The sequence below is a fragment of the Phasianus colchicus genome, chromosome 15, assembly GCF_987193195.1.
Source record: "Phasianus colchicus chromosome 15, bPhaCol1.hap1.1, whole genome shotgun sequence".
Lineage (NCBI taxonomy): Eukaryota > Metazoa > Chordata > Aves > Galliformes > Phasianidae > Phasianus > Phasianus colchicus.
The window spans coordinates 6,690,871-6,835,049 of record NC_143450.1 but is presented as its reverse complement, the minus strand read 5'-3'; the positions used below and the strand labels follow the sequence as shown (position 1 = coordinate 6,835,049).

At 37.6% G+C, this 144,179-nt stretch overlaps 1 long non-coding RNA gene across 1 annotated transcript; it reads left to right on the top strand.

Annotated features, from left to right (window-relative positions):
• Nucleotides 1–68,735: 68,735 nt before the first annotated feature.
• Nucleotides 68,736–137,292, top strand: LOC149915887 (uncharacterized). Its single transcript, XR_016471413.1, has 3 exons — nt 68,736–68,981; nt 107,518–107,565; nt 136,378–137,292. It is a non-coding gene; the product is annotated as an uncharacterized LOC149915887 (long non-coding RNA).
• Nucleotides 137,293–144,179: the final 6,887 nt, after the last annotated feature.

Sequence of the window (144,179 nt, the reverse complement as noted above, 5' to 3'; positions counted from 1 at the left end):
AATTTTATTGACTAAATAAAACTTTCATTTTCTTTTTTTTTTTACAAGATGAAGTCTATTTAGTTTTTACAAAAATTTTAGACTCAATCATTGAAGCATTATTCATTTTGAAATATATTTCGAATAGCACCATTTCCATTTCCAATACATTCTGCAAATGGAAATATTTCTGGATTTCAGCACAAGCTTTAAAGTGGTATCAAAATGAAGCTTTATTTTGTGTGTGACAAACTCTTAACTAGAAAATCAGCTTCATTGATTCACTGCCAAAGAAGAGCTGTGTTCTTGTTCAAAGTGTCACAGTTCTCTGTCCTCCTGAGTTCCCAGTGACGCCTTTAAGCATCTGGATTTGGGGTAGGGCGCAATATGGCTTTGATAAGATAACGATGGTATCATTCTTGTTCTTGTCTGCCTTTATGATTCTTTCTGATCAAATCTGACTGTACGCATATTCAGTCTGTGAAAAGAACTGTCCTTCCCAGATCCCAGTCTCAGCATGTGACAACACCTGGATTCCTGCAGGGTCCCAGAACTGAGAGTGACTTCTGTCTACTTCATCCTCTGTGGAACTGTTCTGAATAGCATTTTAGTCTGTATCAGATGTTGAAATGAGCCTGTAATCACAGGCACAGTCAGAACTTGGGTTACTGTGCTATTTTCATCCCCTGCCCATGTTGTATGAGCAGGAGCAGCCATTCTCCCTGTAACTAGCTCTGTTGCCTGTGGTATTTACTGGAAAATCCTGTCTTCAGAAAACACATCTTTGTAGTGAAGGTAAGTACAAGGCCAGCCCTTGACACCAATCATGGCAGTGGAGGCTTTCAGAGAGGGCTCAGGCATTGTTAGATCCTCTTCCACTAGCAATTACTGGTAGCATGAATTATTTTTACTGCAGTTATGAATGTATAACTTTAGGAAGAATCTGATGCTAAAAGCACCTTTAAGTCATTGCAGTCACTCCGGGTACATTGAAATCACTTATGTAAGGACACACAAAAGCAGAATGGGCTCCTGAGGCACTCGTTGTCCTTGTCTGCTGTCTGTCAAGTATGTGAAAGGTTTGCCTGGTTTTTGAAGAGAGGCTGAGCATGCTGTCCTTACTTAAGAGCCTCAAGTTATTGTGTGCTATATGGGAAAATATTTTAGAAACATTAACGCTATATTAGCTGCCTTCTCTTCTTCCACTCAGAACCTAGACAAGGTTGGCTGTGTTTATTTAATATCTCTCAGATATTTATTGACAATACAAAATGTTTAAATGAAATGTTTCAGTGCGGGCTGACAGTGTTTCAATTTATGAAGACCACAAGGAGATCATCTGCTCTTCAGTGTTTACCCAAACCTGCTATTTGGGTAGAAAAACTCTCTCTTAAGGGGATGAATAGAGCTGAGAGCAGGTTTGAATCTTGTTTGGCTCACTAGTGGTAACTGAGAAAAATGGAACAATTTGGGAGCAACCTGCTTGCTACTGCATGGGGGTCCAAAATTAGACTGTGCACAGAACAGGAGAAAAAGAGGTAAAAAAAGGGGATTCAGTGAGAAAATAAACTGGCTCTTCACACCCAGTGGGTGATAAACTAGGCAAATACTGAGATCAGGGTCAGTGATTGGAAAAGATTCTCTTAGTAAACAGGAGAAAATAGCGGTAAAAGAGTGCTATTTCTAACCATCCTCTTGTAATTCCCAGCCATATTCCTTTAGAGAGCTGTTTTTACTTTTAAAGGACACATGTTTAAAAATTGTAAGTAAAATAAGATTCTGATGTATGACATAATACCAAGACCTATTAAACTGAGTTTTGACTATTCAGCTGAGTTAGGAACTTAAGACTAGGAAGTGTTAGTCTTCTTATTTTAAATGGAAGAAATTTCTTTTTAAAATTCCTGGGTTGTTTTTTGATGAAACAACAAAAGTCTGGTTGTTTTCAAACCTTATTCTTCAGTGGTTTGAATCCACTTCTTAGTCAGGAGACTACATGTATTACTTTTATTAGGCTTTTTGGTTATTTGCCCAGTTTGTATTCACACACTTCAGTATTGCTTGCAAGTTGCAATCCTCTGTTGTATTTCTAATCGTCTTTTCATCGAGTTCTACCTTTTCCTCCTACACCTTAATTGTCCTATGCAGTTTCTGTTCCCTTGTTATTATAGTAATAATAGCCAAATTTATTTAAGATTGAATTCTTCCTGCTGGGGAATTGCTGGTCAGAACTGTGCAGAGTATTCCATATGAAATCACAAGTATCTTGCTCAATCCCTACTACAAGTAGCTTTTGAAATTAAGTATCTTCTCACAACCACCTTGTTTGCAGTTACAGTGTGAATAACTAAAATGCTCTTAACTTATGTATAACTCCTTTTTTTTTTTTTTTTCTATGAAAAACCTGCACAGAATTTTTGCTTAAATGAATATTTAGAAAACATCTTTTACTTCTGTCAGCTCTGTCACACTGGAACAGATATGTTATTGTCTGTGTAAGACTGTCAGTGCATTTTACTTAAATTATTTGCTATTCATCTCTGTTCGTATCCTGCTCTGCACATTCACAGTTATGTCAAGCATTGTGTCATAGTCAGTCTAAGTTCCTTGACTTTCAATATTGACAATTTCTGTAGTCATGTACAATTCACACAAACGGCTCATTATCGAGAATGTAATTAGCCATCTCTATTGCCTGGGATACTGCATGACACACAGGCGATTAACAAATGGTGAATGATGAATTGTTGAAGCAAAAATTGAAAGCACTGTGGCAGGAAAAATGAATGCTTCATTGGGTGTGACCTGTGCTGAATGCCTGTCTTTCTAGGGCAGTAGTAAGAGAAGTAACATTGTGTTCTGTGAGCTTGGATGAATTATTTCAGGAGGTGAGGATGTTTCAATGTTACAGTAAAAGCTTAAAATTTGATTTATGTCACAATTCCATCAGTCATATTTTTGCTGTAACCTCATGGGTTTCAGCAAAGCTATTTTGGGCTTATTCTATTGTAAATGATACCAGAGTTGTGTCTGAAATGGAGCATTTTTATGAACTTCACAGATTAGTGTTTCTGGCCTGGAATAAAACTATGGTGTAGCTTGCAAATACTAGTGTCTGACAAATCAAGATCTCTAAAGTAAATGAATTTGCTGGCAGAGAGCTTTTTGTCTTCCATTCTCCCAAAGGGATGATTAGTGTAACATGCAAAATGTTTCCAATTAAACTCACAAAAAAGAAAAGTGCCAGCTTTTCATAGACTTTGGCTCCTGAGGACTCGGACCAAATTTAAGATTTAGCAAAGTTTAGAAATATTGCAGGTGTGTCTGATTGCTTGATAAAATCACACTGAAACCACCTATGAGTACAAATCTTGGATCTAAAGAGCTCTAAAAGCTACATATGAACACAGCCTATCTGAGCTTGGATATAGCCTGCTCTGTGCCTGCTTTGGTCACATGTGCTGCTTTATGTGTCTGCCAACTTCACACAGATAGTACAAGGCAAAGCAAAAATCCAAACCCCATCATTAGAGATGGCTGTTTCATTTTGAAGAGGAGGAGAGAAAAACCTGATCCTCATGTTTGTGTTTGGATCATAGGGAGATGGTCTAGACTTATGTCATTGCTTATTTCTAAAGCAAATCCAGACATTTTGCTCTTTCTGTTGTCTTCTGTATTGGGACATTAATTTCATTTATATTGGCAACATCTGCTGGAGGGGATAGACTGCGTAAAATTCAAAAGGTGAGGAAGTTGTTTGTATGAAAATCAAATCTGATATTACACACACAAGCATTAGAAATACATTCTGTGCTGTTATCATTTGACTGTTAACTGCCATGTATTTTTCCTTTTTTTCTCTTTTTTTTTTTTTCAAATATTAATACTTGTAAGACATAAAGAAAATAGCACAAGGGATGAAGGAAACCTAAAAACCCATGTAATCACAGCATGCCTAAGTGACTTACCTATAAATTCACTTTCTTTTATAATACGTTACAAATGCACAGAATCCTTTCTGTCTTATCTGGCTTATATCAGAAGACTGTGCTATATAGATTAAATCTTTCTTGTGTGACCTTATACTTTTACAAAAAACATTTTAAATAGTGCTATTAGGTAAAGATAATATGGTATGCCAGCTGCGTGTTTAAGTAGTTGATTTTGACAGTAAGTGATGAAAAACTAATGCAAAATAACCTGGAGGTCATAAGTGCACTGCAAATACAACCCCTCTACAGATTTTCAGCTGTATGAAATAGTAAAAGTATCCCTTTCTTCAAATTCACTTTTACCTGGTGCTGTGTTGTATTCTGTAAAGAACAGATTGTTATGGTTACTGACCCAAAGCCATAGGATAAATGTTCCATATCCTGTATTTTGGCAGAAAAGTTTGCAATATTCAATAGAACCTTTTCGACCTATAAATATATCACAGTAAATATTTCTGCCTTCATTTCAAGTTGTGTGCATACACCTAGAAGCACAAAGGCACGTGAAGATTCAAACTAGGGGTTTAAGCTCCTCTAGTCTTATCCTTGCACTGTTGTCATAGTCAAAACAAGAAAAAGCCTAAGAAAAAATCTCTGGTAAATTCTCTGATCTGCTTGTAATATGATAGTTGACTTTAAACATTTCTCTTTGGCTCTGAGGACTTGCAGAAATAACAGATAGCCCTAGTTTTCCAAAGACTGATTTTTTTTTTTTTGTATTTGCAAACAACTGAGAATAAGCGAATTGGATGGGGAAGACTGTAAAATAGAAAAACAGACAGAACTTTCAGGCGTTTTGTGTTTAAAAAATCATTTCCAGAAGAGGCAGCAGCTGCTGCCTGAGGAAAGTTGCAGGCATTGCACTGTTGATCCCGAGCGCTCAAAATGGATGCACGGCAGTGGCCCTGAGGGCCTAAGGATAGAGTGAGGGGTAGTGTGAGGGACAAGGTTCTGTGATTCCCAGTTGCCCAAGAGGTACCCTCAAAAACAATTCAAGTGAAAAAAAAAATCTTAAAACAAAAATAAAAAAGATGCAAAAAATAATCAAGTAGCTGAGGGCAGCTCTTTCACAGAGCTCTCTGTCCATTTAACTCCAAGTAACTTGCCATAACTTTGGTTTGCATTATAAATTCAAAAGTTGTAAAATAGTCATTTTAACCATTTTCCATTTGTTTTCATTCCTACTTTCTTTCATATGGACTTGTTCTACAAAGTGCAGAGCATTGTTGGGGTTATTGACATCACCTGTGAGCTGTGCTCTGATCAGGTGCCTTGTTGGTCTCTGGCTGTGAGCCAAGCCTCCTGTAGCTCAGTCTTTTCTTAGTCACACTTAAATGCTGATAAATGCTGATTTTTTTCTTTTAGTATGTATTGCAAACTCCTTCTGACAATAACAGATTATTTTTGTTACTCATTACTGAAAATGAGCTGGAGAGGAGCTCTGCGGAGAGGGACCTGGGTGTCCTGGTGGACGACAGCTTGGCCATGAGCCAGCAGTGTGCCCTTGTGGCCAAAAAGGCCAATGGCATTCTGGGGTGCATTAAAAAGAGCGTGGCCAGCAGGTCGAGGGAGGTGATCCTCCCCCTCTACTCTGCCCTGGTAAGGCCTCATCTGGAGTACTGTGTCCAGTTCTGGGCTCCCCAGTACAAAAAAGACAGGGATCTCTTGGAAAGAGTCCAGCGGAGAGCCACAAAGATGGTGAAGGGCCTGGAGCATCTCCCCTATGAGGAAAGGCTGAGTGAGCTGGGTCTGTTTAGCCTTGAGAAGAGAAGACTGAGAGGGGACCTGATCCAGGTCTATAAATATCTAAGGTGTGGGGGGCAGAGTAGCGAGGCCAGACTGTTTTCAGCAGTGTGCGGAGACAGGACAAGGGGAAATGGCCGAAAACTGGAGCATAGGAAGTTCCGCACCAATGTGCGCAAGAACTTCTTTACGGTGAGGTGACGGAGCACTGGAACAGGCTGCCCAGGGAGGTTGTGGAGTCTCCTTCTCTGGAGATATTCAAGACCCACCTGGACGCCTACCTGTGCGACCTGGTGTAGGGATCCTGCTTTGGCAGGGGGTTGGACTCGATCTCTGGAGGTCCCTTCCAACCCCTACGATTCTGTGATTCTTTGTACTAAATATTGTTACTTGGAGCTCATGTAATAGCGTAACAATTAGAAGCAATAAAGCTAACGTGAAAACTGAAAATTCTGTTTTTTCAATGTAGAACAAAGGACAAAATTTTGTATAAAAAACACTGTTTATCTTATTTGACTTCCATGTGAACACTGGGCATTTGGACAGCTAGTCCAAATAAAGCTTGACATCTTTTGATTAGAGAAAAGGACACTTTTTTCAGTCTCTTTATAAATCGATGCCACTTTTCTAAAGAACTGCTGTCCTGTATTCCATCAAATCTAATGAAAAAATACCTCTCTGGAGGAGTGGGGGGAAAAAAAAGCAAAATCCTTGTCTTCTGCAATGGAGATTATAAGGTGATGGAGTTACTTTGTTCCTAGATAACAGCAGTAAGGACAATTAGGTACTTGTCCCTTCCTTGGGCTTTCAAGGGACTGTGATAGCACAAATAATAATAGATCAAAATACGGTTTATATTAAAAAGCAAAACAAAAATGAGCAGTCTCACAATAGGTGCATATCAGATTGTTATACCTCTGATACAGAATTAACTTTGACAGGATATGGAGGAGGAAGTAAAATTGAAAAGAAGGTGAACTCTTTCCTGCCAAACAGAGGCTGTCACAATGAACATGCCTGGAATCAAAATGACAGGCAGATGAAGGTCATCTCTCCCACATGGCCATAATTTGGAACAAAATACATCTGAGAAGTGACAAAAAGCACAATGCCCAGAACTGGCTCTCTACAGAAAAGGAAAGCTTCGGTTGGAAGTCCAAGTGCAGCACTGGTGTTAGGTGATGGTTTTGTGCAAGAGAATGTGTCTGTAGTAACAGCCACCATTACCTAATGATGTGTTTGGATATTCTGTGCCTCAGACAGCATCAGTCTTTTAAGAGAAGAGGTTGCAATAAATCTGTTACACCTCAGATAACAATTACAGGGAGGATCTAAAAAGTACTATAATGTGTGTGAGTACCAAGTCTAAATTAATCTAATTAGTAGCAACTCTGAATTCATTCCATCCACTACTTGCACTAGCAGGCTTAAGGTCTTGACTTTGCACAGTAACAAGATTAGAGAAATGCCTGAAGGACAGTTCTGGTATAAAACCAAATGTCCCCAGGTGATGTAAAGTTGAAAAAAAAATCGTTTCATCTCATTATTAATTGTATAATTAATGCATCCTGTGTACTGATAACAATAATGCCATGTAATTAATTTTTAAGAATTAAAACCTTGCCTTTATCCAGTCTCATGGTCCACTTTCATGTTTATAGCTGTGAATATAAATCCTCTTATCTAATTATAACATGACTGGTTTCATTGTTCAAAAGGAACTGTTCTTTATTCTTTTTTATTTCATTATGTTATATTTTACTTTATTATATTAATTATATGCTTTTCTATACTCTTAGAAATGACCAATGAACATAGAATTTTAAGACTTCTAAAGCTCATCAGAGAAATTTTGTGCTGGTTTGGATTAGGTGTGATATTTCATTTGTTTTCTGTATCTGTTTTTGTCTTCCATGATTACCCATTCTGTTTACAAAAAGGCTCAATTAGCATTTGAATAGTAAGCCAGAGAGCAGACAGGTTGAGAATTCTTATGGAACTAATTTGGCAGGCCTTCTCCTACCCCCCACCTCTCCCTCTCTCGCAGAGCTTTTTCTTTCTCTCTAATCAAGCTGCAGTTATTAAAGCCAGAATAAAAGAACTGATTTTCCATTACAATGATGCATGCTGAACAGTGCTTTGCTTTGCTTTGCTTTTTCTTTCAGCTATGCTAATTGGACTCAAAGGAAATATTTAGTTTATAATAGCAAATGAAGAATTCATTAAGTTATAGCAAGGAAAAAAGTCAAGCAATGAAACTGGACATTATTTTTTGAACACATTCTCCCTTTCAAGGTACTTATCTAAATATTTACTTAGAAACAGCAACAATATTATTTAATTTTCAAACCGAATTACTTTGAGAAAATAAAATTTATTATCTGGGGAAGCAGGGAGAGATTTCTTTAGAGTAACATCTGCAAAACCAAAAAATGAGAGGGAGCAGCTGACTTCAGTGCAGTTACACAGGAGGTCCTGAAGAAAAAACTGTACTACTGCGTCTCCAGTTTCTGTCTGACTGCCCCTGGGGTAAATCAGGAGTGGCTGCATTGGAATCAAAAGAGTTACACTGGCAAAAAAAATTCTGCAAAGCCTGAAACCACACAAGAACGATGTTTTACACTAGATTCCCAGAATTTTTGCCTCTGGTCATAGCTGTATGTCTCATAAGAATTGTCAAGTTCTGATTCCTTACACACTCAGATACAGTAAATGGCAGAAACAGTTCCTTGTGATTTTCTTTTTCATCTTGAGATTTGAGAGCAGAAATAAAGCATTTAGGTATAAAATACTAATTGGACATGAGATTCTGACACTGAAAGAGATGAAGTTTCCTTGATAATGAAAAAGCACTGTCTAAAGCAAGGATTTGTGGCCTGAAGAAAACTAGTTTATGCTAGTTTGGTAAAATCTAGAGGAACAGGAGTGCTCAGTCTGGGTGGTGGTGATTATCTATATTTAACAGCATCTTTAGAACTCAAAAAAAAAAAAAAAAAAAAAAGTCTGGGTATGTGAGTAACCAGTTTTGACTTAAATTAAGACTTAAACTGGTGGATAGGTTAGGGTTAAACCTATACCTAGGTTATTTGCTGGGGTGGGGTTTTTATGTAACTTGTGACTTCTAGGAATTGACAAAAATTTTTGTCTGTATTTTTTCTTCCAAATGCATTTAGATGAGATAATTTCTAGGAAAGCAGGAAGCTGAGACTGCATTATCAGGTAATATTTTTATGCTGCTGTGCTTTGACTGCCATCATTAGAGACAGAACTAAATTACGTGTGGGTCAGAGTAATCAGAACTGGATTCAAGATCTGAAATGTTCAGTTATTTCTGTGGCTGCAGACCTAAGCAGAACATTGTCACTGATCTTTTCATTCATTGGTGTTTTATGGAAAGTACAAAATGAAGTGCTTTTTTAGACAATGTATTATCTGAATCATGCCTGGATAAACCAGAGAGCTCCTGCAATTCTCCCAGATCTCCTCCCAGGACTGCTTTGATTTTGTGAAAACCTGCAGATTGCTAACTAAACTTTCCGTTTGCAGGAGCTGGCATTGCTAGGTTGCTGGAGCACAGGGAGGCTGTTTGCATTGCTCATAGTGATAATTTTACTCTTAAGCATTGAAAGACTGACATATACCAATGTTCATCAAAGTGCCTTTTTCTTGCATACCATAGACGCATATTTCTGGCGTGAAATTTACCTGTTTATTTGAAATATGAAAGTGGTTTGGTACAGGGGTCTGGTTTGTATGCTGAGAAATATCACCCACACAGGTATTACTGTTTTTGTTCTTTTGTGCCAGGAGCAAGATGCATGGTAGACAGGACCAAACTGCAAAACTAAATGAAACATACACTGCATTCTTTTGAAACATTCTCATTGTTCTTATTATCATTATTATTATTATCATCATCATCATTTTGAATCAATGGGAGTTTCTTCTCTTGATACGCTCATTTTGTGTTCTATCCACATGCAGGAGAAAGGTCCTGCAGTTTCTTAGCACTCATCAAATACTGTTTGTGCCATTTATGCAACCAAGTAGTAAATTGTCACAGAAGATTTGTGTTTTTCTCATGGAAGCACAGCTCTGATGAGAACAGTTTGCCTTGTGATGTACGACTGCCTCACAGAGGCTGAAGACAGACCCGTATCCCCCTGTTTAAAGAGGATGCTTTTTCCTATGTATTGAAATTTGAGACAGATTTTAAAGCACCTTGCTGGAAGTCTGTTGGTTTGTGGTATGGCTCAGAATCAAAGATCTCTGCAGTCCTGAGCAGAAGAGGGGCTGTTAGCATGGCAGTATCAGTGCTTGACAGCTGAAATCAATAAAGTCTGAGTACTCTCACGTTGCTGCTGTGTGCAGCATAAGCCAAGAACGAAAGGTCTCTCTGTGCTTGTGATACAGTATTTCTATACATGAGGAGTCAGTTGTTCCCTCTGATAGGCAAGTGTCTATGTCATCTCTGCAGCCATCATCTATGAGGTTATTGCAGCAGAATTATGACAGTGCAATGGTTAAACTGTTAGAATTAAGTTTGTAAGCTCTTTAACAACCAATACCTTGCTGTTCTCAGCATGTACATCATGACACTGTAACAACCAAATAAGATGGAAGGGGTTTGTTAGCAACTGGCTTAAACTCCTGATATCTGCCAAACATTAAAAATACTGCTGGTAGTTGAGAAGTTTGTGAACCTGGGTACTTGCTAGGACTTCTGTTTCTAACCTCTAATTTGAAGTCAGCTGCTTGTGGACTCCTTTTCAGCAAACTAAGTTATTTCAGATATTCACTGCCAGCCTGGCACCAGTTTCAGAAAGGTGGATTTGAGGGGGCTGGGCGTGCATCCCAGGCTCTACGGCACCTGCCTCCATTCTTGTACTCTGTGCTGCCTGGAGCTGCTGGTGACCCACAACACACTGATGCAATTTCCACATTTCACTTCACAAGAAGAGTGAAGAAAATGCCTTTTTCTGCCTGCCAGTTGTTTTAAATGTTGGTTTGTCCTTTGTCAGTGATGTGCCATTGCTCCTTTTGAAACTTGAATCTTTAGATTTGCTGTCCTTTATTAACTGGCCCTAAAAAAGATTTAATCGTTGTCTAAAAGAATGCATGCAAATCCTAATCTGCCTCCTCCTTCCCTCTGTTGCACCCACTCAGCTTTCCCTTTGCACCTGTACTCTGACATCCCAGCTCCCTGCATTCCTTCTCTGACCCCTTCTCTTTTCTCTCCAAGCCACTCAGTACTCTCCTGCAGCTCCCCAGGCTCCTGGCACCTTTGGCCGTGGGCTGCTCGCAGTGTCCCCACAGGTTCCACAGCACTGCAGGTTGTGCACAGCACTCCTTATGAGCCCCTGGCATCCTCTGTGTTGTGCTGCTGCCATACACACTGCTCTCTCTGCACCCACTGCAGGTGACAGGCAGTGACTGAGACCAGAAAGAATCAACGCTCTGTCAGAGAGGGATTCTGGACAAGAATTGGAATAAATAGGAAACTCTTCAGTGTTTTCAGCTGCAAATCTTTCAGCTCTTTCCATTTCCCCTAGTATTTGTCTCTGAGTCACCCAGGATTAATCACCACAATGAAGGTGCTGCTGAGATTTGTGCACGTACAATTTATGCCTGCTTAATATAAAAGTAAATGTAGGAAAATCTTAAGTTGGTTATTTTATATATTGGTTTTAAAACAAATTAGTTCATTTAGGATAGATAACTGGTCTGTTACTACTGAAAGGAATGAGCTGCCTGCAAGCAGCACTACTACTTGTGTGAGCCTCAGTACGAGGTATAAACCAGGCTGTTGATGGTTGGCATAGCTGCGTAATAAGGTCGCTGGTCTACCCTTTGTGATTGGGGTTGTGAACTTTTTAAATCAGAGTGGGAAATGAATAAATCCGCCTGTAAAAGAATTTTCAGCTGTTTCACTCAAGGGAGGAGATGAAGTCCCACAGAATCAGATTTTAAAAAGTATTCAGGACACCTAGAAAAGGTCTACAGGATGGCAAAATGTGTCTTAGCACCAGCTGTAGGCATCTGAATGACCTTCAGAGACTGGTCACGGAGAGATCTGTGCTTTGGGGATGGCAGCTGCACAGCCAGCCCTCTGCAATGGCACTGAAGCACCAAATCTCATTATAGACATGAGACTCTCCTGAGACTGCTGCTTCTGAGTGGTGCTTCCTGCATTCTGTTGCAGAGAAAGTTGTTTTGTATAGACATATAATTTTTACTATTGCAATTTGCAATCTACTCCATTGAATGTCTGAACATGCAGACTCTTACACAGTTAGCAGCGATGCCACCAGCCAGCCCTCCTATGCACTAGGTACACCGCTTACTTTCCAAGCCTATAAATTGATTTGTATTGCTTTGAATCACTTGCAAGGGAACCATGATGATAATCAGAGCAGTCTGTTTTTCTCCAAAAATGCATATAACATTTGACTATTTTTATTTGGAGTGTGAAAATGATCTGTGGTGGGTTTTTGTAGCTGTTTTCTAAACAAGGGGCATATTTGTGCATTGAGAATGAAAACAAAAACAAACAAACAAAGTGAAATCTTTCCAGATATATTTTTATAAATTTGTTCAGGCTGAAAACACAAGCTAGGATAATGATTTAGCTGAATAACAAATCCTCTTAAGCCTTTGTCAAGAAGACAGACCAAACACTGACTGGCAGCTGAAAATACTCTATCAAAAATGGAGGTCCATTTTCTCATTATCAGTCATTTCTCACTGCTCTGCTTTCACCTAAGACACCTATAAACTGTAGAAGCCTTAAAAATTTCTCTCCTTTGAAAGTGTGGAATTCCATATTTTATTCTGCCTTCTTGGATGCTGGAAACAGCTGAAAAACTCTTGACAGGCTTTGCTCATATAGGGATTTATGCTGGTTTCTGGTCATGAATTGCAGTTTTATTAAACATAATGGCAACCAACTAGGAATACCTGTACTATAAACAACCTTTGAGGAGTGATAGAAGACTACCTTCCTTCATTAGATAAGGGCTCTGTTTTTCATACTTAGCTCCATCTAATTATCATCTTGACGGCAGCAGTTCCTTAGATCTGTCGTTAATTAACTTGAACTTTTCAGGGCTGAGATAGTATTGAGAGAGTGAGGCTTAGGATTTAAGTACAAAGCCCAAATTTGGGAATTGTTTTCTTACTCAAATACAGCTGATGGAGAAAAACAACCAGAATTGGGTCAGCTTAAAGTCTGAATGTGCATGTTAGACTAAGAAAAAAACTGGCCTTTTTGTCATTCTTGCTGTTTTGAAATACAGATGAGAAGGGTGTGGACATCTCTCTGCAGCAGAGTTTTCAAGATTCAGGCTAAAATGTCCCAAATTTAAGGGGAAGGTGCAGTTAGGCATATGCTGTGATTTGATCTCCAGATTAATTTTGCTGAACGATTGAAAATTACGTTCAGTAAAGCCTTCCTTTCAAAATAGAGGCTTCTCTTTATGCAGTGGAATGCATGCAAGCAATGCTGCACAGATGAGTGAATGTACTGCATTTAATAGTCGATCCTGCACTTGTAAAGATACTCACGTGCCTGTACGGGTGACAGCTTTCATCATGATACTGACATCTCATACATTTGGTTAATTTTCCTGCCATTGATTTCAATGGAGCTAATTGCAGTAGTAAAGTTAAGCGTGTGAAAATCTTGGCAGTGCTGCGAGCTCCATAATTAAGTCCTAGGGTTTGTCACAGAACTTTCCCTTCTAACGTGTTGAGGGATAAATAGCACAGTCCTTTGTGCCCAGAGCACCTCTACCAGCATTCGGGAGAATGGGGCAATGGAGATTTCAATTATCTAAGGACTAAGTGTGTTTAAGCTAAATCTGATTGCAACCAAGTTTCATTTCCATCAGGTTTTCTTTAGCCTGGGAGGTTTTGTGATAACTTGTACAAAAATGCTGATTAATGATTGTCATTTACAAATAAATGTTTTGCCTTCAGTGCCAGTGGGAAAAAGGCTAATATTTATTGCTTTCCAGCAAAGGCTTTTCAGCAGGCCTGTCAGCATAACTAAAAATGCTTTACAGTGTTAAAGAAGATTAAGCTGACAGCAAGCCATTTTCTGTTGTCACATGAACAACCTTACATGAGCTTTATTCATTGAGTCGAGTGAAAATTAATTACATATATCAAAAGAAAAAAGTGTTGATTTAATTGGAAGATTTGTTTACTTTTATTTGAACAGCCTGAAAGCTCTTTTCAGGATTAAGTATTTTAATTAAGTGAATTTATAAATTAAAGTGATTCAGGGTCATTTTCTTGAGTAGAGTTGTTGCAACTTTAAAATAAATTTTATTAAAGTGAGTAATCAAGTGACAATTAATTATCAATCCCAAAGCCGACTATATCACATAAATCTTAATATTGTTTCTTGAAGAGAAACGCCATTGAAATAGTACAGGTAGTACTCATTGTTTTAAAATTTCTTTTGTCTTGAAGATTGTACGAAAGGAAGGAATTATTTTCAAGTTTAATGCAAGCAGAGTTTCAGTTACTCCTGCAAAAAACTGACAGATGGTGATTTATTAATAGTCAATAGAATATAATAGAAAAGATAAAAGCTACCAAAAGTTTGTTATAGCAGTTTCTCCTTTAGCAGTAGGTTAAAAAAAAAAAAGATGCTGGCATTTTATTATGAATATAAAGGAGGGTTACGTTATATTGTTCTAAATAAATTAACTTTTCTGTCTTAGAATGAAAAAAAAAAAAAATCAGAATTATTTCTGGCTCTTTGTTCTGCACATAGAATTCCCAGCTGTACGTGTATATTGAATTTGTTTTGGAAATATCCTAAATCAGGGCTCTGCATTCTTGTTTTTTGAGACAGCTCTACTGCAGAAAAAAAGCTGCAGTCCAGACTTATACTAGCATGGTAAATTCAGTTGGAGATGAGGTAATGCTATTGCTCCCTTAGACAGAAGTCATGTTCCTTCACTCTGTCCCCAACATTGGCCCTGAAATTGTTCTTCACAGCTCTTCCAAGGTTCAGGAAATGCACGGTGCCTCCCCACTGCTGCCTGTGCTGTATTTTGGTGGTTGTGGCACTCGAGAGAAATTTGAATTTTTAATCCCTCCAGGCATGGCAAGGAACTGCACTAGAATCTCGTATTATGGTTGACTTCTTGCATAAAAAACAAAAGGAGAGAAGTATTAAAGTAATGGAGGCCACAGGGAGACCACATACTGATGTATATGCTGAAAGAAATACCTAAAGGAGTCTGGGGATAACCCAACTCCATTCAGCCTCAAGAAGAAACAAGAAATAAAAGCTGTAATACAAAGTTGTAAATACCAGAATTGCAATAGTCATGCTCTTTTGTCCTCTAGGCCATCCATGTACCAGTACCATTGTTTGCTTATACAAGACAGGGTTTTTCTCATGCTGTCAGATTTGATGGTATCTACTTCAGTAAACTTCACAGACTACTCACTGAGTTAAGTATATGGTGAAGACACAGAGAAAAAGAGGTCAACATGGAGTCAGCAACCATTTTACAGACCTCTAAGAAAGCCAAGGGAGAAAAAATGCAGAGCAAATCTAAGATAAAATGTTATGAGATGATGCATACCATCTACAAAACATAGCCTGAAATAATGACTAATTTGTAAAACAAATAAACAAACAAAAAACAGACTTCTTCACTCAGATGGGTAGACAGAAATTCACTGAGCATTACTTCAGTTTGAAAGAGAAACTACTATTAGAACTGGGTGTCTTGTGGTCTTTTAACCCGGAGTTGGCTTATTTGCAGATGAGGTATCCAAACTAAACTTTTCAACATTTTTCATGAACGCAGCTGCCAGCCTTTTACAGCTGCTGCCAGCCCCAGGTCCCCATGGCCCAACACTCATGCTCACAAATGACGTCTCATTGTGACTTCTTTCACCTCTCCCTCCTACTAGGTAACTTACCTTCCTCCTATATCCACAAGATCACCAGCTGTCTGAAATAGTATTTAGCACTGCTCAGCTGGGAGAGGAGAGAGACTGATCAGATTCAACTTAATTTACAGGAAGGAGTGTGGGTTTGCTATTCCTGCATCTGACTGTAAAGCCTTCTAGAGCCAGCATGTATGATGCTCTCACTTCTGTCTCTTCTTCCAAGAACTAGAGCCATTCTGAAGTTTGCCATGATATTAATCTCTTGGCCTTCAATTCCACTCATTGAAATTCTTTCATATTAGAGAAGTTTTGGAGAATAAATTCGTAATGCCTGTACAAGAGTCCAGGACACCTGTGCATTTAAAAGCATGCTCTCTCTGTTCTTCCCAAGCCAGTGAAGTTTTTGGTTTATCAGTTCTGATTAAAAAAAATGTCCATTAGCTAGAAACTACCTCATGAAGATGAGTGATGTGGTGTTCCACCATGGGTTTTGCTTCTTCTGTCTGCAATGTACCGCTCTCATACATGGTGGTGAGTTTTGAATTTGTAGAATTAAAAACGAAGTGAAATAACATTCCAGGAATTTCTTCATCTCTTATTCCTTTTTTTTCTGAATATAGAATTTTCCAAGTTATAAGATACAAATCTATTATATACGATGGCATTGTAACACTCCATCTAGAAAAATATATTTTGTAACAGATGGGAGGGGGAAAGAACAGATTAAAGTTCAGAGGTTTCCATGGTAAACACACGTATTAATTATCTTCAAAACACCACGTGTGTCAGGAACGCAGGGGAAGAATGGAGAGAGGAAGGTTTAGTACTAATTTTATTAATTGTGTAGCTAATCAAAAGGCTAGAGGTTGCAGTGTGGAGCAGAGGGAGTGAAAAGTAAGGGATGACTGCTTCTACAAAGGTATGTTCTCAATTACACATCAAATGAATTAGAGTGGTATGGTGAAAATCAATTGGCTGAATTTTAGGGAATGGAAGTAGTGATTTAACATTAAATAGATTTGTTCTTTGGGCTTCAGAGTAGGAGTATGACGGGATTCTGTGACGGGAAGGGTGAGAAATCATTTTTAGATTCGCCCTTTTAAAATATACCAAGTTCCCTTTAAGTATAGATTCATAACGGGAACTTCTCTCAGCTTCTACTATATGAAGATTTACAGAGACAAATGAGACAGGAAATTAAAAGATAGGAAAAAAAAAGGGCAAGGTGAGTTACTTACTGAATTCATATTGGAGGGAAGAATAAGAGAGCAATGGGAAAGAAGGATGCTTCCCTAAGTTCTCTATCGCTGTCACAAATATATTATCTGCAAAGATACAAAGGAATGTCATTTTTCTCTGATATGTTTTCTGGCATTCAGTTTAAAATAATTCTTTTAATAAATCCCACTTCTGCTTATGGTTCATGAGAAAGTGACCCAAGCCATAGTCTTCTTAGACAATGGTTGCAGCAAATATACATCTACATATGTGACATTCTCTTTCAATCAGGTATGTTTTCTGAGCAGATCTAGGGAGGGAGGTTTAGGAGTAGAAACAGGATATTTTCTTCTTCATTCAGATTTGGAAACAATTCAGATAATAAAGGAAAGATTCAGAATGAAATCTCTAGAAGAGATTGTCTGCTTCATGCCTTTGTTGCTAATGTCTTTCCAGTTCCCTACCTTTTAACTGAAGCAGGAAAATGAATTCTGTAAGACTGAAACTTCTTGTACAGTGCTAAGCCTGTGTTGCTCTCTGCATACTCTTGCCTTTGCAGCATATTATGATGGTTTGGGCCCATCTACTTCTGCATACTGCATTGATGTTGGCACGTTCTTCTAGGTGAGCTATTTCCAAAGCATGATTCGTGCTAGGATTACTGTGTATTTGAATTTTTAGTGTCTGAAGCAAAACAGAATTTTCATAGACTAGAGCTGAGTGGTGACTGAAGTGTAGAAGATATATGCCAGAATACAATACTGGGATTAAAACAGCATAGTTTCTAAAGCTATGTGATTTTATCGGGACCTCATACTTAGTTTAAAGCAATGTTTTCAGCTCTTCTGTTTGTGAATAATATTTTGATAAGTACACTCAAACATAATTGATAATGTCTTATTAATTTGCATAGTATCTGCTTGAGAAAGGGAACAATGCTTTGATCTCATAGTCACCCCCAGGACAGTTCCAGCCTCCTGCTGCACTTCAAAGGGCTCTCTGAACCTCTGCCCTCACCCTGAATGCCTTGAAGGGCTTCAGCTCTCTCTGCTTCTGCCTTGGTGGATATGGATTGATAATTTTAGCACAGTTCAGGGGAACAGGTTGGTTCTACCACTATTTAGGTCTAGACATCCTAGCATTGTATTTTAGTTCTTTTTTTAAAAAAGCTGTATATTCATGCATGTAGTGTTTTCCAGATATTCTGAAAACAGTGCATCAAAATTACCTTTAGGCTGAACCTTTTTTTTTTTTTCTGTGGGATATTACACTCCTAGTCACAGTTGGGAATTAGAAGAGCTTTGAACTATGTAATCCATGAAGCTAATTGTAGTCAAGAGTTCTCACTTCAGCAGTTCTCCAAACTTTCTTTACTGTCTTTGATAGAGTCAGGTGTACAGTTTCAGGAAGAAAATGCAACCTGGAAGTACATGTTTCCTTGATGATTTGAGTTACAAAACTGTTTTAGCCAAACAGTAACTTTTCTCATATTAGGACCATGATAAATTTCTTCCTATTAGATTAATGCTGAATGTAAGTGATATTTGTGTATTATGCTCTAGGAACTAGGCAAAATAAAATGTCATAGTGACTTTCTGAGGCTGTAGATTCTCTCAGTCACTTTGTGCTTACAGAATGAATTTCCATAAAAGCTTTTAAGAAATTACTACATATTCAGGTGCTTCAGTGGAGAAGTTCCGTGTTGAATAGTTACTGGTGTTAACATTAACATTGTAAAGTTCATATATCCCTCCCAAGTACTCCAGTTTGGATGTGTGGGAGGCCACTAGGCATTTTTCCACAATTAGGCAAACTTTAATCTCTTTTACTGGTATTGTCATCCACAGAGTCGATTGAGGTCATGTGTTCTATGATATGAAATATTGATTCATTAGCAGCAAGACAAACAACTCATTTCATATAGGTCATTGAGCAGCTACCCAACAGTAAATGTCACTACATTATTATTTGCATGTTATAAAGCAACCTCTGTAAGTTACCACAGCATGTGTAAATTCAGAAAGATCAAGATGAAGTGCTGATATTCAGGAGTTTAAAATTCCCTTTTTTATGGGAGCACAGAAATAAAATGTATTTATCTGTATCTCTTTAAAAAGTCATAAATATATGTTGTTTAGCTTTTTAACCACAGAATTATACGTGAATTTTTCTTTTAGCTGTGCTCAGGACTGCCAAGAATCTGTAAACATTTATAACAGTTAAGGTATGTGAGAATTTTCAAGAAAAAGCAAAACCAAAACAAAACACAGAAAGACTTTCTTTTCCTCCCATAAAATAGTGGTTAGGTTTTTTTTTTCTGCCTCTCTGGTCTTTTAAATGTCAGCACATATTCATCAAAATAGGATAAATAAAATGTTATTGTGCCTACAGTGAGAGGTGTTTTCATGTGAAAAACCACAGCTGTCACACCTTCTTCTTAAGCTGACTTTAGTAAGTACACTCTGGGACTCTCCAAGGTGACACCAAAAGCTTTTAAAACAGAGAATTAAAAATGTGTCATCGTGTTGGGTATTTCTCTGTCTGAGCACAAATGAAAAATCTGTATGGTCCCTTGGAAAGCAATTCATTTTCCTTTAGAGGGTAAGTCCTAAAAATTCAAATAATGTGCACCATCTCAAGCAGTGTTTTACCATTGTCCTTGCTATGCTAAAACCAGAAGTATTGGCATTGTTGTCTTAAAAGCATATATAAATCATTGCCAATTTTAATAGCTTGTCAGCCTGTATATAGATGTATATCATTTGTATGTATATGTGTGCACCTCTCAAATAGAAAACGTGCCTTTCAGAAGTAGAATAGTGCATGGCTATGTTGTCGTTTGTTCTGTGTGCTGTATAGACTGTGATATCCTAGAAATAAACATTCTACATTGCTTTTAATATCCATACCATTAGGCACATATAAGGCCGGTTACTAAACCAGCTGTGCTCTAAGAAGTCCTAGTTTGTTGCAGCTTGTTTTGTTTCTTGATATTTATTTTAATTTTTGGTTTTGTTCTGTAACACAGAATGAGATAGAGCTCAACATTTAGTTCAATTTAAGTGATTTCCTCCAATTTTTCTGCTTAAGAGTAAGGAAATGCTCGCTAGCTTGTAGATATCACACAGTAATACTTCACTACAATGAATTATAAAAAGTAGTAATTCAATGTAAGCTGCAATCACTATGTTCTGTGATAAGATTAACACTCATGGCATGATATAAAATAGATTTATCTCTACATACAGCGTATCTGTAAAGTGCTTGCCAAGGTAAGTTTTTTAATTGTATGCTGTCCTTGTTCAGAAGTCACAGCTGGTTGTCTTGTCCTAAGACAGAGAGGTTCCTTTTCTGATTCCTCTATTTTCATTTTAAAAATCCCCAACACAGTGAAATATTTTAAGCTGTCCCTTTCTTTGGGAACTGATAGTAGCTACGGCGTTTTTTTTCTTGGGGACAGACTGTAGCAGGACTCTGAATGTGTGATGGTCCCAGTAAAGTACCAGTTCCTTAGTTGTGCAATTCACTTGATTCAAGTTGTCTGTGTGGGGGTAGTACAATTAGGCAGTGTGAGGCTAACAACTTGTAAGAGAGGCTCCTCATTCTGACAGGTCCTCGTATTGATTTGGTGAGCATTGCAGTGGGGTTCACTCATGTTTTTCCTCTCTTTTTGAGGGTGTGGTGCACTTTGTGTCCTTGATTTCACCATGTATTTAGCTGTTTTTCTCAAGGAACATCTTCATGCTTAGTGCCAGTCTTAATGAACTTGCCAGCTTTCTTGAGGATCTCTTCAAATTAATGAATTTTGATTTCCAAAGCTGTTTCTGACAGGCTCCTGTAGTTAACAGGACAAGTACCTACAGAATCTCTTTGTATCCTTTTTTTTTTAAAAAAAAATTATTTGAGAACAAAGGAAGGCCGCTTCTTTTTGTTTGTTGGAAGACTATATGAGTTTATTCTTTTGTCCTTTGTTATCCATTACCTGCAAACAACAAGAAATTGCACTTCATGCTTCCCCTTTAACTTCTGCTATTCAATTGTAAAGAATATACCACCCACCCAAACCACACATATTCAAAGAACAATGAAAATAGCAAAGGCAGAGAAATAGCCTTTTCTCTCTCTTCCTTATCACGGCATCAAGAAGAAATAGCAAGGTGCATCCAGCAATATGGATTGAAAAAAAAATGCTTCAAAAATTTCTGAAATGAAGAAAAAAAGATTAAACTTTCTATTTATAGTCAGGGGTACTTTAGGGAAGTTTGATAGTCCTTTTACAATTTATAGTGTAAGGTGTTATTGATCAAAAATTTACAAACAGCTTTTACTGTAGGAGTTCTGCTCCTTTACGCTGTTTTTTAACTGTATGCTTTAACGCATTCATCTTGATTTTGTGGCAATGAACTTAAATCAAAGGTAGAAGATCAGTCGCATTTACTGTAGAACTGAAAGTTTCTGTATTAGGAGCACTGGCTGGACTTGACTAGACCACCTCCAGAAGGGGATCTCTTCTGAAATAAGATGAAAAGTCAGACTACTCGCTCTTTCATGTGTCAAGGGGGGTAAAATTCTAGTGAACTGTGCAGTAACTGTCTATTCCCTACTGTGTACTAAGATTAAAATATCATTTTGACTGTGATCGTTACCAATCTGAAACTTCAATAGTTGTTCCCGAGAACTGAAGATGCATTCATCTCTAATGCCACGCAACATCCAGCTCTTTTTCTGTGCTACTTTTGAAAAGATCACTTAGAAAACCTGATGGGAGAGAAGTGTGTATTAGTTAGGATAAAACTGTGTTTTGCATTTCTCTAAATATTTTCTAGAAATTCAGGCTGGTCAGGAAAGAAATATTGTGGGCTGTTAATGGAGAAGTGCTTTTGCAGCACCTATAAATACTTAATGTAACATGGAAAAGAAAGAGTAATAGAGAGATGGAGCTAATCCACTGATTGTGCTGCTTGGGATTAATAGATTTAATTAAAAAGAATAAACAAAAGCTGGGATTGTTTACTCAGTAAGTACAAGAGTACCAGGCTGGATTTTCTGGTGTCTTGAAACAAATTCAGGTATTCACACAACTGAGGTAAGAAAGGGATCAGTGCTGATTGGTAGCATTATGTCAACTTGAAACACTCATTAGTCAGGTCAGACTAAATGCAGTAAAGGTACAAAGCAACAGACACTTCAGCTCTTCTTTGTTTAAAATGAAGTGTCCCTATTATTCCATTTAAATGCAGTGCAAACGTTGTTTGGTGCATTAGTCTAAATAGGTAAGCAAATTTCCTGAGATGCCTTTTTATATGTCGGTGGGGCATTTACATAATAAAAACTGTGAGATGAAACAGGGTCACCGTTATGATAGCCAGCAAAGGATATCCCACTAGTACCTGTGCTGAACTCATCTGATCAGGGCTGCTGGTGTTAATCAGCAGTCTTCATAAACTAATTCCATCTCGAGTGTTTGTAATTTCTATTTACAGGATAGCACCATTCCCTACAAGTTGAATATGGCTTTTTGATATTCATAGAATTTTTTTTTCAAATGTCACCGAAATTATCTCAGAGGAGCAGATCTGACAGGTCAATCACTGCAGATGGCAAGTGCTTTGTTAATTATACAGAAATTTAAAAACAATTGTAGAATGTCTTGCCTCAGGAGGAATTTCTCTCTTGCTCTGTTTGAGAGTAGATTTCCTCTACTGAATTAATCCTGTGTTTTGTGCAGATAACAATCTCTCTGCTGCATTGTAGGAATAACTCCTTGCTCCTTGTTCAAATATGCAACTGTAAATAAGCAGAGGATATTGCAAATAAACAATGCCATGCTTTTTAAATAATGCAATGTGTGTAATTAGGACGACGCAATTACAACAGTATACAGCTCTCAGTGTAACAATTAGTTTTTCAGTAAAATGTAATTTGTTCCAATGTAAATGTTTTCCCTCAATTCAGAAGATTCCCTTGAGTTGTTACAATAATAAGCCTATTTCTAGGAGTATATGCAGTTGCACTGTATGTTCCAACACACAAATCAAAGAGGACAGCTACATTAGAATAAGCTATGGGAATTATAAAGTCAGAGCAAAATGATATCAGTACTATTTTCTGAGGGGAAAATATATCTGAATATCCTCTTTCCATTTTGATTTTAATCCCAGAGATGTCGAATGCATTTTGCCAGTTTGTTTCAAATATACTTGAAAAAATATAAATGTTTCCTTGTGTTACCCTGTCGCTGTGTTACATTGTCCTCCAGATGATGCTATCAGACTACTTCCCAATCTTTTCACTATTTGTTCTTGTAGATAAAGAAGTGCTGTTTTTGTCATTTTACAGATGAGTAACTCAGTTGCACAGACTAAAAGAGACCTGTGTTAGATTTCACCAGAAATTTGTAAGGAAACAGAATTTCAAACACAGCCCTCTTGTCTTCCCCATCAGCATCCCACATCAGAATCCCTCTTCCTGGCACTGCCTCAGAAGAGGCCGGCACCACAGTATGCTGTGAGGAACCACAACTATTCCTCCACCCAGCTCCCTTCATCCCGTTCAGCACAATCAGTCCCTCATTAACCTGCTCAGATTTTCCCTATAATTTCTATAACATTGTTTTTTTAAAAAATCCATACTTCCTCCATAGCAGAATATGAAAAGAAAGGTTTTGGAGCATGTGGGCATATATCATTATTTCATAGGTGGAAAAGCGTTGCGTAGTCAAATTTGTATTTACTGATAATTTTCCAGGGCAAATGCTAAATAAAGGGTGACATTTTTGCAACGATAAACAGTATACTGCTATCAATGTGCAAAAATTTCAGTTCTGCTGAATCAATGCTACTGAAACTTTCTGGAAGGTAAAACTTTCTGGGTGAATGTAATTACTCAGTACAGACGGATGAGAGTGCTTGTCACATTCTTGGAAAAGTTGATTGTTTCAACTTGAGTTTAAAATTTGCTTTTCATTCTCTTAGTTCCAGAGTTTGGAAATTTTGAGTGTTTTTCTTTGCTAGAGTGTTCTATTGTCATTCTGCAGGCTGCAAGATGATCTAATTCTGAGCCTGCAAATTATTGGTTGCTTGTAAATCTGGCAATGTATCCAATGGACAATTTGAAAAAAAAGAACATCCCACAAGTAGTAATGTGTAATGATTGTAGGGCTAGGTGCTGCAATAAGCATTGTCTGGTTTGGTTAAGTCATTGCTAATGAAACATCGCAGCTGATTAAATGGGCAGGACAGGCAGTACCTGTGAACAGGCTCCTTTTTCTCATTGGATCTTCTGATTTTTTCATTTCTCTTTCTTAAAATGCAAGGTGTCTGTAGGACAAAAATATACGTTTAATTCTAAATCATGTTAGAAATCACATTTTATGATTGGTGACATGTTCAAGAGAGCTGTTCTTCATTACATGTGTGGAGCTGCATTCCTTCCTCTGAATTCCAATGATATAAAAAGTAAAGAAGAAAGTGAAGGGAGAAAATGGAACAGAACCTCTGTAAGCACAGCAAAACGGAATTGATATTTACATTCATCCTATAACCATGTTTGTGCCTCTTCTTGAATAACAGTAATGGTGATCAAAGCAGAAATGATTTTTAGACATGGTGCTTTCAAACTGTTCACTAATTACTGTAATTCAGGAGAAAATAGGGACAAAACCACCCCAACAAACACAGCAATCATTGCACTCTGAGTATAAGTGGCTCTCATCAAATAAAGAAGAGCCAAGCTAGGTATTGCTCTATTACATGCTATGTCAAAGCTGAACACAGGTCTAAATCCATTCAAAAATTCAGAGCAGTCAGCTCCCAACCTGGCAGTGTGGAAAGGCAGGCTGCTTTGTTAAGTGAATATCCCTTCCTAGAGCTGCACTGGCACCGCTGCTGCTGACAGCAGCCTCTGTTCCTTCACAGGCCTGTTTTAACCTTGCCTCTGCCAGACATGGCAAGGGAAGCATTTGCTATAAGAAAATGCCCTTCTAAAAAAGAACTGTGCACCTGGAGGAACTTCTGTCTCTTATTCCTCTTCAGTCTGGTCTTTTTCTGTTTGCGCATGGAAATGAGGCTGCTTTCAGACATGAAGCTGAACAGTAGCCAGGTGCTTTATAACTGTGTTAGCCTGGAACTCTCATGAGAAATATTTTTTTCTAGAAAATAAATTATAACATAGCTAAGTGGTGCCTGACAAAGCTAAACAGGAGCCATGCTGCTCTATTGCAAATTCATCTGCAGTCTCTTGGTGGAAAGACAAATAAAAGCACTTCATCAAAATCAGTCAGAGAAGCACAAGAATACTCATAGGAGACCACTAAACTCTAAATACCAATCAATTTCACCAACTTTTTTTGTCAAACTTGCAAGTCCCCGTAAGCCCTGTCATGTAGAACTGCCAGAAAACGCTGCATGAGTGCTGCAGGAGCAGAGCAGCAGGCTGCAGCCAGACTCCTCTCCCAGTCAGCATATGGGCGCATGGAGCTGCCTGGTTCCAGGCTTATGGATGCCATTGGATGAGGCTCTGCTGACATTAAGGTTTTGGAACCAGGCCTAAGGGCTTGGAAACCTAATTCTACATTTGAGAATTAGGTTCACGGTTCCTTTCCACTGCATTGGCTATTTTTCATTGACCTGAGCACATCCCAGTGGCCGGTAGGCATTTAAACTGCCTACACTGGGAGTGGAAACAGTAGCCTTTAGACTTTGTCCTTGAATTCAAAGTCACTTAAAAACAAAATACTGAGGGATTCTCACCAACACCTTTGCACTGATTCTTTTCTCAACATGGGTACCAAAATTGTGTTATGGCTGGTGGGAAAGCAGGGGCTGAAGGCTTTTGGTTTCCCACTCCCTGCACAACACAAGTACATGGTGAACTGGATCTAACTTGACATTAATTTATTTATTTTTTAATTAATACATCTCCTACAAGGTTGTCTTTTCTTTTTTTTTTTCCTTGCATCCTTTTTGTCTTTATGCCAAGATATTTTACAGGTACCATCCTTTACTCCCAAGACATTTTCTATGTGCTTTTACACTTTGCCTCCACATTTCCTTTCCTAACCAATCTCTGTCACGTTGCTTGTGTCACCATCTCACTGCCTAAACTGTTCTTCTGTGTGTCAGTTAGTGGAATCTTTTTAACTCTTATTTCATAGAGTCTTTTTATTTTTTCCCTTATTTTCTGGAAAAGGGGATTCAACTTACGCTCCGTATTTGTCTTCTGTGAGAAGGACTCTAAATGTGCTTGGAACAAATCTGATTTTCTTTTGGATACTTAGTTTGCTTAGATGAAGTCAAGAGCTGTTTTCTCCTGCATTTAGTTTTTAAACCTTAAGGTTGTGTGTATTGTTCTTGGAATATTCTGTAGAGCATATTTTGTAAGATGAGCCTTGCAATTTCTCTTTGCCAACAGAATCGTGTAAAGGTGAAGAGAACATGATAGAAGTTGTCTGAAATATTGAAATACCCACCTATAGGGTTGTGTAACACACAGCTCTTGGTGTATGGTTCTAAATGTTAGGGGTGTGAAGAGATTTGTCTTATTCTTGTAAGTACAGATTTCAATAAGAAAACCATTACGTAATCAGTCACTGCAAAACAAAAGTGTTTCTTTTGCTGGACTTACAAAAGCAAAGTGTTTGGATCAACATTCTGCTGTGCTTTCAGGAAAGTGAATCACACAATTCTGTGTTGATGTATGTAAAAAAAACCTATGTTTATATCAATTGTCTATATAAAATTACAGTAAAAGATGTCCACATTTTCTGTCAGTGTTAAATGATAACTATAACAACTAATCTCAATTTAGAAATGAGACTCTTAGTGGAAACAAAGCCTTGGTAGAACTGAAGGGTTTGGTGCTATTCCTTTGAGCCTTACTTTAGGTGAGGGCAATGAGTCACCTGTTGTTGAATTCCCAGCAGTAGAGAAGCGGAGGAAAATGAATCAGTAGTCTTCCTGCAGAACAGTGGTCTAATCACATCTGACATCAATTAGCATCTTTGCTGATTGTCCTTATTAGGACATACTTGAAGCCTGAATTATATGTCCCAGTAGTGCGGTGGCCAGTGGATATGTAACCAAGGTCAAAAAAGGGTGTTAGAAACCTCTCTCTGAAATGAGCCTGTGTTTTTTTTTTTCTGCCACTGTACTTCCAGCTGAATCATATTCAGCACCAATCTGGCTTCGCTGTCAGCAGTGAGTAAGTTTTGGAAAATGTGGTGAAGCATGAATCTAGGTCACTCAGAATAGGATATTAATCTTCACATTGTGTTCTTAGGGTTAGTCATTACAAATGATCAAAGATGATCTCTGTGTAAGTCACTGGGTATTTCTGCCCCACTTTGCTGCACTTATTTGCTATGGAAAGTATACTTCCAGAGAGGATCTGTGATTTTCAAAATTTATCTAGTTGGCAGAAAAATGTATTAAATTCCTCTAAATACCTCAGGGCTAAGGATGGAGTGGGTAATATGGAATAAGTTATTTAAGAATATTTTCCCTATTTTAAAATGTTTATGTGAATTTCCAATTTCCAGGAATTCACATGACAAAAACTGCTACTCTGACAAGATATCTATTGGCCCTGTTGCAGTATAGCTGACTTAAAACTCAAGAACTTCTTGGCCTGTCTTACCTTCTCAGGTCTTAAAACATATCCATGTACTGAAATGATGTCAAGAGACACATATTGCTTAATTACAGAGAAGTGTTTTAACAAGAGAAAAAAAAACATTTCCCATGCCTTCTTCAGCTTGTAACGGTTCCTGCCAATTCTCCACTACCATCTGTCTTAAACAGCCATTTATCTGTTCTGCTGAAATATGGGTGTAACTGATTCCAAAATATCATAATAGATTCTGGGTCCCCTCTGTACTGCATTTTCGTGAAGATAACTACAGAAGCATGCAAATCTTGCTCAAGGTTGCCAGTAGCTTTGTCACTTTTCAGTGTCAAGAAGAAAAACTCATCTGCTAGAACAACTCATGACAACCTCATCTTCCATCACTTGGACAGTTTTCAAATCATGTATGTTCTCTCCAGCACCTGGAGAGTTTTAGATCTCCAAGGATTCACAATGGAATTTTGAAGCTTAAGTATGTCTCTTCCTGGCCCACGAAGGTCATTCTCTCTTTGTCTTAATTTCATCATAACAACTATATTTCCTTCAGTATCTTTGGTTGTATTATTTTTTTCTGATGATGAGCTATAAACAAATGTTGCAGTTAATGACACTTGCTGGTTTTAGAGAACCAGACTGCGAATCATACAGTTCATGTTAGTTGACCAGCCCTTACAAAGAGCATGTTTGTTTGTTTGTTCTTTTTTCCCTTTTCTTGTTAAACTTTACAACAACTTCATAATTCCCTTGCTATATGGATTGATTTGGTAGAAGGGAGGAGCTTTACCTGTGCATTCGCTCCTTAGGGCAAGGACACACCAGGCACAAGTGCAGCTTGTGTGAAACCAGGGATCTCTTGACCTGACTTAGCTGATCAGGGATAACTAAAGGAGTATGTCAGCTTAAAGGAAATGAATGACACATAGAAAACACGAACTAGGTACACCTGGGACACAATTTTGAAATGCTGCCAATCAAAAAATGACTGTAGTTTGTTCCTGCTTACTGACTACAGGCAGTCTTTAGGGATATAAGCCACATCTAGTCTTTCAATTAGTAGGATGAACTGTGTAGATGTTACACCAAACAAATTCAGTTGTATTTCAGAAGAGGTCAGCAGAGTGAAAGAAATTGGTGTGTCTGTGGTCTGGCAGAAAAGCCAGGGCACTTCTCTTCAAGGTGGGGTCACACAAAACTAATGAGTTCTGCCTTGAATGACTGAGATGGCCTTGAAAAGAAAGCTGTACTGTCCTCAATGGAGGCTGAAGTTCTCCACTCATTCATCAAGCACAATACATGACAGCAACAGAACAAAAGTTCTATTTGAAGCTTTTTCATCCCTACAGTGTCCAAACTCACATGCGCATAGATGGGCAGTTTGGACAAAATTCTTCATGGGCTTCAGTGATAGAATGTTCTGATGCCCAGAGCAAAATGTGCTTTCATCTGCTAGCAAGCATGCTCATCATTAAGTAGTAACAGGGGCAAATTCTAGCTATCCCTAAGATAGCTGATAGTCTGAAGTCAAACTGATGCACAGAAATGGAATGATTGGAATCATTTTTCTGAGAATAGGAGTTTGAACATTTGCTGTAAATTGTATTTGTTACAGACCTGAGCTCTTCTGGCAGAGATTTTGTATTTGGATGGACTGGACAACTTGTTTAACAAATGGTTTTCAATCTGCATTGTGCAAGTTACTTTGATTATTCAGTATCATTTGTTCGATTAGTGTGTTGCATAGCTTTATTATTTCTGTTTTCTGATTGAACTTATTCAGGGGAGTAAGTAACTCATACCTGTCGATACTGTTCATTTTCAATATATATGTGTATATCAAGCCAGTATTATTTTGGTTTCCAGACAGAACTGTAGATTTCTACTTGCCAAGGTACTGTGTTCCATTTAGTGTTTCAGCCAAATCATTATTTACAAGGACCGTTGAAAATTTAGTTATTAATCAATGTTAACTTAAATAAAATGTGTATTTTGGAACCAGTATACATGTGTATACATGCTCACACACTCCTTCCTAGTCTAGATGTAGAATCTGATTAGTCAATCAAGCTGCTAATATATCATTATTATCAAAAAAGCAGTGTTTCCATATAATTAAGAAGCAGCAAGTCAATCATAAAACCTGGCTTTTATTTTTATCTTCTGTGAAGTTTGCAATGAAATAGAAAAGATCAGATAAATCTTTGGAAGACAGTGATTTCTCCTAATGTGCTACAAAATGTGTTATTTAAACCAGTGACATCAAAAGAAAATCTCAGAATATGGTGCGACAAAAGTGTGCATTAAGTAAAGGCAAATTCCTGGAATTTTGTGAATATTCAGCAAAATAAATTTATTTTCTTCTTTATAGAATTCTTCTTCCTGTCGATCTTCATCCATGTCATTTTGTGTGAACAATTATTTGGACTGCAGCAGACAAGTCATAAGTCTGCCTGCCAACTCTTGCTTGAAACAACAGCTTTGATGCTTTTCCTGCTTTTCCTACTCTGATTTTTGCAGAGGTTGATACCTGCATATAATAAAGGCAAAATGGGTTGTGCATTTGTCCTTCTGATGCTGAGCTTCAGAGTGCAATGAAGCTTACGGTCTGTACTCTGAATTACATATTTGAGGTGCAAGCCTCGGCACCTGTGTAAGGTGTGGGAACTTCCATGGTTCCTGGGAGGACTGCTATCTTCTGGTGTCCCAGGAGGATAAGCAGAGCTCATATAGATGAGCACATATTTTTAGAGTCAGTTTTTAGTGACCCTCTTGATTCCATGTTTATGAAATTCTGCTGTAGAAGTTGGCCAATTAATGTAAAGATGGGCTTCAACCAGGGAAGTTCTGTTGTCATGTACTGACGGCAAGATGTACTTTTCTTTCTGTGTTCATGATTTAATTTGCATTTGTAATAAATCTATTTGCACAGAGCATAAGGAGATAAGATTAGGAGAATCATTTCATCATCACAAAAGCCGAAAAGAAAATTTAAAAAGAGATTCGTGTTGTACTAAAGGAGAGACTTAGGTCAGGTTTTCAGCTAAATGCCAAAACCAGGAAAGGAGTACACATGGAATGTCACGTATGTAGCAGCCTGAATAACTGGATCACAACCTAATTAGTGGAGTTAATGAGAGAATCAAAATAAAGAAGATCTGGTACGTTTAAAGGATTCTTTGTTTGAGTACAAATAGACTTGGGCATCTCTCTGGCATGCTTGTAAGCATAGGTCGTGCAAGCATGATGCTAACACAGTGCCAAGGCTTTGCCGCAGATGAATCAATTGCTGGGGGCATTGCTCTGTGCACCATGGGGATGTCAGCACCCCCTGAAAACTGCTATCAGCAGCACAAAGCTGGGAATGTTTCAAAGCCTCTGGGTGGTTCATCTTTCCATGAGAAGCACTGCTTAAGAGTATCATTAGTGGCTGGTCTCGTCGGCCATGTCATAACTGGATGGCTTAAGTTCTGAGTATGCATCACTGTCCCTGTGCCTCACCTGCTGTCTCATAGTCTAATACTTAAACATATGTGAAGTGCACAATAGAGACAAGGAAGGGAATGAAATGAGAAGGACTTGTGTACTATTAGCAATGGGAAATGATGTTTATCCTTACTCTGATGTGCATGTGAAGGTAGATAAGAAAACATTCAGGGCAAAGTATAGGTAGAAGAAAAAAGGAGTGTGAATGACAGGAAACTTAGATGGAAAAATAAAATGTAGATGTACACTAGGAGATGCAGTCTAAGTGTTCATCTATTAGGTGCTCATCTGTTTCCTATAGATGGAGAGCATCACATTTAGGGGCATTGTTTAGTGGCTAGAGACACCATTTAGTGACCACATTGGGGTTGGGTTGATGGTGGGACTAGATTATTTTAGTGGTCTTTTCCAATCTTAATGATTCTGTGATTATTGGGTTGTCTGCACATTGTGTTTATGATGTAGGGAAAATACTTTCTCATTCTACAGAACAGGATCTGATTACACCTGCTGGTTGATTGATTTGGTGGATGTCAGTGGTAAAGCTGAGAACTGAGGTGTTCGTGACTTATATTAAGATCCTAAAATTCTTTGAGTTTAAATGTGTGCATTGCTTAATGCTAAGAAGAATACAAAGGAGAAAAAAAGGTTGTTTTATATGTAATATTCATTGAGTTATTGTTTACTTAAGCATCTTTAGTGATTTGATTTCACAAAGGATACACACATGAACTTGTTGGGAAAATAACTTCAACCTTTCTTCGTGAAGTCTTAAAAAATTGAGAAAGTCACTGACAGTGCCATACTTTTTTCATACCTATAAAGTATGGCTACAAGTACATGTATCCAATAGCAGGACCAGCCGCAACACTTAACATTAATAAGGATTTCATGCCATGATGACAAAATAAAGGTAGCATCCCAGACTTGTTTCTGGAGAGCTTATACAAAGTAGAACATCTGAAAAATATTGAACAGTCAGTGATGGATTTTTAAATCCGGAACAAAGAAAGTCCTCCTCAAAGATGAATTTCCTCCAAGCATAAACATCAAAGAGCTTTTAATAAAAGTATGACATATGACAATCTCCCTAGTGAAAGGAGCAGCCAGATTGAAAGTCTCTGTTTCCCTTACCTGATAAGCAGTCTCACTGACTTTTCAGTTGGTAGGAAAGTTTCATACAGGAATGACATTTAAAAGGAATCTAACTAAAATATTGGAGGCTACTATTTTCTGGGGGTGGGGAAAAAAGGTTTGATTGTACTGATTAAATACTTAAAGTTATAAAATGAGAGAATGTAATTTAAATACAGAGTGAAGAATAATATCTTACATCTTATACATGCTTATAGATTTTGAGTTCTAAGGCTGAACTAGAACATAGGAGAAGCCGTGATGATGTAAACCACTTTTTGTTTGATATGAAAACATCTCATAAATGTGTACTTGGAGGTCATTTAGCAGTAACTTGAAGGATGCAGGTACCAGCTTAGAACATTTTTATGTGGTCTTTGCAGTTCTGGTGCACACGAAGTAATGTCACCATTTAACATAGAAACCACTTCAAAATTTGAAAACAAACAACAACCAAAAAAACTCTAACACGCCAGCAACCTGCCCCAGCTTTAATTTGCATCTCATTGAAAGGGTGGTTGGTCAGTGGAGATCACCTTTCAGCATGCACTGCAGTAGGTTCATTGTGTGTTTCCCAAGTCCAGGCGAGATAAGGTTAGTAATTCCTGTTCCGGAATTTCTCATGTATATTGTCATTATGTAGGAGAATATAGAATATGAAACAGTAGTTTTCAGGTGAATATAGCTGTGGCCAAATAATTGCCAACCACATTCATATGAAATTTGAGAAGTTTTTATTTGATGAGCAAACAAGAAACCACCATTGGCTGCATGTGGAAAGTCGTGAATTTTTGTCTTGGAGACACATTGCTAAATCTAAAGAGGAAAACAGAATTTTAAAATTCTTTTCTTTTTCAATGTGATGAGCAAGTACTAGGTAAAAAAAATGGAATTGTTCTTAATTGCATACAAGCAGACCTTTTCTGTCCTTTATGAAGGTTGACACGAGAACAAGAGGCCTTTACTCTTTCATGGACCCATAGAAAGGTGACTGTTTTTCTGTTAGTTATAACAGATTTTTTTCTGAATAATTATAATGGTAATTTCATTTTTGGGATGAAATCAACTGTATTTAGGGTTTAAGGTGAAGCAAATAGTGATGAGACAGTTGAATGAATAATTTCCACTAATACTCAAATTCTCGTATGCTTTTATTTCTCTTTACGCTTCCAAATGTGAATGTATGCAAAGTCCTCATAATATGTTTGCATTTTTCTTCACTAAATGATTATTCATTATTGAGAATATTGTGTTTAGTGTGATTTATTACATTTCAAATTCCTTTTTCTGTCTAATTCAGTCACATACACAAGTAACCAAAATTGTGTAAGTTACATATATGGCAAACAAATACAGACACAGTAAATCAGCTTACTGAAACTAATTAAACTAAATCTTTATTTTCTCTGTGGCCTAATTGCAAAACAAAACAAAACAGCAGAAGCACTGCCACTATCTACATGCCTGCTCTCTCACATTCTCACTGCTTGCTTTCTGGCAATCTTTTCTGAGTGAGATTCAGTAACAAGAAATCACAGGTGCTATGAATTCCACTTTTCTCATTCTTACTCTAAATCTAACATCAAGCATATTTGTTTTGTAAATTTAAGTCTGACATTTTCTTCGGTGAATTACAACCTTGAAATGTATCAGTCACACTGAACAGAACGAATATTATATACATATTTTTCATTTTTCCATAAACAATGGAAAGGAGTCGTGATTGCACAACAGGGTTAAAACTCAACAGAGGAGAATCAATATGTTTGGAATTTTAGGAGAATCTCATACACAAGAACTGAAACAGAGGGAGAATGGTAGGAGTGGAACAGCTTCATGCTCATGCTTCTCTTTCTAGTGTGAAAAATAGCAATCAATCTCATAATAGGAAACACAGAATGTATCCTTTTCATTAAGGGCAGTATAGTTATTTGTTTTATTTTAGTTGTCAACAACATCCAAAAAAGAAAACAAAGGAGAGAAATGTAATGCATGTATCCTCAAATTTTTCACATCAACTTGAAGAATAAGCAGTGTGAGATAATACTGACTGTAGTATATAATCCGGATCAGATTTGACACTGCCATCCTGGCTTTTCTAAATAGGTGCCAGCTGTGAAAACAGTCATGGTTACTCAGGTTTTGTTTTCTGTTTTTCTTAATCCTGATTGCTACAAGTAGAATTTCAGTGTAGATCACAGTTAAAATGGCTTAGATACTTCCGTTCTATTGCTCCATTTCATTTGCTTACCAAAGTTTTTCTTATTGGAGGCAAAAATTAATTCTACAGTTAAATTTCCAGCCTTTCTGGGCAAAAAAGTTGTTTTTTTTTTTTTTTTTTTTTTTTTTTTTAATGGTGGTGGGGTTTTTTGGGGGAGGGGGGGAGGGGATTTGAGTACAAGAAGTACAGAGCAATAAAACTTTTCACTGTAATTTGAAATGAAACAACACATTCTTTGCCTAATCTGGAACAGCAGCAGCTGGGTTCAGGGAGCAGAACTGTACCAACAAGGCACTCCAAGCTGAGTGAAGTTCTTATGAGTTATGTTAAATATCAGATTTCTCAGTGTTCTGAGCCTTGCAAACATATGTGTATGTACAGTTGGAGTCAGTATGACATTTGAAAGTAATATGTACAGTTGGAGTCAGTATGACATTTTAAACTAAAGTTGTTTTTTCTTTAATCAACCTTTAAAGAAAAGCAGAAATGTGGAAGAGCCATGGTACCAATGGAGAAGTTCTACCAAGTGCATGTAAAATTGTAGAAAGACTGTACTATTTTACAAGGGTTTTACAGTTTGAGGATCTGTCTATGAATCACAAGTATGTTCTTACTGTGTCTTGCACCTTCTTGTTTTCTACTGCCTTATACAAGGAACAGGAGAGTGATGCTTTCAAAGACAGATTTGTGGCTGCAGTTGAGCACAGGGAAAATTTGATCCCTGGTTGTTGGTGATTTTTTCTTCCCCACAGTGAATACATCTTTTGTGTCAGATCTCTTGGTGTAACTTAATTCAAGTCTGACAAAAATACCTGGCTTTAAAAAAAATCTCTATGATTATTATTTTTTAAACTGGCTACTGCCATTTTTATTTCATTGACTTGGAGGAGATGAGATGAATTTCTTGATGGCTCCAAAATGGAGGACTGGTAGATATGCTTGAGGGCAGGTCTGCGATGTAGATGGACCTAAACAGGCTGGAGGAATGGGTAACTGAGGCATCAGAAAGTCCAGCAAGGACCAACAGACAAATGCCAAATGCCTCGCTTGGCAAGCCAATCTGGGCCAGGAAGCAGTGCCCTGCAGGACAGACCTTGGGGTTCCTGGCAGGCCACAGGTGGGAGGCAGCCAGCAGCAGGCTCTGGCAGCATCCTGGGGTGCGGAAACAGGAGCATAGGATGTCAAGTGAAGCAGCTGTGCTCCTCTGCTGAGCACTCGTCAGACCAAACGCAGTTGACTCCCCTTTTGTGCTTTCTTAGTATGGTAAGGGCGATGATAAACTTAAGATGATCAGTGGCCTCCAAGATGTTTGGAATCCAAAGTACTTGCCCTGCAAGGAGAGGCTGAGAGGAGTAGGGAGAAGATAAAGCTTTGTGGCAACCAAATAGCAGCCTGTTGGTACCTGTGAGGAGGTCATCTTCACAATGGTGTGTGGAGGGAGAATAAGCAACAGTGGATGTAAGGTGAAAGAGCTCAGACTAGAAAACATAAAAAGGTTAGGCATAGGTTGGGTTATGCTGGAGAGGTTATGCAGTCTCTGTCGTTGTAAGTGTTCAAGACAGGAAAACACTGAGCAGCCTAGACTCACCTCAGAGCTGCTCCTATTTTAGGCAGGAGGCCGATCCTCTGATTTTGCCCAAACCAAGTTGTTTTGTTTGCTCAGTTTTCTTGGAAATAAATAAATAAATAAATCCAAACATAATCTGGAAATGAGTAGACAGAGGCAAAAAACTAATCTGTCTAACTGACCTGAAACTAAAGCAGCCTGTTTGAGTGTAAGCAAAGTTATTAAGGGGTTTGTTTCTGAACACCAATGATTAGAAAAATAATTGTTTAGTATATTTTGTTGAGTCCACATATAGAACTCTGGAACTGAACATTTGTGAAAATTTTAGGCCCTTTAAACAGAGTGTCTTGTTTTGTTATGGCTAACATGTTCTTAATTCAATGATTGAATTCCAGTATTACAAGTAAAGGTTGATGGAATAGATAAAAAGGAATTCTACAGGCAGGATGATTTTGAAACTTGTATGTTCCCCATAAATATATCCCCCATGGGCACCAAAAGGTAAGGTAAATAAAGACTGCTTATCAGAATTGAGATGATATTGCTGATTAAGCAGACTTCTCTTACAGTGTGTCCATACACGCTCTCTTAGAGTTTAACCTGCACTTTAGGAAGAAATCTAATTTGAAAACCTCCAGAAATGCCATCTTTCCTAACAGCACAGCTGTCATTTTCCTAGCAGGGCAGAGCCTAAGAAGTTATGCAGTCCATGACAGAAGCGTTTAAGAAATGTCGCTGAATGATACTTACTTGGAAAAAAATAAGGTGATGGTGGTCTGTGGCGACTACTCTCACACTGATAAGAGGCATTTGAATAAATCTATAGATTTGTTTCTTCCGATTACCAAAAATAGCAAGTGATTTATACTCCTAATGCTCTTGTAATGTAACAATTGTTTCTAGTCCGCTTTTCGCAGTTGCATGCATACAAATTTGAAAGCAAGACATTTTCCTAGTAGAAGCAACATCAGTACTTACTAGATGTAGTAATTCTTCAATTATTTCTTCCTCTTTTGATCATATGTCAAAATCATGCTTAATTACAGTGAGAACAATTGTTCATCTTTATTTTTCTTTGATATGAGAATTTCTTGAGGCTACAGAGTAAAAGGCAAAATATCTTATAACTACTTAGAGGATGTAATCATTCACACACCTTGTAGCTGTTATTAAACAAAGGAGCACAGTCAAATGCATTGAGAGATCCTCTAATAAAAAAAACTTGATTGGTTGCTTTATCTTCTGCCAGAATGAATATGACTTCAGCATATTTAACAATGTTAACAAATCTTTTCTAAAAAGCAAATGCCAACCTTGAATTTACAGTTTCACCCTTTAACCTCCAATCATATCAAGGATAACAGCATATTTTACAATTTCTTCTCTGGTCCCAGATAAGTAATAATTTTACTAGAATCATTAAACAAGTTAAAGCATTTAACTTCATTATAGTAGTTCCTGTTAGTCAGGCACGTTGTGCCATTATCAGGCCTTTTACATCAGTAGAAACAATTGATAAATCTGTAATAATTCTGTGTCTCAAAGATTGGATAATGATCCCTTGTAATTCTGTGACATGACACACACAAAGTACTTCTTTTCAGTGTGTAATTTCTCATTTCAGAGAATGTTAACCAGACTCAAGAAAAAAACGCTTTTGTACAATCTGTTCAGTGGAATGTAAATGAGTGTGGAGAACAGTTTCCTAATAAATGAGCCACCATTGTGATTATTTTTGGTAACATTTGCTGTACTTAATGGTATCATCCATCTAAGGATTTCTACATTTATCCTGTTTATAGGATGGTTAAAACCTTTATGGAGGAGCCATTAATTTTCTTGCAAATGTCACTGACTTTGAATGCTTTGATCATTCCAAGATTAGCCCAGCCCCTGTCATCAGTAGTCTCTGATGAGTTCAGGCTGATTTGCTTTGTATATCAAAGGCATAAAAGGACCACTCTGAGTCTCAGTTTTCTGGGCTACACTTTTGAAGTCTCCTGAATACACGAGCCATATTGTTACAGGAGAATGAAAGGCAGAGGACCACTGTGTGTACGGTGGGCAGTTTGCTTCTGAATTTATGTTTCATTTCACCAAAGACATGGGCTACCTCTGGAACAGCTGTCTCCATGAGTGCAGTTATTGGATCATAAATACAATTATGCTCATTAGTATTAAAAATAATAATGAAAAAAAAAAACCCTCAGACGTCCCAGTGTAAGATAATCAGAGCTGTGCCCTGTGTATCTCAAGACAATAAAATGTATGGAGCTGCAAAGTCAACATTTTTTTACGTGATGAAATCTGAAATTGTTTGTTTCACAGCTGAAAGGAATCAGATGCTTCATCTCATGGTTTTGTGCTCAAGTTTTTTATCTCTTTTCCTATATTTTATATTTAACTATATTTGTATTTTAAAGTATGCATAGAGGAAAAAAAAAAAAAGACAAACAAAACCCTGTGTGTTTCATTTCATTTTAAATAGCTATCTTTTTTTGAAATAAGTGTTGTAACTCTCTTTGAATTGTCTGTTTTATCCTGAAAACCAAACTAGCAATTAGGTACAGTTTTGCTCTACATTCATGAAGTATTTATTGAAAAGTTTAAAAAAATCTTCCAATTGCAAGCACTTTTATGTACATTTTTCCATATTTGTAGTTGTGTATGTTCTCAAAACAAGCGACTCAGTCAAGATTTTCAAAAATGGTTCTTAAAATTAACATCTGGAATGCCTGTTGGAACTCCTCATAGATGTTTGGGGTTTTATTTTTGTGGAATTCCCAAGTGTTTTTCTTTAAAAAGGAGACTTCATTCAGTAATGATGTTATTGAAAAAGCATAAAACAGAATAGAATAGGTCAGTTGGAAAAGATCTTCAAAGAGTATTTACTCTAACTGTCCAACCACTTCAGGGCTAACTAAAAGTTAAGACATGTTACTGAGGGCATTTTTCAAACGTCTCTTGAACACTGATAGACATGGAGTATCAACCACCTCTCCAAGAAGCCTCTTCCACTTGATGAGATGGACATTATATCAGTATGATGTATGTCTCATACACCATTAGGCAATAATAGTAAGACCGTGATAGACTTCACAATAGTAACAATGACCAGTGAAGAAATAAGAGTGCAACAAAGACAAAGCAGAGCTCCATATCTCCAAAGTATGGAGAAGGCTGAAATCTTCTGGCAAAAATGGAGAAGGATTTTATAAAACAGCATGACTGAAAAATGGCTGTATATTTGTTTATGTAAATGGAGACATCAAGTCACTGACAGGTGAAACTTTCTCTTACATGTTACAGGTTGCACTTGGGATGCTCTACAATTAGCTGTCTAAAAATGTAAGTCAGTTAAAGTCCAATATTACAAATGGGCTATTTAAAAGGTTTTAGGGAATGGAAGAACAAAACAAATCAGGGATTACTGAAAATGTTTAAAAGAGTGTTAATTAGAATTAAAGAGATGAAAGTGAAAAAAAAAAAAAAAGTGTGCAGTGATGTTAATATTCAGGTGTGTTATGGAGGGACTGCAACTACAGATAGACATTGGATGCCACACCACATGAGATCCGCAACTAGTTTCGACTGGCCGAGTCAGTGTGATTACTGCATTTATTGCTATTATTATAATTTCTGGAGAGCCTTTATCATAGTCAGTCTACATTTTTTAGGCACAGACAAACATAGGTACCTGTTACTATGAGGATTTGGTACTTCAGTTAAAGAAGCAAAACTCTGAGAAGAAGGAAAGGAAACAGGAGAAAAGGAGGACAGAAACTGTGGCAGAAAGAGAGGTTGTAATGTAACTGGAACTGTAGATATGCAGGGTATACCTAGCTGGCAAGAGCATTTGCTCTTTCTAACTCTTTCTAACTTTCTAACTCTTGTCTTCCACCGTTTCCCCAAGTGTGTGGCTGGGAGCCATCTCGTACCGATAGGGATGTGGATGAAGTTACCTATTTGGCTATTGCCAGCTCACATTTCTACACTATTTTCACATATTATTCTTCAAATTAAAATAGGAGCTGTGAAGAGAGCAATTATATGTTGTTTTTTTTTTCCCACATTGACTAAAGTCTTTTCACTCAGAGCACAGATGGCCTTCTACTAGTCTCCTAACAGTGCTCTACATACTGCAGTCCCATGGGCCAGAACATGTGCTGCTTGAAAAGACAGTCTTCAAAGGGAGCACATGCATTAGATTGTAGCAACTCTCTGGAGTGCCAATACATGTGTTGGATGCTTCATAATACAGAATTTTTAGGACAATTTACTTTCTTTGTCAAGAATTAAAAAGAGCTTATTGCTGCAATCACTGTTCGGTGGAGTACTGCTCCACGTCCTATAAATGTTTTGGTAAATTTTAAGTGTAATACCTGTTTCTCCCTTCTGGAACATCTCTGAATATTCTTTAGTCTCTCACACTTTAACAGCTTTGACATTTGAGTGGAGTATTTTTTACTTTTTTTTTTTTTTAACACTTGTCAACAAAACGGCTTTAGCTCTCTGTAATCTCCCTTTGTGCACAGTACTCGATGGCTGAGTCAAAGCACAGTTTTGCACACTCACTTGCAGACACACACACACATGCACACAGTTTTTATGCCCGTTTTCAGTAAGATCTCAGTGAGAATTATGGTGGGTTACTGTTATGATAGAAAACATAGATGTCATATGTACTCACAAAACAGCTATATAAAAAGTGAACACATTCAAAGCAAAATTATCACTACTGCACCCCAAAATAGGCTTGCTCTTAAATGTCACAAAGACTTCTGCTCTTCAACTTTTCACTTGTAAATATATCTACAGAAGTAAGTGCAGGAAGGTGTTAATAATACGAGAGGAAAAAAAACTGCATTATATGCCTCCAAGTGCTACGTTTGGGTAGGCGTCTTTTATTGTGTCACGTTGTCACAAGTGAAGTCGTACTGTGATGCTTACATAGTTCTGTCTAGTGAGAAAAAGTGGCTTCTTTTCACAGATAATTTAAATGCTTGGCCTAGTTACATGGGTGATTTCCATCATTAACGGAATGGGATTTTTTTTTTTTGTGATTGCTACCAGAAGAAAAATGTTGTGAAGCTTGTGGGAATTTTCTGGCACAGATGCATTTAGATAGTAAGAGTTGTTCTGGTCTGAATTTTTTGATTGTTTCCATGATGACTGAATGCATCATTAACCCCTTTATTGTTGACATCCTACAGAGACCTGATATGTAGTCTTAATTATTTTAAAAGACACTTCTTTGTTACTTAGCTGGTGATTAAAAGTAAATTAAAAGATGGCAATGGCAGACTATTGTTGTTCATTAACAGATCTAAAATCCTAATCATCTAGTAAGGGACTAATTTTCACTTAATTTTTGAAACAATAAGTACATTGATGTAGAAATTATTTGTGCTGCTTCTATCAGCTAATTAACCAAATCACTAGAGAGGGAGAGTGGGAGAGTGATTATTTTCTATTAATCAAATGGAGAAATCTAAAGTAGGAATCCCAGTCAAAGCTCTTAACAGTATTCCATATAACAATAAATGATTTTGAACTTGAAGTTCTAAACAGTGTTGAGTATTCTTGCAGGGGTGAATGGGAAGGGCAAATGCGAGAGCAAAGAGACCAGAATTCTCATTCATGTTTCAGACAAAAGATGAATTATGCTGCAGGAGGCAGTGATGGAGCATACAAGAATCCTGCCTTAAATTGCAGAGGAACTGCAAAAAAGAAATAACTATTAAACCATGTGGAAAATTGTCCTTTCGCAAAAATTTGTGGATTTTAGTGAAAAGCAAGACCTCCAATTTGTTGATTCAAATAATGTTCCAGTTCTCCCATGAATTGTAGTTAATGCTTGTGTTCCTCCTTTTCCTTCATTTTCAGGCTTTCATCTGGCAGATGGTGGTTCTTGCACTGAACTGCAACAGCAATTGCTGAGGTTGAAACCCTTCATCTCTCTCATATAGTTCCAGAACACCTGGCAGGTAGGACTGATGATCTCGGAGAATTCACATTCTTATCGAGGAACTATCTCCTCTCTGAAGGAGCAAGTGATATGGCAAAAGTGATGGCAAAAGTCGTAACTGAAACAAGGTTTTAATACATTTCTAACACTGAGAATGAAATATTTCAGCATTGATACACTGTATGGAAATTTTAAGAAAAACAAAGGCAAAATATACAGGTTTGGAAATTTTTTTATTGGCAGATAGTCTGTCCAACTGATAAAAAATTACTGAATGTATTCAGGTAGCAAGGAAAAAAATGTCTATTGCCTCTTGAATTTTTAAATAGAAAAGTATAGCTATTAAAAAGGACATTTAACTACAGTGGAGGAAGAAAATATTGGATGCCACAAGACATATGCCTGTCACTAAAGTTCTAGAAATTCAGCTGCAAACTCCTACGTGGATTCATTGTCATTTTTCAACTCATATAAAAAAATGTGTGACTTGGCAATTTAAACAGTTTTCTATCTCAGCTTGCACGTGGTGCAGGTAGGTAAAATTTAAGAGTCAAATATAGAAATACTCCTCTGTCCACTTAGGGCTAAACACAGTGGGGTTTGGTGGGATTTCTCTCATGATAAGGAGCTCTTGTACCAAAGAACAGAGAAGCAATTTTTGAGCGCTGTATCTTCCCTATTCCTATTTGTGACTGTTCCTTTGCTGACAAACTGTTTCTATTTCTTCCGTGGTTCTGGTTTACTAGTTCTGCCTGCAGCAAATTGCTAGACAGTTCCTAAAAAAAAGTCAACTAGAACAGTCAGAAATGAAGTTTGAGCGAAAGGATTCTTTCAGTCAAGTGAATAATAGCTAATAGTGTTGGCCCAGCCTGCTGCTGTAAATGCACAGACTTTCTATTGAAAGAAAAAATGTATGAAAGCTAAAATAAACTGAGTGTTATCTGGACTAATAAAAGGAAATACTTGGTGTGTTACTCGCGTGTGCACAATTCCCTAGATGATGCTGTTGTCAGTGGCATTGAGGTACAAATGCTGTATTGCTTGTTCCACATTACTGTCTCAAATAACTTGTTGCATTTAGCTTCTTGTCATTTGTTGTTCCTAATTTTCATTGCTAATGATTTTGTTGACCTTTGTGTATTGTGCAGGTTAAAGTTTGTATGTGTGGATTTATCTACATTTTGATATGGCTTCTTACTGGACTGTATTTTTGCATTGTTTGTTACGTATATTAAAAATTAATGGGAAGATTTATTAGAGAAACAAATACTGATTATATTAACCTTGGCTTCGTTCTTACACTATTAGAGGATCTGTAAATGCCTACGGATTTTCCTTTCCTTTGTAATCACAGACAGTTTATTTATTTTTATTTATGGAAGCTATTTAAGACAATTGGTTAGTGCTCAGCTTTAAATGAGCTTTATGTAAAAGTAACTGGCTGAGTCAGTAAAGAAAAAAATGACCAGATGGCAACCTCAGTGTGGGATAGAGATAAATGTGAATCTAAAATGAGGAATGTCCCAAATAATGAGGGTCATTTGAGAGTAAGATAGTATGTGCACTTTGTGGCCATGAATAATGCATTCATGTACGTACTTCAGTAATTGTGATGCATGAGTTCTCTATAGACATTATCACAAGATCAGTTTTACATGGGAATCAAGTGCTTTAGGTACCTTAATTATTTATAATATGTATCTGAGAGAAGAAAAATGTTTGAATTTTCTATAACTGCTTTTAGTCTTGCTGTCAAAGAAGGGGACGGGTGAATTGGGGAAGAAATCCTTTATGACCTTGTCATGCTCAGCTCTGCCATGGCAGAAACTGTTCTCTCAATTCCTCTTCTCCTTTCTTCCCATTTTAATGGCAAACTCTTCAACTCTGCAAATCAGTGAGGTCAGATTTGAGTCGGTAAGACTATACCATCCTACCTTGAAGAAACTGTGAAAGTCAGTCTGTCCCACCTGTTATTCACTGTGTGAAAAGTTACACATGGAATTGGCACCAGGAACTTCCTGTCTAAAAGGACAAATCACAGCACTTTTCCTCATATAGTTCTTCATCTCTTCCCCAGAAACAAAACCAAGGGAAAGAGTGTTGTTCTCCTTTGTTTTAATTCCTAGCTCTGGTAATAGGGAGAACTGTTAAAGCACAAGCCAGCTAAATCAATGAGAAGGAAATGCTAGTGCTATCAAAGTGATTTGTGGTGTGAGATTTCCTGCAACATGAATGCTGCTTGGAGCTCAGTTTGTAAGTTTGTTGATTCTGCAGAAATCTCAGGTACAGGCTTTTACTGATTGTTCCTCTTATGCTTGCTTAAGTCAAACAGCCAACAATCAGGCCCTTATGATAACAGAAAACAAGCAGTTGCCAATTTTGCTACTCACAGCAATAACCTTTGCATTGATGCTCCCCTTTGATACTCTCCGCTCTTCTTTGACTTCCCCTTGTTCGAGTTGCAGTTGCAGAAGCAGCTACGGTGCTCTTTGCTTATTTAGGATATGTCAGCACAAGTGTATGAGCAGGCTGAAGAGATTCATAGAATTCCTTGCACATGGAGGAAGTTGTTTGTTTCCCATAAAAAATTAGTGCTCTCTTCTTGCTGGAAAGACATTCCTAAGGATCTTCCTTACACAAAGTAGTGTCTTCCTTCTCTAAGGAAAAACAGAGACTAGAACATTAGCAGCACGCTCAGACCAGGAATGATCACAGTCATGTTTTTCTGCAATTATCCAGCGAATCTTGTGTGTAACTTCTAACCTATCAACTCTCTTCCCCTGAATTATCTCTAGTTCAGTAAGACCAGTATTTGGATTTGAAGCATTATGGATTCAAGCTGTGGTTACTTCCATTCTTCTGAAATCAGAAGTCTTTGGTAACAGGCTTGACAGGTAGTTAGAGAATAGCTCCACTTAACACCTCTTTTTCTGAGGTTTGAGACCCCAGTGGGGAGACCAGCACCACCTTCCTCAGAACTGACGATCATTTGAGTGTGTTTTTCTTTTTTTTTTTTTTTGCAGTGCTGCTGATTCAGTTTACTTCTGCCACAATACGTTTGGAGCGTGCATTGTAATGTTACCCCAGCTAATACATATATATGTATTAGAGAACCTTTTATTTGTGTCTGATTGATAAGTTTGGTCCCAGCCATGTAATTAATATAAACTTAATGTATTACATACTTAATACCTTTCAGGACAATGAGTTCTGCTCTTAGTGCTAGGCAGTGAAAGAATGCACCTCCTTTGAAGATCTTTGTATTCCTCTTGGTTTTGCAGTGTGTTTAGGTACAAATGAGCTCTATCAAGAAAAAAAATCAGTTTCTTACAACACAAATTTTAATAATGGAATAGCATTACAAAAGTTAAAGAACCAGTTGCAACATTGAGATTGTGGTAAATCATACCAACCACATTACTTGCTATAAAACCCCAGCTAAATGGCAAGATTGGCTAATTACCTTCTGCCTCCCCTTTGGCTGGCATGGCACCAAGAATTTCAGCTTTCCCGATCTGACCCTTTGCCATTGCTGTTAAACCATCTGAGGGTTAAAATATGGGACTGGCTCAGAGAAGCTGCTGCAGGCAACTTTTCTCTCTAGCACCATAGGGCACGGGGCTTTTTTTCCCCTTATCTTACACCCTTCGATTCCTAAGATCGGGTAATGTGACATTGCATGTTAATGTGAGAATTACAGCATTTCCTCTCTTCTTTTATATTGTCATTTTATTACCATTTTTGCTGTGTTTGTAAAGCTTCCTTGACTTTAGGTTTCAGGCTGCTTTCTCTGCTTGCAGCCTGTTGAAGGCATATTTTGGTAAAGCTTTATATCTCATATCATCAGAAATATTAAATATGTGCTCTGCTTAATGGTTTTCTTTTTTTTTTTTCTTTTTTTTTTTTTTTGTGCATCCTGTAGAAACAAAACAGATGGTATAACTGAAAACAGGATGTTTCTCTTGGGTAATACTTCAATTCATATTCACTGTTAATTTTAGGATCCTTTGTGGGGATCCCGTCTTTTTTAGAGTACAAGGACAAGTTATCCTTAGAAATAACAGCAGGAAAATTGTGAAGAGTCTAGAGGAAAAATTTCTCAGTACGTTTTATTTAAAGCCTGTTGGATTTGTGCCATGGGGAATATGTTGCAACTGGAATTTTAAAAAGCCTGGATCATTTCAGGATACTTGCAATTCTTACTAAAATAACAGTAATAAAATTTCATGGTTGAGAGCCTACAGAGATCACAAAAGGACTGAGGAAAGCACTTCCCTCTTATCTACACAATAGCATAATTGGCTTAGTGCATTGGTGGAGATGCATTATCCCCACACAAGACAACAGGTAGCTGACTATTTACTGAGCTGGGACTAAATGGACCAGGAGGCTGGTCTGACATAGCAGCATTTGCACTCTTTGGGCTATTCCTGAGACTCAGATGTCCTGTGCTGATACTTCACTACTAAATATTTTTCCAATATCATGAAAAGAATTGGACTGAAATTACAGGGCTTTTACTTTCTTTGTGAAGCTCTTGGTAAAATGTTTTTCCAGTTTTGACTGCTTCCTTACAGCCCTGATCTAAGCTCACTTGGGGTACTGGGAGCACTAAGATCGCTCTTACTCTTCTGCTCTGGGAAACACGGGGCTTCATTGAGCATGCTGCTGAAGGTGTTCTCCCCTGATCAGGCCTGAGAGCCCTCATCCAAACATGTGCTGATGACATCATTATCACAGATAAGCAGAAAATAGCACTTTAAAGAGAAAGCTCCCACACTGATCTTACCTGGCATCTGCACTAGAATAATTCTGAGAGCTCACTCCCTTATCTATGGATCCTCTATGGTGAAGTAGGACATTAGGACCTCAGGCTTTCAGGAACATCAGTTAATAGGAAAGTCCCATCTGGCTGCTTAGGTATTCCGGAGGAGAGTATATTTTGTTATAGCTGGAGGTGTAAATAAACAAGCAATTCTGTGCATTCCCTACTTAAATTCTCTAGATAACATGCAGTAAAATTGAGGAAGCTGTATAATGTATCTACCAGCATTCTTGTGGTAAAGAAAGAAAGAAAGAAAGAAAGAAAGAAAGAAAGAAAGAAAGAAAGAAAGGAAGGAAGCAAGCAAGCAAGCAAGCAAGCAAGCACTTTCCTCACATACCCGAGGTCTGCTTCTACCTTACATGACATATTGTTCTTTCCACTTCTTTCAATTGTTTTGATTTTTTAAAATGTAGTTCCCCCAGACAAAATACATGGAACACAGAGCTTTCCCACCTTGTCCTGAATATGCCACCTGGCACATAGCACATTCCAGCGCACTTCCCAGTGTCAGCCACATCCTCTTGCATCTCTTTTGATTGCTGTCATTCTTCACGTTGGCTCCAAGAGTCATCCTGCCAGCTGTCCCACTGCTGCTTGCATTTGTGAGGCTGACAAGCAATTGAACTGTTGCACATTTTCTGAATGAGCATAAACTTAGACTTGATGGTGCTTGCAAAAGAATTCAAAGGACAGCAAAGGCATTGCTCAAGCACTGACATGTCGTCAGAAGGGCAGGAAAGCAATTTTCCCTCCCTGTAATCCTATCAACCAAGACCAGTCAAACTACAACTATAAAACAAAAACATGTCTGAAATAGATGTTCAGTGTCTTACATACTGATATCTATTTGCTTTTAATTCAAAAGCATGCTGCTCGTTAAGTCAAAGTTTTTTCTTTCTATTTTTTTTTTTTTTTTCTTAATTCTTTTTCCAAAACATGTCTTTGGATAGTCTACTGTTATTGTTCGGCAATTTGGAAGAAACCTAAGGGGAGGACATATTAATGATTGTGAGGTTAATGACATCTTTAGTCTATTGGGCTGTGTCAGGCTGCTACTAGGATATTCCCCTGCAGCAATTGAACACATCCTTCATAGTAAGGAGCAGACTCCCAGCCTAGCACTGCTTCTGTTAGTATTGTCAGCTAAAAGAGTTTGCTCAAGATCATGCTGGGCTTATATGGGAGGCATAAGGAGATCAGTATTTGAACAAAAATGTATATCACATGAAAATGGTTCCACAATAAGCAAAGAAAACTAAAAATTTGCATCCTGACCTTCTCTTCTACTGTACACTACAGAGGCAAGCTTCTGTTTCAGAAGGATAATGAGATATACAGTATGATTAAGCTTTCATCATTATGCAATTTTTGAAAGTGTGAACTGATTTTTTATGTATAAAAAAACTACCATGTCTTCATTTTCCTTTTATCTTCACTTTTAACCTTCTTAACACAAAGATAAAGTAATAACAGGACTTTCTAATTTGAAATTAAAAAGGGATGTCATACTTCAGAGGGTAAGAATCCAGTAAGTTTAGTTGACTAGGATAAATCTGTATCAGCCTATATTAAGTGCTAATGACACACATCACTAGAGGCCTTCAGGCATCTAAATCCCTTTGATATATCTATTCATACATCTTTCAAGTGCTGGGCATGGATCTCATTAGAGTAAGCGATGCCATCCAAATAGTGGTTAATTGTTTGTTATTGAGTGCATTCTTTATTCCCAAAAGGTTAGGGTTATTCAGACAATTAGGTTTTAATACAAACTCATCACTAGGCTCAGTAACAGACCTGTCAATGTGTGATGTGGTTCCTTTCATTCTGACTATTTCTTGGCTGTAAAGGAAATGCTACAGAGGAAAATTTAGTCTTTCTAACTGCAGATGAATTTCCTTCAGATTTCCCGTGTCTCTAACATCTTTAACATTTCCCTCACCATAATCTCATTGTGGTTTTCATTTAAATGAATTTAAAGCACGTATCAATAGCAATTCGGAGATGTCTAACTGATTGTTCTCAACAGAAATCTAGGCAGGCTGAAATCTTCATTGCTTTGGCAATTCTTTGGTTTTGACACTGTCCTAACAGTTGATAGTATAATTAAGAGAGCAGTTTTACTTTGCTGCGGATCTCCTGACATCAGTTATGGATATCACACAAAGGAGTTGATAGTGGATAAAGCTTTAGACTGCAGCTCTTGAAGCTATGGGACGTGGTGCTGTTTCAGATCATTGCCTTGGGTACAGATCAACAAACAGTAAAGTAGCTCGTTACAGTTACTTTTTAGAAAAGACTCAGTAGTCTTTCACTACTAATACAGTATTGAAAAACTTCACAATCCTTTAATCAGCAATTTCCACTGACTTTAATAATCAAAAGAACTGAAATGAACATCTACAAAACCTTTTAAAAAAATATGGGTTACAAAATAAGCTCTTCAGTTCCTCTGAAAGGGTATATAGTTATGGTGCTAAGGAGAGCAGATAAATAAGCTGATAAAAAGAAAGATGGTATTTCCCCTTGGAAGGTGAAGTTGGTCCGGTTTAAATTTGCAAGCAAATCTGCAATGTTCTCTTCATTAAACCCCTCAGGAACAGGAAGGACTCTGCAGCTTTCACATAACTGTTTTGTCACAAAAGAATAGATGTTAGGAAGACTGACTGAATGCAATGTACGTGTCCTTTCAGATAATACATCTATCTGTCATTTCAGTTAGAATCTGGATGGCTGACTTTTGATTACTCTACAGGTCCAATGTAAGAACTACACAGGGAAGTAGCCCTTATTCCTCCATGTAGCAACTGTCAGCTACGTATCTGTATATGCTGGTGAGTTGCTCGATGTCAGCGTGATTCTGTCTTTCACGAGACAGCAAAGAGTTCATTATGAGGTTTGTAAACTACCATTACGAGCTTAAACTCCCCCATTTGTAACTAATAATGCAACCTGATTATTATTCTGATATATCTTTTTGCTTCTGAAGTGAGTCTGGTTTCAAGGGCCCCAGGTAATGTAGGGTGACATCTGAAAAAAACGCAGCGAGTCCAGGCTGACGCTTCGGCTCAACTTACTAGATGATCTATGGAGTGGGACATTTGTGGCAGCTGCACTGGAAGCTATTCATCCATCTTTTTGTGTAGTGGTTGTGAGCAGAGATAATGGCTAAATCTGTGAAAAGAATCAGAGAGGACATTACAGAAGACAGAGTGAAGAGGCCCTGGGCCTTTGTCTAGATGTCTTGGGACTTATTCTGCTGAAAGGAAATGAACGCTTTTCAGATGTGTGGTATAAAAATGCAGTATTTTGCAGGTTAAAATTCAAGCAGCTTTTTTATGATAACTGAAACCACCACTGAATTTCCTGAGATGCAGTTAGATCCCCCAAAAAAATCAGGTTAAGCATTTTGGTGTCAAAGGAATTGCAGAGTTTTCCCTAAAATTTGCATGCTGTTAGAGATAATAAGGAGCCTTTTATTATTATCTGGTATCAGATAAGAATTCCCTCTGGCCTATTAGGTAGACTGTTAGCCAGCATCTGTTTCTACTTTGCTCCACACCCCCAACTATTACCTTTTCCATTGAAAATCCATGTTGGCATCCTCTAGTAAGCATGCTCACTGGAAAAATTCTACGTAAGTAATGAATATACACTTAACCAAAACTTTGGGATTTTTCTCTGTTCTTATTCACAAATTATTTGACTTGTTGACCTATTAGAAATATCTAAACAGTTGTATTGTCATGAATTTAGGGTTATTTAGGTAGGAGAACTAGAGAGCAAAGTATTAGTGTAATATTTCTGAATGAACAGGGTAACTCATTTGTTATGTGCACTTTAGTTGATACTAAAAAACTTTGCACTGCAGGAATAATTAATACAGTATAGTTGTGTAAAATTCTGAGAGATGCATTACTTCTCTTTCTTCCCATCCCTTTCTTTCCTTTCCCTCCCCTTCCTTCTCTTTTTTTTTTAATCAGAAATATGTTAAAGATCTGATTTGCAAGTGTTTAATATCTTTTTTTTTTTTTTCCCCAGAGCATCATGAAGTAGTTCAACATTGTGCTGGGCTGCTCCAGCAACTTTCTTAGTAGTGAAACTTGATAACCTTTAAGGCCAATCACTTCACTTGGCACGTGCATTATTTCAGTGGGAAGTGAGTTACACCACTATTCCTGTCACAGTAAACTCAGACCCAGCAGCTGTCAAAGGTTTGTCTTTCAGCCACTTCTTCATACGGTCAGTGCTGCGTGTGTTGTCTGGGAGAAGTGATTACCAGTTCAGTTGTTCCCACAACTTGCACTAACTTAAATTTTTTATAAAACTGAATTGCTGACACAGGATGCAAGCTGTAGATCTCATTGATGTGTCTCAGCATTTGGAGTACTAGTTTAAAAACATGTCCTGTGGATTAACAATATGCCTTGGGCTTTTAGTGACTTTAAGGATTTTTAAAACATTGCTATCTCTGTTTATTGCATATGAGGGACTTGCTAATCCTTGCCATCCTGGCAGACTTGGTTGCAGGAGCGTCACTGCATTTTAAATGTTTGAGGAAAGTGCAGAGTGGTGAGAGTCAGTTCAGGGGATAGAAATAAATATGATAAGAGAAAATATGATCTCTGAGAAACGATTGACAGAACTGGGCTTCTTTAGACTGGAAAATACAACTGACATGGAGGGTATACCAGTCTAAAAAGGAATAAAATCTATCACAGAAAAGAAGGTAATAAATTGTTTCCCATGTCCTTTGCAGATCAGGATAGGGGATAGGACAGTAAGTAATGGGATTCATTTTCAGTGAGGGAGCTTTAGATTGGATGGCAGGAAAGGAAAGCAACCAAAGCCACTTTTCTAACTGTAACAATAGTTAAGCACTTGGATATGTCATTCTGGGAGGCTGTGGACTTTTTCTCATATCAAAGATTTTCAAGAGCAGATTAAGGAAACATCTGTCAGAAAACGTTTTGGTATAGCTTATCCTGCTTTGTTGAAAGAAGTGGAGTTTATGACCACCTAAGGTTTCTGCATGCTCCATATAGAAGCCTCGATTTGTGGGGTTTGTTTTTGTTTTCCATAGAAAAGAAATCTTTCCCTAAATGGGCAATGCTATCAAATTTATTTTTCCATGGAATATGTGGACATAAGGGTAATGGAAAGCCAAATTTATTGGACTGACTCCATCATTGCTAAATTATTATTCAAGCTATTGTCTCTGTCTTCTTTTTTCTTATAAAAATCATATCTTAGTTTTCCTTTTTGACTTTGTCTCTAAGAAATGGGGAGCAAGAGTATATATGGTAGATTTTAACTCTGTCCCTTTGTCAGCTGTAACTACTATGTGAAATAGGATCTTGGTCGTGTTATACAGAGAAGATGCAAGAAGTAAAGGTTTTTTTTTAAATTCTAATTCAAGTTAAATATTAGAACCAGATGTAGTTTTATTATTTAGCAGATGTGTCAGCCTGTGAAATCAGTTCCAGTTTTATAATTTGCTGTTTGTAATCAATAACCAATGCTTGGCGTTTCCTTTGGAATTCAGTAAAAATAAGTCATAGAAAGTAAAACATTTTAACACTAACCATGCTTTCCATAGCTTAGAAATGGCAAACCATCATGGCTGTAGCAAACTGTAGTCAAAGATGAGTTCCAACTCATCTCCTTGTTCTGATCTGTACTTTTATTCTTCGTTTATCTTCTTGCGAGGTGAATTCTGGAGTAGAGACTCTTTAGCTGATTCGTATGTGCTTACTGAACAGTTGTAAATTCCAAATGTACATTCCAGTCATCTTTAATGGAGACTCTGAGTACTAACTGTCTTAACTGAACATCGATATACAGTCTAATTATGTATTTATATAGTAATAGTATATACAGATACATTGAACGTACTCGGATATTGACTGACTTTAATAGCCATTCTGTCTTAATAAAAAGCAGAAAATGCTATTTAGGAGGTACTTTCACTGGTATAACATGATGTCCTGCAGACCAACATCCTAATTATCATGATATATTCAATATGGGACAAAAGATACAGCTGTATGCATTTTGGAGATGGAGAAACCTTTTCTTGGAGGGAAGCAAGAGACCTTTTCCATGATTACTTTATGAAATCTCTTATGCTCAGAAGTTAAGAACAAATATCTTTGCACAAATACATATGCACACAAAGGTGGTAAAATTTTGTCTTAAAGAACATACTGGCCTTATATCCTAACTTCATTCTTTTTGTATTTGATTCAATTTCTCCTTTCGCAGCTTTAATGAAATGGGAAACTAATGAAAAATATTTGTGGTCCTGATTATAGAGCACTGAGCAGCACCATCTCTCAGCACATGTACATATGAATCACAGCTCAAATGGATCTTTGATTGCTCATGTCGCTTTATACAATTTATGATTTGTGATATCAGAGAGGACCAGAAATCATTTTTGATACATTACATTACAGCCCAGTTCAAATCTGCTGTGGAAAAACAAGTTAAATGTTCTGAAAGCCAATTGCTATCTCCATTATTATGGAATGCTCCAGTAGGTTTCCTTTTATTTGCAGCAGTTCTGTGATTTAATTTAAAAATAATACTAAGCATTTAACTTGCTCCCTTCATTTTAAAAGAGTGCTTCTTAAAAATTGAGAGAATTCAATAAATGTTTGAAGACACAGACACAGCATAAATAAGGCTTGTCATTGCAGGTTTGATGATTCCTGATTTAAATTGTTTTTTATTAAATATGAAATGTCCAAATTACCTAATCAGTGTTACTTGCATGATAAACTATTTTACAGTACTTATTCTCCAGTATCTTATCTCCTACCTGCAGGATGTTTGTTGATAATACTTCCTTCTTGTTAGACAAGCAGACAATAATTTGATTTTACAGTTTGCTATCTTGTACGGAACAGTACTTTAAAAACTCTTTCATGTTTTGTGCTCTAGCAAAGTCTATTACTTTTATTTGTTGATACATTGGAAAACCTCGGCATTAATACTCTGGATTTTCTTATTTCTCTTTCTTTCTTCTGTTCTTTTATTCTTTTTGTTCTTCTTTTCTTCTTCTTTTTTCTGTATGTCTCTTTCTTTCTGTGTGAGTTTCTTCATCTTTTTTTGCCTTTGCCCTTTTTCCTTGCAGTCAGTTTGATATACTAACATTGTTGTAAGCCTCACACTCACACACATGTTAAATGGAGATCACATTACTTTTTGTCACGTGAACTTCAAGCATTCACCAAGGTGGCACCAGATGCAAAGAGTGGCATGTATGGTTTCCAGTATGAGAAAGTAGGATATTGTCAATACTTGAGTAAATATGGCTTTCTGATCACAAATGACAAAAAAAAAAAAAAAAAAAAAAAAAAAAAAAAAAAGAAGAAGAAGAAGAAATCCTCCTAACACATTTCAGATAGCGTCCAATTTAAATGGCACCAACACTTCTTAATTATTAAACATTGCACAGTTTCATAATAAAATGTTAATGACAATATTTCAGTTCAGAGAATATTTTAAACTATGAAACTATTTTCTGTTACTTCTGATCTTAACAGCTGGTGCTCATAGTGGATTTCAGTTTTGTCAGGATGTGTCAGACTCTAAGCTTTTTAGGGGATGGTCTTGGATAGCTTGATTCCATTCCATCAAAGCCAATGAGCAGTTTCCAAATTATTTTGGCAGGTATACTCATTACAGATGCATTTTCATCATTCTAGAAGGAACTGTGCTGTTGGAAGACAAACAGTGAATTATATTTGAACTTTCTATTACAATAATTCTTCTTGTGGTGGTGAAAAACATGATTTGGGGGGAGTTATTGATACCCAAATGGCACCAGTCTTATTCTGTACCTACACCTGAATGTATGACTATTTATCGACTTCATCCCAGCACTACTCTCTGTACTGAATGCCTGCAAAATGAGAGGCAATGTGGCATCTACCTCCAGTTTTGGAAACCCTCCCAGAATGTAACCTGGTAGGGCAAAAGGATGAGTTATCTGATTTTCTCAGTGTGGCAGGTTATGGTAATGGTGCTTGTCTACTACCTGTGTTATAGTGTGGCACAGATTTCATGCCCACCTCATTTCCTAATCTACATATGCTGTGTTAGGCATATACAAGTAGCTGCCCCATCTGTAGTCTTGTTTATTTGTTTTAGAGAATTCAACTGGCATTAATTTACAAAAATGAGGAAGGGTTGCCATCTACAATTATTAATTAGCATGCACATCTGCCAAGAAGGTGTTTCCATAAGCCTGTCTGGAGTACTTTATTGTTGTTGTTTTTTTTCATTTGAGGGGGATCAATGCTAATTTTCAGTGTTTACCAGCAATCATAGATGACTTGCAGTTAAAAAGCCATCAGCTCTGTCACATTTTTCATTGAACAGAATCCCTTTCCAGATGGCCCTTCATTTGGATAATGGACAGCCTAAGGGGAAAAAAATGTCACCTGTTGTAGCTAGTCAACAATATTAATAAAAACAGAAGAATAGACCATTCATAAAATGGGCAACAGACCAAAAGTAATCTGTGAATTGTACAGAGAATGTTTTTGGTAGCAGTCTTGCCCTAAGAATTCACAGACATCCTCAAATCTGGTCATTATTCCCCTTGCACTACCTGTTCCCTTGGAGTTTAACCATGAATGAGTCTAATTCTTCTTAATGTATTTTCAGATAAATGAGAAATTATGAAAAAGGTGTGATTATGCTTAGAAAAGAGCCATGATTACAAATAGGTAAATAATAGATTTCTTGGCTTGTTGTCTCCTGAAGAAAATAACACTGGAAGGTGTTTCAGATTTAATGAAACATTGAGATCTAAATAGGAATAAAATCACTGAGTTGCTACTTACTACATGAAAAATGGTATTCCCCCATGAGTCTGAACAATGTTGAAAGGTTATTTAAAGTACTTTTGTGGACCATAAAACAATGGTTATAAGTATGGGTTATGTCAAATTTGGTTCAAAGTAGCTATGCCTATATCATCCAAACTGGCAAAATGAATGGAGATTTCCGAGTTCTTTGTCTATATTAAGCATATTTTCCATGATGTATACCTATTTGTTTTTCTCACACGCACTCTTATTTATGTTTCTCATGAAAACAAGACTTAGTTCACTCATAATCCATCTCTTCTTTAGAACTTGAACGTATTCATTGACAAACAGGTGATAATGCACACAGGAAAATAATTGTAAAACTCTCGTCTTGAAGGAATACACTGAAAAAAATGGATGGAGCCATGTACTTTTTATATTTATATGAATTTAAAGCCTTATAGAAATTTAGACTCTCATCCCATATCCTCCCATCCAGAGGCCCCTCAGGTTGCTTCATTGGATAATGTTGTTTTTGTCTCATCTGCTCAGAAATTCATTCAGTGAAGAATAAAATTTTGAACAAGGTTACTTCACCAGATTAAACGTAGGAAGGAAAAGCCATGTTTTTTTGTAATAGTAGTACTGATTTCCAAAGGATAGTCTTCTGAAGAGGAAAAAAAACACGTTTCAGTGAACTGTTCTTCATTTTTAACTCACAGCCAAGAAATAGATCATGAATATACAAAATGTACCATAGAATCAATTTTCATTCACAAGTACGTGATGTTTTTCAAATGAAAAATCTGACTTGTGCTGTGCAAAGTATTTTTACTAATTGCTAGTAATTTCAAGGGAATTGTGCTGGGTGCTTGACTCCATCCCTTTTAAAAGAGCTAAATTTCATTTCCTGAGTGTATATTTACTTTTGAAAAATCATACCTTCTGAAAATATGTACGAAATGAAGTGATGAAACCTACAGAGTTATGCTGTGTTGTCCTGGAGTAAGTAAATGAACAAGTCAGTAACAGTGCCTACAGCTGCCAACACTTCATTTGTAATCAGTCACTCACTTTTTTAAAAAGTTAAAGCATGTTAATAGAAAGTCATCTTTGCAGGCTGACAAATGCTGATCTTGTGTAGAGATAACCCTCCAACCATGAAGAAGAAGGGACTTATTCTTGATATTTAATGACCCTTGGTTAATGTAAGCACTGTTTATGGACTTAAGTGAAATTAGTGATGAGCTTTTCGTAGGTAAAAGATGGTTGAGTTTACGGGGTGGAAATCCTCAGAACAGTGGAAACTGTGGGAAGCAGTGTTCTCAGAAAAGAGAAGGAGACATAAAGCTGTGAGCTGCTGATGGACTTAAAGCAATTTTTGGAGTTATGCACAAGAACAGTTGTGTTGCAACCTTCTTTTAAATGATACATATTTTTCAGAGCCTCTGGAGTCTCCATCCAAATCCAGCAGGACCCACTCTGAGCCACCTCCTGAGCTGCCTCTGCTCTGAGCCAGTGGCAGGACTCCAGAGGTCCCTTACAACACCAGTTGTTTTATAATTCTGTATGCTTCTGCACAGTATACAGTATACTTTACCGTATATTCGAAAGCCAATCAGTGTTGATATTCTTTTGATGACATTTCACTGGGTCTCCGTCAGTGTTCAGCAGGTGTCCATGAATGTCAATAGGAGTGCTTTTTTCCAAATGGAGGAATTCAATTCCATACCTCTAATTTATATGTACTTCCATGTCAGATGCTGTTGTGTCAGACTGCCCCTCTGCTACCGTGTTTAAAAAGAAACATTGAGCTAAAATTTCTACTCTATTCCTGTATCATTTCCCTTTAGTTTAGGTCTGCATTTTCTGCACAGATGGTGCAGCAGCAACATCACACAGTGCTATCGGATCCCTGATATACACAGTGCAACACCATGAGTGCAAGATAGATGAAAGGCTGAGCTTCACATTTCCCAGTGTTTTAGAGATTAATTCTACTCTTTATTGATCCACCAATGCTTCTTGGAAAACTTCCAAAAAATCTCTCCATTAGAATACAATTGTACATCTGTGCTATACTTAATGGTGTCTTACTTTTCTTTAATCACTTTTCATAACTATTGACGCCTCCTTGAATTTATGTGATATTTTTTATCCTGAGGAGTTTGTCAGCCATGAATTTTGATTCCATCAGATATCAAAGTCATGGTTAGCAAGGTCAGACACTTCTGCAATTTATCTCTGCTAGCACTCAGCCACAGCTCACACGCTTGATTTTATGCAGCCTCAGGTAATTTTCAAATTAAATTTAGGGAGGTTTTTATTTTTATTTCTAAGTGTCCGTATATTCAGAAGGTTCACATATATACTTATTTTATCTACGTATGTGTTACAGATAAACTTTAATCATTTTGGTATGAAGTATACTGCACCAAGGCTAATACAGACACAGTAAAAGATTACAATTAATGGCTACAGTTTGCGCTTTTGGAAGAAGAATTGTTTGGAACCTGTTGGAGCTTTTACTGCAGGATAAAATGGACTTGGGCTTCCTCATGCACCTGCTCACCCTTTGTGTGAAGTATTTTCGTTCTGTCTGATTAGTGCTCATGTCTTATTTGTATTATAATGGTTTTTAAAAGCATTTCTTGCATATTTGCCTTCTAAAGAATTCAACATTAAATAGGCAAAGAGAAAAAAAAGAATTTACCTTCTTTATAATAAGGAACACAGTTGCAGAAAAATGGTTAATTTTTTACACAGTGAACCTATAGCTGGTCTAACAAATGATTCCTCTTCTGCAAAGTACAGAACCTTAAGTCCTTCTTTGTTACTACTGCCATGTCTGTGCATATATTCACATTGCAGTGTCACCTTGCAGACCTGAAAAAACTGGTACCAAATGATTGCCAAAGTAAGGCAGCCAAAGATGAGGCTGGCAATAGTCCATCTCCAGGGCAGGATGTCGTGGCATCTCTTGCATATTTTAAAAACTGTGTATCACTTTCTGTTTCTATTGCAAAATGAAACATCTGAGTATAGGTTATTTGAGGTGATGTCAAGTCATGGAACATAAATTAAAAATAAAAGTTTTGCTAGTGCCAGACACTGGAAATAGTAAAATATTTATCATTCTCATGGGCTGGTGTTCAGCCAGCAGTCACAAAACTTTAAATTATACTTAGTGCATGTTATGGCTTCTGTGTTATTTTGCTGGAAGGGAAAGGGAGATTTTGCAGGATTTCAATGATGATACTGCAGTATTTCCTACCTAGTGTAGTATACTGCTACATATATTTGTAATGTGTAGCATTCCCCAGATGATTACTGGAGGGTCTTGTTCAACACGCCAGGGCAGTATGATAACAGATATAGTTAAAAGTAAAGCAGAGTGTGGAGGATGAATTTTAAACTGACATTGCAGCAGCAAGAAAGCAGTTCCAGTGGATGAGTGCTGGACTGGCTTTTCTTAGGCAATCTTTTTAAGTATCTTTATACACTAAGCTAATCCGAAAGCAAATTCTGACCTGTGGTACCCTTAAAGAACAACAAAAGAAGCAGATGAAGTTCCAGAAAGGGACAGAGTGGACAACTGGGGGTCATCATTGCTACATCTATCCTAAGCTAAACCATGCTATCCTTCACTTGAAGTACAGAAATAAAATAGCCATTAGAAGATCAATATGAACATGGAATCTTGAAAATCATGTGCTCAAAATGGCAGTGAGCTGCTCTATATTTCATCTCTTAGATATTTTGCTGCACACTGTATAGGAAGCGGTTTGAAAGAGTACATCACGAAAATCCAGCATGCATATGGGAATGATGCTTCATACAGGCATGAGAAAAAATAAAATGACAATTTCTGCATGAGCACACAATTATGTACAATACTTATTTTTATCCAAAGCTGTTTTCATATCTGATCTCTTTTTCTGCTTTATTCAAATTGGCTTTAGCAGAACAAAATGATTATGAAGCCCATTAATCTTCATTTTTCACACCGAGATTCATTTTACAGAACTGGAAGCTACAGAAGTGGAACCATCCACCTCTCTGTCTGCCACTAGGATATCAGAATGTAATGCAGATTGAAAATTAAATGCAAGAGCTAAGATAGCAGTTCTAATAACCTGGTAATTTCTAAATAAATAGACTGAGATTGATGGAAGAGGGAAAAAATCTGTTTTCCCTATAACACAAGCTAGTGTAATGCTTGTATACAAAGGCCTCGGACTGACTAGGATTTTCTAAAGCTTTATACTTATGCCTCCAATCTCTTTAAATATATGTGAAGTAGAACTGGTACTTTTCTCTACTGTCTCATATCTCACTCAGCTACTTATAGCAGGTTATATACTGTAGCAGATTTGGATAGTAGTATTTCTAAATTTCCACTTCATAGTTATATTGATATGGCAAGACAATTGAGAATTTGGCTCCGTGTGTTGAATAAACATACTTTTTTCCTAATATAAAAATTCGGTGTGGGCTATATTCTCATCCAGTAATATAATATAGAATGCTGTCATCTCTTAAGAAAAAATCTTAAATTTTCTTTTGCTTTGGTGATATGAATTATAATCTAAGAAAATAACAAAAGAATGTTATTTCCACTTACATTTTTACAGAAGTAAAATCTTTTTTCACTGTGGAAAGGTTTGTGTCTTGATTGGCTACAGAATAGCAGGTTCCAATTCAGAAAATTGCTAATTCAGAGACAACCTCTGTCCATACCTTCCTGTCACTGAACAAGCATTTTTTTGCACCTTTTAACTTAGTCTCTACTCCTCCATAAAAACAGAAACAAACATCAGCAAAAAAGCTTAGTGCTGCATGCTTTCATCCAAATCCAGATCAAATTACCTAAAAAAAATAACTTCATCTGATACTGCCCGAGGTATATTTAAAAACTGACATTTTTACAGTTAAGTTCACAACCTTGTTTTAAAAATTTCAGGATGTTAGAGAAATCCTTTTTGAAAGTGTTTTTTTTTTTTTTTAGTAAACTTTAGGGTGTGGACTTTTGACACACTTCTTATATGTTAGATATTACTGGGTATATTCAATAGGAACTTTGCATCTTTTGTTTTGATTAAGAACGCATTAACGCACTTAACTCGTGTGAGTGCCTATGAGACCTTTGGATATGTCAGAAGCTTTTCACATTGACTCTGCTGCTGGATGATAGCAAAGGTGGACTGGAATCATGTTTGAGTGCTTCTGTTCCTTACTTTCAGAGAGATCCCAGAGGAAGGGCTGGGTAATTACTCATTCACTCTGAGAGCTCTTTCTTCATTATAAAATAAATAAATGAAAAGTGAAAAAGGAAATTGCACCATTTGCTAAGTAGTCTAGATGTTACTTCGTAATTGTTCATCAGAGAAGAGGGTGAACCAAATCCTATGCCTAAACCATGCAAGCATAGGGAAGAAATTAAGGAAGATTCTATATCTGTGCTGTAAGCAACTATTTCATCTACTCTCTATGTAAGGATCTTTCCTTTTGTAGAGCTATCTCACTGATCACCATTAGACTGGAATGAAGAAATAAGACTGGAACAGAAGGCATAAACTACATATACGCTGTAGTTCTCTTTTTGTAAATTAGGACATATGAGAGGAGGCTTTTTCCCGTCAATTTTATTATGGAAGAGATGTAAGAAATGTAAAAATGGCATTTGAGAAGGACACATTCCCTAAATGTAATGGTAATTTTATTCTATCATTAATTTTTATGTTTCTTGACTTATTTGGTTTGGTATCCAGTAGTATATTAATGTACACTGTCCATTAGTGTATGATAGAGTAGCAAGGACAAGTATCTCACTGACCTGTTCTGTACCTCACTGTTCTGTTCCAGAGTGTTTTGGCCATTTAAATGTGGAAAAGTAGATATTAGAAGAGAGTCTACCCAAGTAATGAAGAGACTAGGCAGCAGTAGAGGAGAATACTGAGTTAGAACTTAGGTATCATTTGCTGTCTAGGAAAGGGAAAAGCACAGGATACTAAGGGCACTAGGATACTGCTGCTGCTCTTTTTCAGACAGTGTCATGTGCCTTGTTGTGAAGTAGATGTGGCAGGGTGGCTCAAGGATCAAGCCAGTCAGGGTAAGTTTGGGAAGAGAGAGCAGCATCTAATTTGCTGGTTTCCTATTAAAAGATGTGGAAGAGAACAGTAATTGTCTGCTGGGTGTCTGATGGAGGAACAAGCATGAGACCACTACAGGTGTACAGGAGTGTAGAAAAAATGTCACATTTGCAGTGCTGCCTGACAACAGAAGTAAAGGTATTGGACCAAAGATTTTGTAGTGGACAAGGTTGGATGGGATCATTTTAAAAGCTGTTTAGATAAATCCACTCAAGGCTACAGCCAGCTTCATGACCCGTGATGCAAACAGACATTTTGCTTTGCTATTCTTTTGGAGTAGAACAGCAGAGTTGAATTAACTTTGAAATTTTAAGTTCTGTTTCAGGCCCCTTACTGCTATGTTATTTTAAAATCTTATTCTCCACTTCCTTCCTATAACATTTACTACTATCAGATTTCAAATTTTAAAATGTAGGCAAAGAATCACATGGTATTTTTTATTCAGTGTTAGATTAGACAGCATTCTAATCAGTCACATCCCATGGACAAGGACTGTTTCCTGAATTTGTGCAGACAGGGCTGCACTGGAGTCCTGCGCTGACCAAGGAATCTGACATCCCCTGGAGATTAAATCCTGCACAAATCAATAACATTTAGCTGAGAAACAAGAATGCTTCTTTATTTGCACAGCATTCATTGAGTTGGTATCAGATGACATTGGTGAAAAGGGATATCACTGAGGATTTGGAAGAAACAATAGCAGGACATTCAGTTAAAATGTGCATGCTTTCATTCCCCTCTCCAATATCTTTCTGCTTGTGATTTTTTTTTTTCTAATGGGAAGCCAGACAACACCAATATAACCAGTAATATATGATAGTGTGAGACCAAAACATTTGGGGTTACAACAAACTGCTTTAGAACAACCTTGAAACAAGATTAAGCCTTGCTGTTTCTTGAAGGTTCATCCTGCATAAAGCAGTAATTACTTGGCAGTTTCCAAAATTCTCTCTTATAACTCAGATATCTTTGGTTTTAGTATGTAAATTTAAAATAAAAAGAGAAAATAGAACAATTATTTGGCATAGAAAGAGGGCAGAATTACAAAAAGCTGCAGAGGGTTAGGATGTTGCATACTTGTAAATGGAACTCACTGAAACTAGTGGAATGAGAAGTATGGGAATTCCTTAATTGCTTCAATTCAGCCAACCATTGTAGCACAATGATATTTTGTCTGCAAGTGTTCTGTAAAGGTGAAATCTTCTGACATTCTGAGTAGAGCCAGGCAAATGTCTCTATGCATACTCACACACTGCAGGAAGCCTTCTTGAGTTTCCAGTTTAGCATCCTGTTTCATGCTGAATGTCCCAAAAATCTTAGGAAACAGAATATAATCTTTACATGGATATCATTTAGCAAAATTATGTTTTTCACTCTGAAAGTAATGCCTCCTGTTTATTTCCACGAAACTACAGCAGAAAGGAGCACAATAAATCTATTTGGTAGAGCAGATTCCCAGCTACAAAACACCATGTTTTAATACGGTTACCAGCATTAGCTGTGCATTTTCACCAGTGGCAATCAAGTCCCTGCTTGCCGTGCTCATAACAGTCTGCACCAGTGGAAGTGACCCACTGCTGCTGTCAGCCTCTGCTGAAATGCACCACCCACCGCCTCACTGGGCTTACATCCACACTGGGTCTCCATTAACGTTCAGCAAGTGACAATGTATGTTAATGTGTGCCTTTTTTTTTCCACATAAAGGAATTCAGTGACACACCTTTGCCTCATATGCACTTCCAGGTCAGATATCATTGTGTCAGTCTGCTCCTCTGCTGCCATCTGTCACACAGCAAGAAAATGTAACTGAATTTTGGTAGGAAAGTTCAATCTCTACTGTCGTCCATCCACTATCCACCTCTGATGTCGTGGGCCGACAGAATGAGATAGGAGGCATTATTTTTGAAGCAGCACTTGTATATCCTATGTGTTATTTCTTCTTACTTCTTTGAGAAGTAAAAGGCTGAGGGGCTTTTTTGTGGCTGTCACAGGAAGGGGAAAATGAGAATTATCCCACAAGCTGTCTTTTTATGGTGAAATTTTGGTCAAGACTAGGAAAACAAATTGTAGCTGTGATTATTAGCTTTTAAGTGATGTGTGATACAAAATACCTCCAAATAGTTTTAAATAGACCTAAATGCTCATAATTGTATCTGTGAAGTTTTATTCCACCTCTACAGGGTATGGCTGTGGATACTGAATCAGATGTTCAAACTAAACATAGAAGCTTGAAGCTACCCTATACTGTGGTAGACCAAACAGTGTTTCTGAAGTCTAGAATTTAAGAAGCTGTGCCCTGAAAGACAGGCATCTGAAACCACGACAAATGCAGTTGGAATCATCAAGATTGCATTTTTTTAATCAAGAATTCTAGGCAGTCTGACCTGTGGTTTAGCTTGTTTATGTGTCTGTGTCTGAAGAATCCAACCACAAATACTGGAGTATATTGCATTAATTAAATGAAAATGAAGATCTGCAAATGAGTTAGCAGTAGCCATAAAAAATCTGCTGCACTTTGGAGGAGAAAATTCTACCTAGCACTAAAAAAGCATCTTGAGATAGGAAAAAACACCTACACCCAAATGAATCCAAATTCCTTACATATAGAAATATGAGGCCCACTGAACTCACATAATTAAGTGTTTTCTGAGTAATAACTTCTGTTTTAAGTACTCAGAGATCTACATATCATCTTGATTTGCATGAAAGAAATGTGATCTCGGACAGAGGTAGGTATATTTTGAAGTAATTTGTATTATCTGATTTCCAGTGAGAAACTGAGCAATTTACCATTGTTAAGCCTAATGAAAAATAGTAGAATAAACTTCTCTATATGTGGCTAATAGGAATATTTGGCTAAAATTGTTGGAAATTTTACACAAAATAAAATTTTGTGAGTGCTATAGGAAAGAATGAGGAATACTTCTGCTTTGGCTTTGCTCATAAAATTCATTGATTTATATTTGAAAATACCTTATCTTGCATGAAAAGATACTGTTCTGCGAAGAATATGCTCTTGACAAAAATCATATTTTGATTCAGCACAAAGCATTTAAAAATAAGACTATAACTAATGCACAAACAAACAGTTGTAGTATCTTTATGTGTCCATATACAATAAATTTCTTAGAGTATATTACAGCAGTCCTAATTTATTTCATCTGGAAATATGCAAATTTTTATTTCTGTATTATATGCAGTCATGTAACAATCCTAAAGCATTAATAGTGCCCAACGATGTGAAGTTAAATGCTTATAAAAATGGCCTGTTAAATATAGTAGAAAGAAAACAACATTCTAAGAGTTGTTTCTGCTGGAGTATAGGACATTAAAATGCTGCTAGATGATATCCCAGCTTGGGTTTAAAGAATTAATGAAGAACAAATGTTCTAACTGACATGTGAGCATGCAATTCTCTCTGTGGGTTGACCTTCATTCTTCTGCAGTTAGTTAATGAGGATTTTCTTTGTTATCTTTCTTGCCGAAGAACCTCAGGGCCTTGTATCATTATTGAATGAACACAATGTCACCTCAGTTGGCAGAAATGTTTTGTCTTTTTTCAGGAAAAGAAGTTACCTCATGTCAGCTGGTGAAAGCACAACACAGAAACAAGCAATTGAGAACAGACATTTCAATTCAGCTAAGTTAGCCCAGTGGAGATGTTTAACCTGCTGCCGTTTTGATCAGGTTAGGCTTCATTATTGTATGACTCTTGCATCTTCATCTGAAGTTTGCAACAATTGTTATAAATTAAACAAAAGCATTTTATCTGGAGAACTGCTCGCAGTTTTCCCCTTTTAACAATCAATTACCATTTGTTGCCAAACAGTATGTATTTTTTTTTTTTAAATGAGCAGTTAAAGAACAGCTGTTTTTTATCTGATGCAAAACAACGAGTGTATTGTAACTATCAGTGGATCTTGTAAGGTGGGGATCACATCTGCTCAGAGTACTGGAGCTGTAACTTTGAGCTTTTCTGTGAGCTGTATCATATTTAACAGAGCTGTATAAGGGGTGGAATGATAATTGAGGGTTTCATCAAGCATGAATTTGCAAATTCTATGAAATACTCATACAGGTTCTCTATTGCTCAGTACGTAGATGTTCATTATATGTGGCAGCAAAGCGAAGCCATAAAAACCCAACAAAACAAAAAGCAGCGAATCTTCTGTTGACTTCACGAACAGTGTGTGTCTGTACTTAAAAATGGCATTGGAAAGAAAAGTCATTAGTTGAAAACAGCGTAAGAAAATGTTATTCAGGAATTGTTCATCCTGGTTCATCACATACAGAATAGATATGGACTTGATAACGGATGTAGCAGGGATCTCTAAAGGAACTTCTGCTGAAGGAAGTACTAGGTGTGCATATCGCAAAAGTTTACTGTGAAGAACAGTGCCATGGTATAATCCGTGTCATAAGGTAATGAGCAACAGCAAGTGAAATCTGAAATGATCTGATGTTTTCAGAGATTTTATGCTGCACTTTGCCTTGCAGCCATTTTCCCTTTTTTGAGGTAAGAAGACTTGTACCAGTTTTAGAAAAACATACTACCATGAATCCCACTTGTTACTATAATGGAAGGGAAGGGCATTTGTACAGGTTTTATTGTGCCAATATTCAACTTATCCTTAGTTCCATAAACCACATTTTTTGAGCGGACAGGCACATATGTTTTGTTAAAGTCATTAAAATAACATTGTATTTAATACTTCTCTAACATAAATGAAGTACAACTGTGTTACCTTCTGGTTATTAGGATACATATGCCTAATATACATTCATTTTGGAGTCCCTTAAGGGACAGCCTTGTTATTAATACAGCAGAGAACAGCTGAATGAGCATATGGTTTATTAAGACATGCTTATATTAATTACATGTGGATACTATTTAAAAGGGTCACTGGTCTAAACTGAGTGATGTGTAGTGATCACTACTTTGAACCTCAGAGCTCAGTGGGGTTAATCTTGATCTGAAAAAATCCTGACTGGAAAAAAATGTTAGATGTGTGTCTTAAGTTAGAAAATAATGAAAGACTTAAGAACTTAGTGTCATAAAAACTCAAACAATGAACATGCAAAAACAAAGAAAATTTTGAAGACAACATGAAATTGCACATCAGCAGGTCTACAGCTCATGTGTTTCTATAACACTTTATGCAACTATCTGATCCATGATGGGACCTAACATAATGTGCATGATCAAGAAGCATAATAATTCCAGTTCAAAATTTAAAAAAACATTGAAGTTATGTCTGCATGCCTTCCAGTCCTCATGTTGCTCAACTGATCTGTTTATTGAATATAGCAATTCCTCCTCTGTTACTTAACACTAGTTAATATTTATAACGATTTTTGTTTTTAAGGCTGTTTTTCATTTCAGGAGATGACACGGTACACACTGTGTCCTGCAAGGCACCATTTCAGCTTTCATTGGAGTGCCAGGCAGAAGACTGACTGTATGAGCCAGCAAATAAAACAATATGGATTTAAGCTTTCAGTGCAGAACAAGCTTGGGTCTGTTCAGTTACACTTCTTTTTCTAATCTTGAAGCTCCTTTGATCCTAGAAAAGGTGCAATCAGTGTCTAACACCTAAAATAACATGTGCCAGGTCTGCACTGCTCAATTAATGACAAGTTTTAGTGTTTCTGTGATACTGTAGAAATAGAAAAAGCTATGCTTTACCTTTTCCATCATTTGGCTCCTTAGTTAGTGCCTGATTTGCCTCAGAGTTACACAGCTTCAAGAAAAAAAGGCACTGAGAGAAAAGATTGTTTCCATCAGTGTTTCTTATTTATTTGCAGATACAAAAAGAAAAAAAAAAGAAAAAAAAAGAAAACAAAAGAAAAAAGACATTGCATACTTTCTTGTGTTAGCAGAATCTGAAAATTTAAAATTAAAGAGTCAGGCTCTAGAACTCTGAAAGTAAAACAATACAGTAAGTACAATCTTATAATAATATTTTCTCTATAATTCATTTGCATTTGAGGAAAACTCCAGTGTACTTCCTAGTATTTCTTCTAAAGCATTAAGGGAATGTCTGTTCATAAGTTACATTTGAATCCTTGCAATCATCATATAGTCAATCATCTGGTACTGAGGCATTAGTATAAACTCAGTTGCGAGATGTGGCAGAACAAAAGTATGTCCAAACATACAGCAGTAAAAATGAAGTAATTAATCCTGTATTTTTGTCCCTGTCCACTATCTAAAAGCACTTGTGGGGACGAGGCCTCCTCTTCCCCAGCTGTAAATAGAGACTGCACAAGACCTCCATATAAAACATTTTATGCCTAGTATAAAGAAATGTAGCTCTTGATGTGAAGCATTCATAGTTATCCAAAATATCTGTGCCATTTTACATCTTTCTTTTCAGAAGCATGTTCAGGAAATGTGAACTTTAAAACACCCCAACAACAAAACACAGTCCTAATTTACAAATACATAGCTGTTCTCAGAAATCACAGAATGGCCAAGGTTGGAAGGGACCTCAAGGATCATGAATCTCCAACCCCCCTGCCACATGCAGGGCCATTAACCTCCCCATTTAATGCTAGACCAGGCTGCCCAGGGCCCCATCCAATCTGGCCTTGAACACCTCCAGGGATGGGGCATCCACAACCTCTCTGGGCAGCTGTTCCAGCACCTCACCACTCTCTCTGTAAAGAATTTCCCCGAGTCCAACCTAAATCTCCCCTCCCTCAACTTAAAACTATTTCCCCTCATTCTGCTGTTATCTACCCTTTCAAAGAGTTGATTCCCCTCCCACTATAGGCTCCCTTTAGGTATTGAAATGCTGCAATGATGTCACCCCGCAGCCTTCATTTCTCCACGCTAAAACGATGAAACTCAACTTTAAAATTAACCACAGAGCAGAACTCTATAGCAGCATTTTACTGTACTATTTCAGAGATGAGAAGAAAACCTAAAAGGACTCTCCCTTCAGCTGCAAAAACAAACAAGCCACAGGTGTGTGAGGGGGCAAATAACGGTGTGCTATTAGTGTGGAACAGCAGGTGTTCAGTGTTAAGCTGAACATTTCTTCATATAAACAGCTTGGTAGAAATAAGTTTTTGTCTTCAGTTGAAAACAGATGAAGTTTGATTTATTTTGGCCTATCTCCTCAAACCAGGAGGACTATAAACGGGGCAGCCCTCAGTCTGGTACTGGTGTGGGCCTGCTCCTCCCTTTGCTTGGAGGCTGGTGGCTGCAGGGTTGCTGAGCCCCATGGCTGGGTGTGTGGTCTTTCATCAGTCTGCTTGGTGATGCCTGAACTGCAAAGTTGGTTTGGCAGTGCTGATCCAGGGAAGAAGACCCAAATAGCTCTCTGTTGCTGAGGTAAAAATATTGATGATCATTAGTTCTAATTTAATTTGCTAGCAATTACTTTTGGATTAAAAGATGCTTCTGGGAGGGGTGCAAGTGTTTTTCTTCAGTTTTTGTTTTACTTTTATGTAATAAATTAAGTCAGGGTTTTGATAACGGAGTTACCCAGGTCAGCGTGGCTGTGGTGTGCAGCCTGTGCGGGGTTGGTTTCCGCACTTGGCAGCCCCAGTGTGTGCCTGAGGCATAGGTAGCATGACTAATGCTGAGTTTAATTACCTCTTTGTTATCTCTTTGTAACGTTTGGTTTATTTGTTAGAGAGCTTAATAAGAAACATCAAAAAAAAAGAGATCTGGAGGGTGAGTGATGTGAAAGGAGCAAGGCTATAGGATGAGGTTGTCTCCATGCAGTCATGTTTAAATCGTGCCATAGCAGGAGAAAATACCCTAGTTAACCCGATGTGCTCATCTGTACTCATGTAGGCTAGTGTGGCTTTTTCAGTTCCATGCTGGCACTAGTTTTCCCTCTGGGCTCCTCTCCCTCAGAATGGCTGCTGGCAGCGTGGTAGTGGTTCTCTGGCCTGAATGGTCCTTGGAGTTGGTCAAGTGTTGTACTTCAACTCTGGCTTGGCTTCAGTGAATTGCTCACATAAATGTGGCGTTGTTTTTTTTTCCTCTTCTGTGGTTTGGTTTTTTTATTTTTTATTTTTTTATTTTTATAGAAGAGGGAATAGTGGTGTTGTGAGGGTGTTCTTTATTATTTAAAAAAAAAAAAGCAACAATAAAGAATTTCTGGTCTCATGAAATAGATACTTGATAGGATTAATTTAATTTTAGTGGTGGAGATGAAGGCTTTCTATCTTTATGGAAGGCAAGTGTGATGCAAATGTGTGTTCAAGCGTCCTTTATATGGATCCAGTTCTTTTGTCTTGTACTTAGAACAAATGGAAGTAAGAATAAAGAGGGCAACTTCAAACTCATGCTCAGAGACATCAGTTTACTGTTGGCATTTAGAAAGCCTTTCTTTCCCCAGTAAAGGGTGTGAAGCAGCTGCTTTCCTGACCATGACCACAATCAGAATGCTGTTGGTCTCATTTGAAGTGGAGCTGCATTTTTTTTTTTAACTGCCCTCTCTGGGTATGATGGGGTGATATAAGGTTTGCAAGTAGGAAAATGGAGCTGTTACATTGTTTGGTGTGGGGTAGAGAAAGTGGTTGTGATAACCCTCTGTAAGTCATCATGAGGTGTGATTTCTCACATAGCCTGTGATAGTGTGAAATAGTAAAACTCAATCATAGAAAGCATTATATCAGTATGATCCCTGATTCTGCTGAGATAGAATGCTTTGGTAGGGGCCCTTTTATTTCTTTTATGCTTAAAAAAAAAAAAAAGCTTTTATCTGTTTTAAGCCATATTTTAGTCATGTTGGCTGTAAGAAGTATGAGTGAAAAATAAGAGAAGTACTCAAAAAAAGCAGTAGTCATGAATTGCTCCTGTTGAGGCAGGGCTGTGTTCTATTGGGTGCGATGTAATTTTTAAGAGAAAACATGGTCAACTGCTATATTCAGTGCAAGCAGCCATCCATTACTTTCATTGTAAGATGGAAGCATATTTGGAGAATGTTTGTCCATTACAACTGAATACATTTCTATTATCAAGTTTTAGAATTGGAACTCTTTTTTCCCTAATAAAATTAGGAAACACTGCTGGTGTCTGATATATTAAGTATCCTGCAAGTCAGAGAACAAAGCTCCGAAACGAGGCTATGGTTGGCAAAGAACTGAAATATTCTGGGACTTGTAATCCAAAAATACTTGAAATGTAACAAGCTGAGTATTTGCAAATTGATAGAGTTCCATAAAGTTTTAATAGCAAAAAAGAGCCAGGTGTTGTACTTTCTTCACACTAGAAGAAGCAGCTGATGCATACTGCAACAGCAATAATTCTGGGCTAGAAGCTTACAAATAATCTAGCTACAAATTGTATTGTCAAGGGAATCCAAATACTTTGTAATATATTCTAATACATATTAATTTCAGAGCCCTATAGGGGACAGTCTTGTTATTAATACACAGAGGAGCAGATGTGATAGCATATGGTTTACTGACTTGTATTTATGTTAATTCCATGTAAATAGTATTTTAATAAGGTGACGTTAGTCTATAGCTTCAGTTTCCTAATATCTTTATTCTTTGAAGATCATAATGGGATCATCTAAACTGGGGTCTAGGATCACAGGAAAGGTTAGTTGAGAGAGATCATTTTAGCTAAGATTCATAAGTGGATAAAAAATAGCAATACTTGAGCATTTTGTGATAACTTCCAAGAAAAACCCCAACCAAACAAAAAGAATACTTAGCACTTCAGTGATTAAATTCAATTGAAATGCTTCTAAAATGACTGCCTGACATATAATTTTACTGGTTTTAAATTCTGATCTATGTTTGTTTGCAGTTTTAACTTGTATTCAACTGCCTTGGAGGAACTTGCAGAATCTCATAAAATTCTAAAATAAAATTCCAGTATCATCTTAAATCTGTCTACTGATCTTCGTATGCAACCCATCTATTGGTTTGTGTTGGAAAAGCTGTGAATGCAGTCCAGAGTTAGCTCAGGCTTCTCAACAGCTTTCTGTGGGGCACAATTGGCTGAAATCACACTCCCAGTCACTACCAGGAGTCACAACAGTCTGTGATGAGAACAGAGTAAAAGTTCTGTGTTTGTGGAAGCAGGTGACAAAACAAAGTGCTAATCATCTCTAGGGCTTCAGAGTACTTGAGGAAATGTTCTCTATTCTATTAGGATTTTCTGTTTTAAACAATTCTCACCTCCTGCATACACAGGTCTACAGTGTTTTCAGGTTACCGTGAAGTTAAATTCTTTTCCTGTGGTTTCCTTAGCCATTAACTGTTTCTTGTAACTCCTGGTTTAAAACCCGAAAACTGTAGGTAGAAGTGCAATTTAGTTATCTTCCCTATAGTTAGAAACACAACTTTTCTTTTTAAAATGTAAAGAATAGTCTAAGACTTCTGCGCTTCTAATGTAAAGACCTCTGGGTTCTCTGTCTTTTATTTTAATTGGTAGTGGTAGTGTCAAAACAATTTCTATGAGCTTAAGTTCAGTTTATTAAGTGGTAGACTTCATATAGATATGTCAATAATACTTCATTCTTTGTTTTATGTGTACCAAAGTGAGTTAAGGACTCTGATTAGAATATCCCTAGGTATCAGGCTTATTAGAGTATGTCTTGAATAAGTAAGCTAATGGTAGGATTTTGTAGGAGTTTGATTTCTGTCAGTGTTTTTCAAAGTTCAGTGAATACTCTGGCACTAGCTTAGGCTAGTTATTTCTGTTCTCTTCCTAAAGACTTGGAGTTTTCTAGGACCCAGACTTTGACCCCCCCCCCACAAAAAAAAGTGCAGTCTATGTTGGGCTACCAGAAACACTGTAGAAGTGCTGTGCATCTGTCTGTTTGTTATGACTTTACATAGTGCGGGGTCATGAAAACTTCTGAAGTATGCGAGTGGATGCACCACATACATGCATTCCGGACTTGATGCTGGCTGCTTCCTAGCTTAGAAAGCTCTTAAATGGAAGAGATCAGCTCATAGTACTGGAGAACTTCCATCTTGCACTGAAACATCCAACTGACTTCTCAGGTGCTTTGAAATGGTCCTAGTTGGATTTGTGGTGCATTACATATTCATATAATGCTTTTGAACACAGAAAACAGATTTGCAAGCTTCAGCTGCTTTGTCTGCTTTTGTTCCTTTAACTTGCAAAAACAGTTAGCTGTTTGGCAATTGTAAAAGACAATGCACAGAGCCAAATTCTGTTCCATTCAATAATCTATCCTATCCCATCATCTTTGTAAAATGTAGTAATGAACATGCAACAGTTCACTTCTTTTGCAGAGATCTGCTGCTAGGGTCTTGTAAGTAGTAGCACTAACAAAGTACTCACTAACACTAAGAAAAGGTTTGAAAACAGTAAATAAGCATTTGGGCAACAGATTATGGTTACAGCACTTGAAGGAGACGATGAAAATGTTTTTACAGTTTTATTCCCCACTTAAATTGTTTCTACGTTATTTCGATGTATTTGGCTAAGTAAAACAATCCAATATCCAGAATTGCTTTCTTTTTTTTTTAATGAAAGCTATGTTTAAAGTCATCAAGTGATATTTCCTCTCTCAATATGAGCTACATCTTTGCTCATAGTAGGAGGCACTAGAGATTCATAATCCATCCAGAGTGAAACAACAGTTTGAGTCATCATCAGCAGAGGGACATCAGATCATATATCTTTGCTTGACAAGAGGTGGCAATTTAATCTGACAAGTTTCCTGCCAATGAGGACAGCTCTAGGAGCTCAACTGCCTTGACAGAGATTTGACATGTCATTGAGGGATGTTGTGCAGAAGCTTGACAATAAACTTGAACTTGCTAATGCAGTTTAGGATTGCTGTAAAAATTTATTAGAAATCAGAGACTGTAAAATTACTGTATTCCTCCGGAAATGTTTCTCTTTCCCTGCTGAATATATATGGATGTTTAATGCACAGTACATGTTTAAAAGCTTGTTTTCAGATGATGTAAAACAAATCTATTACATGGCACATGAATTGGTAAGGAATTCAATTAAATGCATGCAAGAATAAAAATGTCCACTTGTAAGCCTGTTTTGCCAGGGTATTTCTTTGTGTTGCTGCCTTAAGAGGATTTGGAGACGCATGTTATCAACACAAGAACAGTCTGATTCTGTATCTTTGTAATTATAGAGGTAGGTGAGATCTTGGGTATTTCAAATGTAGGAGAGACCTCTGCACTGTCTCCTTTCCTGAAGAGAAGAGCAGCCCTTTCGAGTTAAAGCAGCATCTGAATGCTGAATTGGTATGCACCTCTTAGGAACTGTATTTGGCTGCAGAGGCACCTAAGTGGCTTGTTTTGCATGTCACTGAAAACAACCCCAGCTGAAGTATGGAGATCCCATGCAATTGATACTAGGTTCCTGTGGGTTCTGGAGCTGAGCTTGCAGTCAGCTTCTTGGCAAGGCTGGTTTTTAAGTGCTCTTTTAACTCTAGGTGCAATCTGAACACAGTTATAATCTTGGATTTGTTTCACTGAATAAAGCGTTCCAGTACGAAGTGAAATCAAAAGCTATTTAACATGCAAATGAGGCATTCAAGTTTGATCTGGGGATTTTTTTTGGAGGTGTTTAAGATGGGATGTTCATTATCCCAAATGATGCAACAGCTCTCATGGCAGTTCAGCACTTAGGGATGTGTTGACAAATGCCATCTGGAAGGATATTAGTTATGCTTTCACAGAATTTCTGAATGAACTTCAGACTGTGAGGTGTTTTTTTTTTTTTTAGAAAAGGCTAAGAAAGCTATGAAGAATCTGCAGAGGTTCTTTTCAAGAAGTGTTCTAGGACATAAGATGGAGCCTTCTTGAATTGTTTCTCTGTTAGCTCTTGAACTCTTGAAGAAAGAGGCAGGTCTGGTTAGTGCACTTATCTGTGGAGTTCCCTTTAACATCTACCTAGACAGTTGTCTAGTTCTTTAAATTTCATGTTAACAGAAAACAGAAAATAACACCGACAACAGATGAATCATCATCATCTTTTCTTGCCATATCCTTTATGAATCTAGCTGAGATGGATGCGTTGGTTGAACAGTTTGTAATTGTTTGGACAGGTTTTTGTAATTGTTCATAATAATGTGGGCCACTGTGGTGTAACCTGTCATGCAGCTCAGCAGCACAAGGCTGCTCACTCACTCACTCTTCCACAGGTGGGATGAGGGAGGGAATAGGAAGAGTGGAAGTGGGAGAACTCATTGCTTGAGACGAAGGTAGCTTACAAGGTAAAGCAAAAGCTGTGTGTGCAGGCAAACTTGAACCATGCTTCCATTTACTGCTTCTCATCATAGGCAGGTGTTCAGCCCCTCCCAGGAGAGTAAACCCTTGTGAATGCTGAATTTCATTGTGAAGATAAATACTATCAATCCCAATGTCACCCCTTCATCCATACCCCCAGGTTTACTTGTTGAGCATGGAGCTGTATGGTGTGGGTTATCCCTTTGGTCAGTCTGGGTCAGCTGTCCTGGCTGTGTCCACTCCCAGCTCCCTGTGCACCCCCCAGCCCCCACTAGCAGGCAGCACAGGGAACAGAAATGTCCTTGGCTCTGTGAGAGCGCTGCTCAGCAACAACTGACATGTCACTGTGCTTCCACTGCTGTTTTCAACACAAATCCCAAATGAGGCGTTGTATGAGCTTCTGGGAGGAAAATTCTGTCTATCCTAGACAGAACCATGACAGTCATAATGCCAGAATTCTATGTCTTCTTTCTAATGATTACATTTAGTTGAAAGGGAAGAAAACTAAATGACAGCTTCTGTTCTGGTATACAGGAATACCTGGTGCATGTGAAGTCTGGGAAAATCCAAGAGGGGTATGAAGCTGATTGAGCTTGTTTTATCACATCCCTTTTATTCTGTTAGTACAGGGAGAACATACTGACCTCAGAAACTAATGAAAAGCTTAAGATGCCTTCAGAGAGTCTTTACAATGCCTTTCAAATGCATTAAAACTAATTAGAAAACAGAAATCAATCAGCCTGATGCAGTGTCCAAAGTAAGTCAGGGAGAGTGTAAGAGTTACTGTGCTCAGCCTGAACCTCCTTGTTTGTTTGCCTTTTTAGGGTTTTCTTTATACTTAATTTTGCTCTTGACAAAGGCTGTGTGTAGCTGTAATCTCTCACTAATTAAGCACTTAAGTAATCCTTTTAGCATATTCCTGGCATGTGCTGACATGGCTATTGTAGTCATATTTTAATTTGGTGTGCTTCATGGCCACTGAAAGCAAATCTAGGCAACAGGGATTTCACTGGGGAAGAGGTTTGAATGGGAATTCAGTTGGGTAGGGTAGTTACTGTTTGTGATGGGGAGCCCTTTTAATGTCAAAATTCCTTAGACACTAATATTCTGTAAATGATATGGGAACTTGCGATGTACTTAATTTTGTGACATTAAGCTTGAAGGCATTTTTTCCCCCTCCCCAGCTCCTAAGATAGATACTACCATGATTTAACAATGTGGAAAGCAACAGACAGCATTGAGTGAGCTTTGTTCAATGCCAAGCTGTGCTGGATGGGATTGGTATTCTGACAGTGAGCAAGAATATCCTGTTTTGTGTGTAGTATAACCACTAGAACATGCTCTTAGTAGATGATATTTTAAAATTATAAAATGCAGGTTACACTTTTCAACTGAATATTGTTAAAATACAAATATTTAAATTGTTACAGATGTGAGGTTTCTAATAAGTTGGTGGGTGGCAGGTAAGGGAATGCTTATTCTAGTGGGACAGGGAGGGTAGAGAATGGTCTTCTCTGTGACAAATCTTGTGTATGTGTATGTCTGTGGTTCAGCATGTTTGCAGAGCTTGGTCGTCTGAACCCGGGTTTTGAGTCACTCCCCTACTAGAGGGGGCCAGTGAGCTGCAGCAAGAGCAGGTTATCCAGAGAAGCACTCAGAAGTGCTTTGCTCAAAGTGTCTTATCCACCTTTTTGCTCTTTATTTGTTTGTCTCCCCTGCTGCTTCAAGGGGATCAGCTGCATGTTGCCAATTAGGCTCATCAGCATTGTCAATAACAGAAGCGGAGCTCCTGGTAATCTCCCCCCTCCTTGTTAGTGGACTGTAAGGGCTTCTGGCTGTTTGTGATGAGACTTAACCCTTATCCCCCTACAGGGAGCCAAGCCACTCTGTCAAAGACCAGGAGGAAGGTTTTGCCTGTTCTGTATTGTAAGGGTTCTTTTCTGCCATCATAGCCCCAGTGGGTTTGATTAGACTCTGTTTTTAGCTATAGATGTCAGCTTGTGGGAAAACATAATTAATTTCAACACAGATCAATATGGAAAGGATATTTTAAGAACTCAGCTTCAAGCTAAAGGTAATAGCACAAAGTTTTATTACCTGTCAAGCAGATCACTTGGGCATGTCTTGAATGCAAGCTGCAAGTGAAACTTCTGTGTTACCAGCCAGGATGCCATTACAGTATAAGTCTGTAAGCATGTTCATTAGACAGCATGTTCAAAGACTCTCAGCTCTTGCAGTCATACTGTCATCTTTGCTAAGGGCAACCCCTCAATGCACGCTCTTTATTTATTCCTGTATGAGGCACCTTCAGTGCTGTGGCTACTTTCCTCTTCCCAAGGGAGTGATTCAATTCAGGGGGATTGTAACACTTAGTGACTTCTGCAACCGAGTGGAAATCAAACCAACCTAGGCTAATTTTTTTCTCCTGTAAAAATGTGTCTTGCAGGGTACACCTTTTCTTGACAACTATTAAATATGAATGCTTTTTGGCATTATGTTGTGGGGAGGAGGGAGAGAGCAGTCTGAATGTACTGCAGTGCCTGTGGTTGAATAAGGAATCAGCATATTTGTTTCCTCACCATTAATTTGGACAGTCAGCACAATAATACTTCTAGCTCATGAGGAAACTTGGAGGCTTGCAGTGATACTGAGTCTGGATTATTGTGTAACTACTAATGGTGTTAAGATGTTTAGTGTCTGGAGTTGATCATTTGTGGATGAACTCTACGATATGAGACATCGGGATTTTTGTACACAACTGTGAACCCTAGGAACTGTAAAACTAACAGGTAAACAAAATCTCAGAGTGGTTGAGCTATTTGCTGGTTTCTCAACAGCAGATGGTGTCGGGGTAGCACTTGTGGGCCTTGGAATCCAGGTGCCAGTGGCAACAAGCCAAGAACACTGGGAAGTGTAGCACAAAATTGAAATATAAGTAATGTTTCTACATATCTTTGTTTCTTTATTAATTTAGAAATGAGTGTAACGAAGGCTGAAAGACTATTGCTAGTGGTAGCACTTTCTGTGTAGGTTTAGGAAAACATACTGCTCTGAAATGTGTAAGAACACTTGATTATCTGAAACATAGCTTTGCGTAAGTGCCCTCAATACATTTAACTAGTAAAATTGTGTGTGTCTGGATCCTCTAGAAACTGAAGTAAGAGTAAAACAAAGCACTTTAATGCATTTTTATTGATCCTTGCAGTAGTTTCTTCAAAGCTGAACAGAACAACTCAAGTTGTTTTTTCATTCCACTCAAAATTGGAGTAGAAATTTAAGTATCGATAACAGATGTTCTTCACAACGCCATGGCTGATGGGCTATTGATTCATAATGAAGTTTTAATCCTCTGCATATTGAGTAAATTATGAAGCTACTATGCTGACATCACTGCGTTTCATCTCATTTGTCATTAGCAAGTTGTAAATTATTTAACTTCGATGCTTTGTCAGCAAAGCTTTGAAATTAGATTTGCAGAAATTACCATGTACAACAACTTTTAAAAATGAGATAGGAATCATTTGAAATGAACTGTTATCAATTGGCATTTGCTTAGTAATTAGTGTTTAAATTATGAGAGGAGTCTCTAGGTCTTTTCTAGGTAGAATAGGTAACACTTTAAAGAGAAGCTTTTTTCAGTATGAGTATGTTATGAGTGATGCTTTTTCATGTTTGCTATGATGAATCCATTAGACTTGCCTGGTGTAAGCATTTGATAGGGAAATGTGCGCAGGTCTGCGTGTGCAGCTCTGGGGGTGGGTAGCACAAAGGAGTTTCTTGAAGACATTCAATTAAAACAAAAACCAAGTGGCCACTGTATCTGGATTGATCAGTTGCAGTTACCGTATTCCAAGATCATACCTTTGTATAAATTAAGATTAAACCTCAGTTGTTGGGTAGCCCTAAATATTGATTTGTACTCAGTATATTTGGAAACTGGGTTTTCGATTACTCTGCTACCAGTTCCTGGATTTTACATTTTTGTGTTTCCCATGGCAACAGATTTCCCTGTGACTGAGCAAGTATCATTTTCCTGCTTCGGATGTTAGCAGTGTCAGACAGTTCTAAGGTATGAATGTGTAGCCTCACACAAAAGGCTGGTGAGACATAATTTATTAAGAATTATCTCAGATTCTTAGTGGTATTAAAAATAAAACAAACAAAACCCAACAAAATTAATCTACGATTTAATCTACAGATTAATTTATAATTTATTATCCATATACTGCATGTATGTGTTGCAGGCTTTGATAAGACTTTATTTGAAGTAAAATGCCTTTATTTGATGCTTCAAATCAGAACCCTTGTGAAATGTTGAGCCAATGGTTCAGTTTGGCTGTTTGCTTCTTGGTTTTATGCTTGGTTTGAAGTTACTTCCCTCATGCTTGGGAATGATCATATTAATTATAGAATATATGCCACCATTCTTATCTCTTAATAGAAATATCCATTGTTGTTTTGACATTTGTAGGTGACTTCTGTGGAAAGGTCACCTTTTTCCCCAATTAATTCTGTTAAGAGAAAAGCTTAGCTATGCCCACTAATGCTGTCCTGATCTAATAATGTTTTTCTTTCCCCTAGAGCTAAATTCTCAAGCATGAGCACATACAATGGAAAGAATAAAAAGCTGTCTTCCAAAAGACATGCTGATGGAAATATATTGTAGTGATGAATTCATCTCTACTTTTGCAGAGTTGTTTCATTACGTATAGTAATCTCCCAGGCAAGAAGGGCAAGAAGTTACTCTGCCTGCTGCAACTTGAAGCATCCAAGCCAATGGATGGGTGCTAAGGATGAAACAAATGTCTCCTAATTAGCAAGCAGTTAGAAAACACAAACATAGTACTTGCTTTCTGTGGATTTCTGCCTTGATGGAAAGCTATCTACTTTTTAATGAACTCCTTATTTTTGTGTTACTTCAGTTCTGAAATACTGTTATAAATGATAACTTGACTGTGCTGTAGACAACAATCTGAGTCAAGTTCTAGTTCACTTGTGACATGATTTGCCAAGCTGTTCTGTTTTGAAAAAGCCATAGATCTGTGTTACCTTTACCTTCTAACACATGATAAACAGAGAGCAGATTGGGTATTTAAGTGATATTGCTTAAATAACTGCTGATATCTTAATTCAGCCCTTTGGGAAGAAATAAGCTACCCACATCTTTGTTAATTCAGTTAAATCATCAGAAGTAAAACCTGATTGAAAGATGGTTAGCTGAGTTCAGTATTCCAAATGGTATGGCCACTGAGATGCATGTGGGTGTTTGAGATGCTTTTTTAAACTAACCATGGTAAAATAAATACTATCATTTTTTTTACTGGATCTACTGGATCCCACATCTTAGTGATGAATCTGGTTTCCTTTTGAAATAGGAATTAACAGTTTTAACTTAGCAAGTCACTGTTTAGACTTGGGTTTGCCCAGGACTACGTGACTCTAAAATATATCCTCCTATAACACTGTTTATTTCTAAAACTCAGTGTTCATGTTGCTCAATTTAGCGTACTTAAAAAAAATTTCCTTTTTAACTGCTTCAGAGTAATTGTCATGTTACTTGTGCTGACTAGTCCTGTCTCATGCTCTTCTTGCATAGGTAAAAGAAATGACTCAGCTAAATCAGAATCTATGCAGAGTGTAGAGCCATTTTGTGGAACTCTCAGGCTTTCAGTGTCCAGCTAGATCCTCACTAACATATAATGAAATGGAAGTAGGAAACTTGAAACCTGTGTCTAAAAATGCATCTGAAAAGCCGTGCTTGCTGGACTAAGTGGACAGTACTTGTTAGTAGTGATTTCAGATGTGCAGACTGGATGATTATGCAACATGGCTAAGATGAATTAAGTGCTCTGAAATGCCCATTATTCTAAGATTTAGTTCATTTGGTATTTCTTAAGTTTTATCCTCAAAGAAACCCACCAAAAGTAGATAAATGTCAGGCAGTGATCATGGCCAGCATTTAAAAATATAATACTGCAAGAGGAAACTAGGGCTAGGTGTAGGCAGCACTGACCAGCTCAAACAGTTGCAAAGCATTTATTGATCAGAAGACAAAGAAGGAAGCACATCTGTTCAATTGGTGATCTTTGTTAGTAGATATACCTCTATGTGGGGACCAAGGAGGTAAATCCCTCCCCACTGTAAGGGTTGAGCAAGTCCGAGAGTGCCTCCTTAGACTGAATGAGTATAAGTCTATGGGGCCAGATGGCGTGCATCCCAGGGTCCTGAAGGAGCTGGCTGAGGTGGTTGCTGAGCCGCTCTCCATCATATTTGAGAAGTCGTGGCTGTCAGGTGAGGTCCCGGACGATTGGAGGAAGGGTCACGTCACTCCCATTTACAAGAAGGGGAGCAGGGAGGACCCGGGTAACTACAGGCCGGTGAGTCTCACCTCCGTGCCTGGGAAGATTATGGAACAGATCCTCCTGGACAATATGCTTGATCACATAAAGAACGAGCACGTGATCCTAGATAGCCAGCATGGCTTCACCAGGGGAAGGTCATGCTTAACTAATCTTGTGGCCTTCTATGATGGAGTGACGGCATTGGTGGACGAAGGGAAGGCAACTGATGTCATTTACCTGGACCTGAGCAAGGCCTTTGACATGGTCCCCCGTCACATCCTCATCTCCAAACTGGAGGGAAGTGGATTTGACGGGTGGACAACTAGATGGATAAGCAATTGGTTGAAAGGCCGCAGACAGAGGGTGGTGGTCAATGGCTCTATGTCCAGGTGGAGGCCGGTAACGAGCGGTGTCCCTCAAGGGTCTGTCTTGGGACCGGTGCTCTTTAACATCTTTATTAATGACATCGATGAGGGAATGGAGTGCACCCTCAGCAAGTTTGCTGATGACACCAAGCTGAGTGGTGCAGTCGATACGGTGGAGGGAATGGAGGCCATTCAGAGGGACCTTGACAGGCTTGAAAGCTGGGCTCGGGTGAACCTAATGAGGTTCAATAAGGCAAAGTGCAAGGTTTTGCACTTGGGCCGGAAGAACCCCAGGCACCTGTACAGGCTGGGGGGAGTTGTCCTTGAGAGCAGCTCGGCAGAGAAAGACCTAGGGGTCCTGATAGATGAGAAACTTAACATGAGCCAGCAGTGCGCTCTGGCAGCCCGGAAAGCAAATGGGATCCTGGGCTCCATCAGGAGAGGGGTGGTCAGCAGGGATAGGGAGGTGATTGTCCCTCTCTACTCTGCTCTTGTGAGGCCCCATCTGGAGTACTGTGTTCAGGTGTGGAGCCCTCAGTACAAAAAAGACATGGAGATTTTGGAAAGGGTCCAGAGGAGGGCCACGAAGATGATCAGGGGGCTGGAGCACCTCCCCTATGAGGACAGGCTGAGGGAGTTGGGTTTGTTCAGCCTGGAGAAGAGAAGGTTGCGGGGCGACCTCATTGCAGCCTTTCAATATCTGAAGGGAACTTACTCCCAGGAGGGGAGTAAACTCTTCATAAGGGCTGATAATAGCAGGACACGGGGAAATGGTTTTAAGTTAAAAGAGGGAAGATTTAGGTTGGATGTTAGGGGGAAGTTTTTTACTAGGAGGGTGGTTAGGTCCTGGAACAGGCTGCCCAGGGATGTTGTGGATGCCCCGTCCTTGGAGGTGTTCAAGACCAGGTTGGACGAGGCTCTGGGCAACCTGATCTAGTAAAGGTGTATGTTTGGTGGCCCTGCTAGGCAGGGGGGTTGGAACTACATGATCCTTGAGGTCCCCTCCAACCCAGGTCATTCTGTGATTCTGTGATTCTGTGATATTAATAGCTATCAAGAAAGAATAAAACTTGATTATGGTACAACAGCCCATCTCAACTTTATTTCTAGATAACATTGTATGAGTAAGGCATAATATTGATAAGGCATCGCAATAAGAAAAAGATGAAAATCTTTGTTTAATAGGGTTGTTTTTCATCATATATTGAAGTCCCAGAATTTGGTATCGTAAATCTTAGAAAGGAAGGATATTTCCTTTGCAGGTGTTCTGATCAGATTTGTGCAAAATTGCAGAAGTGTTAAGAAAACTGGCTAAAAGTACAGAAGTATGAAACATGTGTTGTTGTCATTCTGTTCATTATTTCCTGGAGCAACCTTAAATTAGCGTTCTTATGAAAACCCAAACTTGACATGCAACAAGAAAGACATCTACATCAGCAAACATTTGGAATTATTTTGGCATAATTTTTCATAGAATGGTTCCTGAACTTGCCTGGTTTTGTTGAAGATACTCAAAATCCATCCTTAGATTTCTCCGTCACCTTATTAGATAGAAAGGGAAGCAGTCTGTGCTGCGTTTTGTGTGTGCGATTTGTCCTCTGAGTAGGTGGAAAATCCTTTCTCTTTCAGTGATACTGTTGTGTGGCAGAACCCAGCTTGTTTAGGTTTTCAGAACTAGAATTGTGTGGAATCTGGTAGTTGATAATAAAGGCAATTCTTAAAAGCACTGATGTAAAATTGCCAAGTCCCAAGGACTTTGTTGTCCACTACCTAGAGGATGGCTGCAGAATGCTTTTAGAGTAATAAGAGTGTTAACAGTTTTAATGTTCAAATGTGTTGGATTTTGCTTACGCAAAAGGATTTGGCCACGCCAAAACTCTTTGCTTGTGTGTTTTAAGATGGAACCTTTTGTTATGGCTTTCAAACTTTATGCAAAGTATTGCAGGTATCTTGTAATTGCATTACGTATGCATGAATGAAGACTTTAAACTTTTTGGTTCTTTCTGCTAGTCCTCAAAGATTTCAGAAATGGACCCTTAAGAATGTCCAGCTAGTTGCAGAAACTAGAAGCTTCCATTTAGTATTTCTTACACTTCCACACACCTTTCTTCACCTCTTAAATACAGAGCACTTCTTTTCCAAGGAACAGCAAGCTTTATAGTGTTTTCCACCAGTTATTTTAGTGTTACCATAAAAGTTGCTTTCCCCTCGCACCTATAAAAGTCATAATTTGCTGCAAGCTCAGCGGAGCTATTTGTAATATTATTTTAGGTTTAGTTTTTGTCACAAGCCCAATGGGCAGATTTACTGAGGAAAATGAGTCTGCAGGTTGAATGGAAATAAGCTTTTGGGTTTGAAGAAAAAAAGGAGTTAAAGTAACTCAGAAGCAACTTAATCTGGTGTGTCTTTGTTTATAATGAGGCTTTATGATGACTTAGAAAAGATTCATGAGGAACGCTCTTTGAGGTGACTGCAGATCTACAAACTGGTCAGGCCTTGATGTTTGAGAGTAAATACAGCAACCAGAAATACAAACTGGGCTGTTCTGTTGTTCATGGCAAAGTAAAACTCATTTTGTGCATCAGTTCGTCATTGCTTAAGCTTCACATCTAAATCTCAAATATGTGGGCATTTTATTTACTGATTAGCTTTGTGTTTGCCTGCTGACTGTGAATCGTGGACATCTGTTGGTAATCTTAGGGGATGTAATGAGAGGGTTTTATTTTTTTTTATTTATGGCATTTGCAGCTTTTCTTTAGTGGTAGCAAAACCATTTTTTGAAGTTCTTTCTGGTTCTCAAAACTATAGATTAAGACCTACCCTTTAAATCCTAGTCAAACAACAAGGTTTGTTTATTTTTGCTTTTCCACTGGCAAAAAAAGTTTCTGTTGTGACTGAATAAACTAAGTTTGTGTACTGACTTAATAAATTGTGAGGTGGGGGGAAGAGGAAGGAACACAATTGAATTCCATTCAGAAATAATAATTCTGTTTTAAGAACATGTGTTGAACGGAATAGGAACAAAATGCTACATGCTGTGTTTGTGATGTGCGCTGGTTGTAATAATTCAGTTCCCAGAGTGGGCAGGGAGCTCATTCAGGATTCCTGCTTGCTGCTGCTGCCAGTCTCTCCAGAATGGGAGAAGCAGCAGCTACACTTCAATCTGTTCTGCAGTGCCCACGTTTGAAAATATTTGCAGTAACTGCTTCGTGTGGTTAGTGCAACTTAGGCCTAGCTGGATCTTGTCACTAACGAAAGTAACTTTGCAGTAATTGCCATCTCAGTCCTGAGGCATGTTCTGTGCTCTGACCGTCAGCTTCTTGGATCCCATTAGATTTTAAGAAGTCATCATGGGGGGAAGCTGAAGATGCTTTTATTCATTACTGTAATAGTCCACTCCTAAATCAACTGCTCTCATGTGTAGCATTAACTGTGTGCCTGAACATGCTTGGACTGAAAACTGGGAAGTCCTTTGAGATTGCTAGGAATGCTAGGAAATAGGTAGCTATTACACTTACATGATTGTAACTGTTTTCATGTTTTCTTGCTGTTAAGCTCTAAGACCGCATCTGTTTACCCAGCTCTTCTCAGTGCAACTTGCTTGAAGACTACTAAATCATACAAAATAAATTTATTGCTTGGGGTATTTGCTTGACCTGATCTAGGGCATCTGGTTTGAATAACCAAGTAAGGAATCTCAACTTCCTATGAGAAAAAGGAAGGCTATTCTGTTCACTTAATGGCATGATTAACCATGTTCTCCTGCTAGTTTCAATGGGATCCCAGTAAGGCTACTTTCACTTCTAGTTAAATTAAGCACTTAACAGAATGAATGGTGCAGTCCCTATATTTTTACTTTCTAAAAATCTCTTTTAAAGGACTGAAGAGCATTTTTTCCAAATAGCCTCCATTACTCACCATTTGTTCAAAAGGCAACGTGTATTCCCCAAAATCAATACCTATCTGCCTGTGTTTTTGAGCCTTCTCGGAGGCCTGGTCTCAGCTCACTAAATCTCAGTCCTTTCTGGGCTGTGTCTCATTTAATACTGCTGGACTCTATCTACAGACACTGGGTTTTCTGCTTGAATTAATCCAAAGGCCTCTTGTCAGGTTTGCTGCTTGCTTATTGCCCTTTACTGTGCTTCTCTGTTCCTAGGCTTTATGGCTGACTTGTCATCAGTAGGATTTTTGCTGCTGTAGAACTGATTTGATGGAGATCCAACTAAAAATGGTCACTGATTATGGGAAAGGGAGACTGAGTTTTATTATGTTTTCCTAGTATCTCTGGAAAAAAAAAAATTTCCCTTTCCTACTGTAGAACATGAGCCCTTCAGAGCAGGGCACACTAGTCCCAAGTGCCACCAGGCTGAGCTGTGCTCATGTCTGTGTTAGTTAGCATGCCTTTTGTCCCTGTACTGCGGTGCCTATCCGGTTCTGTGACCGTAGTGCCTGCAGTCTGAGAGCAGTAGCTGTTTGGAAGGGCAGGTGTCTGGCTCCGTGAGCAGATGTTTTTGTATCTAGATGCTGTTTGTCATTATAATGAGTTGGCTCCTTACCATCTCATCTCCAAATGCCCTTAATGTGCTCATAACCACCGGTCCCCATACTGTAGCCACAGACTGATTTATGGGTTCCTGTCTTGCTGACCACCTTGCTGAAGCTTCTTGTGTGTTGTTTATACATCTGAAATGTTTTATGTGGTTTTTGTTGTCTGGATAGTCTCAAGATTCTACTTGCCAAATACGGACTTTTGCCTCAGTGAGTGAAACCCTTCACACCCAACGTATCCCCATCCATTTCTGTATTGGATAACTTGTCCAAAAATAAATTTTATGACTATCAGTATGAAACAGTTTCTGAAGCTGTGGGAAAGAGATTGATTGCTGTATATAAAGTTTGCTTTGTTTTCTAACAAATGCTTCTTCGTAAATAAGCAAGAAGATAAGAGTTCAGGTAACAGTCCATTTACTCAGCTCTGCAGTATAAATAGCTGGCACATGTATCATTTGGAATAATTCTATTGACCTTGATTCGTTGGACCTTCTTTGAGAGGGGATTTGTCTGACTGCTGGTGGACACAGGAGACTGGATCTTTTCATTAGGTGGACTGAGGAAGTGCATCTAGAAGGGAGATGGGAAAGCAAGACATACAGTATACATTATGACTGATGTACGGCTGTACCTTGTCTCTGCTCTGAAGCTGGCACTGAGTTTGAGACTGCTTGTGACTGCTCCAGCTCTGTCATTTGGGCTTTGAAGGTGACTGTTCATTTTCCAAAAGTTTATATAAAATATTACAAAACTTGGACTCAGGCATTTGTAAGAGTTTATTTCACAAATTTGTACTCAAGTAATACTTTCCACTCCAGCTGGTGTGAAAACAAGCTTCTAAATATACTTTGTGCTTTTTGATCCTGAAGAAAAATGGCTTCAATATGAACATGGTTAGGGATTGCCACTTCTTATAATGATAGTAGTCAGTTTCTCAGTTGTTTCCCTACCTGGATTTTTTTTTTCTAGTGATAATCCCACAGGGGGAGGCTGCTGTATGAACAACACTCATGTTTTACTTAAAAACCAGTATACTAAGGATGGCTTCTCTATGCTGAGTTTCTTCATTGTTAGCAAAGCTACTGTAAACAATAAATTTGGGAGGGAGAGTGTTGTTCTAGAGAGGTGGGATAAAGATGCATCACCTGAGTGCTCATTGCTGGCTTGGGCATGCCATGTGCGGACTCCTTAAAGGACATGTGCTGTGGGGATGTGCTTCTGTTGGCAGCAGTACCCAGGGGAGGTTCCGTGGAACAGGGCTGAAGCAGTACGCTCACTGCAACAGCAAATCTAATAAATGCAGAAGTAGATTGTAGCATGAAATATTCCGTCAGATAGGTTGATATTTAGGCTTCCTTGTGGTGCTTCTGAGTAAAACCTTAAAGAAGTAATTTTGATGTGCAATGCTACTTGACCAATTGCCACATTGATAATGTGGCTCTATAATCCGAATGGGGAAGTGGTTTATTTTTATGACACTGTTTGTAAATAATACCAAAAAAATGTGCTTGGAAAAAGGAAAAGTGACTGGGATCACTTAGACTGGTCAGAATATTTTCCCCTCTTGAAGATTTTTAAAACTACTCAGCACCCTCCAGACTCTGTCCTGGATAATGAGGAACAGAACTTCCCCAGGCAGTAGTATCTGTCACAATGAAAAGCATGTGTGCATTGCATGCTACCTCTGATAATTTCAAGTGAGATGTGAGACTTTTTGCAGTATGGCTTTTCAGTATAGATTCAATATTTGTTTCATGAAATTTCTGCAAAATTCAAGTTGTGTTTTGAACTGAAACATTAACATTAACAATTTCTTGTTTAATAGTAGAAGTACTTTGACCTGTTTGTCAACAACAATGCACTGCTTTCCTTTCTCATAATTTTGTCACATAGGCAGAGTAGATATTTCTTTGTCTAACAACTAACAAGAAAGTGGTACATTATTCTAAAGAGTTTTGTATCCTTGGCACATCACGTTCAGTAAGACCTGAAATAGATCTGCAAGCAGTTAAATCAGTGCTTCAGGAAATGGCTTAGACTTGGAGAATGAGACCAATTAAAACAACTTCAATTGACTTCTCCAGTCAGTATGGCAAACAGAATAGGCTTGAGGACAGAGGAGAAAGGAGCACCACTGTGTTGTGCTGGAGCTTAGTGCTTTTCCAGCAAACTGAATGGTTGTGTATTACACCCACAGCTATGTGCTTGCTGGGAATAATTCTGTAAGGTATTACAGTTAATTCTGGTAGGTTGTTAGCAAAGCCTTCATGCCAAAGGGAAGCTTGTGGGCATCTTGTTTAACTGAATGTGAGGAAAATAAACGTGTGGGGGAAGAAATAGGTTTAATTTAACCTTTAAGTAAATAGATAATGACAGGAATTAGTTTGTGTACTATACACATGTTTCTGACCATGTAATATGTGCAAACTTCTTGCCAGGCTCCCAGCTCATCAGACAGATGGAAGGTAACAATGATAGTACTCTAACAAGGTTTATGTAACTCAAAATTTAGTTGGTTTTTAATAAGTAGAGAAATGAACTTTTACCATTTAAAAAAGAAAACTACAAAAAAAAGAGAACAAAACAAAATAGTTTTGGATTCTCTGTCCAGGTAAAGGAGAATCAATTCTTATAGAGTAACAAAAAGCATCTGGATAAACTGTTGTCAGACGTGAGCTCTGATTAATCTATCTCTGATAGCTGTTCATATAGTTTGGATGCATGACAAAAAAGATTGGGTTTTAAATGGCTCTAGGGTCAGGTAATTGGATGGAATGTGTCCAGCATGCCAAGGTGTTCCTGTGAATGTGTGCTTTCCCATCCTCAGGAAAATGTTCCATCTCTGTGTATCATGTGTTTGAATGAGAAACTTCATGTTTTCCCTCTAACCACATTACTTTTCTGTATTTGCCACTCATTGGGGGTATCTTAATACACATATGCAGGGTGATGAAGATGGCTCAATTACGTTTTATGTTTTGATAGTGGCAAAAAAAACCTTCTGTTTTAACTTGAAGTGGAAATGAGGTAAAGATGTGATAATTGCATGAGTCCACAGAAGGTGACAGTGAAGCATCTGACCATTAACCTGTTTTCTCAGAAATTTGCAACTACTTGAGACTTTTGTAGGTGTGCTGTGTGTTATTGGTGAAGTTAAACAGTATAATTCAATATATATTTAAACCATTTATATATATGATTGCGCATTTCAACTGAATACTCTATACTTTTATTTCTCATTAATTCTTAATTTGGCTCTCTACAGAATTTCTTCTGGAGATATTTTAAGGCTCGAAAGAGGAAAAAATCTATTGTAATTTTGTCTTGTTTAAATGCTTTCTCCCCCTTTTTTTTTCCCTGCCTGTTTTGAAATTGTGCGAATTGTAAGTTGTGAAAACTTAACAACAAATAAAAGGGATGCTGGAGGATGAGGAGAACGAATCTTGTTGCTGCTATTAATTAGTATACAAATTTGATTTATCCTTGCTGTGCTCGTTATGGGTGTAGCGGTATATAGCCTGTAGTGTGCAAGGAGGAAGGATCTTATTTCTTGTGGAAGTGGCTTAAACTCTTTTTTTTCTGTACAAATTTTTCTGGAGGTGATGTAAGTCTTAATAGACAAGACCAGGATGGAGTCATGCGGTCACAGATCAGTGAATTTGCTGGATATGTCTGTGAAGAAACTAATTCATGAAATGTGGTCATAACATTTTTCTTACTATCCTGAATGTGTTGCTTGTCTGTATTACCTTTAAAAATGTGAACATATCTGCATGACTGAGTCTAGATATTCAAGTGCACATCTTTCGGTACTTCGTACAAATATGATATGGACTGATTTGTTTCATGAAAATGACTTCAGAGAAGAAAATCCTCCAAACTTGTTTTTGAAGGACAGGTATCTCCAATGACAAAGAATGACAAAATCACCCATTTACAGTAGTAGTAGTAGATAGCTGAGTACTGAGGTTAATTATTGACAAAAGGCGTGATAACTTCAATAAACTAGTTGTCTGATTTGTGTGAACTCAATTTGGGGACACTTGGAGGATGAAGGCACCTTGAGAAAAAACTGTCCTCAGGGAAACTGTAGGTATTTATGGAAGAAGTAAGTTTCTCTGTGAAGAGCTATAAAACTGCCACAGGGCATAAACAATGCTTGAAATGCACTCAAACATACTACTCATGAATTATAAATGTTTTTGTGACCCTTTCTCAGCAATTTGGCCACTGGGGTTAACTGTCATTTAGTCAGGGTTTATGACCCAATGAAAATGTGCTTGCTTTGGTCCTACAGACCCAGAGGACCTGACAAAAGCTGAGGAAAACAATTACAGATGGAGATTTGAAGAGAAGAATGAGGGGAAAATATGGGATTTCCAGCTTGTTTTATTGTTGCATTAATCCATTAAAAATTAAATCGCTCCTTTTAAATTAAAGAACAAGAAACTACTTAAATCTATGGATTGAGAAAATGTCATCTTCGAGGTTTTCTTGTTCCTATTACAGTTTCAGGATCACAGTGTTAATTACTTCAATTCTTTGCAAAATAACTATAGCAGATCTAGCAAATCTTCTATACCTTTATTAAAAAATAAATGTAATTCTAATGACGAAAACCTCATTTCTATTAAGCAGCACAACTCGTGCTTAATTTTATGTGGATTTGGGAGGCCTCTGCAGCACACTGGAAGCTGATATGGTAGCAGTGATATCCACAGTAAAATGTGGTTTAATTGAACGAAGCAAGACGTGCACAGATGTGCAACAATGCTGCACCAGTTGCCTTGCGTGAAGTTCCTTAAAGGAATAATGTTTTCAAGACCTTAACTGGATATGTTGTCAGAGATGTATCTGAAATATTATCAGTGTAGCTAATGCTAGAAACACATGAAGTCCCTATTTTTATAGGCACTGTCAAACATAAGAGCTGCTCCAAAAGTAATACCTCTTGTTACATGCTTGCCCACAGCTGGAGGCAGAGGCTGGTGGGATGGCAGTACAAGTTGAACATTCCCGACAAAATTCAGTTGCATTTCATTGCTGTGTGACAGATGGCAGCAGAGGGGCAGCTTGGCAGCAGGGCAGCTGACATGGAAGTGAGTATGTAGTAAAAGGTGTGTCACTGAATTCCTTCATGTGTGGAAGAAAATGGCACTTGCTGACTTTAACTGACGCTTGCTGAACATTGATGGGGACCAAGCAGTGGATGTGAACTCAGCTCAGCAGTGGGTGGTGCATTTCAGCAGTGGTGACAGTAGCATTTCTCACCTCTGCTGGTGCAGATTGTCACGAGCATGGCATGCGGGTCTTGTTGATCACTGGCAAAAAAAGAAAAAAGAAAAGAAAAAAACAACATGAAAACAAAACTGAAAACCAAAAAATGACAACAAAAAAGCCTGCTTAACTACTGGTGGTGACTCCGAAATATGGTGCTTTGTAGCTGAGAATTGGCTCTTTCAAGTAATGTTTATCTGTCTACTGATATGAATATTAATAGGAGGCATTACTTTTGAAGAAAATTGAAAAACTTGCTTATAATGGTATCTAAAACTGTCAAGTCATCAGTGATTGGGGTGTATAGAAATTTGAACATGTAGTGGTTGTGGTCTCCATAGCGGTTCAAAAATAAGCTGAGGACTTGTGTATCCTGAAAGCTAACCATAGCTGGTCTGTCTCCGGCAGCTCCTTACTACCCTATTTTGTGCTGGTGTCCTGCATGTTATCTCTGGGAAAGTAGAAGCACTCGTGATCTTGCACTGCTCTCTCTTGAAATGGAATAAGCGTTTGGCAAATCTTACTGTTATGGAGAAAGTGCTGGGGATTTCAACTACTTGTGAGACTTTTGGTACTCAGTTGATATATGCAAATAGAGGATTTAATTTCATAAAACCCAAAACATACAACTCAGTTGATAATCTTGCCATAGAAGGCATAGGTTAAAAAAAAAAAACAAAAAAAACAAGAGGGAAAGACAAAGATGGATGCAGAAACGGTGAATCTAAAAGCTCTTTTTTTCCCTTTCTCTTACTTTATCTATTTGTGCTGTTACTGCTTTCCTGAGCAAACCTTATCAGGGATCCTTCTCTGTGTATTGCATGTCTCTCAGAGCATTTATCAGAAAGTGACCTCTTGGATGCTCCAGAGCACTTGTCATGGCTTTCATTTCTGTACAGTAATTTTTCAGGACACTTGTGTGATACGAAGTAGAAATGAATTTGAAGTAGCCAGTTAAAGGGTTTTTCATTTGTTTGTTTTTTTACACCCTGCTGGTTGTGCCAAAACAAGTGCAAATATCTTTAGTGTTACCTGATGTATGTGTGGTAATCAGGGACGTTGTCATCTTGGATATCCTGCAGTTAGTTTCAGGTACTTCAAAAGAAAAGGACTTTAGAATTGCTTCAGTAGATTCATTCCTAGATACATCAGCCAATGCCCTTCCCCCTGAATACAGAAATGTATTAGTTATTCAGGAAAACTCTGGAGATGGAAAATTAAGGTCTGTTTTTTTCTCTTTCTGGAGTGCTTTAGAGATGCAGTATTCAGATACCTGTCAAGTCTTATGCAACATTTAAAAAATAAATGTAATAGCTTTTTGCAAATACTTTTTTTCAGAGTTCAGCCAGGAGAAATTATTGTTTTAATTCTGAGGGAGACTGTTTTATTAGGTTTGGTCAGTCCACACCGTTCACCAGAGACTTGTTATTTGGCTGATAATGATATTAGGTTTAAGTTAGTCTTGAATATGCTATTTTCTACAGAGTGGGAGGAGGGCAATACCCAGCTGCTTACCATGTAGCTTGATGTTAGCAGAGCAGCTGAATGTGGTTTTCAGTGTAATGTATGTGGTTATTGTTTTTGAACTTCTGATGAAGCTTCATTACTCAAGAAAATGCTGTCAATTGCTGTAATTTTTCTTAGGAGAGAGGTAAATATTTTGGAGAGGAGAAAAAGTATAGTGCTTTTTTCAGACTAATTTCTCTAAACTATATCATAAGTGAATGTTAAACATTTGCAATTTGACTAAGCTTAGGGAAAAAAAAAATTGTGATGTTTTCTATATTAGAAAATGTGATCTTTACAATCTAGATTAGTTTTCTCTACTATTTTCTCAGAATGAAGATTACCCTACAAAAACACTACTTTTCATTGAAGTAAAGAGCAAGTAAGCAGGTAACTCTAGTGATAAATGTGGTATCTATTTGAAACTTGTGTGTGTATGGAGGATAGAGCTAGACTCTGTTACAGGACATGAGGCAGTGTTGGCACAAACTGAAGTACAAGAAACTACATTTAAATGTAAACCTCTCTTATTGGAAGCATTGGAAGAGGTTATTCAGAGTCTCTAGGATCTTCGTCATAAAATCCAGCAGGACCCACCCTGAGCCATCTTCTGAGCTGCCTCTGCTCTGAGAGAGTGATGGAACTCAGAGGTCTGTTCCAACCCCAGCTGTCCTATAATTCTTTATACGCTGTGGTGTACAGCCAATGCTTTCCTCTTCTGACATAATTTTGCTTTTTCAGCTTGTATGACCTTTGAACATGGGAGAAGGTTTTGAAATAGGATGACCATTGCACTTAATTTTTCTGGGTTTTGACTCGACTTGATGTGGGTTTTGGCTCCCTGTCTCATTTTTTCCCTGATTAATAAGCACAGTAGTAAGTTGTGCTGTCTGTCTTGATTAAAAGTATGATTATAAAACTATTTACAATGCTTAGAATAAAGGATTTGGGTGAACAAGATTCTGGTTTCAAATTATATAGGAAGTATTAATTTTAAGTGACCTATTTACTTCCATGGGTACTTTGTTTTTATCAGCAATGAATGAGAGCCTGTGTGTCATGTTCTTTTAAAGCAAACAAAACCAACCTCAAAAATGAACTCCAGAAAGGATGACCCACTGTTTCTGCTGCTGAAACATACCACCTGCTGCCTCACTGTGCTCACATTCAGTGTCAGGTCACCATCAATGTTGAGCAAGTATTGATGTATGTTAGTGGATGCCACTTTTTCCAGGTGGAAAACTCAGTTCTACACCTTTGCTCTGTCTGCACTTCCATGTCAGATTGCCCCTCTGCTGCTCTCTGTCACACAGCAACAAAACACAATGGAACATGGGTGGAGTGGTTCAGCCTCTACTGCCATCTGTCCAACATCTGCCTCTGACTTGATGTGCCAGCAAAATAAAGGAAGAGGTGTTATGTTTGGAGCAGATTTCATAGATCAGAAGTAGACCTAGATCTGTTAGACAGTGCAGTGGTCGGGTCTGAAGTGGTACGAGATAATCTGAGGCAAGATATTCCTGTAAGATGTTGAAATATTTATGTTGGAAAACATAATAATACGAGCTAACAAGCAAATTAAATATCAGTGTTTGAAGACTAACAAAGTAACTAGGCTACAAACAGGTCACATTGAAATATGCCTGCAAATAGTTTTTTTTGCAGTGAAAACAGTAAGGTATGCCATGTGAATCTCAAACTGCCAAGTAGCTTAAAGTGCTAATACTGGGCAGCAGTTTGATTGTTATTGCACTGAATGCACCAGTCACATTTATCAACTAACTCCTGGTCTGTGCAGAACAAAGTGAATTTGTCACTAGACTGAAACTTTTGAGAAAAGTCTAGCAGTTAAATGAATGCAGCTAGGTTCAGCTGAATATTGTACTATGTGTCCTCTGATTAATTTGTCTATTCTAATTCTGTCTCATCTGGTATCTGATTTATTTAACACTGCAGGCCTGAGTTAATAATGTCCTTAGGGAGTTGGACACTGTGCTGTTGTTAACTATTTTATTTGGAGGATAAAAAGGGGACAAGGTATCTTTTTACACTTTGGGACCTTGGTAATAAGTTGCAGTAGTCTGCATTCTTACTGTTAGCCTTAATAGAGTTAGTTTTGGTGTTATCAAAAGAATAATTAACACCTGCAGATATGATCACAGATGGTGTAAAATTGGGTTCCTCTTCCTTGATACAAGTGCAGCTCATAGTTTTGTATCTGAAACATCAGTACAAAATTGGCTACACATTGTGACCATCTATTTATACTTCTAGATGTAACTTGTTATATCATGATAAAAATAATGCAATAAATATGAGTAATGATCATGTTACAACTCACCATGGAAGTAAACATGCTGAATGTGAGAAAGAATTCCTCCCTGGAGCTGGGGGAGCTAGCCAGTTTTGCTCTTGAACGTAGCAAGGTTTGGTAAAAATGATACTGCATGCAGGAAGCAGCTATAAACTTGAAAAAGCAAGATCAGTAACTAATGATAGCTGTGCAAGCTTCTGGGAAACATCAAATCTGAATAAGCTTTTTATGCAGCATTGAGGCACTGGAATCCTGGGATCCTTGGAATCTGAGTGTTTCAGAAAGAAAAAAGACTCTTGGTGCACTGTCATTTGCTTTCAATTCAGTTATTCTTTCTGGAATGGTTTGTCCATCGCCTAGTTAGTGCTGCTCTGTGCAAAGTATTTCTCAGTAGGTATTGAGAGCCACTGCATCTGTTCTGAGGTCCTTCTGGCAGCCTGCATGAGGAAAGCAGTAGTATAGCACAGTCATATGCACCTGCTAGCTATTGGTAAGGCTCTTGGGCAGAACAGAGCTCAACAGAAGCTGCAAAAATGTTTCAAAGATAATAAATCCTGTAGCATAAACTGTCTGCTATTGTGGATCAGCTGCCTCTGGTTCCTAAGCCAGTTTGGTTGTGCCTAGTGGAGGCAGCAATACTTTCAGAATTGGTATTGCTCTATTATTTGCATTAAGATTGTCGGCATGTTTGTAAATGACAATCACAAGTGAACTTGTTACTCTTATAGTGGGGAATTTTATCACTTCCCTAGTGTTGAAGTCTTTATTTTCAGGAATATACCATTAAAAACCAGTTAAAGAAATTCTAAAAAGAAAAACACATGTCTATCTAAAGTTGTGATAAAGCAAGAGTTAAAAGTTGCTGTTGTCTTTGCCTTTTGCGTAGAGTTATTATAAGATAATGCTTCCTTGTTTTAAATTTGCGTGAGATACTGTCTTGTTTAATCACGTAATATTTCTAGTGATCCTTGAGATCAAATAATTAGAGACAAAATGCTTTTGTATTCATTTAAATGATGCTAATGCATCAACCTTTAAGAAGGAAGGTTAGGTATTTACAGTAGTTATAAATAAATAGTGATTCAGTGACCAGAAATAAACTCAATGTTATTGTTAAGGTCATCTTTCTTGGTAAAACCTGCTGAAAACACTCTGCACAAGGTTGCAGATTTATAAAGCAACTGACCAATCTGACCTGAACAGTTCAAATTCATTGTCAGCCTGCCCACTGCATTCTGCCTGTAAATGTGTGAAGACCAGAAGAGTAACTTGCTCTTAAGGCATGACAAAGAAGCAAGAAATCACTTTCAACTAATGTCTGTAAAACTACTGATATTAGTGGGGAGTTAGCTTGCTATATATATATATATATATATATATATATATATATATATATATATATATATATATATATATATATATATATATATATATATATATATATATATATATATATTTTTTTTTTTTTCTTTTTTTTGGAGAGTTGAAATTATTTCTGACTGGACTGCCTGCTGCTGCATGTGATGCTGTTGTTCCCATGCTGTCTGACAGTTACTTCCTCATTCTTTTCAGTCATGATTAGATATCCCTTCCATGCGGTATTTCAAAATAATAAATAACTGAAGCTTAAAAATCAAAAGTCCCTAATGATCTTCATTCACATGACACAACTTGCTGAACTACCAAGAAATTCTAGTAACCTGCTCCATCTGCTATTCTTTCTTGGTCTTGAGCCATTCATACATGAGCACATTGTATGCTCATGATTCTCATTCTTCTCCACAAACAGAAGTGTACTTGTGGGTATGAGATGTGGACCTTTTGTCTGTATTTCAGAGTCAAGAAGAGAGGCCAAGAATTGGTGAGGACCAATCTAGCACAGGACATGGAGGCTGAATGTTAATTAACAGAAAATAGAGATTCCTTGTGTCTTTTCTGAAGTTATTCTGGTTCCAGCAATAATACATGTAACTCATGGAAGGTGGGGGAAAGACTCTGATGTACTTGCCAGGGAATATAGATGTTTGTGTTTGCACATTCATTATATTGTCATTATTTATTGGCAATTAATAGAAAAGTGCTTTTAATCAAATGAGAGGTGAATAGTGTGTTATTTGTCATCCGTGTAGGGAGAAGTGTTTTGGAAAGATGAGAGCAGTATTTGAAGCAGCTGATGCTTGCCCTTCTGGCATGCTTTGTATGGAGCTTCATATTATGCTGGGGAACCCTTACATGCTCCTCTTCATCAAGGTTGTGCTTGGCATGAGCTGTGCCTGGGACCTTTAGTTGTAGTAGAGTGAAAGTGCACAGGATTTGGTACCTCTAGGTTCTATCAGGAGGAATCCTGTGATGCCATTTTGGTTGGAGGCATAGTACTGAACTTTAATTTGAGTCAAAACAACCAAACTGTCAGAGATTTAGGAGGGAACAGTCGTAGGTTGAATAGCAAGGAAAATACCTGCTGTCCCCTTTTTTCCAACTAAAACTTCTAATTCTTCAATTCAGCTTCTCTTCTATTATTTCTGGTATTAATTTGTTAAATCTCTTCTTGTTGTGTATTCCACAGTGCTATGGATGTAGCAGATGTCTCACTGCCAGTGGGATGGGAAATCTGGATACAACCACAGCATAGTTTTCTGGATGTGCAACTTCTACCAACCCAGAATAATTTGTACCCCAAAGCCTCCATATTATGCCCCTAGTAGAAGAGGAGGTTTTTTTTTTGCATCTCCTGACACTTTTCTTTGCTCTACGTTAACTCTGTTTTTTCTTTTCAGTGTCAGTCAGAGCAGCAGCAGAGAGCAGGGAACAAAGTGGTAGGTTGTTGCATGATCCTCTCTTCTAGTAACTGGGAACTTGATCTAAGTAGCTTGCATAAGTGCAGTGTGTGCTTATACCTGCAGTGTGGCAAAATCAATTTGGATGGAGAAAAGATGCGGAATGTTTGTAAAAACAAACAACAACAACAACAAAAGTGGTCCAAGTTTCAGTGTGGCTCCCAAGACTGCCACCTCTTGTAAATTCCAACTTTGCACTTAGTGTAGGGAATAAGTATGCTCGAAGACTAGGACTGCCAGTCATAGCTTTCTGCTACACTGAGTATCTTTGCCCAAGCGTGGAGATGCTGAAAGGATGCTGAGGTGTTTTAACTGGTAACTTGTATCTGGAATTATATCTTTCTATTAAGAATAGTAAGCTGGGGTGGGTTTACTCCAGTTTGTAACCAGGCCCAGGAATCATTTGTAAATTAGCAGTGTTTTGGAATCATTTCAAGTTCTACTTGGCTTAGTATGGAAGTTGTTTCTGTCTGCTAAAAGTATTGAACAAAAAGCATAATTCCGTAGGAGCTACTGAAAAATGTTATTTCCTTCATCTGTAACAAATAGAGAAGTAGAAAATAATTACTTGTATCACAGTAGAGATGAACATCTTGAAGGTTCCTGAACTATGAATTTAATGAGTTGCACTGTAACTAGCTTCTAACAGCAAAGCATTTAGTTTCTTGCGGAGTTAATATACCTCTTGTTAATTAACAATAAATATTCACAGAGAAAAAAAGGCAATTAAAATGATGTTGTCTGTTACTTCTGGAGTTCCAGATTGAGAGACCAGTGCCTTCTGGGATTCAAAAGGTCTTATATCATTAAGATCAAATTAGCTGGTAGATGGCAATAGTGATACTTCTCTGAAATATTGCTTACTTGCACTATTTCTCAGTGGTAAGAGGGAGTCAAATACTATTCCTTTCAGTGCAGTTACCATGCAGCATAAATCATTGCTGCAGCTGTGAATATCCTTGCTTGTGTTCTCTAGCCCTGTTGTGTCACATTACTGGTTCTTTAGAACATGGGAACAACATGTTCATCCAAATAAATGGTCTCTTACTGCAGGATCAAACCTCCATAATAGTTGACATGGTAGTTCAGCTTAAATGTGGTACAGAAAATGTAATGTAACTCCAGTATAATGTGCAAAACATTAAGCAGGAAAAGGAATAAAAGTATTTAAGTCACAAATGTACTCTTCTCAAGTAGAACAATATGGAATGAGAATTAAGTGTTTTGCTTGATTAAAGCAAAAAGCGCAAGTTGTATTGCTCTTTCACAGGGATGGATGACACCTTCAGAACCCTTCAGTTTTTCTCTTCAGTGGGATGGGGCATGCTGTGCATGGGCACCTTGTTCAGTGCTGGTGGGTGCTGATCTGTGTTGTAGAAACATGTTCAGTCTTTTCTTGATAATATTCTGGACCACGCAGAATGACCTTGTCTTTTTAAACTTCAAGTTGTTTTTTGATAGTTCCATAATTATAAAATACATGAAAGCTGTTTAGGACAACTTTTCATAATGTTAGAAATAGCAATAATGGGGGAAGAAAAAAGCCATTACCTTCTTCAGGCTTTTGGTACAATTTGAGGCAGAAATCTGTAGAAAGGCAGAAGTCACTGTGAACTGCCCAGTTAAACCCCATAAGCCATGGGCTCTGTACCCCAGTGATGCAAATCTACAAACCTGGTATAACTGCCATGGTGTAACACTTACGGTACAACACCCATGCTGAGGTGTAGCAAGTAGGCTCCTTAGGGCTGGCACCAGCTTTTGCTCTGTGTCAGTGGAGTTTCTAGCTCACTGCTGCAAGAGAAACTCCTGTGGACTTTGGATTACCAGTAGTACAGTAATGTAGGGCTTCAACTTCTTAATGAACTACAGGAACAATCTCTTTTTCATTGTAGACTTGACACTGACTGGCCTTTAAGACTTGTACGTTCTTCAGAGAATGAAACTATTTCACTTTTTTCACTTTGCTGTAGCTTTTATTTCTACTTAGAGTATCTTATCAGTTTTTTCTTTCCATGGTCGAATGCACTGTTGTCTGAACTCAACAATTCATTGTCTTTAAAAATTCAGAGTAAGATTTTAAGGCAAACACTTAAATTTCCTTCTGTAAAGAGATCAAATATTAAAATTGTAGATTTAATGGAACTGTTTTGAGACTTCTGATGTCTTTTCTAAGTTGGTGGAGGTGGGAAAGTTGAGTGTAATAAAGCATTGGAACAATGATATTTCTTGACTATATAGTACTTGTCAATACTGCCGTGCAGATTTGGCATTTGCCAGAATTCTGTGGAGGGGTAAAAACAAAACAAAACAAAAAAAACAACAAACAAACAAACAACAAACAGCAGCTCCAGAGTACCTCCACGACAGTAGAAGAGCTCAAAAGAAAATAGGAAATATTGCTTCCATTGACCACTAGGGGATACTCTTGTTCAATTTATTCATTTCATCAAGGTCACTTATATAAAGATCAAAAATGTGGCACTCTAAGTTCTTAAAGAATAGGATTTGTGAAAAATATAGAACTATCTTCTGTATATCAAAGGAAACTTGACTGGTTTTCTAGTTGATAAATATTTAATGTAATGCAACCTTTTCCAGTACGGTTTTGGATTTACTTCAGTTTCATTAGATCTGAACCAACGTAAGATGGCATACAGTAAATGCATATATGCTTGCCTTATTAGGCTGCTTCCATGACACCATGCCAATTAGAACTGTTGGAGTGTGGTGTAGAGTCTGTAGACTGAAGTGTTTGCATTTTAACTTCAGTTTTACAGTTATTAAACTTAATAGCCAAAATGAGGGAAAATATTTTGGCTTCTATGTATCTCCCTTGAAGGACCATTCTTGTATCATGCAAACTCCGTCCTTTGCTGTATGTGCAGCATTACATAAAAATGTTTAGGTTTCTTAAATTCTGGTTCATGTTAGGATTTTGAAAACTCAGAAGGTTCAATAACTTAAATCTCTCTACAAGACTGAAATGATTTCTGAAGAATTTGTGAAGGTTTACGAAGATCCCACTAGTTGTGGTGACAGGGTATGTGGCTCTACCAAGCCATTTGGGACAGGTCCACTATACTTCTAGTATAGGAAACAACACTTGTAACTCTAACGTTGCTGTAATAAATTTCTGAGATCCAATTGTGTACTGACTTGAACTTTTTAATGCTATTTTTTAATTCTTAAAGTTATTGCATCTAACACCATGAATTTGCTTACATGTGAAATAAAAGCTGCTTGATATTGTGTTCAAAGCATTATGGAGGAGGAAAATGGTTTGCAAGTACTTTAAGTTGATTTCTGTACAGCTCTACTCTGAATGTCTTTGCTTTGATCTGCTGATAGTCTGGCGTGGAAAAGTATTTGTCTGTTTTGATTCTTTTTTTACACCTAAAAAAAAAAAAAGCATAAATTAAGTGAGATATGTGAATAAGATTAAGTGACTAAGCAAAAGCAAATGTGGAAATAAGTTAGTTCTATGGAGATCTTACTCCTACCATGGTACTGGTAGGATTGGAAGGAGTACTCCAGAGAATGTTCTGCAGAGCACATGCTATGAAAATGCATCCTTTGAAAGTAGCTTCAGGTTTTATTTATCTGCAGACTTCCTGCTGAATGCTCACACTAGTATCTTGAGTTTGCCGAAGTTCAGCTGCTAGTGGGTAAAATAACAACTTCAAGACCTTGGGATTTTCTTCCTGTATATGTCAGGGCTATAGGACCCACAAATTGGTTAGAGTTCTCACTATCTGGAATCGATAATCCATTAATGACTCCTCCATTCTTATTCTGGCAATGGTTTTGTCTCCTTCCCCTACCTGCAGAACGTGCAGGTGCTTTCTGAGAAGCACCCAAATGAGCTATTCAGGTTATTTTTATCATTGGCTTCTGTTGTGAGTGCTGACTCCTGTTGTTTTGTCAGTTGATGCTCAAATAGGAGAGAGCTGTGTTTCTGTACTGATAACGTAAAAATATATTCTTGTATTTGCTGTGGGGAAGTGATTTTACTGAGACCATTATTTGAAAGACTACTCATTCTAGTATTGAGGTTGGTCTGTTCATGAGATTGCTTTCTTCATATGCAGTTAGATTCCAGTTCTCTGTTTTTAAAAAAAAAAAAAAGCTACTGTGTCTTGAGACCTTTTTTGACTGTCTGAACTGAAGCTTCATTACATGATAGCTATTTTGACACTATCCTGCCATTGCTTGCATTGCCTCATCATCCATACCAGACCATTTCTGAATACAAGGTTTTGCAGATCTGTAGGACACACAGCTCCCTGAAGGAAGCAGCTAGAACCAGCTGTTCCTAGGCTTGGTCCAGTGAAGGAATAAAAGCTAACAGTGTAAAATTGTAAATAACTCAAAGAAGAGACTACCAGAGGAAACACTTTTCTTTTTTTTTTTTTTTAGCCTGAGGAGCATCAGTCTTCTATCAAAGCTATCTAATCCATCAATGTATTCAAACTTTAGCTGAGGGAAGATGGCAAGGCAGTAGCAGCCAAGAGTAAAGAATCAGGAAAAATATTGCTGTGACACTTAGCAAGGAGTCAGGAAAATGAACATGTGCAGCCCTGAGTGGTTAGGCACTCTGTGATGAGCAGCTGGGAAAAAAGTTAAATGGCATCTGCAGTTACTGATAAATTCAGATATACCACATTATGTTCAGGATATGACTTAGAGTCTCAAATTTGCACTGTTTTGTTTGGGTTTGTCTTTGAGTTCCTGCTGCCACTGTGGGGGATATGTGCCTGGCCCCTGCAGAAGGATTGGAAGCATCTTGTTGTATGTTTACCTTGAACCAGTATGCTTTGGAGGAGTATTGATATCACTGTGTCAGTAGAACTTCTGGAGCTCGGGGCCAGCACTATGATTTCTGCTCACTAGCCAGCCAGCTGAAATTCTATTTTGCTAATGTAGACAAATGTTTTCTTTTTTAGATTTTGTGTGTTAGTCTGTGGTTTGTTATTTGTCTTACTGAAAACAAAATATGAAGTGGTGTTGCTTGCAGAGAAGCATGGCACTTGACTTGGGATATCTCAGCTCATGGAAATAAAAAAAAAAAACCAACAACTAGTTTTGCTGTCATCCTCCATAATTCAATTTCATATTGCTGTCTTCTGGTTCTCACAGGTGAGGATAAATGAGCTTTTACTACTGTCTGTAGAGGTTTTACTTTCTCATGATTTTCATGGTGCCATGTTTCTGTCACCTGTTATCCTCAAACCAATAACTAACTGAGTAAGGTAAGACAACCAAATCACATCCTGGTGAAGAAATAAGGACTGAAATAAAATAAGGCTACAGTCAAAGCTTTGCTTTGGCCAAATGTGTTCTGAAGCTATTTGATTACTGTTTGTGTATTAACTATGAAAGTTAATCAGTAGTAGAGAAGGACGCCAGGTAGTGAGGGTGGCACAATAACACTACTAGTATAAATCTTAGCGAAATCTAATGTTGAGAGGGCTGAAGCCCAATAAATGGGAAGGAGCTGGACAGCTTAGTCTGTTCTCTTTAAAGAGGCTGAGTGGAGAGAGTCTCACTGCTGTCTTCAATTACTTACAGGTGTGGTTTTTCTTAAAGAAAATGGAGGCTGCTAGAAGTGTACAGCGCAGGGGCAAAGAAGACCAAGCATAAGATGCAGTAAGAGAAATTCTAGTTGAATATAACAAGGTTGGGGAAAATACAGTGATGGTAGTCAGACACTAGGACAAGCTGCCAAGAGAATCTTTGGGATTGTTATGGATGGAGGTGCTCAAAAAAAACTGGATATCCATCTACCTGGCTAGGCTTTTGGTTTTAACTTGAGGTTGGCACTGGCCAGATGATCTATAGGGATCCTTTGAAAACTACATCAGTCTGTGCTTCTGTGATACCTGTGTGGCACTGCAGAAAATGTGGTTATCTTGGCCCCTTATCGTTCTACCTGAAGCTGGCAGTCGGAGAACTGCAGCATGTAAAAAGCTCAGTAGTGGTACATCGTGCCTTTTTTAAAGAACAGCTTCCTCAGGTAGCATGGCACTGCCTGGAAAAGGCATCTTCTAAGGTCTTCTAAGGCACTCGTGGGATTTGCATTGCTCTTCTCAAATACAGAGCCCCAAGCATTGTTCCACAGAACAACCAGGTTTTCCATGCTATGCAAATAAAGCAAACAGCAGGACAGGCTCAATTCGATCTGAGGTCTGTCTAACAATATACACATGGATGGAAAACAGCTCTGAAAATGGCTGGCAATTTGCTCTTGTGATGTGAATGGCGAGTTTCTGAGTTGAGGATGAGATGGCTGAGGTTTGGTCAGCTGGCTGAAAGGGAGCAGTGCAGCTGCATGTCAGGAGCTGTCTTCCCACGAGGGACAGGAAGCTGGCTGTGTGTACTTACATTGTCTGATCCTTAGCTCTCCCTGGTGAAAACTTCGTACCAGCTGTGTTTTTTCTGGTCTCTCTCTTAGGAAACATAGGAAGTTTGAGCTTGGTGTTTGACTGGGAAGAAGTCCCATTTTGTAAAAACTTTGTGAATAGTGTGCTTCTGTCTTGACATAACTTATATAAGCTAGCTAGGCTTTCAAGAGATGGTGTCTTTAGTAAGCTATGAAACTTATCAACTGCTGTGAAGTTCATTTTTACGTGACCTTAGTTTCTGGTGCACGTCTGTCTTTATTTTCATGTGTACATAATGTCCACTTGACAGAACTACAGTGTGCATGTAGTTGTTAGGAAGCATTTCAGAATTTCATTCTTTTACCGTATTCCACGCCACCGAAGCTGCACAAAAGCAGGCTTTCCTGTCATTTGTAACTCTAACACAAACAATAGTAATTTCTCCGCTTCAACAGACTAAAAAAAATAATTATACTGTTAGTGAATAAAATAATCTATTAACAAAAGGCTTTGCTAAGCAACGTGTCAACCCCCCCCCCCCCCTGATCTTCTGTATTTCCAACACCTACCATTGTGTGAGGTATCCTAAAGAGCTCGCAAGAACAAAAAGCCTATTTTTAGAAGCAAAGTTTTCCTTCTCAAAGTTTGAGTATTCTTTTAGGGAGAGAAATACCACACGTATCCTTCTGTTGCTGATATCATTAATGATGGAGGCTTAGAAATACTAGTGATTAATGCATCTGTGCACTAGTCAGTTTGTGGCTGACTTGATTTTATCCTTGAGTAATTCAAATAAATTACTTGCCTGTGTTGCTGGAGCACGAAAAACACTTCTGGAAATTGAGAGATGTGTTTGTACCTGGAGTGTGGGTTTTCTCATCTGATTTCTTTCTGGAGAGGTTTCAGCTGAGAATTGAGATGTGAATGAAACCTTTAGTAACAGCTATTTGTAATCGTTGTGCTCTTTGCATACTGAGGTAATGTTTTTAATACAGGTTTAACTGGGGGTTTGTATTTGTTAATTTTTCCAAGTGAAGGTTGCTTCATGGCACAGGCTTTGTGTGACGAATACTGGCAATTCAGTATAATAGCGTAAGGCTCTCGTGTTGTGGCCTTTTCCCAAGATAAGGTATGGATTAAAACTTAAACGATGATGATAATTCTGTGAAATCTGATGTTAGTTTGCCACAGTGTAGATGGTAGTTCTGAATTGTGTATTAAAAACATGCAAAAAAAAAAAAAAAGTTGTTCTTCAGGGGTTCAGTTAGCTTTTGGGAATGAGATGTGTGTGTCAGTGTGAACTATAAAAGTATCTTCTTTGCAAAACTGTCGTGGGCTAAGAAATAGTGTTTCCAGGGTCAGGAACTTTTTTTCACTTTCAATTTCACTTAATGGTTTGTGCTGTAAACTCCTGTACTAGAATGTCATGTTTTCCGCAGCGATAACAAAAGCTAACTGCCATCAGATAAACTTGAAGGATACTCATTTTTCTTTGAAACGTACGCCTTGTCTATTGTATTGTCACACTATTTAATGTATAATGCAGCTTGTAGCATAATGCTGTCACACATGAAAATAAAAGGACCGTGAGCTGCTAAATCTGTCACTTCGTTTGAGTTCAGTGGGATGTAAGGCAGCACTGGAGCATAGGAGGGATCCGCAAGTACAGCAGTATGAATGATTATGGTAAACTTCGGGCATTTTGTTTGAAAATTTCTTCATATTTATGTATACAGCAGAAAGGCAGAGAGAGGCCAATTAGGTTTTTCTTTTCTGTTTAATCAGTATTGATCTAAGTCCGGAAAGAGAATGAGTGACAAGTTTGACAGGTGGTGCTGGAGTGAGAGTCAGACCTGGGGTGCGTGTAGGTGACTTGCACAGAGGTGTGAAAATGGTGTGAGCCAGTGGGCTAAGATGAGCCACTGAAAACTGAACTAGGAATCCTCAGCTATGTGAGAAATGTTACTGGTGTCTGGGGTTGCTTTAAATAAATAAATACAATTGCTCTGCATTCAGTTGCTGCTTAGCATGCGGAAGCAGCTTTCACAAGTGGCTTGTCATAGGGCTTGAAGAGAAGACACGTGTGTTGATCGAGTTAGTGCAGTCAGTCAAACACAGAAGGGCTCTGGCATGAGAAGAGAATTGGCTGTTACTGCAGAAGGGAAATATGGACATAAAGAGCTCATTTCTGAGCTACCTTATAGAGCAACTGAACAGCCTCTGGTTAGCAAGGGCAGCATGTGAACCTTAGTATATTGCTCCATAAATACATGTGACTGCTTCATTAAACTTGTTGCTATGACAGAACAACTGGGCCATTTCGTAATGAAAGCTGTTACCTTGTGATGGACATGATAACAAAAGGTCAATTTCTGACCACAAAACAGTCTCTTGCCTGAACCTCCTTTTTAAGAGACAGTTGGAGAAAAGCTATGGTGATTTCGATGGATTAATCTGAGAGTGCTCAAACAAACCACCCATGTATGTAACCAAACCATAAGATTTTCTACTTGCAGGTTACATATTGGTATTGCATAGCTATACAGTATAGTATGGTGGGGAACACACAGCTTCTTATCTGCATTAATGCTGTATTGGTCAGTGTTTTAAACTAGCCAGACAAGTTTGGAGTAAGAACTTAAGTTCTTGTCAGATTAAATCAAGTCCAGTGATTTTTTTTTTTATTTTTTTTTCCCCCCCCTCTTTCCTCCCCACTTAATTCTCAACACCTTAAACTCCATAGTGTAAAAACACTTGGGTTGTTTTAACTGTTATCATTTCTTATGTCTGTGTCATTAACACAAGGTGCTTTATGTCCACAGCTGCAATCTTATATTCTCTGCAACAGAAACAGCAAATAAGCAGGCATAATAGCTGCTGTGCCCTTGTGAAAATGTCTGCCTTCCTGTGAACCTGATGGAAAAATACAGTTACAGAATAGGCCTGTTATGAAAAAGAAATATTATCATTAATAAACATTCTTATTCCTGAATGGATCCGTACTAATGCTACATAAATAATCTAAATAACACTTAAGTTGTGACTTGATCATTTTTGATCCCATTTTCTAATGTACTCTGTATTTTATGCTCTTTCAGGTGAGAAGTTAGCTACTTCACGTCAGAGTACATCAAAAAGCACTCCTGGTAAGAATATCTGATTAATTTACTTGTAATATAAAATGTGGATATGTGTCAGATGTCAGAGAATTACAAGGTTTTATTTTCATTAACTGCACTTAACAGTCCCATCTCTTTTGATTCCTTTGTTTTCATCTCCTCTGCTTTTGGAATTTATTTTGCAACTTCTTCATAAGCAATTCCATAAATCTTTCTGCAGTCAGTATGTCAGACAGTTACAAGCAGCATGAGGCATGTGAAATCCAGGGGTTCCAAGATCTACCTGTTCTTTATCCTTCTGTGCCTTTATTTGTTCTGTGAAGTTTTTGGCATCATTAGTGGTGTCAAATTTGAGCGTGTTGCCCTAGCAAACCAACTACAGTAATGAATTTGCAGTGGAAAAGGAAGAGATATAAGGCATTTTGGTAACTCTTCTAGATGTTGCCGTTTAAAGAATGTTCTACAGGGATTTTTCAGTAATGTCTGACCCTTTCTCTATCCAGGAGCATGTTATATTTCTGGTTCTTTAGTAATTACATCTTACGCTTATGACATAATTACTTTCAAATCTGTTCTATCTTCCGTTCTGTGTTTTGTGCAGTAAACTTTATGTGTAGTATAGTGTTACTGCATTTGGCCATAGTTCAGCAGCAAGTAGCACTTCAGGATTAAGGTGATGTGAAAATGAAGTATTGATATATCTGTTCACTTCTTTTCTGGAAGCTGGCAAGGGAATTTTGTGTCTGACTGAGGGAAAATAAGTAATAGATGCAACAGACTGAGATTAGTTTGGCCATGTTTTACCAGAGTTAAGGGTTGTAATTGTTGTCATTCTGGTACTTTCTCTTTTTTTTTGTTATTTGATTTTCAAATACTAAAAAAATCACATGGAAAAAAAAATTGCATTGTTTAATCCAAATAGCAGAGATCCAACTCTTTCAGTTGCTTGAATCAGAAGAATAACTTGCTTGAATAACAGAAACCACTGTTATACAGAAAAAACATAACTACAAAACTCCCCCTGTGCCCCTGCCTTCATACTTAGCTGAATTCCTTTTCTGTAAGACAAGTTATAACTTCCTAGCAGCACGTCTGCTGAGTGGTTCAGTACTTCAGTGTGTTTTACCAATTCTGATAATGTTGTTTATTTAATGGAGTTTGGTTGAAAATTCACATTGTATGAATTTTAGAATTACTAGGATGTTCTGGATATGTGGTTTTATGTATTTATTTTCTACTGATGATTTTCAAAGTGTAGCTACTGATTCAAGTTCTTAAAAACAGCGTAAAGGATTCTGAAATAGTACGCATCTCTTCCTTTTGACTACTGTTTGCTTATAAATGAAATACTTCAGTACTAGATGGCCATCATGGCTCACAGAAGCCCATATCAAATAGCTGTGAAGCATAGGTGCAGTTGAAGGGAACAATTCATGAATTCGTAAGTTAAAAGGGAGTGATGCTTACAGAGGGTGAACTATTCCCTCCTAAATACATGCCTACATACATCAATGTAGATCACAAGTGCATAGCATACAAAATCCTCTCAGGTTTCAGACACATGACCATCTCTCAGATATGTTAGTAAATTAAACCTGATCGAGAGGAGTTCAAAAAATGGTTGTGGTGGTCTTTCAGTGAAAATATTTATAAGAAATAGCATGCTATCTATTAAATTGAAAGAGCAACAATTGAAGTAGATGGAGAGAATTAATACATACTACTTAATTTCCAAATGCATTTTTTTTAATTTTCTGGGTCTATAGAAGCTTTTTCATGTGTTCAGAAATGGAGAAATTGGATGCTGACCCTAAACAAGACCTGATAATTTTAGATGTGCAGGTTGGAGGGCCCAGCTTTTTCATTTTTCATGTGCTAGTGAAGGCAGAAATTCTATTTCTTTCTAATTTGTCAGTGTAGGAGAAAGGTGTTTCCATTTATTTTTTTAATGACTGCATTTGTTGACTTGTGTTGGTTGGTCTCTATTTTTATGCCCATTTTCTATTAGACTCACAACTTATTTGAAAAATACAAATAGTGTCCCTGCTGGTGCTGCAGCCTACTTTGTCTGTGGGAAGGCTTGTGTTTTGTCACATTTGGGGATGACCTGATGTCTTTCTCACCTGAATTATTCCATGATTCATATGAATCATATGAAAGTACAGTTCAGTGGGCCTAAATTTTAAGGAGCAGTTTGCTAGTAATCATGCCAGTCTGAACTGTACTCTTACTCCAAGTAGCTCAGACAGGATTCAGCTTGATCCAATGAGTGAATGTGGCACAAATGGAAAACTTGACACTTTTTTTCTCAGTTTTGTAACTTTGGCAATAGAGTTAGGTCAAGGGCCTGAACTTAAGTTTGGGAGAATTATATTTATGCACCTGGAAAGACACTAAAACTTTAAATCCTTGCTCTGTTTTCTGAAGAACAGTACAGAACTGAGCTGGTCTGTAGTTCAGTATTGGAGATATAACTACTAGTGGTCACGGTCTGCTTACAGGTCTATAAAGTCAAATAAACATGAATGAAGGTACTTGGAGAGTCATGTGTTTTCCTCACTGTCCTTGTTTCTTTTTTCTTTAAGATCCCTATTGTATCCAAAATACCAGCACACTTTCTCACAGCAAAAAAGTAGTGCGGAAAGCATTTATAATTTACTTGACATAACCTCTCAAAAACACATAAATGAATTCCTTGTTTTTCTTCAGAACATTCTTCAGAATTACTGAATTTGGGTAAGGGTTCAGACTGATCTCTTTTTAACCAGTATTTTTGCTTTTCTTCAGTTGGGTTTATAAAAACTAAGTCTTTATTCCTTTTCTTCTCTGACAAAATTAGTAGTTTAGAGAAGTCTGGCTTGAGTATATTTCAGTGACAAATTCTGTATTCCTTCTAATTCCATTAAGTGTATAAATGCATTAATCTTGTTTGTATTCCTTCACCATCATTCATCCTACAGCCTACTGTTACAAACAATGAACTAAGCCATAAGGCAAAACAGTTCTGTAAGATACGTAAGAAACATGCAGGGGCCACTTCACATGGTACTGATGTTCAGTTGATCACCTTTGGATCATGGCAGCTGTTTAGTGGTGTGCTCTCTGATCACCGTATCCAACCAGAGCTTCATTCAGAATGTAGGAAGGTGAGAATGTAATTATAAGTACTGGCAGTTGGCTGATGTGCTTAGATCAATAATGCTCTTTTAGAAAAAAGAACCAGAGAAATTTTTGTCAAACAATAGTCAAATTCTCATGTGCTACTTCTAAAAAAAAAAACAAAACAAAACAAAAAAAAAACAACAAAACAAAACAAAACAAAAGCAAACAAACAAGTCAGTCCTTCCTACCCCCTCAAAAATAAAAACCACACCAGCATGTACTAAGCATGGACTGTACTCTCAAATGACAGAGTCAAGTATCGCCTGCTAGATAACTGATGCTCCTCTGCATTGCTCAGGTATTGATTTGAAGTCTCTCCAATATTGACTAAACTTAGCTCATGATATTTGACATGAGCTCAAGACGCAGAATAAACCGAAATATTTAGGATACTTTGGAGATAGATGTTGATATCAGCAGGTGACACTTCATACCACTGTGATTGAAATCTATCACAAATCATTTGGAATCAACAAGGAAGAGTAAAATATGGAATTATTAAAAGCATATTGAATGAGAGAGCGCCTGTTTGTCCAGATGTTTGTTTAGATAGATGTTCACCCTTCCATTAAATACAACAAAGGTTTTGTGTTTATAATCTTAAGCTGTTTTCTTTCTCTTGTGGAAGAAGAAGAAAAACTGTCTTAAAACATTGGGGTTGATGCAACTCCATTCAATTGAAAGTGGTGAATAAAATGCCATTTCCATGGAAATAAAGTACTATTTTCCAATGGGGAAAAAACCATCATTTTGTGCAGGTTAGCTATTTTTATTGTTCATTTCAGAGAATTATTAAACTGGACCAAAGTTACAAACTTAAGGTTCTACTCTGAAATGACAACAAAATAACAGTGATGCAGAAGCATCTTGGCAAGGGGACAGGTGTGTTATAGAAGCAGGACACGTGGCTGGTCTGTGCCCTGCCTCTGTTTGATGGATAAAGTAGCAATGCACACCCTGAACCAGAATGTTTTGAAGGAGATATATCACAGGAGCTGAAAAAGGGGACAACTCCTAATGGAAATACCTGCAGGGTCAGCAGGGCAGTCTGAGAAAGTTTTTTATAAAGCTGGAAGCCAGGCTGATTCTTCTCTGGTGAGCACCTCTTTAAAAGAGCAGCTCCCAGCATGGTGCATCAAGGCAGACCTACTTTGTGTAGCTTGCACCACATCTCCCGAGAGCAGCAGTGTTGTTCACTAGACTGATTCTGAAGTGCTTCTTTCCTGTTATTTGAGTGATTACCTATTTTAATTACAGGAAGAAGGGAAAACTCTATTATAAAGTGATTTTCATACTTTTAAAAGCCAGGGAATTATTGTGATCAGTGTGATGGATGTAAATATGTAGGTGCTCTTGCCAACTACAGCATGTGAATCTGAAGGGCTGCCCAGTACTTACTGGCTCCTTAAATTGTGCAGGAAATGAATGAATTTTTCCTTTCAGAAGAGTCAGCAGCAGCTCAGATTCTGTAGGGTGAGGTGGGTGCTGGAGCTGAGCTGCAGTGCATGTTTGCCACTCTTATGTGAGCCAGAACCTTTAGTTTGAGATTTTAGGAAGAATATGAGTTCCTGGTCATAGTTAAAATGCTTTGGGGTATTAACCATCAGACAGGACAAGGGATTGCACTTTCAACCTTTTTTAAGAAAAATAATCTTCATGTGCTGTATTGATGGGCAGCTTTATAACTCATTCAGGTTGAATGCCTTTCAGTTGGATTTCTATTGCTAATGTTAGTCTCTTGAAAATCACATCTCAGTAAGTCTGACATAACTTCAGAGTTCTTTCTGTAAAATGAGAAATTTTCATCATTTCTGATGACTAAGTTCCATAGAAATGCTTCCTGATGAAAGAAAAAAGTAACAATTTTCAAGAAATAATTAGAAGTGGGGGAAGAAGGGATATCGAGCGAGAAGTATTTGCTTTAATCCCTGAGAAATAATAAGGAAATGAAGAGCTAAAACCGTTTATGATCACAGTCCTGTAAGAGCTAAACAAAGGGGGCTGTGAAAGATGTGATAATGGCTCATAATGGATCACATCCTCCCTGGGGAACACGAGCAATTATCAGTTAGGTGGTGGTTGTTATCATTTCGATTAGCCGCGCTGTTATTCAGCTCTAAAACTACAGCACGAGTGTTTGCTAATCCAGCAGCGTGAGGCGGCGGGGCTGGCAGCCAGGGGACGTGCGGAGGCAGCGGCGGTGCCGGCGCTTGGGCTGCGGAGCAGCGCGCTGCTGCCCTCGGCTCCCATGTACACAGCAGGACGCTTCCCTGGCTTGTTCTCCTTCCTTCTCCCTTGCTTAGTTTTCACCGCGGCTTAGTGAAACTCAGCAGTAATTCAATATGAGAGCTAGCTCTCCAGGAGAGAAGTTTTTTCCCAGCTTCCTACCTTTTTTTTAATTCATTTTTCTATTTTTTTTTTTTTTTTTCCATGAGATAAAATAATAATCCTCTCTGCGGCCCTGTGGAATGGCAGCTAACATGCGCTCCGTCTCGCTGAGCTTTTTGTTTCTCCAAACACATTTATAATGCTCACAGCAATTTTTTTTTAGGGCGGGCAATAGTAAGGAAAGGAAAACAGAAGCCCAGGTTGTGTGTGGTGCAGACCTTTTAAAGTACTTTGGTACAAGTCAGCCACTTTGCATTCAGCAGTCCTATTTCCTGCTTTGCCCACAACAGTGGACAGCTTGTAGTTGGAAATTCAGACGTTGTGGCAGTTGAAGGCCCTATGGTTTGTCTTTGTGCTCTCGAGTGCCTGACACCCCAAGCATACAGTGGATGCTTTGGGCCGTTCTTGAAATAGAAAAATGCTCCAGGGTCAAGAGATCTGAGTTATATAGGATTTCTGATGATAATTCTAGCTTGACAGAATTCTGTCAAGGTCTCCCATTGTTAGTGACTGCTGTATTGTGTGGTAACTTTTTTTAAATCCTAAAATTATTTTAGCATCAGTTACACTGCATACCTGCATAGACAGTGGATTATGTTCCTCATATGCTTGAGTAGTTGAGGGGAAGAAAATATTTAAAATGTATAAAACAGTAAGAATGTGTATATAAAAGAAATACCTTGCAGGCATAGCTTCTCTTCATTTTTTTCTGATGAAAATTAAAAAAAAAAAAAGACATTGAAAACAGTGATATTTCATCACTGAAGAGATACTACTGTCATGTGAGAGATAAACCATAGTAAGTTTATCACTTTGACAGGAAAAAAACCCTCTCAAAATGTAGGTCATGTTTAGAACTTCTTCCTTATCTTCAGGCTGAACAGGAGGCAGAGCTGTGATGAGGTGTTCTGTGTTTCTTTTCTTTTTTTTAGTTAGTTACCACGTGTGAAGAGATGAAACTGTCAGTTTGGAGTTTATACCATTCGTACCTATAATGTTCCATACCCTTATTGTTCTTCTCATAGATGAACTTTACAACAAAAACAGCAGTTCTGTATTTTCTGGTATAAATTTTAAATTGGGAATCTCAGAAATCTTTTTTTTTTTTTTGAGGTAAAAAAACCAACAACCGTGTTTCTGAAGTTCTGGGAAGAAATAATGTAATGAGAAGTGACTCTCCTATTTTAGTTTGGCATTTGAATACATAGTTCTTCTCATTGAATTTAAAGTTAAAATGTCATTTTGTTTCATTTTTTTAAACTACCAAACCAAAATGAAATGACATTTCAAAATGAAATAAAAATATCATTTTGAATCAATGTTAATATGAAAGGTCACTTTGTTTTTATAGCCAAAAAATCCCTCTAGAACAGGATATTTCATAGTTAAATTAATATTTTTTCAAAATGTCTTATGAGGAAATGGGAATTATTTTATACATACAAGTAGATAATCAGCTTTGATTGAGATGATTTGCATGCAAATATGCTGGCTGGCTGTATCAAAAAGCTTATCTTCTTTGAATTCTGTCTCTGCTCTCTTGGAAATGGTTCTCAACTCTTGCAGTTAAGCCGTGCATTAGAAATGTGGATGCAGAGCTTCTACCTGGCACACTGAGCAAGGTACTTTGCCTCCCCAGCAGCCAGTACCCTTCTGCCTGCTAGCGCCAGTGCCTGCCCTGCTGGGAGTCCCCTTCTGCCTGCCCTGACCCCGGGCTCTCTGCATGGGTGCCAGGGCTTGGCATTGCCCAGAGGCTGCGATGGCTGTGTGGCAGGAGAGCTCCTTCTTCTGCTCACAGTGTGGGAAGACATTGCGGGTTCCTTTTTCTTCCCGTCCTACAGTAAAATTGTAGCTGTTAGTCTGCGTTTGTGTGCTTTGTCCCTCAGCTAGGGAATCTACAAAAAAACAACTAGATCTTAATGAACTGTGGAAGGGCTTAAGCCTTGCATGGTTGTGTCCATTTTTTCGTGTTTCTTTTTCTAAGGGAGAATCACATCCTGCTTTGCAGTGTACTCTTGCTTGTACTATGAAAGTGTTTACCATTTTTTTCAGCTTTTACAAGCAATTACTGAAGATGCAATTTTGTGCTTAATGAGTAGCTGTGCAATGAACCTTAAAAAAAAAAAAGCGTACCCTTTCCAAATATTAATTAGTCCTTCAAGTTAAAATATTTTAACCATGGCATCCAAATTTTCAGTCAGGCTCAAAATACCATAGTCAGTTGGTTAGATTACTGATTTTCTTTGAGGAGATGCACTCAGTGTACCATAACAAACCAAAAATAAATAAAGAAGTAAATCGGGAAGACCTGAGGGCTTCTTGCTTTGTTTTTGTAAGCTGAGTCCCTGGTACACTCCTTTATCTATCTGCAGTGTTCAGCACTTTTCCACATGAAGGTATCGTTGTCTAGCAGCGCAAGCTGGAGTCTGACCAGTCTTTCTTGCATTGCTTGACCTGCTGTGATGCCATTTGTTGGAGTTGTCCTGGTGGATCAGCACTGGCTGGGGCTGGGCAGCTGCCCATGCACCATGGCAGCAGGAACCTTTGCAGCCCATCTTGCCGAGTCCTCGGCTGCTCTCAGGGCTGATGCTGGTGTTACAGAGGGCTGCTCAGGGCCTTCTTCCTCCAGATTTCACTATCTCCAAGAACAGAGGTACTTCTTGCACCTCCCTTTCTGGAGATATGCAAGTATTAGCAGATTTGAGAACAAGAGGCAAGTTACAGATGCTAAAGTGTAGCATCCATTTCTAATTAAAATGGACATTTACTGCAAATCTTTCATTTTTAGCTTAGTATTGACCTAGTCAATAAAAAAAATAAATTACTTTCCTTCTCCACTGTTTGCACTTCAGAAGAAAATATTCTGGTTCAGTTTTTTTTGCTCAAGGTCTTTTGACATCTCTAGGAGCTTTTGAGTATACTTCAGCATTTATTGGTTGCCAGTGAGCTCAAGCAGTAGGTGTATGAAGCCAGTACTGAAACATCAGAAGACAAAATAGGTGCAGATAAATCAATTTGGGTAAGTGCTGCATTCATACAGTAACCTTCGCAGAGAAGAGGCACATAGAGCAAAGTGGGCACTCACAGATGGACACGTAGTCCAGTAAGCAATGATGTAAATGTGAGCTGTAGGAGAAATGAACTCAACAGGCTTGTTCTGTCTTTAACTGAATTGGAAATACCAGAGTTTATCTCAGATGAGGAAGTAAAAACAATGTCTATTAAATGTACTTCAAAAGAACTACAAATACACAAAAGAGATCATCTTCTGTGTCCACCAACCTGCACAGATGGTGGCTGCTTGAGCTGGATATATCCACCAGAGTTGTGCAAATAGCTGCTCTGAAGTGCATGCTTTGTATGGAGAGGCAGCTGCTTACCAAACAGCTCTGCTACAGCAGGGAAAGCCTATGGTACATGAAGAATTGTGCACGTTTCCATGAGCACGGGAAATGCAACTTTTAGATGCTGTGGTGTTTGACAAGTAGATCCTTTAATAAATGCTAAACGCTTTCTCATTTGTTTGGTTCTGCGCTGGTTTCCAAGCATGCTAATGACATTACCTTCCATCTACTACAATTACAACATCATTTTTCAATGTCAGTAAATGGAGAACTAGGGAGGAAGATGTGATTATGGCATGTAGTAATCTGCTCTGACATTTCTGTGATAGTTTTGCAAATCTAGAAGCGTAATGGCTAATGTAGTTGCATTGCATGGAGATTCCTCTAGTTTGTTTAGCCTTACTGGCCCTAGATCAACTCAGCATTTTTTTTTTTTATATTTCTCTGGGAACACTGAGACCAGGATAAAAGGACAGTCCCATGTCCTTATTTACAAGGGGCATTTTGGTTAGTTTCCTTTTCAACAGGCTTATTATTGTAATTAAGCACTTGAAGTCAAGGTAATTTTAGAAATATTGGTATTATTTCACAATTGATTAATAACAAACAGCAACGCTTAGAACGTGGTATCTGTGCTCTTCCAAATGCAAAGAATGAAGTAAATGTGATCTTATTTTCTCTCTAATTTTCCTGTTAAGGATGAAAATACACCATTAGCTACAACTACACAGGGGAGGTATTAGTAAGGTTTATGAGTTGTTCTACTTAACTGCTCCACGCTTCAAGCTGTAAATAACTAAATTAGACAAAAAAAAAGTATATTCAGCTTGTCAGCCTCTGGACAAAGCTCCTTCTGTTGTTACAGTCCTGTAGGTAGTAACACTAAATAGTTTTAGTGTTTAATACAAATACGGAAATGAAAATACTTGTTTTTTCCTTCTTTGTCTTTCATTCACAACTTGGTCTTGTACTCATTTCATAGCTCTGTTAGAACTAGTTGGAGGGCTAAGGTATTGGTAAGAAGTTTATAATCCATACACAAGCTAAATGTTAATACTTTCACATCAGTATACTTATGCTTTTTCTGAAGAAGCTTTTACATGTTAAGATCTGCTTAAGTGGCAAAAACAATTCTGGTTTCATTTTTTTTTTGCTTTCTTGGTGGCTTCTAAAACAACCTATGTGTATAAAAATGTATCTTGCAGATCATAAACTTAAAGCAAGATGCTTGGATTGTTTGTTTTTCACAATATACCACAATAGATCTTCTCAATGCTATCTAATCTCAAACCTGTAACAAGCAGTGATATGTCTGTGAATTATTAATTCCTAATAGGGTCATCTGAAAGAACATCTTCTATGGGATGGTTAGAAAATCAAAGAGCTGCACTAGACATAAACGAGACTGCTTGAATGGCATAAAAACTGTATGACATCATGTAATATTAGCCTTTTTTTGTTCTCCAAGAGTTGTATGTGTGCATTTTCTATTTTGTCCTCTTAAAAGCTAGGGGGTTTCTCCAATTATTTATTTATTTTCTGCTCTTTAACATCCTTGTACTGTGAGATCTGTGTGTGCTTTCTATTATGGTTTGTACTGTCAGCTGAATTCTAATCAAAAAGTAATGACAAAGTCTAGAAAACAAGGAAGGTCGTGACTTTTTCTTAGTACCTGGGGCAAATAATATCCCAAATACCAATATTTTTATTAAGAGAAAAATCAGAAATATTGTTGTGAAACAAACTATGATTGTGTATGTTCTCTACCCACAGGAATTTAGCTTTCGAATATGCGTGTGTAGGGCTGCCACTTACAAATGTGCAATAGCTTCTTTTTTTTTTTCCCAAATGGCTCAGAAGAAATAGACATAGCATTTAGCTTGCTTTATTGCTAATGTGTGCTACAGAATGCAGTGTTTGTGTTAGCAGTGTGTGATTGGCCACATGCTCAGGCTGGGGGCTGATATTCATATAGCCTTTCACGGTAGGGTAGGATAACTCAGTGATTGTACTGAAATGAGGGGGATGCACTGATGGGATGCAGTGCTCCAGCTCTCTGGAAGAAGCTGCAGTGACAGTTGAAGTGGCTGTTTCCAAAGTGAGCATCTGATCACACCTTCTGATTTATATATTTTGTGTTGCACTTAAAGTACTGACTGTAGTTAGGTGAGAATTTTTATGTCTTTTTGTTAACACTCAGTCTACACCGTCTAGTGGGATTTTCCTGTTTGGACATGTTACATCTTTATTAGTTGCAATTCTTTCAAAAGTTTTAATTATTTATTAATGGGTGATTATATTATGAAAGTGTATTTCATTTGACCTCTTAGTGTAACTGGTATATTTAGGCGTATGGTACAGAGAATACAAAGCAAGTCCCAAAATGTTCATGTTTTGTTGTCATTGTTAGAATCATGGTAGACAGAAAGATTATTTTTTTTATGATACATGGCCATACTTTTGTGATAAATGCGCATACGTTTGTAATGAATTTCATGCACGTCTTTCAGTATAACCTTCCAGCTGTATCTTCTAGTGTTGTGGGATATTGTTAGGGTTCTACAGTAAAGCAATTCTATTTAAGTAAGTTTTTCTTATCACCTATTACTTACAAAACTCAAAATAAGTTGTGCATCCTTATAGAAATAGGAGAAGGTATAATATTTACTATTTTTGCTTTTTAGCAAAGCAGAAGTTCTGAAGTCAGCTGCTTCTCTTATGAGGATAAGAGCTTTTATCTTTCTGTTTCATGTAATCTTACATTCCTGGAAGAACTGGTTGAAGAGCATACATGTTATTGTATGTAGTAAAGAGACTAATTTCAAATTAAACTTGTTGGTTATGTGCATACGCTCCCAGATGATTGGCTTCTTGCAGGGTTTTTGTTAATGAATACATTTTATTGGTGGGAAAATTGTGTGAACTATAATCTATTCATCCATCTTATTTTTAGGACTTTTCAGTTCACTTATGTCTTCACTGAAAGTTGCCTCTTGCAAAGGAAAAATCTGAGTGTGACATAGCAGTAAAGTCACTTAGTGTTCACCCAACACAAACATCAGCTGTGCTCAGTGTAGATTAGCAAAACATTCTAATTGCAGAAACAGAGGAAACATGGGTGACACTTTTGGTTACCTTTGCAGAATATTGGTTGACACTGGCAAATAGAAGTTACATCTCAGTTGATGTAAATACACAAATAGGTCTGCAGCTTCCCACATTGTCCCGCAATGATGATAAGCAGCTGTTTTATGCTTCATGTTTGCTTCTGAAAATTGTTGCCCTATTTTCTTAATTTGTTTTACGCTGTCAAAAGTAATGAACGCAATTAGAAGACCTCCTTCAGAGATTCTTTCTCCTGTCCAATGGATTTATGTGAAAGTGTAATTGACATCTTAACCTTGAAAATAAAAGAAAATGGTTCTTTCTGACACTTCATTTAGCTATCATAGTATTAGCTGATGGAACCTGACACAGAAACGTTGATATAATTAATTAGCACTGATGACATCAATCAACGTTCATCTAACTAATATAATCCAATGCTGACACTTGTTTCCAAAAATAATGAAAAAAAGATGTAGTGCTCTGTATTCAGTGACAGAAGAAGCAAGTAGAACTTATAACAAACTTTTTTGTTATACATGGCAGCCAAAAATAAAATGGTGGGGCAGAGTAGCTGCTATGTTTGTGGCCTGATGCCTGAAAAGGCAGAGTGAATGCAGAGTGTTTTAAAAACAGCAGTCTGAAGTTTGTCTGAATTTTTTTCTATGAAAAACATTTGCCTGGCATTCATTTTCCATGGTTTAGAGAAGCAGGACTGCACCACGTAACAGCCAAATGGAGGCAGGAAGAGTCAAATTACTGGTTCATTGTGAGCAGCTACCAAAGTTGGAAACAAGCTCTTTGAAGTGTTCTTTATGATACTCGTATTAGAAATACACAGTTGCATTTTAAGAATGTTATAGATAATTGGTGCACAGTTGGGCAGAAAAAAAAAAGATTTTACAGGTAAAATAGTTTAGGTTTCAATTGTTTGTGTCTTGTCATCTTGTCATGTTTTTTAGGTTTGTGTTCCTTTTGGAAACTTTGTCAAATTTTTTTTGGAATGGTCTTTTCTGTTTTTTTAACTAGAAAGAAACAGTGTTGTAATACGAATCCTAAGCTGTTAGTAGAGATGTTATTGAAGAAGCCTCTGATCTTGCTGTCCCCAGTATGTATTTCATAACTCCCTATGGGCTGAGAAGCCAGGGTGATATCAGTTTCTTCTGCATATTCAATATAATTACATTATGACTGGTTATATTTAATCATCTTGCTTGCTTTGTTTTGATCTTCCTCTTTTTGCTTTCTCTTCTCCTAGCTCTTCTTGTTTACACCCTTTCCATATTTTTCTCCTTATTGCTGATAAGCGACTCTTCATTCTTCAGATCCTGTTTTTTTTTTGAATACACACTCCTGTTTAATAGTGTACTTTCAATACAATTGGCCTTACTGTCTACTATCCTTATTGAGAGTGCTTAAACTGACAAGTAGTTTGAGTCCAGGATCTACTGAAGCTAATGAAAGTCTGGATCTAATAACCTATTTTTTTAGGAATTGACTTAAATATCATTTGTTTGATTGTTCTTTCTTTCCTTCACTCATACTTGGAATCTAGTTTCCCAGCTTCATCAGCTACTGATTTTCATCCATGTGCTTGAAGGGTAGTGTATGCTTTGAGAATGTGATGATTTTGTCAGCATTTAAGAGAAGAGATAAAACATAGAGGTCATATATCACTGAAGCTAATTAAGCTATGGAGTTCTATGGAGTCTGCACAAGTTTTTGTGCTTATAAATAAGCACTTAGAACTTATACCATCGCTTAACCATTACACTAGCAAAGAAACTGTTTACTAATTTGTAGCAGAGAAACAAAAGGTGGAGCATTAACTTGTAGCCGATATAACAAATAAATCATTTATACAAGGTAATATAGCTTATCCATTTATGCTTTTTTTTTAAAAGCTGAATTGTTTCCCCCTCATTTTCCAATTATGAATGCAGCTTATATTAAAAAGAAAAAGGTCTCTATCTCCCCAGTTTATTTCCTCGTTGTTATTCATTGGTCCAAAACAGCTGAGATGGGCATCTCAGTTTATTTAATCAGTAGCTCACTGCAAGGGAGGTTAGGAATCATCTCTGTGCATCAGAACTGATATGTAGCAATGCCTGCCAGAAGAGATTAGTAGCTCCATGTCGAAGTGCAAGCAGCAGGGTAGAATGAAACTTGAAGCTGGGTTAAGTAATTGGGTTCTTGTTCAATAAAAGTGCTTGTTTGTGTGTTGTAATGAAAGATCTTTGGTGCAATGGATGTCTGAATCCAAATATCCTCTGGATTTTCTGATGGATAAAGCAATAAGGGTCAAAGGGATTTAATTTAGGACTATTGAAAAACTTTAAAGAGATTAGAGAAATTCGTATATGTCCTTTCCCTTATCAAGGTGGCTGTTGTGACTTATCTGAACCAGCCTTGAGGTTGGGAGGAGGAACTCCAGAAATTTGGAGGGGTCGATGTGGGACAGGTGTATTTCTGGATGCTGCCGTTATTCACTTCCCCTTGAGGAAAGATAACAAGGGAATATTTTACTTTGCATTCACTAATCAGGATTTAGGAATATGAATGCAATTTTTTTGGCCAAGTTAAAGTTCAGTAGTGCTAGCAAAATTTCTTGGAGTAAATATTTTTCTATTCCTTCTGTGCTTTACAATCAGAATTATTCCAAATTTAGATGACATCATAAGGCCTTAATTCTTAAAGCTAAAATGCAGTTTCTTTTTTTGTTGCTGGTGCCGTCTGGTGGCTTTGTTTTTCATGGCAATTGATTTAGGTGTAGTAGTTTTCTCTGACTGCAAGATTGTATTCTTTGTGTAACTTTAAATTCTCCAGTTTCTTGAAGTCTGTTCATGTAGAAATAATAAATAATAAAGGAATGCTGCGGAGATTCTTAGTGAAATTGTCTCTGCCTTTGAGATAACTCTTGCAGTGTTATCTTTCTAGATTTTTCCTAGCACTACCTGATTTGGAAATACAATATCTAGATTGGAACTAAGTTTTATCTCAAACACAATGGTCCTTAAGAGTTAACTGTCGTTCCCTGTTACTGATTTAGCAAGCATGGTAAAGATGTTCCATAGTTGGTGTGCTGTACTTACGTAGCCACAGAATTGCAGAAGTTAGATGAGGACCAAAAGTTTCCAGAATCAAAATATTTATTCTGAAGCAAGATCATTAGCCTCTGGAAAACTTCCTTTGAGCTTATGTATATGTGCATGAGTGCATGGGGGGGGGGGGGAGGGGAATGCTGCACACTCCAAGGAATCACAAAAGCATGAAATGTTGCTGTTTGGTTCATTTATAGTAACGCTTACTCTGTTCTATTATTTATCTCAGGCATTCTGAAGTTGCTTACACCTCTTTTCTATGGTGTCTTCTCTTCTCTTTGTTTTTTTGAGATTATGGGATGAATTAGGAACTGTTCCTCATTGCTTTTGCTATAGTTACTAAAACTAGGATCCCAAAAGTAAGCGAACAGAAACCTTACCTGTTTGTTTGTTCTCAGGATTCATATAGCAAACACTTTGAGAACTGTATTCAAATGAAACAAAAGCACCTGACTTGCGATGAACGTGAGAATTGATTGTCTTTGGAAGCTCAGATGATGAATCTGAAATGTTCAAAGGAAAACTTCCCTTGTAATGTGGAGTAATTCTGAAAAAGCCTTGCTCTGTGGTTATATTCAGTAAGAATAAGATTTGACTTCTAGTTTAAGAAACAAAAACAGAAGCAGTGTTATTTTCATTTTGGAGCTGGAGCACATTCTGCAAGAGACAATATCCTGTTCTTGTTGTGATTGTTTTTACCAATGCATGCCTATGAGGTCTTTGTAATGGGATAGTTGAGAATTTAATCTAATTTGAATGTAGATCAATTTCTTTCGGATTATGACATCTTTCTTCTGATCAGATCTTAAAATCTGACATATTGATTTTTCTGGTAACAAACTTTTGTCAAGACTTGTGTGTTTCAGTTCACATGATAGCATCACACAACAGCCAGAAGCTGTCAGAGTCTTTTCCTTGGCTTGTGAAATTCAGGGTGGCTACATAGCTCATTAATTCCATCTGACATTGAGACTAAATGCTTCATTTTAATAAGTGTTTAACTGTTGCCTTTGTCTGCATGTACAAAAGGAGATTTTCAGTATTTATTTCCCCCTATTAATGGGGAATTGAAGGCTCAGCTGACAGTTTTAAATCAGGTGCCTGTGCCTATCAATCTTCCAGCTGCTTAGGACAACCCAGTTCATGTCCCTGCTAAAGAAGTGGCAGAACCCTTCTGTCTCTTGCTTGGGGCTGTTTTCTCCCAGGCTGGGAGCCAGGAGCATAGATGGGCTTCTCCTTGATATCTCCTGCCATAGGGAGACCCGACTGTGACAGCAGTACTGCAGTGGGTGCTGCCTGTTGAGCTGTCTCGGGCTGAGGGAGGTGGGGATTGCCACTTAAATAATCATGCAAGAAAAGAAGTGTGATCAGCAACAATCTTGTTACTGGAGCAATCAGTGAGCAATCCACAAAGGATTCCTGGCCCCAAAGGAAGACAAAACTGCTTCACTCAGCTCCCTTGTTATGTTTTTTAATTGGCATCTTGTTCCTGCTTCTTTAATGTGTAGTGTTTACTTAGCAATAAGCAACCCTGTAGAGTGAACTCTTATTAACACTGTTTGCACAACACAAATGCTGTTTTCTATCATGACAAGGTTATACAGGTAAGATTGGCATATTGGTCATTCGCTGGAATTCATAAGATCTAAAAGGAGAGGTTTACCTGCATACCTTCAGAAATAAAATTGAACCTAAGTCGTTGTCAACATCTTTCTGATCTACAGTATTTTAAAAGCAAACTTCTGAACTGACCTTTATATTGTTCTATTAGACTCAAATTGGAAGAAATGTGGGTTTTCAAGAGCGAATGAAGTCTGTACAGGTAGCACAGCAAAGAAGATGGCCATGTGCAAGATATCTCAATGTCATTAGGAAGCGCTGTCTGGCAAAATGAGCAATTGGGGGAGTAATTGGGGGACTAAAGCATAGGAGTAATTTATTTCTTGGTCCTCTTTTTAAGTAAAATCAACAGTGCTCAAAACATGAACTGACTTAAAGTGTTACAGTTTTGAGCATCTGTAAAGGCCAGAAAAGGGGACAGTTTCAGAATTCCTGTTAGAATTGGGATGAATCCTTATGAAACACTAGTGTAAAATAATTGTCTCATGCTGTTTGGTTTCTCCAACCAATGTCCTTCACTCTTCACCCCCATCCAGAAAAAATGTAACAAAGCAAAGGTGAGACCATCACCTTTCACATCGAAGAAATTTGTCAGCAAATATTCATGGCAATTATCTCTTCTACAGGAAAAAATTAGAAAAATGCCTTCTGGTGATGTATGTTACACCTGTCATTCAGTACCGAGCTCAGTCAGTATTCCTTTGGCTGTTACAAAAGAGGGAAGGGAAGACTGCGTAACTCATGCAGTTACAATTTTACTTCTGTGAGTAGAGAATATATATGGGAGAAGAACATTATGAGAAATTCTACTAGATCTACTTGACATAAGAAATAGCATGTATGCACTTGATAAATGCTGCCTCTTACGAACCTATATTTGCATAAGTATTACACATTTTTAGTGAGATGTATCAGATATTGTTATGTAACTTTTCTGAACTGTTACCTATTAAGAACAATCTTGACATCAGCTCTAATTATTTCAAAGGATTTTAAAAAACAAACTCTTTTAGTAAAAAAAGAACTGAGTTTTGAGTGTTAGTATTTTTTGCAGCTGCTGCTGCGAGTTGGAAAATAAGTTCCAATACACATGTGTATACATGCTCTCTTATGCATCTTTATGCATTTAGAAGAAAATTGTTTCAAGGAGAGAAAATTATTAATTTCTCTCATTAGCACCATATCTTCTAAGCTTCTGCTCATTTGAACATTACAAAATTACTTGATAAATAACCATAATTTTTGTTGGGTCAGCTAGTTCAAGAAAAGAAACGTGTTGCTCAATATTCAATTTCTAGAGATAATGAAGTTTATTACTGCAGAAACTGCTTGTGAATATTTTACCTGTAAAAAATAAATAAATAAATAAATAAAAAAAATTCTTCCTTCAATCTCATGGAAAGTCAGTTTTCAGGATAAAAATTTATAGTGTAATCCTGCATCAATTTCTGCATTTGTATGTCTGTGACACTTTCACAGTGATGAAAGGTCTCGCATGAATTTGAGCCCACCCAAACTGGCTATCAATATGCCACCTTACTAATATTGTTTTTGAAGGATTTCACCTACATTTGAGCTGGCTGCTAAAGTATGACCCGGCATAAATTCAATGCCGCTCCATTTTTCTTGAGCTGAAAACCTCACAGGTAGCCGGGTCAGATGTCTCAGGGCCAGCTGTCTTTTCTACTCTGCATTATTTTAATCCAACAAACTCTTGTGAAGTTTTTGATGTGCTGAGTCGTTTTATTTTTTCTTGCCAGAATGCATTAAAAATTGGTGATCTGTTTACCAGCTAGCTAAACCCATATGTTATTTTTGCAGCCAATTGGAGCCCATTAGGTAAAGTAGGTTGACGCTTCTAAGGAGAGGGTCTTTTTTCCCTTAAAACTGAGTTTATTGAACAGCTCTCGAGGGATGATAATTTACACCAGCTCATGTTCTGAGCGACAATATGTGCAGGCTGAGATGGTTAGTCACAGCCTGAGAAAGCTGCTTTTGCAATGAAACTGATGCTAAGAAAACTTCTAGTATCAGAAGAAAGCAACCTTTAAAGTAATTGGTGATCAGTTCAATGGTTATTTTTCAGTGCCAGTTGAGTGCCAGTCATTTGAAAAATATGGATAGGAAAATACCAATGAAAGCAGTGTCTTTTTTATACCTTTTCTGCACACGTATATAAAGCTTCTTTTTCAGCATAAATTCCTACAGTATAATACTCCTTCACACAACTGTTTCATCAGAAATATAAGCTATTTCAGCTTTCTCAATTTCAATCTCAAATGCTATTAATATTATCTGCTAAGCAATGACTCTAAAATCTATCCTCTACTGTTGGAAATATGGGTGCTTCAGATAGATATAAATAATGGTCCTTCCTGGAATGGAAAGTTTCACCACAAAGTGAACAATTAAATGAGAAATCACTTCTGCTCTTTTCCTCTGCAATTGTTGAAAGGACCAAAATTATGTTTTAATAAGTAAGTATCACACGGAGAGTCACCTGCAGTAGGTCTCCAGGCACCATAAATCATTTGTCAGAGATACAGCTAAGAGACACATGACCGTTCATAATTACAGAAGGTCTGATAACAAAATGGTAGGAGGAAAGGAAACCTAGCTATCCCCTGTCCCCCACCTCTTAAAGTAATAATAATTTAAAAAATCAGCTTACAATATGTACAATATGAAAGAACTACTATTTTCTTTTTTAGTAAAATAAAGGCTTTTAGTTTTTATTATTGATAATATGCTTATTAATAGTGTTGATAATTAGGGGGAAACAATTAACACAATACTTTTCTGAAGCAAATCGTTTGTTACTTTTCAACTTCAATCTCATCACAATCTTCATGGAATTAATTGCATTGTGTTGACTGATGGTTGAAATTCATGATCTTAAAGGTCTTTTCCAGCCTTACCTGACTTCTCTGAAACTCGTGGTTGCTGCTGTTCATGGTTTTAGAGGTTCAGACATGGACTCAAGGGGATGGTCTGGCAGCTTGTCACATACAAGTGATACCAATCTGTTTCAGGGACTGTTGTGTGCTGCACATTGCCCCAAAACCATTGGACCAGGGTCAGAGTGGAGTAGAGGACATGAACATGATTTCTATGCTAAGGGCAATCAAATAAAAGAGACCGAAATGAGAGATATCCGACATCTGAATGCAGGGCATAAGATTTTTTTATTACGTGTGATTTACAGTAAGATACCATTTATATAATGTAATAGCTGAGGGAGGGTGTATTTATGCACTATCCAGTGCGTAACTGGTTTTCCACTAATTATGAGTCTGGTGCTCTGGATAGCATTTGGGAAGCAAGTGAAAGATAAATAAGTATGGTAAAGAGAATTTTTATTTATATGCAGCATATAAAAAAATATTGACTGTATTTTCACTAAAAAAAAATAAGTCTGCAAAATCTTTTAAGTTTATTCTATGTAGGATGAAACTACTGTAGTTGAGTTATAAGTATTTCTCATTTCATCTGGATAAAAGTCAGAGAAAAGGAAAAAATGTTGGTGTTTATTTCTTTGTTTTTCTTTTTTTTTCCTCTTTCTAATGCTTGAACAGATGACATCTGCAAGCTTTACAGTAATGGTTAGGTAACACATACTGAGTGTGAGCACCAGTGCTCAGGAGGGCCTTCTAGGGCTTCTTTGTTTAGTTGATTCAGGAATAAAACTCTTGGTTTATGTGATCTGCTTAGCAAAACAAAGCTCTGGCTTACTGACAAAATGCTTTCATTTCATATAGGTATTGTCTGAAGGAGTTGTGTTTCTACACAGTGCATTATGAACTGTAATGCCCCCTAATATTGGACAAAATTCAGTGAAAAAATCTCAACTGCAGCTGGAATCTTAAAGCTGTAGGACTGTGCTATGAGTCACAGTGCCTCCAGCTCTAAGATTTAATACCATGTGCTAGGTGTTTCTTGTCAGTGGGGGGCCTTTCTGTGTCCATACATGTTTTTTAGGCATAGCGTGGGTTAAATCCCCTTCCATTCTTACGCATATTTCAGCTAGATTAGGTGCTTAATTATAGGAAGGAAATTCCAGTGTGAACATGGCTATCAGCCTTAGATTTAATGATGAATGTTCCTGATTATTTTTAGTGGGGGAAAAGACAAGTGCTTTTGAAATAACAATTTCTTCTTCACTTTTTAGTGTATTAAATGTAGAAATTGTGGAGAACGCCATAGCCGTGATATTTTTTAGCCTGTTTTATTTTTCTGTAGTTTTTTCTGTAGTTTTACGATTCATATTTGTAGTAACTTATATATTTTTGTTTAGATTTACTAGACCACATGAAGAGCAAAATAAATGGGAAAGTACAGAATATAAGATGAACTTTGTAGAGGTTTTGTGTTATATTAGCATAGGTCATTTGACCTAACCACTTTTTCTTCCAAAGACACATCACATTGTCAATTTGTATTAAACTACCTAATTTGATAGCACGAGAGTGGCCAATTTGTTCTAGTAATAATCCCAATGACAAAGTCAAAGAAAAAAAATAATATAATACATATTTGTTCTGCAATCTTGTTTATAACAAAATGGACTTAAATATCAAAACACTCTCAGAGTCAGGGTCTGTGTGAGGGGTAGTGTGAAACCTGTGGTAGAGGAGAGGAAAACTGAGTTAGGCTTGGTTCTGGTTTGTTAACTTTCCTCATTTTTAGGGAGGACCTGAGACCATAGGTATGACAGGGACCTGAGCAATAGGTATAACAGAAGGTCCAAGAAACCACAGTGATTTGAAAAGTTTGAGTGACATTGACCCAAATATAATCTTGCTAGTAGTTTGTTGGATGAGAGAAAAAAAAAACATTGATTTTTTTTTTTAAGCTCCTGCTGTATGATTTCTTAACTCTCGCGGTTTTGCTTTTGCTTATTGATCGCTACTGATGGTTATCTCACAGTCAGCATGAAGTCTATCCCAAACAGTTATCTGCTCAACCCTCAAGTCCACCACATGCTTCCTCCAGTTGACCTCAGTTAACCCTCTTACTCTGTCATACATCAAATGCTAGCAGAAGTCAACCCTCTCCCTCTGGGACTGTGATTATGGCTTTTATGTACAAGACTTTGGTGTATACAGAAGCTTTTGCTGGCACTGTTATAGACCAGGCAGTTGAGACACTTTGGAAACAGGATGGTATTTCTTTGCAATAATAAAGGACTAGCTCCAGGCTTGGTCCAGGCAAGTAAGCTTTTCACTTCCATCACATCTGCAGAAGACTGAGGAAGAGATTCTGATCTCATGGTTTTGTTAACCTGGAATAACTCTTCTGAAGCTAATGCACTAATATCAGTACAAAACCAGTAAAATGGAGATCAAACTCTATTTCTCAAAGTACTTATTTTATAAAGGAAAATCCATATCTTTTGACAGTTTGGAGATGAGGATTTATTGATTGATTCATTTAGCTGTTCTTTAAGGTCAGGAAAATATTTTCATATTCTTACTTGTAATGCAGGTTATAGGTTCCAATTAATAGTAAAAGTAGAAGGCAATTGGAAGAGATGATTATTGTTATTATTTTTACATTTTTGGTATCCCAGTTATTGAGCTAAGGATATTACGTTAAGCATAGTTCTCTGAATGTTAAACTATTTTATAGGGGCTGGGGAGACATACAGTATGCTTCCTTTTATTATGGTGTATTTAAAATAAATAATGTCAGACTCTACATCTTGTTATTATCATCTAGTATTCTGTAGTAGATATGGAAAATCAATGACAGAAGTGGTAGTGTATAAATACGTACGAGAGAGCTCTTACTAAAGGATTTAGAAAAGGGATGACTGGACAGTGACAGCAGAAAGTGCAAGTGCGTAACAATTTAGTTCTTGATTCTTGTCCAGTTACTCACTGTCCAAGATATAGATCTATTGCCTAAAATCTCTCTTCCTATTCCAGCCCTTCTGCATCTGCAGTAGGATATTCAGGGATGGGTACTTTTTCTCTGAGTAAAGCAGATCAAATGTAACACCTTGATTATATTCTTTGCTGAGATAAATTGGACTTCACCAGGAAACAGAAATGGTTCTTCAATACTGGATTTTCAAAACAGGATAATGAGTTTGTGTGACTTTCAAAAATCCATAGTTTGTCCGAATTACTGAGTGTACTTCAATTTTCTGTTTGCATGTAATTAAGAATTTCTCTGAAATGCTTTCTGTGCCCTCATTATTATTATAAGTTGTAGCTGTTCTATGAGAATTAACGTAGACACTCTACCTGGATATTTGTAATGAGGATGTGTTCATGCCTTGATGTTCACAATGTGTGAAACAAGTGCATGCTTCTAACTAATATTTAAGTACTCTGAAAGAGTCTTGTTTTCAGTATGAAAATTCTGTGGATGCTATTCATCTGTGCAACAACTTCAGAGATCTGTATGAATGAAAACTGACATAATTTTACTGACCTGCATGGAGAAAGAGGCCTTCACTGTATAGTTGAAGATCTCGGTCAGTTGTGATGTAAGAGCAGAGATGTGGTGATCAATGCATCAAACACTGCTGTAGGCACATAGGACAATATATTACTCATAATTATGGCATGAAGATGACAAAATTGATATCATTTTCTATAGAGACAAGCCTTAATAATGTCCTCTGATCATATACAATTGATGTTTGATTAACACTCACAGGTAGAAACTTTTTTTAATGTAAAGTTTATGTTGCAGTAAGAAACTGCTTGTTTGCCCTGCCTTGAGATAAAGCTAAAAATAAATTTCCTTTAAGCAGCTGGACCTTTTAATGTGGAAGAAAATTGTAGATTTAAGTTTTTCACAGTAAGTGCAAATACTGTTTGAAGTTTTCAGATGGACTTCCTGGTGTTCTTTCTACCAAAGATAGCATTACTGAGTGTGCTTACCATAACATTACAATGATGGGGCAAAAGTATCTTTTTCTCTTGGAAATTAATGGACTGAAAGTAAGTTAGGCCAATAGATCTGGGGTAGTTTTGTTGATTCTAAATTTTCATAAAGTCATAGAATGCTTTGAGCTGGAAGGGGCCTTAAAGATCTAGTTCCAGCCCCTGCTGTGGGCAGGATTGCTATCCACCAGATCAGACTGCCCCACAATCCTGGTCTTGGGCATCTCCAGGGATGGGGCATACCTCATCTCTCTCTGAGTAAAGAACTTCTACCTAACATCTAGCCTGAATCTACTCTCTTTTAGTTTAAAGCTGTTCTTCCCTTTTTTATCGCTATCTACTGATGTAAGACATTGTTCTCTCTCCTGATTATGAGCTACTTTTAAGTAGCGGAAGGCCTCACTGAGGTCTCCCCACAGCCTTCTCTTCTTCAGACCAAACAAGCTCAGCTCCCTCAGCCTGTTTTCATAGGAGAGGTGCTCGAGTGCTTTGAGCATCCTCATGGCCTCCCTTGGACCAACTCAACAGCTCCATGACCTCCTTGTGTTGGAGCCCTAGGCCTGGACACAGTTACTCCGCATGGAGCATCTTGAGTACAAAGTAGAGGAGGACAATCCCCTCTCTGTTCCTACTGGTCATCCCTGTTTTCATGCAGCTGAGGTTAGAGTTGACCTTCCGGGCTACAAGTGCTCACTGCTGGCTCATATCAAGCTTTACATCCACCGGACCCCCAAGTCTGTCTCAGTTTCCTCCATTTCCAAACATCATCCATCCTCAAAAGCAGTAATTTACTAGCAAACTACTGTTAAAATGTGAATTGGGATTCTTAATTTCTTAATTTCTTTAAGAAATTACAAACAACTCCATTATATGCAAGAAAGCTCTGGGGAGACGAGTTAAAAAAAAAAAAAAAAAAGTATGCTTGTGTATGAAGTATCACTGAGAAATTTTAAAGCACTGACTTGATATTGAACATTTATAATGCCTATTCAATTGCAGGCATTCCATAGCCATGAACTGGCTGAGGTTTGGATTACACCACTGCCAAAAGGCATGATAAATCATGATCACTTCTCTTATCATTCAGAGAATTAACTCAAATGATTCTGGTTTATTCTGGTTGTCAATAACGTGTCACAATCATAAAAGTCTATTGAAGCAGTTTAAAGAATGCATTCCTATTTATCTGAAAGTGTTAATAATTTCTGCTTTATTGTAACAGTAGTAGGAAAAAAATAACAAAACATTATTTCATTTATATCCTTGAGCATGTTTTTACGATAGTGACAAATTTCATCACGATTTTTTTTTATTTGCTTTCAAGTTTTTAATATAGAAATGACCTTTCAGCAAATGAGCATTTGCCAGTGAAAAATGATGTCACGGAAGTACATTCCCTTTTCCCAATGTGAGCTGAACTACATTTAGAGAGCGAGCAAGTATGAGCTAAGTGTAAAATCAATAAAGGAAGTTGATTGTTTTGTGATATCCCTCCATTTCCTCAGCAAGTCATAATAACTTGTTCTGGCTTTTGCAGTACAGAGTGCATTCCTGCTGTTATAAGCAAAGGTGTTTGCACAATACTTTTAAGTGTGTAATTGGAAAAAATTGCCACCTAAAGGTCATTAGATTATTTTGTTTGTTTTGTTTTGTTCTACAGATGTTTGCAATTCACACAGGCCTGAAGTTTTTAATCTGCTTAACTGGCAAGTGCTAAAAAAAATATTGGTGGGAAAACTTGTAGCTTAAAATATTTCATAAATCTTACTTAGTAATGTAAATAAAATGATCGGTTTTGAAATAATAAATCATGCTCATATGGTCATAATATTGAAAAATTATCTTTTTGAACTAGTTTTTATTTGTAGTACTGAATTTAGAGTACCCAGTTATGCTGCATATGTACCTGGACTTGGAACTCACGCAGTAACTTATAATCTTAAATTTAAAACCTGTAGTCTAAATAATGGTGGCTCAATGCAGAACCCTCTCTGTTGGGGATTGTAGGACCAACCTGTAAGAGAAATGGGAGGAAGAACATTCATACTTGTGAACGATAAACTTAGTTGTGTTGTCATCTTCTGGCTGTCTGAACACCTGTCTCACAAAGCTGTTTGTAAGGAGATGATGAAAGAAAGCAAGCAACTGATGATGGGAGCTTTTCAAGTAAAAACCAGTTTAAGCTTTTCTGTCCTTTTTCTGTGACGAAGGGAAGTCGTTAGAGTCTATGTTGGGGGGTATTTTAAAGGTGACTTATGTCCTGTCCATGCTTTTGTTCAGTTTTTTCCAGAATCATCTGTGTAATGGAATAGAAAACGTAGATACTAAATGTTTTGGATGATACCAAATTGATTAGAATTAACTGTTACAGTGTTAAAGGATAAGATTAGATCTCATGGAGATCTCAGTGATCTAGAGAAGAGTTCTGTTGTTTTGGCAGAAGTAGGATTCATTGTGGTGAGGTTATTGGACGTGAGGATAAGAACATAAGGAATTAGGAGAATTCATCTCTGGAAACTGTGAGTGGGTAAGAATGATACAATATGCATTCACAAGAAAGACAACAGTACATAAAGAAGATACTGTTAAATAGGAACAACATGAAAACCTAGATAAACTTTTGGTAAAAAAAAGCCCTTTGTTCAGTTGGGGTCATCACACTTTAAAAAAATTAAGATCAATTGGAAAAAGTCTGGAATAGAACTCATGAATGATTGGAGGGAGCAAAACCAGTATTTCTTTGGGGCAAAAGCAGTGGAAGCTAACTGGACTCATGATAATTCCTTAGATCTATGGTAGTCACTGCAACAAGGAATGAAGATGATCTTCATGTCTATATGGAAGATGAAAAACATGTATAACATCAAGTGATGATTTGAGTGCTTAGAGCTTGATAATAAAAGTGCAGTAGCATTGAAGTTTTATTTTTTTTAGGGAACCTGAGAAAGCAACAGTTTAGGAAGTCTTTTAGAGCAGGCTATGCAAATGTACTTCTGATTCATAAGAAAAGAAATGGTTGATTAAATCATCTAAGGCCCTTTCTACTTCAGATTTTTCATATTATGTGATGAGTACAGCTTAATAAACATACTGTGTCCTTATGATTAAACTTCTTTGGAACCATCATCTACCTCACTGAAATCACCAGGACAAAACTCTAATCCACAAGCAACTGAAGTAAACTTGTCAGTTACGACTTTGAACTTCTTGTGTTATCCTTCAGCAGAGTTGAGTGAATTATTTGTACTAGTAAAAATGATTACGTGAAATGATTGCTCCCTCTCCTACACTGGAAGTAGGCACAATCTTATGGTGTGTATCTGGCCCCACATAACCAGGGAATCCTTGTACAGTGTGCTTAGAAACATAAACTAGGCTTTGAAATTACTGTCATTAGTGTGTGTAAGATTTATTTACTTACAGTTCTGCTGTATTTTTACTGCATTGATTCATGCTTTTTATATTGTTGGGCTCAAGTGATGCTGAGTTTTACCTTTTTCATTCCCTTGATACTACAGATTGTGTGGATAAATGCCATTTTTCTCATTAATCTTCAGTATGCTTCCTCTGCTCAAAATTGCAATATCAAGTAGTGCAGTTGAAAAGTTTTGCTTAATGGGAGTTGAGTATTTTCAACATTGAATGCAAGAAGGAGAAAATGAGTTTGTTTATGTATAGGGATATTCTGCTGCAGACAATCCAAATGTATTTTGGTTCAATTCAGTTTGGAATGAAACTTGAGAAATTAAAGTTTTAGTATTCTGTATAATCTTTCAGTTTTCTGCTCTGTTCCATGTCATTTCTGCAATACCTCTTTTGTCCTACTCTTCAAAAGTTATATAAGTGCTAAAAATGGGTTTCTGAATAGAAAAAAAAAACAAAAACAAAGCAACCTTAGTAAAAGCTGAATCCTACAATTCTGCTGAAAGCAACTTTGTATATGGATTTTAGAAATCACATACAGTTTTTAGTGCAATAGTTCTTGAATTATTTTGCTCTAGTTACTGAAAATGTAGGATCCTCTAAATATAAGTAAGGTGAAATGTACAAAATTGTGTTTTGGAAAAACTGTGAAAACCAAAGATTTGCAGAATGAATGAAGTATCTTACCAGGATAGCAAAGTATTTTGGTCCAAGAAAATGGAGCCCAAGGTGTTGGATATTCTGTATCATGTTTGGGCAAAACAATGAAATGCTACACTAGAATGCTCTCTAAAACCTTCTCTAAAACCCAGCTGTATTACATTTCACCTTGTGGCTGTTAGCACGTTGACACTGACAGAAGCTTTCAGCTACACTTGGCAGCAACCAGTATGCTCTCCTCTCAAAGCTGGGGAAATTTGCTCACAAAATCTCAAGTCAGAAAAGGTCATGGAAACAAATCCGTCAATAGAATCCGCATGGAAGTTTGATCTGTGAAAATCAGATGATTACGGGTCTTAATGTAGCTATTAGAATTTCTTAGTGAGCTGCTAATTACATGTAAGAGAAACAATTTGTATTTGTCTCAGAACATCTCCAGGTGTCACAGGTGTTGCCCACTTGCTGACTGCATTGTCTGATCTCAGCTTAAAAACAGAGGAAATAACAGTGTAAAGGAAATGAGCGGTGCTAATGTGGATTAGTAGCTGGTATTGGTAATACCTTGAAGAGCAAGATATGTTTGTATGAGATCTGTGCAGATCTGTAAACACTTTACATGAAGATAATGTGTTAAAATATTCATGTACAGTAATACTATAATAGTGATCTTTTTATATATGCATAACATTATATTAAGTGGAAGTAATATCAAGTGTTTTATTGCTTTATGACTATAAATTTTGACAAAAACATACTGCATAAAATAATCCAAATGTTACACCAAATCACAGAATCACAGGGGTTGGAAGGGACCTCTGGAGATCATCAGGTCTAACTCCTGTGCTAAAGCAGGTTCCCTATGACATGTTACACAGGAAAGCATCCCGGTTTTGAATATCTCCCGAGGTGACTGTACAACCTTTCTGGGCAGCTTGCTCCATGCTCTGCTGCCCTTAAAGTAAAGAAGGTATTTCTCACGTTCATGCAGAACTTCCTATGTTTGCATTTGTGCCCATTGCCCCTTGCTCTGTTGCTGAGCACCACTGTAAAGAACCTGACCCCATCCTTTTGACTCCTTCCCATTAGATATTTATAAGCATCAGTAAGATTCCCCTATCCCTCCCGTATTCTCTTCTCCAGGACAAATGCTCCCAGATCTCTCGGCCTTTCTTCATAAGGGAGATGTCACAGCCCCTCATCATCTTTCTGGCCCTCTGCTGGACTCACTCTAAAAGTTCCCTGGCTTTCTTGAGCTGCAGAGACCAGAACTGGACACAGCACTGACCGAAAGCAAGCAGTCTGTTCTAACAGCTAATTACAGCTTTGGGGACCCTCTGATCATGATTTCAAATGTTTGTTTCTTCAGCAAAGAAAAGAAAATTTTAGATGATAGGTGGACATGCAAGCCAAATGAGCTCAGTTACTCAATGTATTTTCAATATCAATTAACTTACGTCTAAACTGCATTAAAAAACAATTCCTTCTTGGCTGAAACTATTAAAGATGCACTTGCACATGGTTTTATGTATTTCAAAATGCATTTATATTTACACAAAGTCAGTACAACAGCATAGAAGCATGATGGGAAGCAGCAGCTAAAAAGAAAATATTTAATATCCTAAATTGAAAGATCTTTTTTCCCTCATGAGTCGCTTTGATTTTGTGAATATTTATAGGAGATGAATACATATTTGAGCATTGATACTCTTAAGGCTCTGTTGCTCTAAACAACTTTGTGTGGGTACCAGTTCAGAAAATTTCTGTCCTACTCCAGCTTTGTTTTGAAATTATTGTTTACGTTTGTTTTATATTGTAGTCAACCTAAAAATGATGCCTGGCTTTCTCTAGCAGTTGAAAGCAGTGCCAGAACTTCCCAAGCACTGAACTTTAAATGAATAAACAAAGCACATTTTTCATCTATGAAGAGAGAAACCCACTAGGCTACAAGGAGAATAGTAGTTCAAAGCTTTCAGTGTAATACTGCATTATTTTAAAACTTTTACAAGCTTCAGTGTAACTTTTGTTTTCGAGAAAGTTGGACTTGTAAGAATTTTATTTCCTGGAAAAAGTCTTTCTCTGAAAAGGGAGTGACCTTTAAAATACCTAAGAACTCTTTTGAGACTCAGATTTTGTACTTTATTCACTGCTGCTACTTGGTAGCACAATGTTTACCCAAGAAAGTGTGAAAAACATATTTCTTTTTTTTTTCCTTTTTAACTTTTAAGGGTTTTAAGGTTAACTTTTTCTAAAAGAAAAGGAAAAGAAGAAAAGGAAAATATTTTGGTAATTACTTTCTATTAGGAAAATATTAGAGAGATGTTGTGTTTATTTTTGAGTTGTATGGCACTGGGGAGTGAGAATATTTGCTAGCCTGTCCTGTAACGTTACCCTTTTTGCTGTCCACTGCAGTATTTGTATGTAGATTGTTTTTTGCTGCACTGAACCCGTTACTCAGAAACATTTCATTTTGTATGCTGATTTCTTAGAATATGTTTTTAATTTTATGAATTAATGGCAAATTGATTATGCAAACATTTCACTTGGATAGCCGCCACCAAGGCTGTGATTTGGGCTGTGATTGGCTTAGCCTATCATATTGTTTCTGGTCCCAGGGTGAATGAACACTTAAAACACTTCTGCTGTGAACAAACTTCATTATGGATGTAAAATTAATTGCCTACGAGTTCTTTCTCATAACATCTTTGATGTTCAATTTCTATGAACGTTCACGCCAATTAAAATCTGTCTCTCAAGAAATCCAAAAGCAGAAAAGGCCAAACATTACAAAAGCAACTTTCTTGAAAAACTCTTCTGTGCAATCCTAGAACAATTCCTGCAATATTAGAGTCTAATTTACTGCTAATGTTGAAAATATTGGTATTTCAAAATTGTCATTGTCAGCCACAGCATATTTTGCATATATTAGAAAATAAATTAATAGTTACAGTGATGCTAAAAATATATCAAAGCCTCCCTCTCCTTTTAATAAAGTACTGTTTGACCCTCCTCTAAGAGAAGAGGCCTCTGGATCCTTTGCCACTGTGTAAACTGGCAGTGTGCTGTTATTCCACTGGGCAATACATGTACAGCCACTGAGATGAGGTCACTCTGTGTGAAATCGTCACAGCAGAATCCTCCTGAAAACCAGTCATTTAAAGCTTCTCTCTCCATTTGTTTGTGGTTTTTCTGATAACTGGATTTGGGTAGTGCCCAGGTGGCAGTGCCTGTGGGGCTGAGGCAGGTGAGATGGCAGCTCCAGCACTGCACAGAACCCAGCTGGGAGAGCCAGGCGAGGGATGCTCCCACAGGGTGGGGTTGAGCATTTAGCTCACCCGTGGGTTTGCAGCAATTTGTTTAAATGGCCAAAGCAGTGTGATAAAACTAGAGAGGGAGAATGGGTTTGCAGCCTACTAGAAGGCAAGGGATAACTGAGCCGGCTTTTAAGGCGGTCTGTACTCTTCCTGTTTCTCAGAACGCCAAGGTGTTGACAGCATAGACCGGGGGTAGAATTGAAGCACTGGAAGTCAAACTTTTGAAATAATCTGCTTTCTCTCTCACTTGACCTTGTTCGCAGTGCTGGTGGCAGAGGTGAGCTGCTGGCTCTTCTCACCGAGGCTCCTGGCTGAGGGGGCTCACACAGCTGACAGGGCAAATGATTGAGGCCGCAGTGTCAGCAACATGATGGGGTAGGACTGCATGCTGCAGGAGGAGTGGCGTGGAGTGCCTGATGGAGGCAGGGACAGGACCTGGGGCTGTCATCTGTGTCACTCAGCTGACCTCACCAGACCTGCAGTTTCCTTAAGACTGAGTTGTGTTGAATACCATTAATTTTCTCTCTGCTTATGTCATACAGGATATGTCTTTTCCATCTAACTGTTGTAGAGCATATGCATGCTTTACTCAATATTTTGTAACATGCAGTGTCACTGTAATTGTCTGAACCTTAATCATCCAAAATTACTTGTTATCCAAAGAAGGGTCTTGTCCCTTGACACATCTGTTGCTTAGAATGAAAACTATCTTGATTATTGAGATGCTTTAAGAGTCCATTCTCTTCACATTTCCCTCTGGGAACATGCTGCAGTCCAGGTCACTTCTTACTATGCGTAGGTACAAAGTTATGCAAGTTAAATAGCTTTAAACAGCGCGTGTTGCTGAACAGGCGCTGCATAAATAACTGAGCTTGTTCTCCAGAGACCCACTACAGCAGTCAGTGTGCCACTTTTTGAATTTTGCATAAACTTTTCTCTGATTTCTGCCTGGCATGATTTACCTGCTTTATTTTTTATTATTTTAATCCCTTTGCTCCTCTCATTCTCTCAGTCCCTTCCTAGGAAAGAAAGTGTGCAAGTGCTTCATGGAGAATTTTCAACTAACACCTTTCAGGAACTATTTCACCACTTATAGCTGTGTGGTTTTTGTCCCTTTTTTATCCATTTGAGGAACACAATTTTCATTAGCAAATGTTCACTAAAACAGGTTTCAAGCTCTCCTAGACATGAATTTCATAGATTTTTTGTTTTCTGTAATGAGAAAAGGTACTGTTGGATGCAATAGTAAAAGTTGTCCAAACTTCACAGTCCTTCCAGATATGACAAAACTAAACAGAAGGATGTGTTGTAAATGCCTTATTCTAAAACCTGAGATGCACTCTTCTATAAATATTATTTGAGTCTTGAAGGATGAGATTTATTTATTTTTTTTTAATTTTAAGATATCTAAAAACCAGTGTGAATTTCACATATCTAATATGGCAAAATGTTTGAATCAGTTTGTCCCGTCCAAATCTCATAGAAAATGATGGGAACCAGGAATTTAAAGCATGAAATCTAGAGAAAGTGTAATCAGCTTAGAGAATGTCTTTTGAGCAGAGCATGAGATAAATTATTCAATGTGATGTGATTTATTTGCTCGGCTTGAAAACCTTCCATGATGTTACTTTTTCAGTTCTACAAATCTAATAATTTCACTTTTAGGAGCATCAACTTATCTTCCTCTCATTACATCATGATGCTTTTACAGTATGTCCTGCTTGTTATACCAAGTAATTGTTTCTATCAGCATTATTTTCTCCCTTCTTATCCATCATCTCTCCGATAACATCCCATTTCTTTGCCAGCTCTGTTTCACAGCGCCTGCATCATATTAATAATAGCACAGATGGGTAAGTTCTGTGAGGTCATCCAGTACAATCCATTTCCTGATGCAATGTTGGGCTTTTATATTTTTTCCAATATATATGTAGCCCGATGGTAAATGAGTCAAGTGACTGGATTTTCACAATCTCGTTCAAGTCTTAATGCAGTATTTTTTCTTCTATCTTTCTCTCTTTCTGCCTTTTTATGTTTTTTTTTTTTTTTTCCTCAGTAGCTAAAAAGTGCTTCTTGACAGATAAGAAATTGCAGAGGCTTAAGAAATCTCTGGCACTGAGTCAAGCACATCATATTCTTAACAGCATTATTAGTATGTTCACAGGTGGAAACTTATTATTCTTCAGTGCTTTAAACGTAAAATGTCTCATACTCTTTTTATGCAGTTTTGTAGTTTACAGTTAACGTGATTAACAACTTGGGCTCTTAAATTTTAAAATTATTTCCCAGAGCTGAAATGCAGTAGTAGACAATTCTTTTGGCTTTGGCACAGGAACATAACCTGGTTTAGCTTTCAGTCTTCATGAAATCTAAACTGAGATTTCTTCTTCTTACTCCTTTGTGTTGTTTTCTAGTAAAATGGGCAGAAAATAAAGAAATGGAAAAGGTAGGGAATGCCACAGCAACTGGAGTAGTTGCTTGCTCTGATTGTACATAGATGTCTCCTGTATCTTGTCAGCATGTATTGGATCAAAATAAGAGATTTTAGCAATTGACTGACTGATGTAGCTTCTTTTAGTCTTTCTATGAAACAGCTGTTTATAGCAGTGAAAATTGCTGCAGCAGAGATCCGGAATAGAACAGGAGATACTCAGTTCTGATCAGGGCAGCCTAGGCATGTGCTCAATAATATCTCCTTCTGAGTCTTCACCTTTCTTTTAAGGAATATTATACTGTTATTTTTTAAATCCACCTCACCTGATTTCCATATAAGATATATAGCGATAAAAACAAAATTCTTGTTTAAGGCTACCCAAAATTATTAAAAGAAGTTGTAGGAGACTCAGGGATAACATTTTCAGTCCTGAAAACTATTATCGTGTCTCCCTCTTGGTGAGGACACTTGATCCAGTGACCTGATAATCTTGGCTTTGTGCCTAAGATGCAGACCAGCTTATGCTCACTGAGAGCTTACGGGGCCAGCCGCCCATACCAGTGCCACTCCTCTTCGTTCACTAAGGTGATGTTTATGTTTGGCCATTCTCTGCAGTAGTCCTCCTCCCACTGAAGGTACGAGCTATGTAGATGTGTGTGTGCTGGAGTGATGCTATGTGTTCAGTTCTTTCATTCATGTAAACGTTCAAGTTTTGATTTTGAGTACCCCCTGAAAGGGGGCTATCTTAGAGTCTTGATGCTGATAAATACATTGTACCAATTAAGTATTTAAATATAAAATTCTAAGTCCACAGATGTTTTTTTTAGAGGCAATCTAACCATGTCAGAAGTGAAAGAAACTTTGGGTCTGGCAGTTGTTCTTTTATGTGATCTTGGCAACATTATTTTACTTTAAAATATTCAGTCTGTTTTGTTTTCTCATGCTGTTTTTACATAAGACATACAGGAGAAAATTCTCCCCAGTACAGGGTTTGCAAAGTTCCTAGTAGAACAGGGCATCGGTCAGTTGCCTACTGGAATATAAATTTGGTTTACAAATATAAATCAGGCAACCTATAGCTATCGTACACAGATTTCCCTACTACATTTCATTGCTTAGACTGGTTTGGAACTATCTATTTCAAGTACATGACAGAGAAGCCACTGTTGAGACCTCACCCCTCGCCCTACCCTGAGATAGGCAGAGCTTTGCACACACGTACTTAGGGCTATTTGTATGCCTTGAAATACAGGCTACTACAAGGGGTAGTCTTGGGTTGTATCAGAAATTCTTGTCACGTTAGTAATTTTGCCAGTTCAGAAATATTAGCCAAGTCCATTATTTAAATAAATTAGAAAATCAATGCCATGCAGAAATATATTTGAAATGTAAGTGTGAGCATGGTTTAACTGAAACTGCTTATTTTATTTGTGAACTAGCAAAATCTCTTTCTCTAGATATAGCATATAAACTGTTTTGCCAACAGAATGGTGTACCTTCAGCAGACATGATGATAGTTATACTTGGTGACATTTTAAGGCTTATTATAATTTGCAAAAGACACCTATTCAAACTATTTGAAATAATAAGTATATGTTATAGTTCCACTAGCACTTAAAGGTAATATAATCCTGCCACTAGAGAAAACTTTTCCTTCCCTTCTATCCACTACTGCTGACTGTGAAATGAAACCAGATGAGACGCTGCTATGGTCTGAACTGTCCTTATTTCTTCCCTGCTCAGTTTGTTTTCAATCCATCAGTTCCCTGAAGGGGTCATTTTGCAATGGTTTGAACACTTGCTTAAAGGAGAGTGTGAAGTGAGGAGCTGAGAAATGAGTAGCTAAGCGTCAAAAGGGCATTTTTTGCATCAGTTAATCTGTGCCAGATGAGGCTACTTGCAAAACTGAAATGTTACAGTGTTACCTGTGTTACCCAGCTGTATACACTTTTCTGGGGATGTATACACTTTTCTGGGAAGAAAGGAGTTCAGGAGGCAAAGTGGTTTTGTGGATCCTTGAAATGTCTTGTTAAAAATTCTAATATGTTTCCTAATTTCAAGTTTCATATTGGTCAATTTTTCTTTTCAGTTTTCTTTCAGTTTTTTCATCTCTTTATGTATATCTATGGGACGTTATCACTCCACACACTTATTTATGACACAAACTGTTAATAGAGTTCAACAAACTGAGTTAGTCTCTTCTTCTCAAGTTTCAAAAATTAACTCTATATATTTTAATAAATCCTTCAGTAGTACTATTAATTGCTAAATTCATTCATTCTTTAAGAAACAAAGATTCTGTTTCACAATATCTTCACTTTCTACATTTCTTTCTGTGACATTATAGCACTGAATTGGTCACCCTAATCACTTAAAGAGCTGGCTTTGAGAGACTCTGGGTTTGCCCTTTTTAATTTTTGTAACTTACACCAAAGCAAGCATCAACTTTATTTTTTGTGATTTCTTTTGAGAGACAAAGAGTTTCTGCTTGGAAGCGTGAGCAGGTGAAAAAAGATCCTGAGATCTTATTTTATACAGTGCACATTCTGTATGTCTACCAAAAAAAATAGTAATAATAATTTAAAAAAAAAAAAAACTAAATTAAGAATCATTTCTAGTATCAAAGATAATATCCAGGGTGGTTAACAGATGGAAGGGGAATATGGTTATGCACTTTCTGTGGAGGAAAGATTACTGCAGGCTCCATCCTTGTGTCCCTTCAGACCCACATCATGCTTATGGTGGGGTCTGATACATGGTCAGGTTACTGAGGCACAGGAGTGTGATCAAATGGTGAAAAAAGGGAAAGCATCATTTGATTCACAGTGCATTACCTTGGGAAAAGGTGAGATAAATCAGTTCAGCACAATGCTCTCACTTCAAACAAAGCAAAGTTTTGCTATTTCATTTGTCACATATAAGGAAACTAGATGCTAATGAACATGTTGAGCCACCTCTATCAGGTAGCTTTGCTTTTCCTGCTTGCATTTGCAAAAGTGTGGTAATGGTTACTTAAAGAATTTTTGTGGTTCCTTGTGAAGTAATTTTAAAACAAAAATTCCATTAAAATGAAGAGTTATACTAAAAAAATTCTCTCTTTTATTTCCAACTTGATTTTTTTTTTTTTTTTGAATGATTAGTTGGAGAACCACCTTATTTCTGATGCTTGAAATTAGAACCATTTTTGAAACTCCAGT